This window comes from Zingiber officinale, chromosome 7A (assembly GCF_018446385.1).
Source record: "Zingiber officinale cultivar Zhangliang chromosome 7A, Zo_v1.1, whole genome shotgun sequence".
In the NCBI taxonomy this organism is placed as follows: Eukaryota; Viridiplantae; Streptophyta; class Magnoliopsida; order Zingiberales; family Zingiberaceae; genus Zingiber; species Zingiber officinale.
This window is the reverse complement of record NC_055998.1, coordinates 32,085,233-32,229,411: the sequence shown is the minus strand read 5'-3', so window position 1 is coordinate 32,229,411 and position 144,179 is coordinate 32,085,233.

The window sequence follows — 144,179 nt, the reverse complement described above, 5'->3', positions numbered from 1 at the left end:
CTACCTGGTTGAAGCATTTGATATAACTTCTCATGGGTTCTGCAAACCCTTGCTTGAGAGCGAAGAGACAATGGTCTATCTTCTGATATTTCCTGCTACTGGTGAAATGACGCAGGAAAGCGTTCTTGAAGTCTTGAAAATAGATGATGGATCTGTTCAGCAATCCATCAAACCACTTTTTTGCCAAGCCAGACAGAGTGTTTAAGAACACTCTGCACTTAATGGCGTCGCTATATTGGTGCAACAACATAATGTTCTAAAATTTTTGGAGATGATCCTCTGGGTCCTTGCTGCCATCGTACTCTCCAATAGCTGGGGGCTTGTACCCGTTCGGTAGTTTCTCCTCAAGTACCCTTAGAGAAAAGGGTATTTGCTCCTCAGGCATCTCCCTCGACTCCTCCTGGAGGACTATAGCTTTCCCCTTTTTCAGATCTCTAAGCGGGGAACTCTCGGTCGTGGAGGCCTAGTGCTGCTCTTTCTTGTTATAATAGTCTGGGCCCTTGTTATAATAGTTCGAGTAAGGATCGCGATAGAAATCATGGGGGAAAGTCTTGGGTTGTTTCCTCTTAGACCCCTTGTCGGAAATGTGGGTTTGGTCCTTTGAAACTACAGGCATCTTAAGTGGTTGTGAAGTAGTGGTGTGTTTTTCGGAAGTTGCTCTCCTCTTGGCCTTCTTGAACAGTTCGTACTCACCCGCTGTCATCGTGACGTTAATCTTTTTGGAATCCTCCATCGTCATGCTCCGGAATAGGTGAAGGAAGTCCCACAGACGGCGCCAAATTAATCTTATCCAGAATCTAAGTTAGATGAAGGTTGGCTGCGATGGTGTCGGTGTTGACGGAGAGGCGACTTTGACACACCTAGCGTAAGTGTACCGGGAAGGCAGACCCACATGTGGAGCTTAAAGACAGTGGTGACGAGACCGACGATACTTAGGCTCTACATACACTCAGACAAGGACACAGAATGTTAGAGACCAGAAACTAAGAAAAAAGTCCCAAGAACAGGCCCTCCAACACTCAAGTCAGGTACTTTTCCCCAAAATAACAGTGTACAAAGGAAAAAAGAAAGACGAGTGAGAATGTGCGCGTACCTGCTCAAGGGAGAAGACCTCCCTTTTTATATGACAATGCATATCTCTGGAGTCTAACTGATATCAGAGAATGTCGGCTGTCAGGACCTGTCGAATGATGGAGGACACATGGTACCCTCTCATTTGTTGAAAGAAGGTTTCACTCACAGATGATAGCATATTATTGGAATATTCCCTGACGTATGACAATTATTCCCTGACAGGAGGTTACGATTCCTTGACATTGTTACCGCCTAGTGCTTTCTTTCCCATCCGGGTTTAGCTATGGATAGCTCGAGCCAACTGCTCGGGTGTGACACCTGGCTCGAGTCTTGATGAGGAAAACAAGTTTGGGCGAGGGTTCCATCTTTCACGCTTGGATTACTGAAGGGCCGACCGGGAGTTTTCTTACTGAAATTACCAGGTCTGGCTATGTGGATCGAGCTGAGGAAACCCGACCAGTCTAGGCAGGTTAGGGATTACTTCAGGCTATATCTTATGTCTCAAATCCGGGACCCTTATCTGTCTGTACCTGATCGGGAATTATGCGGTTGATGAAGTTAGGTGATCTAACTCCTTTCCCCTTCTCGCTACGGACTGCCACTCCCCTTTGACTTTTGACTGTCCTTGACTGCCACGTTCATTTGACTTCTGATTGACTTTGACTACCACATCCCCTTGACTTCTAATTGTCTAACCTTATCAAACCCCTTTTTATGTATCGTATCAATATCCAACAACAACTTCTATTGCTTTCCCAACTACCCTAAACCTTTGCCTAAACCATATTCGCATATTACTTTAGACCGGATGCATTAGGAATTTTTCCATACCCCTTATCATAAACCTGTGTATGCAGTCAACCTTAACATTCAGGACAACATATTATACAAGTTCATCATAGGTAGTGTTCTGCCACTATCGACTAGAGACCTGTCGTTGTTCTGATCCTTCCACTTATTTCTCATATATGCATTTAGGCATAGGTTGGATATTAACATAGGGTAGCAAGTTTTTAGAGCAATCATTTACTACTCTAGATTTATCTGTAAGGAACTAGGGCGCTCAACACGCGAAAGCGCAACAGAAAACATCTAGTTCCTTTCCAATAGATCCATGCGAAAGGAAACCATATACTAAGTACTAATTATTTTACATAAGAAAATTATGTTGGTGCAACCTTAGGTCAAGGTTGACCTGGTTGACCAGACTCGAGTTGACTTGACTCGAGTTGTGTTTTGATGTTTGACGAATTATGTTTGACAATGTTTGACGTGAACCGAAAAGTTGTATCTTGATGTTTTACAAGGATACAAGCTTGGGAGATTGTGGGTGGACCCCGTGGTCAAGGTTGACCTGGTTGACCCGAGGTGAGTTGACCTGACTCGAAAAAGTCCAAGCAGGGAGCTTGACACGGGAAAAGTCCAAGCAGGGAGCTTGGCATGGGAAAAGTCCAAGCAGGGAGTTTGGCATGGTGAAAAGTCCAAGCAGGGAGTTTGGCATGGTGAAAAGTCCAAACAGGGAGCTTGGCACGGGAAAAGTCCAAGTATGGAGACTTGGCACGGAGAAGTCCAAGTATGGAAGCTTGGCACATGAGAAGTCGGAGAGGGCTCGGTAGCTCGTTCTCCGAACTGTGGTCAGAGAGGGCTCAGGAGCTCGTTCTCTGGACCGGATGGAAGTCGGAGAGGGCTCGGTAGCTCGTTCTCTGGACCGGATGTGGAAAGTCCTGGTGAGTGAAGCCAGGCAGACGGATAAGTCCTGGTGAGTGAAGCCAGGCAATGGGAAAGTCCTGGTGAGTGAAGCTAGGTGAAAGTCCTGGTGAGTGAAGCCAGGCAGTGGGAAAGTCCTGGTGAGTGAAGTCAGGCAGTGGGAAAGTCCTGGTGAGTGAAGCCAGGCAGTTGTGAAAACCCTAGTGAGTAAAGCTAGGTGAAAGTCCTGGTGAGTGAAGCCAGGCAGTGGGAAAGTCCTGGTGAGTGAAGCCAGGCAGTGGGAAGGTCCTGGTGAGTGAAGGCAGGTAGTTGGAAAGTCCTGGTGAGTGAAGCTGGGCAGATTGGAAATCCTAGTGAGTGAATCTAGGTTAAAATCCTAGCGAGTGAAGCTAGGTGAAAGTCCTGGTGAGTGAAGTCGGGCAAGGGAAAATCCAGATGGATCAAGGGTGATCGGACATCTGGTGTTGAGAAGGTCAAGTAGGTCAAGGGAGTGACCAGATACTTGACACGAAGAGAAAAGTCCAAGTGGGTCAAAGGGATTGACCGGACATTTGGTGGGTAGTCTTAGCAGGTCAAGGGAGTGACCGGATGCTAAGCATGATGTACCAAGAGGTCAAGGTTGACCGGATATTGGTTTGGACTTGGTTTGGGCAAAAACCAAGACCTGGATCGATCTGGTGACCGATCCACTGATACTGTGGTTTCCTGATCGATCTGGAGACCGATCAGACAGCGATCAGTGTGCCTCTGTGAGCTTACTGATCGGTCTGGGGACCGATCAGCAAGAAGCCTAATCGGTCCCCGGGACCGATCAGGGTACGCACAGAGAGTTGGGCAACTCTCTGTGAAAGCATTCTGATCGGTCTGGGGACCGATCAGCATAGAGCCTGATTGGTCTCCATGACCGATCAAAAGAACCCTGGACCGATCAGGGTGGAGCCTGATCGGTCCAGGACTAGCCGTTGTGACTCAACGGCTAGGTTATTTCGGGCTTCTGTGTTCTGGCCTTTTTGCTTGCAGGTTCGCAGGTTGGCTCAGGATATCAGAGGTTATAAAAGGAGATCGAGGGCTACTACTTCTTCCTTCTTCTTCCTCCTCTGAACAGAGCTGTTGTTCTTCTGAAAGCTGTGCTCTTGAGCTTTGCTGAGCTCCGAAGTTTCGTGTGAGCTTCTTCGACTGAGTTGCTTGTTGGCATTTGTCCGTGAAGTTGGTGCTTCATCCGGGACTTCAGTCGACGAGAAGGTAAGCGAGTATTTGTACATTCATTGTGTATTTTGTTCTTGCTCTTTGTATTTCCATATTGCTGTTGCAAGCTATTGTGGCGAGGTTTCTCCACCCACAAGGAGTATTTATTAGCCGGTTCTCCGGGGACTCATCCATCGACGGATTGATAGGGCTCATCCACCTTACGGACACGCCGAGGAGTAGGAGTATCACCTCCGAACCTCGTTACATCCATCGAGTTTGAGGTTTGTCTTCTTCCTTTTCGTTTCTACGGTTTCATTTCCGCTGCGCTAACCCTAATCGTAGGAAGAAACGCGAAAATTTGGGGCGGCTATTCATACCCCCCCTCTCTAGCCGAGTACGACGATCCTAACAAGTGGTATCAGAACGAGGTCGCTCTTTGTTGGATCAACACCCGGGGGAGCACGAGCTAGAGAATGGAGTTATTTGGAGAAGACGTCACAATTCCACCTTTCTACGATCGCGACGACTTCGTGTTTTGGAAGGTAAGAATGAAGTACTTTCTTATGACTAACCTTGAAAATTGGAGTTGTGTTCAATTAGGTTTCAAGCCTCCGATGGACAAGAAAGGAGAAACCCTAGAGAAGAAGGAGTGGACCAAGGAACAAGTCCACCAATCCCTAGTCAACGATGAGGTATTGAAAATTTTTGAATTTTCTTTACCTAATGATGTTTTGTATAGGATAGGTGGATATAACGATGCCAAGGAGTTGTGGAACAACTTGGCAAAGTTCCATGAGGAGAACTCCACTTCAAGTCATGAAGAGGAGTCAAGTGAGCCAAGTAGCTCACTTCATGGAGGAATGGATTTAGAAGTTGAGGGTCACTCAACATCTAAAGAAGAAGAGGAGGAGAGTTCTTCTTCAAGTTCGGAGCAAGAAGAAGAAGCTTCTACCTCCGGAAGGGATGAAGGAGAGGGCGTTCATCCATCCTCAACTCTAGGTAACTCAAGCCATTTAGTTTCTAGCAAATTACACATAATGTGCTTTGAGTGTAGGGAATTTGGACATTACAAGAGTAAATGTCCAAAGAGGGTTAGAAAGACTCCACCGGCGCCAAAGGTCAAGGAAGACAGAGTCCCAACACGCAAGGGCAAGGAGCACGTGGTGTGCTTCCAATGCAAGCGAAGGGGACACTATAGGAGTTAATGTCCGAGGGGGAGGCAACCTCACAAGGACAAAAGACCGAGCACGTCAATAGGGGGAGCGAAGGCAAACCCTAAGGTAACATTTAAGTCTCACTCTTGCAATAAGACACATGCTAGTAGTTTTGTTGCAATTGTTAATAATGATAAGCATGTTAACTTTAGGAACCAATATATGTGCTTAGGTGCTAAACATGTTAGCCTAGGTAAGGACAACACTAGAAATGTCAATCCTAGGATTAACTCATCTAAGGTTAGGGAGAACCTAGGTAGAAATCCCAAATCAACTAGACACATGCCTAGAATACCTCAAAGAAAAAGGATAAATTAAAGCTTGAAGTATTAAAGAAAGAAAATCTAGTCTTGAGGTCAAGACTTGACTCTCTAGAAAAGGCTCTTAAGGATTTGACTCTAGGGTCTAGGGGTCAAAAGCCCAAGTCCAAGGACAAGAAAGGTTTGGGTCACAAACCTAAGTCCTAAGTGGTCAAGCCCACTTATCACAATGTTCCATTAGATTATGGAACAAAATCTAGGGCAAGGAAGACCATCACCAAGGTCACAAGGGGAGTCACCCCTAGAGTTGATCTTGATGAGTCCCAAATGACCAAGGCTTCAAAGCCTAGGAGGGTCATTAGAAGGGTTGCTAGGGAAGTCATCCCTAGTGAATACTTAGTGAACCCAATGAGCTCCAATAGGTATTGGGTTCCTAGGAGCGTGATTCCATCACACTAGATGGTTTAGGGTGTGCCAACCTTACTTGAATAGGTAGTTAACCTAATCATGACAAAAGGTGGCACCTTAGGAATTTTCAAGGTCTAATCAAGCCTTGAAAATGAAAGTGAAAATTATTCCTAAGGTGATTAGGATGTGCCAATCACATTTAAGGAGTTTTCTAGAGTCAATCTAATTGGCACATAGTTGATCTAAAAATCTTTGGTATATGATTTTAGGTCTATTACACTTAGGAATATAAAACCTATGGCAAAATGATCTAAACTATTAAAAATGGCAACTAAGGCTAGAATTAGGTATCTTCTATACCTTTACATGTTATTTGCCATATATTGTTTGTCATATGCCATGTCATGACATCATATTTAATTTATTATTATTTGAAATGTCATGATAATGCTTAGGTTAGTTAAATGTCATGCTTTATTTAAGTTTCATACTTTATGCCATGACATCATGACATTGGCACATGTTTTTACTTATGATATCATTATATGTCATGTCATCATCTTTAGCATTTATAATCAATTAATTTGATTTAAGGATAAACAACACAATTTGATATGGAGATCAAATTGTTGTTTAGAAAATGCATGAGAACTTAGATTAAGATGACCTAAACCATATCTCACATCAAAATTGACTTAGATGTGTTTGATACACCTTAGATGTGTGTGAGATATTAGGATTATGAGTTAGGATCAAGATGCATAGTTCTTGTACCTAGATGAGCCTAATTCGAAATGGAGGATCATAGGGAAAGCTTGTGTACAAGTCATGTACATTTTGCCCTAAGATTGTGATCCTAAATTAAATGGTTGAAAATCATTTCAAAATTGATTTGAAAAACCTTGACGAAGCTTTTCTAGTGATAGCATTCATCATTGAGCAAGTTGATACAAAGTTGAGATAAACTTGAACTATTTCAAAGTTTTTAAAATTTGTATCAAGATTTGAAAATAGAAGTTATTTTCATATAAAACTATTTTTCCATGATAGTATATGTTATGAGGAATGTATCCTCAAAATTTTACAATTTTTGAAATTTTCTGTGATTTTCTAGAGGTTTCTGAATTTTGGGAGAAGAAAAATTCAGAAATCAGAAATCAGAGGTCGTGGACCGATCAGGAGGTTCCCTGATCGGTCCAGGTCTGTGTGGATCGGTCACTGGACCGATCCAGAGGGAGCCTGATCGGTCTGGTGACCGATTAGGGCGTGCCAAATTGCTGAAATTCAACTGGTTGTCTGAAATTTCAGCTCGGGAGTTGGTATTTTGAAGGTTTGAAACTCTCCAAGACATTGTTGGTGCAATGGTCAAGGGGGAGTTGACCTTTAGGGGGAATTTTACCTATTAGTCAAGGGGAGTTGACTTTTAGGGGGAGTTTTTTCTCCTAAAGACTTGAGTGATATGGGATTATCACTAAGTTAATTGTTGACCTTAGTATCAAGCGGGAAATTAAGGGTTTCAATGAAAGGTATGGGACCTTCATTAGAAAGAAACTCTTGACCTTGATTCACTCTTTTTGATGTGTGTCAAAAAGGGGGAGAGTGTAGGTTTGGGGAGAATGTTCAAGGAAGAACATTAGAAAACCTAAGTTTGATTATGAGTTTTGTCAAACATCAAAAAGGGGGAGATTGTTGGTGCAACCTTAGGTCAAGGTTGACCTGGTTGACCAGACTCGAGTTGACTTGACTCGAGTTGTGTTTTGATGTTTGACGAGTTATGTTTGACAATGTTTGACGTGAACAGAAAAGTTGTATCTTGATGTTTTACAAGGATACAAGCTTGGGAGATTTGGGTGCAACCCATGGTCAAGGTTGACCTGGTTGACCCGAGGTGAGTTGACCTGTCTCGGAAAAGTCCAAGCAGGGAGCTTGGCACGGGAAAAGTCCAAGCAGGGAGCTTGGCATGAGAAAAGTCCAAGCAGGGAGTTTGGCATGGTGAAAAGTCCAAGCAGGGAGTTTGGCATGGTGAAAAGTCCAAGCAGGGAGTTTGGTACGGGAAAAGTCCAAGTATGGAGACTTGGCACGGAGAAGTCCAGGTATGGAAGCTTGGCACATGGGAAGTCGGAGAGGGCTCGGTAGTTCGTTCTCCGGACTGTGGTCAGAGAGGGCTCGGGAGCTCGTTCTCTTGACCGGATGGAAGTCGGAGAGGGCTCGGTAGCTCGTTCCCCGAACTGTGGTCAGAGAGGGCTCAGTAGCTCGTTCTCTGGACCGGATGTGGAAAGTCCTGGTGAGTGAAGCCAGGCAGACAGATAAGTCCTGGTGAGTGAAGCCAGGCAGCGGGAAAGTCCTGGTGAGTGAAGCTAGGCAGTGGGAAAGTCCCGGTGAGTGAAGCCAGGCAATTGTGAAAACCCTAGTGAGTGAAGCTAGGTGAAAGTCCTGGTGAGTGAAGCCAGGCAGTGGGAAAGTCCTAGTGAGTGAAGCCAGGCAGTTGTGAAAACCCTAGTGAGTGAAGCTAGGTGAAAGTCCTGGTGAGTGAAGCCAGGCAGTGGGAAAGTCCTGGTGAGTGAAGCCAGGCAGTTGGAAAGTCCTGGTGAGTGAAGCCGGGCAGATTGGAAATCCTGGTGAGTGAAGCCAGGTGAAAATCCTAGTGAGTGAAGCTAGGTGAAAGTCCTGGTGAGTGAAGCCGGGCAAGGGAAAATCCAGATGGATCAAGGGTGATCGGACATCTGGTGTTGAGAAGGTCAAGTAGGTCAAGGGAGTGACCGGATACTTGACACGAAGAGAAAAGTCCAAGTGGGTCAAAGGGATTGACCGGACACTTGGTGGGGAGTCTTAGCAGGTCAAGGGAGTGATCGGATGCTAAGCATGATGTACCAAGAGGTCAAGGTTGACCGGATATTGGTTTGGACTTGGTTTGGGCAAAAACCAAGACCTGGATCGGTCTGGTGACCGATCCACTGATACTGTGGTTTCCTGATCGGTCTGGAGACCGATCAGAAAGCGATCAGTGCCTCTGTGAGCTTACTGATCGGTCTGGGGACCGATCAGCAGGAAGCCTGATCGGTCCCCGGGACCGATCAGGCTACGCAGGCAACTCTCTGTGAAAGCATTCTGATCGGTCTGGGGACCGATCAGCATAGAGCCTGATCGGTCTCCATGACCGATCAGAAGAACCTTGGACCGATCAGGGCGGAGCCTGATCGGTCCAGGACTAGCCGTTGTGACTCAACGGCTAGGTTATTTCGGGCTTCTGTGTTCTGGCCTTTTTGCTTGCAGGTTCGCAGGTTGGCTCAGGATATCAGAGGTTATAAAAGGAGATCGAGGGCTACTACTTCTTCCTTCTTCTTCCTCCTCTGAACAGAGCTGCTGTTCTTTTGAAAGCTGTGCTCTTGAGCTTTGCTGAGCTCCGAAGCTTTGTGTGAGCTTCTTCGACTGAGTTGCTTGTTGGCATTTGGCTGTGAAGTTGGTGCTTCATCCGGGACTTCAGTCGACGAGAAGGCAAGAGAGTATTTGTACATTCATTGTGTATTTTGTTCTTGCTCTTCTTTGTATTTCCATATTGCTGTTGCAAGCTATTGTGGCGAGGTTTCTCCACCCACAAGGAGTATTTATTAGCCGGTTCTCCGGGGACTCATCCACCGACGGATTGATAGAGCTCATCCACCTTACGGACACGCCGAGGAGTAGAAGTATCACCTCCGAACCTCGTTACATCCATCGAGTTTGAGGTTTGTCTTCTTCCTTTTCATTTCTACGGTTTCATTTCCACTGCCCTAACCCTAATCGTAGGAAGAAACGCGAAAATTTGGGGTGGCTATTCACACCCCCCCTCTCTAGCCAAGTACGACGATCCTAACAAATTATACCTTTGTTGCGTGCCCTTCGCAATCTCGACATCAACGTTTCTTTAAATGTGGATCTTAGCACGATCAAGTGGACGCACCTCTATGGTATCCACACGAACAAGTCACGTTTGTCTCACAAACTCACAAAGTGGAGAATGAAACAACCAAAGGTTGTGCTAGCAACCCTTTTCGAGGTTTCGGCCAAGTGGAAGAGAGGAGGAGGAAGAAGAGCAAGAGCACCAAAAACTCATCATGAAAATGAATCCAAAAACCCCCTTTTTATATATTCATGAAGTTGCCTCATGCCTTAATGTCAATTGTCTTGATTGACACTAATATTTGTCTTCATCCAATGAATCCAATGCATGTGCAATTCAAATGGTTCACTCTTCATCCAATGAATTCAATGCATCCAATGCATGCAATGCATGAGCAATTCAAATTGTTCACTCTTCATCCAATGCATGAGTAACTCAAGTTGTATACTCCTATTTCTTCATGAATTCAAATTTCATGAAATCATATAATGAGTCCAACTCATTATTCATTAATTAATTCATGAAATCATATAATGAGTCAAACTCATTAATCATTAATCGAATTGATTCAATGAGTCTAATTTGAATTGGACTCAATCCAATAGTTGGATTTAATTGAGTCTTACTCAATGAGTCCAATTTGAATTAGACTTAATCCAATGATTCATCATATGAATCCATCTCCATTGACTTGTTCTTTGTGTGTGACCCAATAGGTTCTCGTAACGTTGGCAATGTATCCAAATTAACATTTAAATACATAAGCAATGAGTGACATCTAGCAAGGTATCATTACTACCCAAGTGACGAGAATGTCGAGATCCAACTTAACCTTTCCATGACTATTATCTTGTATGACTCAATTCTTCTATCCTCGATATCTAGATTGATCAATGAGGCATAGACCATGTCATCCTTTTATCAATCTTTATGTTTCTTGATCTCTAAGTAGATACACTCAATTAAATAAGCTCAATATCGCATATTGACTCATTTAAGTATGGTCATGCATTCTTGTGTCCTACTAATCAAGGGGCCCATAGATATCACTTCCGTCATAAGGAAGGGATAGATCTCATCTACATCACTAACATCCCTCATCATAACTTATTGCATACTCAGTGATCAACTTTATGGTCCACCCTGTTACGGGTGACGTTTGACGATACCAAAGTATACAACTCCTTATGTAGGGAACCGTAGTGACTTCAGGTCTAAGGACTATTCATACCAATAGTCACATGAGAATGCTTATGACACTCATACGACGATCCATAAAACATTCTCATGGAGGGTCATTCAGTACATATTCTCTAATATATACCCATGTGGCAACCTGATATCTCATATCCATGACTTGTGAGATCAAGTCATCCGTTGACCTACATGCTAGTCTCAACGCATTAATATTGTCCTTGTATATTAATACTCGACTAGGAATAGTTAAGAGTAGTGTTCTATGTATATCTACAATATCTCACTATCAATTCAACCAATTGATATGTTGTAGATTAGAATCTCCTACTCTAGGACATTATTATACTTATTCATTCGGCACTGAATTAAAGTAAATATAATAACCAACTTTGTCTTTATTAATAATGAAATATGATACAAAAGGAGCCCTTTACAATCATCTCATAATTGGTATTAGGTCTAATACTAACATTATCACCTTTGGATAGGTACATACGACATACTGCCATATCATCATTAAGTTTATAGCATCCCTAGGAATAAACACCATAGTAGGTAGAGTCAACAAACTATTAGACCACTTTGACAAATAGAACTTAGGCAACTATCCCTAGCCGGTAAAGAACAAAGGGGTGATGGGGCCTTCTGTTGGAAATTTAATGTAAATGATAAATTAAATTCTAATCGTTGGATTAAGATTGACAAATCTTGTTCATCCGACTAAAAAAGTTTAAGTGCCCTTTGGATGACTCAATCTCATTCATTGATTTCTAAAGGGTGGTATCTAATAAAGAGATAGTGTGTCTCTTAGGAAAGGATGCAATCTACATCATCCAATTCTAAATGAATGGATGAGATCTAATTGAACCAAGAGGTTCTTATACCCCTTCATTTAGTATAAATAAGATTCCTCACATCCTCATTTCACTCACTCAATTCCTTCCAAGAAAAGCAAACATTGCATTTCATACATGCATTGGAGAGTTCGAGAAGATTCTTCAGTTCGAAGGTCTTGTGATTTGCAGTGTTGTTATTGCAAGAAAAAGTTATTGTATCTTGGGAGACGATTGTCATATTTCATGAGCACCAGGTGCAAGGCAAATTTGTCTTAAAGAGATAAGGTATAACTCAAGCCTCGACTTCGCCAAAGCAGTATTATACCATCATTATGCTCGCGCTCAAATTATACCACAACTAGATCCCAACAATTTTAAGACAAATTTATTCGTACAATCTTCATGGATTCATCACCGATGGCTCCTGTTCCACCGGCACATGGCAAAAAATTAGAGAAGTTTATAGGTATCTATTTCAAGAGATGGCAGTAAAAGATATTATTTTACCTTACCACGTTGAATCTTGTGTGGTTCATACATGAAGATGCACCCTCAATATCTCAAGGCTAGACTAATAAAGATAAGAGGGTGGCATTTGATGCTTGAGGACATAGTGATTTCTTATGTCAAAACTATATCCTCAATGGCTTAGACAACACGTTATACAAAGTGTATATTCCAATGATAGCTGCAAAGGAGTTATGGGAATCTCTCGAAAGGAAGTAAAAAACAGAAGATGTCGGACTGAAGAAATTCATCATTAGAAAATTCTTAAACTTCAAGATGATTGATTCCAAAACTGTGACAACTCAAGTCCAAGAGTTGTATTTGATCTTACATAATCTACATGCCGAGGGCATGACAGTGAATGAGTCCTTTCAAGCTACCATGATAATCGAGAAACTTCTACTTTCGTGGGGGGAATTCAAAAATTATCTAAAGCACAAGCGAAAGAAGATGGGATTTGAGGATCTGATTATAAGACTGCGAATTGAAGAAGACAATCTCAAACAATCAGAATTAATAAAAATGCCTATATTAGCAAAGGGAAATCTGCTGGAACCAAACACTAGCAAGAAAAGAAAGTATCCATGCAAAGGATAGAGCCAAGGGAGGGCCAAGAAGTTCCAAGGATCATGCCACAACTGTAGCAAACCAAATCATAAGGCTAAAGACTGTTAACGTCCAAAGAAAGTCACTCAAGTGCACATGACTGAAGATAAGTCAGTGCCAATAGATATGTTAGAATTAGACCTGACTGCCATTGTATTTGAAGCCAACTTGGTGGACAATCCAAGGTAGTGGTGGGTCAATACAGGTGCCACATGACACATTTATTCTGACAAGGTCCAGTTTTCAACTTATACCCCTATTAATGAGAGAAAACTAATCATGAGCAATTCTAAAACTTCCAACATTGTTTGTCTTGACAAAGTGTTACTAAAAATTACATCAAGCGAAGAAGTGACACTAATTTATGTGCTTCATATTCCTGACATTCAAGAGAATTTAGTGTCAAGGTCGGCTCTTGTCAAAGCTAGATTCAGGCTAGTGTTTGAGTCAAATAAATATGTATTGACAAAATGTTCGATTCATAGGTAGAGGGTTCATGGAGAATGGCTTATTCAAAATGAACGTAATGGTTGTACACCGTGAATTCAATGGCAATCAAATTATAAATTCTGCTTATTTGGTCGAGTGTTCTAATTTATAGCATACTAGACTTGGATATGTAAATTATAACACTTTACAATGACTTATGAATTTAAATTTATTGCCAACATTTAATATTGATCCAACACATAAATGTGAAATATGTATTGAAACTAAAATGATAAACTTGACTTTCCATTCAGTGGAAAGAAGCACGACCCCTCTAGAATTAATTCACAGTGACATATATGACTTAAAATTTGTGCAAACTAGAAGAGACAAATAGTACTTTGTTACTTTCATTGATGATTGTACTAGATACTATTATGTGTATCTATTGAAAGGCAAAGATAAAGCCTTAGAAGTATTCAAAAATTATAAGAATGAATTTGAGGATCATATTGGTCAACAAATTAAAAGAATTTGAAAAGATCGAGGAAGAGAATATGATGGTCCATTTGATGAATTTTGTATAGAATCTAGCATTATTCATCAAATGACAGCTCCTTACTCTTCTCAATCAAATGGGATTGTCGACCGTAAGAATCGAACTCTTAAAGAAATGATGAATGCTATGTTGATAAGTTCGGGCTTACCCCAGAATTTGTGGGGGAGAAGCTATTTTATCGGCAACTCATATTCTCAATAAAATCCCTCACAAAAGGAATGATAAAAAATCCTTATGAGTTATAGAAGGGTCATAAGCCTTCTTATAAATATCTGAAAGTATGGGGGCATTTGGCTAAGGTGGAAGTGCCTAATCCAAAAAAAACTAAAATAGGATCAAAGACAATCGATTGTATTTTTATTGGATATGCCAATAATAGTAGTGCATATTAATTTTTGATGTGTAAATCAGTAGTCCTTGATGCATATGTTGGAACAATAATTGAATCAAGGAATGGTATATTTTTTTGAAGATATCTTTCCTTGCAAAGATAGGAAAGAGGAAAATTCAAATAAAAGAACTTATGAAACTGCGAGTAAGATAATATTGGAAATAATGAAGAACCAAGACGTCATAAGAGGGCCATGTTGGATTTTTCGGGCCGCAAAAACGGCTTTTTGCGTTGCGGAAACCCCAAAATTCGCATGCCACGGATCCGTGCGAAGATTAAAATTTCATAAAACTTTGAGTATGAGTTTTCTAACCTAGATCTAAACTAGATCTACAAAGGAGAAGAGCTTTACCCTTGATGCGAAGCCCTTCGCTTAATCCCGCTCGTCCAAAGTTCGCCGGATCTCGAGAGTGTCAAAGTAGACACTCCTCTATGTGTATCCACACAAGCAAGAGATGGAGAGACCAACCAAAAGGTGTGCTAGCACCTTTTTAGGGTTCGGCCAAGGGAGGAGAGGGAGAGAAGAGAAGAGCTTGAGGAAGAAGATGACTTGAATGAAAAATCAATTCAAGCTTGTAACTCCACAAAAGTGGTCGACCACCTTCAAGTGAGTGGTTATATACTCCATGGAATTTCAAGAGTCAAAAACTCTTGATATCCCTCATGAGGTGGCACTCCATGAAGTGGTCTTGATGATGTGGCACATCATCATAAGCCCACTTAATGCCAACTCACCAATGAGGTGGCAAATGGTCAAGTCAAACTTGACCCTTCATCTTCCTCTCGAGTCAAGTCAAACTTGACCACTTCTCTCCCTTGGTTGATCTAATCTAACCATTGGTTCAAGTCAATTTTAATTTAATGAATCTCTATTCATTGAATTAAATTAATTAAATGAGTCTAAGTCCAAATTAGACTCACTTAACACATGAACCAAATTGAGTCCAACTCAATTAGCTCAATTTGGATTACTCTTAATCCAATTTGGTTCATCACATGAACCTAATCCTTTAGGTTCATCAAATGAATCTAATATCCATCTAATTGTCTTTTGTGTGTGACCCTATAGGTTCTTGTAACGTTGGCAATGCTCCTAAACCCATTTAGAAGCATAAGTAATGAGCGGTATATAGCAACACATCATTACTACCCAAGTTACAAGAATGTTGAGATCTAACATCACCTTGTGACTACTAATTGTGACTCCTCACAATATATGACAATGTCCTTCTATCATAGATATCTAGATTGATCAATGTGAGGCATAGACCGTGTCATCCTCTAATCAATCTAAATCTTGAACTCCAAGTAGACTCACTCAATCAAATGAGATCAATATCTCATATTGGCTCATTTGGGCATGGCCATACACTTAGTGGTCTCACTCTATCAAGAATATCGATGTCACCCCCGTCCTATAGGAGGGATAGATCCCATCTACATCACTCACATCGCTCTGCATTATTCGTTATATACCTAGTAATCGCCTTTATAGTACACCCAGTTACGGGTGACGTTTGACGAAGCCAAAGTACATAACTCCTTATGTAGGGATCCATGGTGACTTCAAGTCCAAGGACTAATAGCCACATGAGAAAGTATATGACACTCATATAACGATCCATGATACTTTCTCATGGCGGGTTATTCAGTATACATTCTCCAATGCATACCCATGTGTCAACTTGATATCTCTATATCCATGACTTGTGAGATCAAGTTATCGAGTTGACCTACATGCTAGTCTCGTCACATTAACATTGTCCCTAAATTTTAATACTCGACCAGGAATGATTAAGAGTAGTGTTTCCTATATCATCTCACTATCGATTCAACCAATCGATTGATATAGATAAGAACCTTCTACTCAAGGCCACTATTATACATAGTTATTTGGCACCAATACAAGTAAGTATAATAACAAAAAAAACAAATGCTTTTATTTATATACAAGAATATGATACAATGAGTCCATACAACAATCATCAAATGATTGGCTCTAGGGCTCTAACGAACAATCTCCCACTAGTACTAGTGTCAATCAGTGTAGGCTCTAAGGCCTAATGACCTAGTGTGACCATCATGCTCTCTCTGTGCCCAAGCCTTGGTCAAGGTATCTGGGATGTTAGCCTCTATGGGAACTCTGCAAATCTTCACATCTCCTCTCTCGATAATCTCTTGAATGAGATGGAAACGTCGTAGTATGTGTTTGGTCCGTTGGTGTAAGCGAGGTTCCTTAGCCTTTGCTATTGCTCTATTGTTGTCACAATAGAGCTCTATGGGATCAGCTATGCTAGGAACCACCCCAAGCTCGGTAATGAACTTGCGGATCCAAACTACCTCCTTTGCTGCTTCTGATGCAGCAATTTACTCGGCCTCTATCGTAGAATCAGCTACTGTGTCCTGCTTCGAACTCTTCCATCTCACAGCACCACCATTTATGCAAAACACAAACCTTGACTGCGATCGATAATAATCCTAGTCGGTCTAGAAGCTGCCATCACTGTAACCCTTTACAGCTAGCTCATCATTGCCTCCATATATCAAGAAATATTCTTTCGTCCTTCTTAAGTACTTAAGAATATTCTTGACCGCCATCCAGTGGCATTCACCTGGATCTGACTGGTATCTACTCGTCATGCTCAAAGCATACGAGACATCAGGACGAGTACATAGCATAGAGTACATGATATATCATATGGCTGAGGCATATGGGATCTGATCCATGCGGTCTCTCTCCTCTCTAGAAGAGGGACCTTAAGTCTTCGAAAGACTCACACCATGTGACATTGATAGAAATCCCTTCTTGGAGTTCTGCATGGAAAACCATAGGAGTACCTTGTAAATGTATGTACTCTGACTTAGGCCAAGCAATCTCTTAGATCTATCTCTATAGATCTATATGCCTAGAATGTGAGATGCTTCACCTAAGCACTTCATTGAGAAACAAGTCCCTAGCCAAGTCTTGACAGACTGCAGCAAAGGGATGTCTTTCCTAATGACTAGTATGTCATCCACATACAATATAAGGAAGACAACTATGTTTCCTACAACCTTCTTGTAGACACAAGGTTCATCTTCATTCTTGATGAAACCAAACTATTTGATTGCATCATCGAATCAAAGATTCCAGCTCTGAGAAGCTTGCTTTAGTCCATAAATGGACCTATGTAGCTTGCATACTCTGCTAGTATGCTGTGGATCTACAAAACCCTCAGGTTGTGTCATGTACACATCCTCGAGCAGGTTTCCATTCAGAAATGCGGTTTTGACATCCATCTGCCATATCTCATAGTCATGGTATGCTGCAATAGTAAGCATGATACAAATGTACTTAAACATCGCTACTGGAGAAAAGGTTTTATCATAGTCCATACCATGAATTTGCTTGAAACCTTTAGCTACCAAGCGACCCTTATAAATAAGTCCATCCATGTCAGTCTTTCTCTTAAATACCCACTTACACCCAATGGGTTTGGCCCCTTCAGGTGGATCAACCAAATTCCATACTTGGTTAGTGTACATGGATTCTATCTCGGATCTCATGGCCTCTAGCCATTTCTCGGAATCTGGTCTCATCAAAGCTTCCTGATAGGAGGTAGGCTCATCCTCAATGAGCACAATGTCATCATGGTCAGACAAGAGAAATGAATATCTCTCAAGCTGACGACGCACCCTATCAGACCTGTGAAGAGGTAGGTCTACTTGAACTGGTTGTTGTTCCTCAACTCCTTGTGGAACAACATCATCCACAATATTTTGTGGTTTCAGTTCAACTTCCATCGAGGCTTCAGTGCTATGGTCCACATCTTGAACTTCTTCAAGATCGAACGTACTCCCACTAGTCTTTCTAGAAACAAAGTCCCTTTCTAGAAATACCCCAGTCTTAGTCACAACTACCTTGTGTTGACTGGGAATGTAGAAGTAATATCCCTTCGTTTCCTTGGGATATCCAATGAAATAGCACTTGTCGGATTTGAGTCCCAGTTTGTCCGAGACTTGACGTCGAACGTAAGCCTCACAACCCCAAATCCTCATAAAAGACACCTGGGCATCTCTCCCAGTCCATATCCTATATGGTGTCTTTATTACAGCCTTAGATGGAACTCGATTGAGAATGAAGGCTGCTGTGTCTAGAGCATAGCCCCAAAGATTCATAGGAAGATCTGTGTGACTCATCATAGACCGTACCATATCTAATAAGGTATGATTCCTCCTTTTAGATACATCATTCCACTGTGGTGTTCCAGGAGGAGTGAGTTGAGATATAATCCCACACTCAGCTAGATAGTCACGAAACTCATGGCTAAGGTATTCACCACCTCGATCTGATTGAAGTATCTTAATACTCTTGCCAAGCTGGTTTTGTACTTCATTCTTGAATTCTTTGAACTTTTCAAAGTATTCTGACTTATGTGTCATCAAATACACATAGCCATATCTGCTGAAGTCATCAGTAAATGTAATGAAGTACCTATAACCACCTCTAGCAGTGGCATTGAAAGGGTCACATACATCACTATGTATAAGACCTAACAAGTCAGTCGCTCTCTCACTATGTCCACTAAAGAGAGTCTTGGTTATCTTGCCTAGAAGGCATGACTCGCATATCTCATATGATTCCAAATCAAATGAGTCCAGCAAACCATCTTTATGGAGCTGGGATAAGCGTTTGTCATTTATATGACCTAAGCGACAGTGCCAGAGATAGGTTTGGTTCACGTCTGTCATTTATATGACCTAAGCGACAGTGCCAGAGATAGGTTTGGTTCATGTCATTTGACTTGAACCTCTTGGTACTTATGTTATAGATAGGGTTTTCAAGGTCTAGAATATAGAGTTCGTTCATCAGAGGTGCACTACAGTAGAACATATCATTTAAATAGACTGAACAACATTTGTTCTTTATTATAAATGAAAAACCTTTCTTGTCCAAACAAGAAACTGAAATTATGTTCTTAGTTAAAGCAGGCACATAATAACATTCATCTAATTCTAATACAAGCCCAGAAGGCAGAGATAGATGATAAGTTCCTACAGCAACAGCAGCAACCCGTGCTCCATTGCATATGCATAGGTCCACCTCGCCCTTCATCAATGCCCTGCTATTTCTCAGCGCCTGCACATTAGTACAAATGTGAGAAGCACATCTAGTATCTAATACCCATGATGAAGAAATAGATAGATTGACTTCTAAAACATAGATACCTGAAGTGGAAGTCTCACTTCTCTTCTTCTTAAGATCTTCCAGGTACACTTTACAGTTCCTCTTCCAATGCCCGGTCTGACCGCAGTGGAAGCAGGTAGCATCCTTGGAGACCCCTCCTTTGGGTTTCAGTGCCTTGGGTTTGCCCTTGGCTTGGGACTTTCCCTTACCTTTAGGCTTGCCCTTTCCTTTGCCCTTTTGCACCATCAAAATGGAGTTGGGCTTAACTTTCTTAAGGTTGAGCTCAGTAGTTCTTAACATGCTAAGCAACTCGGGCAGTGGCTTGTCAATTTCATTCGTGTTATAATTTAGAACGAATTGACTATAGCTATCTAGCAAGGATTGCAAGATCAGATCAGTGGCCAACTCTTGGCCAAGTGGGAATCCCAACCTCTGTAGATTTTCTATGTACCCAATTATTTTGAGTACATATGGGCCTACGGGAGTCCCATCTTGCATCTTGCACTGAAACAGTGCCTTAGAGATCTCGAATCTCTCATGCCTCTCTTGTCCTTGATATAGTTGACGAAGATGTTCAACCATATCATAAGCGCCCATCAACTCGTGTTGCTTCTGAAGCTCAAAGTTCATGGTCGCGAGCATAAGACATGACACATCTAATGCATCATCTTGATGCTTCTTGTAAGCATCACGGTCAGCTCGCTTGGCAGTGGCAGGAGGTGCCTCCGGAATGAGCTGCTCCAGAACGTATAGTTTACATTCTTGTGTGAGAACAATTCTCAGGTTCTTGTACCAGTCCAGGAAATTTACTCCGTTAAGCTTGTCCTTCTTAAGGACAGAACGCAAGGAGAAAGAGTTTGTATTTGACGTCATGGTTATCTACAACAGAAAAATGCAGAAAAATAAATATCATATTCTATTAATCATCTAATTAGGCCTTTAATTAAATGATGCTCCCACTAAAGTCTATAATTCTTGTGGGACAAGATCCACATCATACTACGCCTTGAGTTAGTTTTGGCTAAATCGCCCAAGACTTAGTATGATCGGTAGATAACTAATTACCAATTACATCTCTATGCAACTCTTGTTTATAGGATCAAGATCCGCATTTATATTAAAACTCGAGTTAGCTTTGGCTAATACACCCAAGAGTTAATATAAACGTGATTTTGGCCTATCTACCAACCATTGGAAAATGCCTATAGTTAAACTTGATCCAATTGAGTTAACTAGTTACTCAATCTAATTGACTTGTACTCACCCATGCGTTGATAGGCGGGACCAAAATTGTCCCTCCGTACCCTACCAAGATAATATGTGTTGCTCTGCTTTGGCAGATTCAACAACAACATGTGATCGAGGTAGTGATAGGTATCACGGCATGGTAGGCATTACGAGTTGACGCGATTGAGATCTAATCTAATAGACGAGGTGTATCATATACGCGATTTAGATCTAATCTAATCGTTAGGGCGCATCATGTACGCGATTTAGATCTAATCTAATCGTTAAGGCGCTAATTAATTACTATTCTAGCATGCATCACATATACACACACAAGCAATTAATTAAATATTTTGTGATTAGTCATGGCCCTACAACGATCTTCTCAAGCCAATGAGAAGATCGGATGGTCAACCTAAGGTCAACAGCTTCTCAAGCTCCTTCCTTTGACCACCTTGTGTTGCTCGCGCCCTCCTCGTAACTCCGTCTCGAGTGGACCTTCCACCACTCCAATTTGTACATTACAAAGGTGAAACTCAAGTTACATTCGAGTCTAAATTATTTACAACAGGAATATAAAAATAGGAAAGGCACGACGCACAGGTCGGGTATCATATACAACACGCACATCACAGAAAATGGCACGCAGGCCATAATATGAATTACAACACAAAATTTCCAATATAATTGGGTATTTTGGGTCATGACCATCACAAAATAATACATAATTCTAAATTATGTAATTTCTATAAATTTCTATAATTTTTATTACAATTTTTATGAGTAAAATTCTCGACGGTCCCGTTTAGCGATTTTCGAGCGCAATCGCGGAATGATGCCCCTTGCGGGGTCAGGGGCAGCACCCCTACCCGCAATATAACCATCGTGAGTGTTCCTAAGCAATCCTACAATGTCTTAGCCCACAGTCCCAAAACGATTTGGGGCGAAACCTTGCCGTTTCGGAAATATTTTCTCGGTAGTGGAAGCCTACAAGTGTCTAAACACTTGTGCTTCGCTTCTACGAGAAAATTACCCATAAAAACTATAAAAATCACATACTTATAGAAATTCACAGATCTGTAATTTTCATAAAAATACAAATTAAAACTAATACTCACTTCGCACGTGGCTCTGATACCACTGTTGGGTTTTTTGGACCGTAAAAATCGCTTTTTGCGTTGCGGAAACCCCGAAATTCCCATGCCACGGATCCTTGCGAAGATTAAAATTTAGTAAAACTTCAAGTATGAGTTTTCTAACCTAGATCTAAACTAGATCTACAAAGGAGAAGAGCTTTACCCTTGATGCAAAGCCCTTCGCTTAATCCCGCTCGTCCAAAGTTCCCCAGATCTCGAGAGTGTCAAAGTAGACACTCCTCTATGTGTATCCACACAAGAAAGAGATGGAGAGACCAACCAAAAGGTGTGCTAGCACCTTTTTAGGGTTCAGCCAAGGAAGGAGAGGGAGAGAAAAGAAGAGCTTGAGGAAGAAGATGACTTGAATGAAAAATCAATTCAAGCTTGTAACTCCACAAAAGTGGCCGGCCACCTTCAAGTGAGTGGTTATATACTCCATGGAATTTCAAGAGTCAAAAACTCTTGATATCCCTCATGAGGTGGCACACCATGAAGTGGTCTTGATGATGTGGCACATCATCATAAGCCCACTTAATGCCAACTCACCAATGAGGTGGCAAATGGTCAAGTCAAACTTGACCCTTCATCTTCCTCTAGAGTCAAGTCAAACTTGACCACTTCTCTCCCTTGGTTGATCTAAACTAACCATTGGTTCAAGTCAATTTTAATTTAATGAATCTCTATTCATTGAATTAAATTAATTAAATGAGTCTAAGTCCAAATTAGACTCACTTAACACATGAACCAAATTGAGTCCAACTCAATTAGCTCAATTTCGATTACTCTTAATCCAATTTGGTTCATCACATGAACCGAATCCTTTAGGTTCATCAAATGAACCTAATCTCCATCTAATTTCCGATTGTGTATAACCCTATAGGTTCTTGTAACATTGGCAATGCTCCTAAACCCATTTAGAAGCATAAGTAATGAGCGGTATCTAGCAACACATCATTACTACCCAAGTTATAAGAATGTTGAGATCCAACATCACCTTGTGACTAATAATTGTGACTCCTCACAATATATGACAATGTCCTTCTATCCTAGACATCTAGATTGATCAATGTGAGGCATAGACCGTGTCATCCTCTAATCAATCTAAATCTTGAACTCCAAGTAGACTCACTCAATCAAATGAGCTCAATATCTCATATTGACTCATTTGGGCATGGTCATGCACTTAGTGGTCTCACTCTATCAAGAATATCGATGTCACCCCCGTCCTATAGGAGGGATAGATCCCATCTACATCACTCACATCGCTCTGCATTATTCGTTATATACCTAGTAATCGCCTTTATAGTACACCCAGTTACGGGTGATGTTTGACGAAGCCAAAGTACGTAACTCCTTATGTAGGGATCTATGGTGACTTCAGATCCAAGGACTAATAGCCACATGAGAAAGTATATGACACTCATATAACAATCCATGATACTTTCTCATGGCGGGTCATTCAGTATACATTCTCCAATGAATACCCATGTGTCAACTTGATATCTCTATATCCATGACTTGTGAGATCAAGTCATCGAGTTAACCTACATGCTAGTCTCGTCGCATTAACATTGTCCCTTAATGTTAATACTCAACTAGGAATGATTAAGAGTCGTGTTTCCTATATCATCTCACTATCGATTCAACCAATCGATTGATATAGGTAAGAACCTTCTACTCAAGGACGCTATTATACTTAGTTATTTGGCACCAATACAAGTAAGTATAATAACTAAAAAACAAATGCCTTTATTTATATACAAGAATATGATACAATGAGTCCATACAACAATCATCAAATGATTGGCTCTAGGGCTCTAACTAACAGTCCAGAATAGTAAATTTATTTAGTCCTGATTTCATGACTTTTATGTTGGAAAATGAACCAAGGATAATAAGCGAAGCCTTATCAAGTCTCGAAACTCCCTTTTGGAAAGAAGCCATCGATAGTGATATAAATTTCATCATGCAAAACCATACTAGAGAATTGGTGGATATTCCATCTAGAATCAAGCAATTATGATTAAATGGATCCTAAAGAAGAAATATAAGGCTGATGGAACTATTAAAAAATACAAGGCAAGACTAGTGGAAAAGGGATTCAAACAAAAGGAAGACCTTAACTTCTTTGATACATATTTACCAGTAACAAGGATCACATCCATTCAAGTACTCATTATAATTGCTACAATACATAATCTTTCGATACATAAAATGGATGTGAAAATAGTCTTTCTAAATGGTGAATTAGAAGAAGAAAATAAGGTGTGTAGACTCGTGAAGTCACTATATGAGCTAAAATAAGTACCAAAATAGTGGCATGAGAAATTTGACAAAACTATGATGTCAAATGGATTTAAAATAAATGAGTACGATAAATACATATATATCAAAGGCGCACCTGACTCGTTTGTCATTATCTATCTATATGTAGACGATATGCTCATCATGGGTAGTAATCATGATATAATCTTGACTACTAAGAAGATGTTGACCAAAGCCTTTGACATAAAAGATATGGGTATAGCAGACGTTATACTCAGGATTAAGATCAATAAGACATTAAATGAAATTATCCTTTAATAGTCTCATTATATTGATACCGTACTAAAGAAATTTAATGTATATGATCTTTCTCCTGTAAAAACACCGATAAACTTAAACTTGCACTTAGCTAAGAACCATAGTGATCATATATCCCAATTAGAATATTCTATTGGAGATCGGTGGCCTTCTAGAAGGGGGGTTGGATAGCTAGGTCACCCCCAATTCTCTTTCTTCTCTACACGATTTGTTTGCACAAGCAGAAATACAAAAACTAAAACAATGAAAGCAATAAGTAAGAACACAAATGCTAACACGATTCCTTTACGTGGTTCGAAGATTACTTGCTCCAACTCCACGGCGTGTCCTTGAGGTGGATGAACCCTTGATCTTTCGGTGGATCAGTCCTCGGCAGTCTCCGGCTAGAGCTTTCTCTTTCTCGGTGGAGCAAACCTCTCACAAAAGATCTCTTCCTCTTTACAAGATGAAGTTTAGGCTTGGGAGGAAGAGAGTAGGCTTTGGAAGCTTTGAGCAATGACTAAGGAGTTCTTTAACAAGTATCAGTAGTCTCCTTCATGCCCCAAAGCTTCCTATAAATAAGAGGAGAGAGTTGATCATCATATCAACTCATCTCGGCACCAGTCAACTAGAACTTCCATCAGTCGACTGGTGCTACCGTTGGAGGTAGCCAGCGGCTACTTCGCAGTGCCAACAGTTTGCCAACTGCTACTTATCAGTCTACTGATAAAAGTACCAGTCGACTGGTCGCTGCTGGCTGAGGGAACAAAATGCTTCTGTTCGCTCCTAGTTGACTGCATAGTCAACTGGACCAGTCGACTATTACTTTTACCAGTCGACTGGTCCCGGTTACACACTCACACTCATCCTCTCCGAAGTCACCCTTGAAGCCCTCTTCCTCGGCCTTCATCGCTCAGATGCACCCGAGCCCGCGGCTCCTTTCCGTGTCATCCTTCACGTTGCCATGAAGTCCGCTTCCTTTGGCTTCACTCCGTTACTCCTCATTCACGGTCCCTCGGATGCACCATCTTTTACGGATCTCATGGACCCAAGCCATAGGATGAGCTTGCTAAGCTTAGCCACACCAAGCTCCTTATGTGTGTTTCACCAAGTCTTGCATGACTCAAACACATATCAAAACCAATATGAAACTTAACTTAAACTCTTTGACACACACATCAAAATAATGATCGAACCCCGATCAATCCTAGGTCGATTGCACCAACATATTCGAGGATAATTGGCAATTTGATATATATGACTAACTGCACACGTCCAAATATTGCCTATGTTGTCAACAAATTAAGTAAATTTACAAGTAATCCAAATGATGACCATTAGAAGGAATTAATAAGGGTTCTTAAATATTTAACATATACCTTAGAGTATGGGTTACATTATACAAGATATTCAGCAGTACTAGAAAGCTATTGTGATGTAAATTAGATATCTGATATAAAAGACTCTAAATCCACCAGTGGATATGTATTTACCCTTGGTGGTGGAGCAGTGTCATAGAAATCTATGAAACAAGCATACATAGCTCAATCAACTATTGAATCAGAGTTTATAGCCTTAGATAAAGCTGTAGAAGAAGCTGAATGACTTAATAACTTCTTAGAAAATATCTCATGTTGGGAAAACCAATGCTTGCTATGATGATACATTGTGATAATCAATTGGCAATTGTTGTCACGCCCCAGAGGAGTCCCTGTCCAAAGAAATTTCGGCAGCACCTCCCCTGTACCGGTGACAATCTGAAGCATTTCTACTGACATACTATACATCAGTCACAGGCGGCTGGAATATACACACAACCACGCAGTTATACATATATCATCAGCCCACACGGCTGGAACAAAACCAACACAACGGATAAACATAAAATACAAGCTCATACAAAACCAAATAAAACACTGCTAGCCGGCTAGGCTTACACTAGACAACCAAAACAACACTCCGAACACAAAACCGGAACACACAAAGCCAAATACACACATCTTATATACCAAGATAAAATAACAAAAAGGCGGAGATATGTCTTCTGATGTGACGTGGGGACCAGCAGACAGGATGCTCCAAGTGACACCATAAATAACCTGGTACCTGAAAAAGATAGTGTCAACGGGGGTGAGTTCAACAACTCAGCGAATATCAATGGACATGAGTAGTAAGATATATCTAACAGCAATAAACATGGAATACAACTTCCGAATAATATATAGGAAATATACAAAACTGAAAAGTAACAAAGGAAGTGGTACTCACCAGGAACTCCTATCTTGAACTAAAGGGTCATCAAACCGATATGCAGTATGTCTCCTGTATGCATGTCAAACAAATGCATCCACCAAAATGCAGCATATAAGTGCAGCAAACACAAACAAATAAATGCAATCAATGCATGTGATGACCGTGCACTCTAACATCACTGCTCCTGAACAGTGACCGAGTGGACGGAATGCTATCGGAGTACTCCTGTCCTCTGACCCCAAATAATAAATGGGGGAGCTCACTGCTCTCATCTCCCGGTACACGATGACGGGGAGGAAATCTCTGCCGGCTACCACGCTAAGTCACCTGACCAACGGAGCCAAACAGAGTCCACCATCTGCCGGCTACCACGCTGCTACACTAAATGCCAGCGGAGCCTAACAGAGCGGAACTGACTGCCGGCTACCACGCTGAGTCACCTGACCAACGGAGGCAAACAGCAGAACCGCCACACACCTGCCTGATAAACCACTAATCCATGAGTGGTGGTGTGTGCAGTACATGTAACTGGCGATGGCTCAACCATAGTGGAGCCGACAAACGCACAGCATGCAATCATGATGCATGACACTAAGCATAGCAAAACTGATCAACATAACCATATCCATATATAAAAAATGAGTACTGTAAAATCGATGGCCACAGACCAAGATCTAGAGTACACAGGTCAGATAGAATATCAAAAACCTATGTCCTGAACATAATAAGTATGGAATATCCTGATCAGCATAGATAAATCCATATATACATAATATGGGTACCACAGTATCAGTAGGTCAAATCCACGGATCTAGGGTATACAGGTCCTCTATGGTATAACAACCCAAATCCTAAACCTACCCCCTTTCATAGCATACGTACCAACAATATGCACAAATCAAAGCCACAAGGTCTAGGTACACGAATCATATATGATATACCAGTAGAAATACACAATTCAGGCATGGCATAAAAACCTAAGTATCAGATAATTTGGATACACATGCCAGAAACAAAAATCCAGAGTATAATCCTAACCTCAGTAAAGCATGGTATGTCACTCTAGAAACTAAGATACTCATGGCAACAAATCACGAGATATAAGTACGGGTACATCACAGGCAACAAACCTAACATGCTATGGATATCAAATAGTGACCTACCAAAGGCAAACATGTTCATTGCTTGTAGTTATAAAATACTATGCATATCCAAATGACAATATCATAAAAGATAAGTCAAGAGGTACCCGCCTCCAATGTAGATCGAATCAAACCAATCCAATGTCGAGACGCCCGTCCCGAATCACAGTCCTGCAGATAACGTGATATACAATTTAGCTAAATTTTATAAACAACAACTAGCTAAATCCAACCCAACTTAATTAGGAAAAATCCTAATCAATCCATCATTAATTAATCCTAATTAATGATTAACTTGAATTAATCTTCTTAATCAATAATCCTCAATCAACACAATCATTTCCTTTCGCTGATCAACTTACGATTAGCAATATGATCATCTCTAATAAATCCAAGGACTAAATCTAATCCAACATTAATCAACTGTAGTTAATTCATCTCAATAAAAATTTACTAAGCTTAATCCATAAACCATCACAACTACAATAGATTAAGCATTCCATAATCACAATAGGTTAGGTTAAACATGAATCCATCATAACTCACCCAAATCTCATATGCTCTCATGTTGATTCACCACTGAAAAATATGTTCGCTGCCAAGGATTGTGGTCGGAACAAGATAGAGTTGTTTATTTCTAATTCAAATGCCCTATACAACAATCATCATAACCACATCCAAGCATTAAACCCAATTCAGCACCCTAATATAGGATCAAGCTTAAACTTAACTATAACAAGTATACCTCATTAACCGCAACTGATTCGTGGAGCCAAAGCTCGACCTAGTTGCGATGGCTAGACACAAGAGGAAGCTGCAACAAAGTGTCAGAGGAGAATCAACAATTAGGGCTTGGTGGTGACTGTTGCCATCGGGAGGGGCGTCGGCTGAGGCTAGGGCAGAGGGAGACGGCGGTGGTGGCGTCGTCTAGGGCAAAGTGGCGGCAGCCGACGCTAGGGCAGAGACGTCGTGGACCAAATCCAGGGGAAAACTGAAGAGATAGTGGCCGGCACTGCTCCGACCGACCTCAGATGGTGATGACACCTGGTGCGGCTCGGGAAGGAGGAGGAGAGGTCGGCGCTAGGGCTGATGTCGACAGATCAGGGGTCAGGGTCGGCGTCGCATCGGCCAGAAGAGAGGAAGATCTAGGGCTTTTCCTTGGCTTGTCGTCGGCTGGCGAGGATGGATTGGCCGAGAGGAGGAACCGGCGATGCTCTCGTGGTGGTTAGGGAAGAAAATCGGGAGAAGAAAACTCGGCGTCGGCGCATGGATTCGGCGGGGAAAGAAGGAAATAAGAAAAAAAAAAAGAAAAATGTATTTATAAGTAAACATTTCCTCACTTAAATGGGTAGCCCGAACAGGCTTTCCCCGGGGCCCTATTTTATCCCCGTCAACTCGTCCATACGAGCTCCGAAAAATTCCCGAACAATTTTTAAAAATTCCAGAAAAATCCCGTATCATTATTCGCTAATTTTCAGTATTTTACATTCTCCCCCACTAATAAAAATTTGGTCCCCAAATTTCATTATCTACCATCAGCAATTACTAACAACAGGCAAAGAGTATAAATGTTGAACGGTAAATTAAATCACATACCTCAAGTGAAAAGATGGGGGTATCGAGCTCGGATAGTATCCTCGAGCTTCCAAGTAGCCTCCTCATCCGAATGATGCTGCCATCCGACTTTAACCAGCCGGATAGTCTTGTTCCGCAACTGACGCTCTTTCCGGTCCAGAATCCGTACCGGAATCTCCTCATAGGTGATGTCAGGCTATACGGAACTAAGATATCGGTCAACACAAATGTCTAGTCGGATATATACCTCCTCAACATAGACACATGAAATACGTCGTAAACACCTGCCAAAGCTTGTGGTAGTACCGAACGATAAGCTACCGCTCCAACCCTCTCCAAGATCTGGAAAGGTCCAAAGTATCGTGGAGCTAGCTTACCTTTGAGGCCAAATCTCTTCACCCCTTTCGTGGGTGAAACTCGCAGAAATACATGATCGCCTGCAGAGAACTCTAAAAGTCTCCTTCTCCGGTCTGCATAACTCTTCTGGCGGTCCTGCGCCTCTGACATCTTCCGTCTGATAGTACGGACCAACTCTGTATCACGCTGAGCTCTACAAGGTCCCAAAAACTGGGCCTCCCCAACCTCATCCCAGAGGGTGGGTGTTCGACAAGGCCTACCATACAACGCTTCAAACGGTGCCATCTGGAAAGCCGAATAAAAGCTGTTATTATAGGCGAACTCTATCAATGGCAGATGGTCCTCCCAACTGCCTTCAAAATCCAATACACAAGACCTCAGCACGCCCTCTAGAGTCTGAATGGTCCGCTCTAACTGTCCATCTGTCTGTGGATGGAAAGTTGTACTAAAGCAGAGCTGCGTGCCCAAGGCCTGCTGCAGACTCTGTCACAAACGAGACGTGAACCGGGGCCTCTATCCGAAATAATAGTCAATGGAACATCACGTGATCTGATGATCCTCCGACAAAATAGATCTACCAATCGATCCCGGAAATCCGTCTTCCGGATCGCTAACGAGTGCGCGGATTTGGGTTAAATAAATCAACAATTACCCAAATCGCGTCATAGCCTCGTCGTGTCCTAGGCAGACTCACCACAAAGTCCATGGTAATATGTTCTCATTTCCACTCAGGAATAGAAATTCGCTAAAATAATCCGGCAGGTATCTGGTACTCATACTTCACCTGCTAACAGACCAGACATCTCGTTACAAATTCCACGATGTCTTTCTTCATACCTTTCCACCAATAAGAACGTCTCAAATCTCGGTACATATGATTACCGCTTGGGTGGATCGCAAAACGAGAGTGATGAGTCTCCTGAAGTAGCTCCTGTAAGACCGGATGAGACTGAGGCACGCATAATCTGCCTCGATAGTATATAATACCCTCCTTGTCTCGGGTGAACTCGGTCTGTTGCCCGGAAGCTATCTGGCTGCAAATAAACTGCAAATACTAATCAGCAACCTAGGGCTCTCGTATCCTCGTCGTGATCAACGACTGAGCAACCATGGTAACAAGAATACCTTTCTCTGTCCATTCTTTCTCCTCAAGGTCTAACCCAGAGAAACCTTGAATCAAGTCTGTGACCACAACTCGGTGGCAAGCTAGAGTCCCTCCGGACTTCCTGCCAAGTGCAACGGCAACAACATCAGCTCTCCTCGGGTGATAGCTAATGGTACAACCATAATCCTTCAGGAACTCTATCCATCTCCTCTGTCGGAGATTAAGTTCCTGTAGAGTGAACAGATATTTGAGACTCTTATAGTCAATGAGAATCTCAAATGTAACGCTATATAAATAATGTCGCCAAATCTTCATGGCAAACATAATGACGACTAGCTCCAGATCATGTACAGGGTAGTTCTTCTCATGCTCCTTCAACCGACGAGAAGCATAGGAGACTACTCTATCGTGCTGCATCAGAACAACGCTCAAACCCTGAATAGATGCGTCGGTGTAGAGAACATATCCGTCCTCTTCAGAAGGTAAAATCCAAAATTGGAATCGACACTAATCTCCGCTTCAGCTCTGGGAAGCTGATCTCACAATTCTCAGTCCAAGTGAACTTCACGCCTTTCCTGGTCAGGCGTGTAAGTATCATAGAAATCCGTGAGAAACCCTCAACGTATCTCCGGAAATATCGAGCCAAACAAAGGAAGTTGCGAGCCTATTCTATAGACTCCGTCTACTCCCAACAGTAACAACCTCGACCTCCTGTGGAACCACGGTATAATCCTACTGATCACCATGTGTCCCAAAAATCTCATAGAAGACAATCCCAAAACGCACTACTGAACTTCGCATATAGATGTTCCCATCGAAACATCTCTAGAACTATGCAAAATGGTGTGTGTGACTCACCGTGGATCCGAAACAGATCACAACATCGTCAACAAGGACAATGGAAACCAATCCAAACATCCTAGTGATAACCAAATCATCGAGTCCATGATAACATCTAGGGCACCGCAAGCCCTAATGGTAAAACCAAAACACATAATGTCCGCATCACAGCCATTCCTAACCATAAGATCTCCGATAATAAGTCGGAAATCTGATCTCCAATGATATAAATCACCTAAGAATAGATCCTCCAGTGTGAGAGTAACACTCCATCACACGAAATACCACATATGTGGGAGCAACGCTCTACCACAAGAAATCCTCCATATGTGGGAGCAACGCTCTACCACAAATAATCTGAAATATGTATCTGTAATAAATATGGGAGCAATGCTCTGCTACCAGCAATCCGCAATATGTGGGAGCAACGCTCCACTACAAAACAATCCCTAAATTTGTGGAAATCTAGAATATGTGGAAGCTACGCTCTACCATAAACGATCCATAACATGTGGGAGCTACGCTCTACCACAACAATACATAAGTGCCTAAAGCACCTAACTATCTAGCTAGAGACTGCACGAGATCTCTCTACCACAGATCACTGTGGGTAACCTAGGGTATAATCACCCAGTAAGCAAATCAAATCCATAGTCAACTCTATCATCCTCCTAGTGTGTCGGTCATCCACTAATGGGAGAATTAATTGACAGAGTAAAACAACCAATATCATAATGTAGACATTTAATACCATACATCTGACACACGTGCACGCACAACATATGTATGATCGCCATAATCCTCCAATTAGTACACACCAAAAATACTCACAACACAGGTAAATAAACCAGTGTGATACCTCCAATATTACAAACCGAACCCGTGTGCATACATCATCATAGGTATAATCATCAATACACCTCAAACAACACTCACATGACATATATACACCTATGCCAAGAGTATAATCAACATCAACTTCCCATAAAGCATACTAAACCCAGGTGCACTCACATATCAAACATAAGCAACAATATACCTCAGATACCACACCAAACACATCTGCACATATCACAATTCAGATTAAATCGATAAGATATCTCCAATAAAACACTCAGACCACTCGGGTATAATCTACTTGAAACCCACAACAATCATATCTGGAAAAGTATGCACCCACTACATGCAATTAGACCGTCCATCAAAACGCTCCTACATCCCGGTAATAATCATATGTACACACTACATAGATATGCAGAATCAGCATATTTAATCCAATCAACCTGATATTCCTTAGTCTACCTTCTAGGTTATCAAACTAGGTACATACAGTAAAAAATTAAAGTACCCCAAGGAATAGAATACAACGATCCTCTATAGACTGACTAAGCCGACAATGGTATATGGCTAATTCAGTCCTTTCCACATCAGTACAAAACATGTACTCAAATGTGCTTTAGATACATAACTAAGTATAGATAACATAAAGGTTCGAACCTCTAGAAATAGAGTATGGCAATCCTCTACTGATCAACCAACAACACTAAATCATTCATCTTTCAACTGATCAAGATTACATTAATCCTCTTCAAGCAACTATGGTAAATCAAACTTCTAATGATCAATCTAACAAGAGTAGATCAATTATCTACTAATAAAATTAATTAAGATAAAATGATATACTACTGGCTAAGTCAAAATGAATATGTAGACACTATCCACTACACAGCTAATAATAATAGATGCTGGTATGTGCCTCGATCTTCTAATCAACTCATCATAACAGAAGTAAATGTAAAATCACCAAAGCCTATAATCGTTAATCTCTATTAAGGTCAATCAAGATCAGTGGCTAACTCATCACATGTAATATACGCTACAACAACCTGACAGGTACTAATAAAGTATGCTAATACAGGTGATAAACTGTAATAGTCAACAGGGTATATACTAACAGAAAGGTAGGATAACAGTATATACCAACATACCTCCTATATCTTGGAGATGTCCTGCCGCTGCCAGGTCCCAAAATCCGAAAAATCACATAAAGAAGACTAAAACACGAAATCCAAAACACAGGATATAAAACTTGTAAGCCGATCTCTGATACCAAATAAATTGGTATCAGATAAATCTTGAAAATCCAGAACACATAGCAAGTATCGTATACCTGCTCTGATACCACTAAATTGTCACGCCCCAGAGGAGTCCCTGTCCAAAGAAATTTCGGCAGCACCTCCCCTGTACCGGTGACAATCTGAAGCATTTCTACTGACATACTATACATCAGCCACAGGCGGCTGGAATATACACACAACCACGCAGTTATACATATATCATCAGCCCACACGGCTGGAACAAAACCAACACAACGGATAAACATAAAATACAAGCTCATACAAAACCAAATAAAACACTGCTAGCCGGCTAGGCTTACACCAGACAACCAAAACAACACTCCGAACACAAAATCGGAACACACAAAGCCAAATACACACATCTCATATACCAAGATAAAATAACAAAAAGGCGGAGATATGTCTTCTGATGTGACGTGGGGACCAGCAGACAGGATACTCCAAGCGACACCATAAATAACCTGGTACCTGAAAAAGATAGTGTCAACGGGGGTGAGTTCAACAACTCAGCGAATATCAATGGACATGAGTAGTAAGATATATCTAACAGCAATAAACATGGAATACAACTTCCGAATAATATATAGGAAATATACAAAACTGAAAAGTAACCAAGGAAGTGGTACTCACCAGGAACTCCTATCCTGAACTAAAGGGTCATCAAACCGATATGCAGTATGTCTCCTGTATGCATGTCAAACAAATGCATCCACCAAAATGCAGCATATAAGTGCAGCAAACACAAACAAATAAATTCAATCAATGCATGTGATGACCGTGCACTCTAACATCACTGCTCCTGAACAATGACCGAGTGGACGGAATGCTATCGGAGTACTCCTGTCCTCTGACCCCAAATCATAAATGGGGGAGCTCACTGCTCTCATCTCCCGGTACACGATGACGGGGAGGAAATCTCTGCCGGCTACCACGCTGAGTCACCTGACCAACGGAGCCAAACAGAGTCCACCATCTGCCGACTACCACGCTGCTACACTAAATGCCAGCAGAGCCTAACAGAGCGGAACTGACTGCCGGCTACCATGCTGAGTCACCTGACCAACGGAGCCAAACAACAGAACCGCCACACACCTGCCTGATAAACCACTAATCCATGAGTGGTGGTGTGTGCAGTACATGTAACTGGCGATGGCTCAACCATGGTGGAGCCGACAATCGCACAGCATGCAATCATGATGCATGACACTAAGCATAGCAAAACTGATCAACATAACCATATCCATATATACAAAATGAGTACTGTAAAATCAATGGTCACATACCAAGATCTAGAGTACACAGGTCAGATAGAATATCAAAAACCTATGTCCTGAATATAATAAGTATGGAATATCCTGATCAGCATAGAAAAATCCATATATACATAATATGGGTACCACAGTATCAGTAGGTCAAATCCACGGATCTAGGGTATACAGGTCCTCTATGGTATAACAACCCAGATCCTAAACCTACCCCCCTTTCATAGCATACGTACCAACAATATGCACAGATCAAAGCCACAAGGTCTAGGTACACGAATCATATATGATATACCAATAGAAATACACAATTCAGGCATGGCATAAAAACCTAAGTATCAGATAATTTGGATACACATGCCAGAAACAAAAATCCAGAGCATAATCCTAACCTCAGTAAAGCATGGTATGCCACTCTAGAAACTAAGATACTCATGGCAATAAGATACTCATGGCAACAAATCACGAGATATAAGTACGGATACATCACAGGCAACAAACCTAACATGCTATGGATATCAAACAGTGACCTACCAAAGGCAAACATGTTCATTGCTTGTAGTTATAAAATACTATGCATATCCAAATGACAATATCATAAAAGATAAGTCAAGAGGTACCCGCCTCCAATGTAAATCGAATCAAACCAATCCAATGTCGAGACGCCCGTCCCGAATCACAGTCCTACAGATAACGTGATATACAATTTAGCTAAATTTTATAAACAACAACTAGCTAAATCCAACCCAACTTAATTAGGAAAAATCCTAATCGATCCATCATTAATTAATCCTAATTAATGATTAACTTGAATTAATCTTCTTAATCAATAATCCTCAATCAACACAATCATTTCCTTTCGCTGATCAACTTACGATTAGCAATATGATCATCTCTAATAAATCCAAGGACTAAATCTAATCCAACATAAATCAACTGTAGTTAATTTATCTCAATAAAAATTTACTAATCTTAATCCATAAACCATCACAACTACAATAGATTAAGCATTCCATAATCACATTAGGTTAGGTTAAACATGAATCCATCATAACTCACCCAAATCTCATATGCTCTCATGTTGATTCACCACTGAAAAATGTGTTCGCTGCCAAGGATTGTGGTCGGAACAAGATAGAGTTGTTTATTTCTAATTCAAATGCCCTATACAACAATCATCATAACCACATCCAAGCATTAAACCCAATTCAGCACCCTAATATAGGATCAAGCTTAAACTGAACTATAACAAGTATACCTCATTAACCGCAACTGATTCGTGGAGCCAAAGCTCGACCTGGTTGCGATGGCTAGACACAAGAGGAAGCTGCAACAAAGTGTCAGAGGAGAATCAACAATTAGGGCTTGGTGGTGATTGTTGGCGTCGGGAGGGGCGTCGGCTGAGGCTAGGGCAGAGGGAGACGGCGGTGGTGGCGTCGTCTAGGGCAAAGTGGCGGCAGCCGACGCTAGGGCAGAGACGTCGTGGACCAAATCCAGGGCAAAACTGAAGAGATAGTGGCCGGCACTGCTCCGACCGACCTCAGATGGTGATGACGCCTGGTGCGGCTCGGGAAGGAGGAGGAGAGGTCGGCGCTAGGGCTGATGTCGACAGATCAGGGGTCAGGGTCGGTGTCGCATCGGCCAGAAGAGAGGAAGATCTAGGGTTTTTCATTGGCTTGTCGTCGGCCGGCGAGGATGGATTGGCCGAGAGGAGGAACCGGCGATGCTCTCGTGGTGGTTAGGGCAGAAAATCGGGAGAAGAAAACTCGGCGTCGGCGCATGGATTCGGCGGGGGAAGAAGGAAATAAGAAAAAAAAAAGAAAAGAAAAATGTATTTATAAATAAACATTTCCTCACTTAAATGGGTAGCCCAAACAGGCTTTCCCCGGGGCCCTATTTTATCCCCGTCAACTCGTCCATACGAGCTCCGAAAAATTCCCGAAAAATTTTCAAAAATTCCGGAAAAATCCCTTATCATTATTCGCTAATTTTCAGTATTTTACAATTGCAATGGCACAAAATAGCTTGTATAATGGTAAGTCACGACATATTATCGATGACACAAGGCAGTTGATCTCTAACGGAGTTATATCTGTCGATTATGTCAAATCGAAAGATAACTTGGTGAATCTATTTACAAAATGTTTGAATATATAGAGATCAAATATACTACACATCAAGAGCAATGAGATTAAAAATCTACAAACAAGAACATTCATAGTGGTAACCCAACCTTGTTGATTGGAGATCCCAAGATCTTGGTTCAATTGGACAACGAAATCATAAAAGTTTACATGAGCACTCAGACTAGTTCCCCTCTCATTCCTAAGATGGAATAGTGTTACCTATGATATGTAGTGAGAATAAGTTATAAACTTTTAATGACTCCTATACTTGAAAAATGGTTAAGTACTTTGAAAAACTTTCAAGTATATATTTTACAATTTTAAAAAGAAATTACTTTGAAAAAATTTCAAGAATAAATATTTTTCAAAATTTTCTGAAATTTTTTCATGTAAAAAGTTTTACAATTTTATTTGAAAATTAAGTATTTTGAAAATTTTCAAGTATAAATATTATATAAAATCTTATGGAACTTATTTAACGACTTTGAAAATATTTTTTAAAATGATTTTAAGTCCATTTATGTTTTTTTTTGAAAATATTGAAAAATTTAAAGCTTATAAATACCTTCTAAGTTTTGAAAAACAAATGTTCTACAAGACAATTTCTTTTTCAAGGAGTCTTTCAAATTCTTAGAAAATTTTAACCCTTTAAATTTTTTAATATTTTACCAAGTATGTTTTCAATATGTTTTCTCAAGCATATTTACATACACTACCTTTGAATATGATCTTGAAATAATGATTGATAAACTTCTCTACAAATTTTTCCAAAAAATTCTAACTCTTCCCATTTTTTACGTGGAAAAAGTGTACGTTTAAAACTTGAAAAGATCTTTAAAACAACTGTTTTTAGAAATTACTAAGTGCTGAAATTTCAAAAACTCCGAGGGGATTTAAAATTTAGGAGTTTTAGATTTAAGAGGAGCTTTTGAAAAAAAAAAATTGAAACAGCAATTTTTATGGATAAATTTTATTAATTTTAAATCAGGTTGTTAGACATAAAAAAAATAGAGATGGTTGGTACACGAAGCACCAAAATCAAAATTGCATTTTGATGTTGACAAAAGTTTAAAGTTAAACTATTGTATGGGCTAATAAGTTGTTTTAAGAGTATAGGACTTAACAGCAAATAAAGCGAATCAAATATTAGGCAATGAAAACTTAATGGATCAAAGGAACTGTACTTCAAGCAAGAAGTCTAGATGGATTAGTAGGACATGACATATGGCAGGATATACTCATGGGTCAACAAAGACCAAACAAAAAGATAAGGAAAATCCTGATGGATCTAGGGATCTGACATCAAGAAGAGGAAGCCCAAACAAGTCAGTTGGACCTGATGTTTGGCACAGGGTGAATTAAAGTAAGTTCCTACATTAGAGAGGTCATTCTAAAAAGTAAGTCAAGTACGGATGAGTCCTCGTGATGGGGGCAACCTTGGGCAATGATCTGACTAAGGGTTACACCTCGAACTCGATGTCAAGATCGGACAATTCATTAACTGTCACAAGTTATTTTCATATAATACATATTTCTATTCTAACTTAGTGTTGCAGGATTCAGGTGACTAAACCAGTGTTGTCGATCAATCAAACAGTGAAGTTCAGAAGATCGAACAATGAGATTCATTCGACCGAAAGCCAAGGTGGCACAACCTTTGTGATTTGGTAGTTGAAGGTTCTGAAGTGTCGACGTTGTAGCTGATGTGGATGAGATAAGTCATAAGAGGCTGATGTGGCATTCTGTTGGATAACTCTTGGCATGCTGACGTGGTAGTTTATGTGGTCAAGGATAAGGGTTGTGAAGCTGACGTGGCCAATTAGATCGACATCAAGACACTGATGTGGAAGAAAGATAGTGGTCAAATATAAGATTGAGCAACCGATCAAGAGGATTGATTGATCGATAGATTGAATCTAGATCCTATTATTGAAGGGATCGAGCAACTAATCAAGGGATCAATCAACCATTAAAGCCTCCTGCTCATGTCTTGCACAAAAGATCTAAAAAAGCTCGGTAGAAGTAGGCTCAACTAGAGGCTTCGAATGATCTCACTCTCTTGCTCTTGTCTTGCGCAAAAGATATGCCGCTACGCCACTATGCTCCTCCGGCAATGAACTCTACTCTAATCTCTCTTTATCTATATATTTTTATTAAATGTTTCTTCGTGCTTTAATTTCTAAGGGGTGGTAAACATGTTACAGCACCCTATCTTGTGTAAGAGGTGAATCTTTTGTTCTAAACAATTGTTTGAAAATAGATTGATAGTGAATTGCCCACTTGAAAGAGATAAAAAATCGTAGGCCTTGAACAAGCAGCCAGAGGTTGTAAACTTAGTAAAAACAAAAGTGTTTTCTGATTGTATTTTTAGCTATGCTTTTACTCTATTGTTTTCTAAAAGAAAAAAAGTTTTAAACAAAATATTTTATGCATGTTATTCACTCTCCTCTAATGCTTTTTCGATCCTACAAAACCTAGTACACCCAAGGAATTTCAATAGGCATTAGGTTCTTAAGAGTGTGATCCCTTCACACTAAATGGATGCAAGGTGCATGTCAACTTTGATTGTAAAGCTAGTTAAGCCAACCATGGTGAAATTAATATTTTAGGACATTTTAAAGGTATAATGATATCTTTAAAATGAAATTTTAAATTCCACTACAAAAAATGCAGAAAATAGAGACGAAATTTATCTCTCACTATTTCGTCACTAAATAGATTTTGCGACAGGATAGCGACGAAAAGTGTTCCGTCGTACAGATACCATTCATTGATATTGTAGCGATAGATATTTATATTTCCATCACTATATATAGTGATGGATGTCTAAATTCCCGTCGCTACTGGTCAAACGGAGCAATAGCTCTGTTAAACGTATTAACGATGGAAAATTTAAATATCTATCACTATTCATGATGAAATATTTAATTTTTTGTCGCTATTAGAGATGGATATTGAAAGTTTTTGTCGATATTAGAGACAAAAACTTTAAATATCTGTCTCTAATAACAACGAAAATTTTAATTTTTTGTTGCTAATAGTGATGGATATTTAAAATCTCCATCACTAATTGCTTATTTTATGTATCGAAATGTATCATAAAGGCATCATACCCATGGTAGCAATAGCAGACATTTGACTTTCCATCACTATTGGCGATGGATATTTGAAAAATCCATCACTACACATTGTAAAATTCTCTTTTTATTTTTCTGTTTTCCTTGTTTACATATAAATATAAATCACTCCAACTATCAAAAGTGATGGTTTTCATAATAATCTCATAATACTTAACAACAAAACTCATAATAAACTCACTACACATCAACAATTACAATATAACAAACTCACAACACATCACAAATGGCACAAAAATTAGCTGAATTAAAATGAATTAGATATATATATAATAGTAAATCCAAACACAGGTCTGAATCTAATACAAAATATAGTTTGTCCAATACAAAATAATCCAATACAATACATCATAATTAAAATAAGGAACAAAATCATCTATCCGTTCTGCATGAAATTTTATTGAGATTAGTTGTGAATCAAAAATGTGATATTAAACTATGAAAGATATAACTACTTATCTTAAACTAATACGCAATTTAACTAACGGATATTCTTTAAAAATGTATACATGCGTCCCTATGATAAAAATATGCAAAATCTGAAAATGATTATGGAAATGTATATGACAATCAGATATACATATAATTATTAACAAAAATAATATTATTTTTGATTGAATTAAAAGTTAAGATAAATGATACATACCTCAAAATAATCTACTTTATAGAAGAATCATCGAGATCCTAGGTGTCCAGGGATTCCAAACAATGCGGGCCAACCATCTATGAATCCGGAGAGAACGTCGCTGCAAATGATTACATATGACGAACTATCACCTCAATCTGAGTCTGTCGCTGTCGTATGTCTCGTATCTTTGTGTCCCTCTTGGTTATCGTCTGCCCTAATGACGATAGTCCAATCAACAAGTCCTCATTTTCCACCCGCAATTCTCGTACCTCACTAGATGAGGAGGAGGAAGTAGGACGACCCCTAATCCCTGGAGTCCTCATCTGCTCAAACATAACTTTGGCTTGAGAGCCAAGCTCATAGAGGGATGTCTTCTTCTTTCCACTAATGACATAATAATAAATGTCATTAACTGCATCAATGGAAAAAGGTTTTAACCCCTCTCCCTCTGTGCTAGTCTGAGACGTCTCAGCAACTATAGTGGTCATTACTTCCTATGTCAAAATAATAATTTTAGTAACCTCCACATAAAATGTACAAATATATTCATGAAATTTAATATTCTTACGTTAATTGCTAAGGAATGTTGATCGACAAATGACTCATCTTTCTTCTTATGAGTTTTATTAAATATCTCCCAATAGTAGGAGGTCTCTGTAATTTAGCAGCCTATATATAGAAAATGCAAATACATTAAAACTAATAACAAAACATATGTAAGAAATATTTATATAACTTAATTTTAAATATACCAAGTCAAAGGCATGCTCCACCATCGAATAGGATCGAACAGTATGCTTTTTGGATCTAGTGCTCGGTCCAGTAGGCTCTAAATTGCAATTGCTGCATGCAATCGCTGAATTGTCCTACCAATACTTGGTAGCCCAAATAGCTCTCCAAGACAGCCAAACTTCATCAAATTTGTTTTGAACATTTCCTCCTGACCCTCTTCCCAAACATATCTCTTCTACAATAATATATTTCGACAATTAATATCATGATAACTACAAATATGTTTTTATTTTAAATACTTACCAAAAACTCTCTGTAATAAAAATTCTTCATATCTTGGTCTATGAGCCGTCATATAGTACCAGCAAGAAACAATCATTCTTTAAACTTTTTTGATATATATGCTATTACCTAGTGACCATCTGGGATAAAATTGCATGGAAAAATATTATATTAGATATGTTTGATTATTAAAAAGAAGCTAAAGTACTGAAATAATTACTAAATACATAATTACTTACCAGTCACCAACAACTCACAAAATAATCTAGTCACCACACGGTCTTTGTGTTGGTTGCTTGACTATATATGCAAAATCACAGCATAAAATATACACATTTGATATAATATTGTCAACTAGGGAGATGGAAAAATAAAAAGATATTTTATAAAATATACCATGACATTGTAATAATTTTTAATTACCTGATGTCATTCTGAATCAACTAAATTAACATCTTGTAAGTTATCATCACTAGACTCCATTGGTATATCAACTTCCTCACTACTAGACATCTCTCCATCATCTATTTTCTCATAAGTAACATTACCATCTACAAGTAATTGTGATGTAAATTATATTTCTGAACTAACTAAGTATATCTCGACTTCTTCATTTTGATATGCATCATGGTTTTGGCCAGTTATGGTGTTTGGCATTTCTATAGTTGACTGAGGCTTTATCTGACACACTGTTAACCATTCACTAGGTCTTCCTCTCTTTATTGGGTACTCAAGATAGAATACCTGACCAGCTTGTACCGTAAAGATGAAAGTCTCAAACTTGTTGAATCTTTTTTTTGTGTTAACCTCAACTAAATTATAGAAACGATGTATTCTGGTACTTGTTCTTAGAGTTGGATAATACCATGGGCATTTGAACAATACACATCTTTTTAAAGGTAAAGCTGGATACTCAATCTCGATGATTTTCTCAAGTCTACCATAATAATCAAATTGAATATCATTATTGTTTATGGATCCTTTTACGCAAACACTAAAATTATACGTACGCCTTTGTGAATTGCGTTGGGCCACATGAAATCTGAAGTCATTAACATAATAACCTGAGTAGATTGTTTTATTATGGAGAGGTCCTGATGCAAGATTTTTTAGTCTTTCATCTTGCACATTTGATATTCTATGATCATTCGCCTATAACAATAATAATTATATACATTAGATGCATATATAATATAGTTGCATTATAAAATAAATAATTTAATTGCTAACTTACATAAATTTAAAACTAATATGCAAATTTATCCTCATATTGATCTCTACCTCACTTGCACTTATTGATGAATTTTATAGATGTAGTTGTTGTTTGTACAAGCTGTCAAAGAAGGTAATTTCAGGATATACTAGATAGCATGTCAAATACTCTTCAATACTGTATTATATTTATACCTGAATTACTACCTTATGTATGGTTTGACCTCTTTATAGTTCAAGAGTATGTATGTCCTCGTAGTATGATATTCTTATTCATTTAACCATCTAGTAACAGTTGCACCCATTGTCTTACCATGAAACTTGAAAATAAAAAAACATCTCTAAGTCTATTGATTGAGTATCATCAGAATTTCATGAACACTTACGATGTCTCATTTTCACATGATCAACAAAATAATAAGAGTAGAAGGAAGTTGCTTCTTCAACCAAATATGTATAATATATTGATCCTTCAACTCTTACTTTGTTATGAACATTATTCTTTAATTGTAACGACCCGCCTTCTATTAACTAAGCTGTAATGTCGATCGTCACATTATGTTGTGCTAACTAATCCATGACCATCATTAAATCTAGTGCGGAAGCTATACCAATTAAAATTTCTGCTAAACTATTATCATTTCTTGGTTCTACATGTGCTAAGGGGTGTAATCTAAGATATTCATGTCATTATTACCTCCCCTTATGGTCAAGGAACTTAACTAAGGGTTTCTAGCTAATATCAGGCCTCCCAATCGATCCACGGATCGATTGGAATGGTCGAATCGATCCGTAGATCGATTCAGAGGGCTACTGTATCCGGGACGTGGGTTGGATCGATCTAGTGATCGATCCAGCACGCTACTGTGCTTCGGGCAATATTCTGGATCGATTGGCTGATCGATCCAGACTGGTCAATCGATCCAGCGATCGATCCCAGAGCTCTCTGTTCACGATAGAAATTGCTGGATCGATTAGCAGATCGATCCAGAAGCCTACTGTTCGCGGAACAAATTGTCCAATCGATCAGCTGATCGATTGGGAACCCCCAATCGATCCACCGATCGATTGGGGTTTCTGATTTTGCAGCTAAACTCTGATTTCAGCACTGTTTTGTGCCTCAATCACATTACAAATTCTAACATGTCTAGAAAACATTCTAATGACAATTAGCTAGCATTCTAAACAGGTTTACTAACAATCTAAGCAGAGTTTCTATTACTCCGTGCATGCAAACACGAAAATAAGCAAAAGTAGCGTAATAAGAAATGCTAAGTTTATAAATGTTCAAAACAAGGTTCCCTGCGATTCCCTAAGATCTTTATTCCAAGTTCCATCCACACACATCTTCATCGCATTGCCCTCCAGCCTCCGCTAGTCAATCTTTCCTTTACCTTTATCTGCAGTATAAGGAAAAAGTATCTGTAAGCTTTCGCTTAGTAAGAAACCATCTACCTCACAAAAACATGCATTCGATGCAATATTCTTTTAAAACATGCTATTTAAAACATGTACTGATTGAACTAAAACAAGGCACGCTATCATACAATACATAGCAATCAAAAGCTAGTCATTGCATACTATCATCTAAAGCATGTGTAACATGAACTGAACATAGAGCTATCATACATAATCATAAGAGTGAGCTGAGCTGAAGCATGAACTGAGCTAAACTAAACTAAGCTAGTGCTAAATTTAAACTGTATACACAACTGATTTGTGTGAGTTTAAAAACTATACATATAATAGAAGAAAATATATAATCATGCTGCTAATGGGCCCGACAACTGTACATGCTATGCGCGCATCCCTAACTAGACCCGGGTTTGCAAGTCCCGAATTTAGTAGGGCTACTAGGTTATCTGAACCTAGGGACGACTGTGGGAGCCCAACCCAATGGATATCTAATCCAGTACAGTGCCACTGAAAAGTAAAATATTGAACATAAGCTAATAAATTTTTATCTAGCTTTTACTAGGTTGTCTAAACCTAGAACTAGGTTATCTAAACCTAGAGGCGACTGTGGGAGCCCACCCATTGGACATCTAGTCCTGTAAAAGATGAAGCAAGACTAAATAAGCTATAAAATGCTTCTATTGCATTTATCTAAGCTACTAAAATGCTTAAGTTGCATTTTTTTGTGCTAAATAATTTAATCGAACACTTAGTATGCGCTAACTCGCATCCTTTGTGTCGATAGTCTACATATTACTAAACTAATACATGGAATTCACACGAAAGCTACTTATACTGCAGGTGAGGGGTTTCTTACCTCCTGTTCAGATTTTCTTATGATTCTAATCGCTAGATTTCCGGAGGAGACGATCCTTTCGACGATCTTCTCGCGTCTATGCGTTCCTCTCGCGGAGGGGAGCGTCCTCGTGTTGAAGTCGTCGCCGGAAAGTACCCTTGGGCGGAACCCTAGCCTTCCTTGTGGTTGGCGCCGAGAGAGGAAGAAAAGGGAGAGGGGTCAGCAGGATTAGGTTGAGGAAAGGAGAAGTCTCGTTAAAAAAATTATTTCCTCACTAATTAATTCCCTATTTATATCAAGTGGTAATCTCGGCCCAACTTGAATATAAATTTAATTGTTTCCCTTTCTTTTTAGCACGGTCCTACTGGGTTCACTTGGTTACTAAGGTTCACCATAAGTCATAGGACACATAGGTCTCGGGTTCAATTCCCGCTGAAGCTATTTTCGTTTTCTATTTATTTTTGCTACTTCCGCTACTCTAAAAATTCCATAAAAATATTCTAAAATTTCAGAAAAATCATAGAATATTTCTAAAATAGTTTTGAGAATTTTCGGGCGTTACAATCCCCCATACCTTATAAAAAGTTCATCCTCGAACTTAGAATAACTCTGGGTACTTCTGTCTTATACTAGCTCCTGTCTCCCAAGTTGCCTCTTCTGCTGTGTGACTATGCCAAATGACTTTGACTAATGGTACTTCCTTATTTCGCAATTTCTTAACTGCTCGGTCTATTATCTGAATAGGCCGACTGTCATAGCTGAGGTCTTCGTGGATCTGTATCGACTGGGGCTCAATCACCTAGGTGGCATCTGGGATATGCTTCTTCAGCATAGAGACATGAAATACATTATGAACAGTTGACATTTCCTGAGGTAGCTCTAGCTCATATGCTACCTTGCCAACTCTTCTGCTGATAAGGTATGGTCCCACATATCTGGGACTTAGCTTGCCCTTCTTCCCAAAACGCATTACTCCCTTCATGGGAGCTACTCTGAGGAACACTAAATCCCCAACTGAAAACTCTAAAGGTCTGCACCGTGTATCAGCATAGCTTTTCTGGCGGCTCTGAGCTATCTCTATCCTCTGGCGGATCTGCTGTATAGCTGCTGTGGTATCTGCCACTAGATCTGTCTGAAGTTCTAGTTCTTTCTGTTCACCACTCTCATACCAGCAGATTGGAGATCTACACCTCCGCTCATAGAGAGCCTCATAAGGTGCCATGCCGATGGTGGCCTGATAGCTGTTGTTGTATGCAAATTCTGCTAAGCTCAGATATTTGCACCAACTTCCTTTGAAATCTAGGGCACATGCTCGGAGCATATCTTCGAGTACCTGATTTACCCACTCTGCATCCATCCGTGCGAGGATGGAAAGGCATCTTGAACTTTAGCCGTGCCCAAAGTGGTATACACACTCCCAGAAGTGTGATGTGAACCTACTATCCCTGTCTGAAATAATGGTTCGTGGGACTCCATGTAGTCTAACGATCTCCTTGAGATACAACTGAGCCAGCTGCTCCATGGAGTAGGATATCCTAATAGCTAAGAAGTGGGCTGATTTAGTCAATCTGTCGACTATTACCCAGATGGTGTCAAAACCATTCGTGGTTCTGGGTAATCCCACTATGAAATCCATAGAAATGTCTTCCCACTTCCATTCTGAGATCTGAATAGGCTGCAAAACTCCTCCTGGTCTCTGATATTCTGCCTTAACCCTCTGACAGGTTAGGCAGGTGCTGACATATCGAGCGATGTCCCTCTTCATCCCAGGCCACCAAAAATGTTTCTTCAAGTCCTGGTACATCTTGGTGGAGCCGGGATGCATCGCATAAGGAGTCTTGTGAGCCTCATCTAAGATTTTCCTGCGTAGTTCCTCCTGATCTGGAACGCATAATCTGTCGCCAAAGTACAACACCCCGCTAGCGGACACTCTGAATTCTCCACTTTCTGATTCTGCTAATCCTTGCTTGATTTTCTGAATTTCAGGATCCTGCTCCTGAGCTGTCTGGATGTCACCAAGCAAGGTATACTCTAATGTCATAGTAGAGAGTCGTCCGACTATGAGTTCGAGACTGAAATATGTGATCTCCTTCTGTAGGGGTGGTGACATGGCTGCTAGAGATAATAGGGCAGCACTGGACTTTCTGCTAAGGGCGTCTGCTACCTTATTAGCTTTCCCTGGGTGGTAGAGGATGTCTATATCGTAGTCTTTGACCAGCTCTAGCTATCTGCGCTGTCGCATATTCAGAGCCTTCTGAGTGAAGAAGCACTTCAGACTCTGATGATCTGTATACACTTTGCACTGAGCTCCATACAAGTAATGTCTCTAAATTTTGAGAGCGAACACCACTGCTGTAAGCTCAAGGTCATGAGTGGGGTAATTCCTCTCATAATCCTTGAGTTGTCTGGAGGCGTAGGCGATCACCTTGCCATTTTGCATCAGCACTGCTCCTAGTCCCAATTTAGAGGCATCACTATATATATCAAAGCTGTCTGTGTTTTCTGGTAGAGTCAGAATAGGTGCGCTGGTCAATCTCCTTTTCAGCTCGCTGAAACTGTTCTCGCAGTCCTCTGTCCACTGAAACTTTCTATTCTTTCTGGTAAGAGCTGTCAGTGGGGAGGCTATCCTGGAGAAGTCCTCTACGAATTTCCGGTAATAACCTGCTAATCACAGAAAGCTTCTGATCTCGTTGGCGTTCTTGGGTCTTTTCCAGTTACTCACAGCTTCTATCTTACTGGGGTCTACCATGATACCATCCTTTGAGATGATGTGACCCAGGAAGGACACCTGATCTAACCAAAATTCACATTTTGTGAACTTGGCATACAGCTGGTTCTGCTGAAGGGGTCTGCAATACTATTTTCAGGTGCTCTGCGTGTTCTTCCTGAGTTCCTGAATAGATAAGAATGTCATCGATGAATACGATAACGAACTTATCTAAGTATTCTCTGAATACCCTGTTCATAAGGTCCATGAAAGTAGCTGGAGCGTTTGTCACGCCAAAGGGCATGACTACGAACTCGTAATGTCCGTATCTGGTCCTGAATGCTGTCTTGGGTATATCCCCTTCTTTAACTTTCACCTGATGATAACCTGATCTGAGGTCTATTTTAGAGAAGACTGCTGCTCCCTTTAGCTGATCAAACAAGTCATCTATTCTGGGAAGAGGATACCTGTTCTTGATAGTGATTTGGTTCAGCGCTTGGTAATCTATACACAGGCGCATGCTCCCGTCCTTCTTCTTCACGAACAATACAGGCGCTCCCCATGGTGAGTGACTAGGGTATATGAAGCCTTTGTCAAGCAACTCCTGTAGTTGCTCATGAAGTTTCTTTAGTTCTGCTGGAGCCATGCGGTATGGTGCTTTGGAAATATGATTGGTACCGAGAATGAGCTCTATTTCGAATTCAATCTCCCTGTCTGGTGCTAAGCCTAGTAACTCTTCAGGGAAGACTGCTGGGTAGTCACATACGACTCGGACCTCTGCTAGCTGTTGGTCCTTGTCCTGTCTGGTATTGACTACGTGCGCTAAAAAATCCCATACATCCTGAATCCATTAATCTCTGTGCCTTCATAGCTGAGAGAAATTTCTTGGGCTTTCTCTTTGGTTCTCCTATGTACTCAAACTGCACTTCTGCTTCAGGTTGGAATATGACTTTCTGTTTACGGCATTCTATGGAAGCACCGTATCTGATCAAGAAGTCCATCCCAAAGATAACATCGTAGTCAATCATATTTAGCACTATCAGATCACAAAAGAGTTCTCGGTCTGCTATAATGACTGGCACTGCTCTGAGCCAGTGCGTGGATGCCATAATTTCTCCTGAAGGTAATGTTGTCAGAAACTGACTACTGAGTACCTCTGGAGGTATTGCTAACTTCTCAGCAAATGCCCTGGATATATATGAATGGGTTGCCCCAGTATCGAATAAGACAGTTGTACTTTGCTGTAAAATACTAATCTGACCTGTAACAACTGTCGAGGCATTTGCTACGTCCTCTCTGGTCAGCGAGTAGATTCGTGCATTTGTCGTGGCTGGAGGGGCTTCTAGTCAGCCCTGGCTGATGTGTGGACCATCTAAAACGGCCTGCATTTGATGTAGCTGTGCTGGCTGGCCTCCATACTGTATCGGCTGTGGTTGAGGAAGACTTGTCTTGTTCGGGCATTGCTTAGCCATATGCCCTTCTTACCCACATTCAAAGCATCCTCGTGTGCCCTTGCGACAAACTCCTGGGTGAAATTTCCCACAAGTAGCACATTTGGGATAACTAGGCTGTTTGCTGGCTGGTCCTCCCTTTGGGTAACTCCCTGGTTTGCGCTTGTTGCTGGAGTTCCCTTTCCAGGTAGAGCTGTGGCCCTGTTGTTTCTGAGTACCTGAGCCTCCTTGACCTTTAGATTCTGAGAGGACTTACTTCTGCTGCTTGATATTATTCTGGTAGTGCTCGGTGGTCAGAGCACTGCTGACTAGTTCTTCGGTGGTTTACGGCCTATGAATGCCGCCAGCCACGTTCATCGCTATTTCCGGCCTCAGCATCTTGAGCATCAACCGGACTCTTTCTTTCTCTGTGCTGACTAGTTCGGGGCATAGACGAGCCACTCTATTGAATTTCTTCACGGCTTCCTCAACTGATAGGTTGCCCTGACGAAACTCAGTGAACTCGTCGTAGTGGCGGTTTGTAACCCGCATGTGAAAGAATTCCTCATAGAACTCCTTCTCGAAGTCAGCCCATGCCATCTGGTTTACTGGGCGCTTCGCTCTAATTCTCTCCCACCACATGCGTGCATCTCCTGTAAGACAAAAGGAGGCGCACTTCACTTTTTCATGCTCTAGCCAGTCCAGAAGCTCCATCGTACTCTCCAGTGTTTTGAACCAGGCTTGAGCATCCCATGTTTCACTGGTGCCTGAGAAGTTCTCGGGCTTGACTCTCTGCCACTGGATCAGATAGGCTTCTCTCTTTGCCTCTGTTGCTGGGGCTACTGGTGCTGTAGGCTGGACTGGGGGAACCTCTAAAACTACTGGCGTTGCTAGGTTTGGTTCCGGGGTGACTGTGGGAGTATTCTGCTGATTAGCCTTTAAAGTGGCTATCTCCTGTTGCTGTTTAGTTAGCTGCTACTGTAACTGAGCCACTAATGATGTAAGGTCTGGGGGAGGCACTGAACTACCTGCCTCGTGCTGGGGCTCAGTAGCTGGGGCCCTTCTAGCTAGGCGTCCTCAGGCCATTTCTAAAGACATAGAGGATATACATAACTAAGGCAATCATGTTTATATAACTACTATCACTATCATGTTAGGTACTATCATCAATCAACATGCTACAGTATCTATAAACATGAAAGAAAGAACATAATAAAGTGAGAGACGTTTCTTACTTGGAAGCTGCAGGTTCAATGCTGATGTGTGTGTAGGAAGTATGGGAACTGCTCTGATACCACTCTGTAACGACCCGCCTTCTACTAACTAAGCTATAAGGTCGATCGTCACATTATGCTGTGCTAACTAATCCATGACCATCATTAAATCTAGTGCGGAAGCTGTACCAATTAAAATTTCCGCTAAACTATTATCATTTCTTGGTTCTACATGTGCTAAGGGGTGTAATCTAAGCTATTCATGTCATTATTACCTCCCCTTATGGTCAAGGAACTTAACTAAGGGTTTCTAGCTAATATCAGGCCTTCCAATCAATCCACGGATCGATTGGAATGGTCGAATCGATCCGGAGATCGATTCAGAGGGCTACTGTATCCGGGACGTGGGCTGGATCGATTCAGTGATCGATCCAGCACGCTACTGTGCTTCGGGCAATATTCTGGATCGATTGGCTGATCGATCCAGACTGGTCAATCGATCCAGCGATCGATCCCAGAGCTCTCTGTTCGCGATAGAAATTGCTGGATCGATTAGCAGATCGACCCAGAAGCCTACTGTTCGTGGAACAAATTGCCCAATCGATCAGCTGATCGATTGGGAACCCCCAATCGATCCACCGATCGATTGGGGTTTCTGATTTTGCAGCTAAACTCTGATTTCAGCACTGTTTTGTGCCTCAATGACATTACAAATTCTAACATGTCTAGAAAACATTCTAATGACAATTAGCTAGCATTCTAAACAGGTTTACTAACAATCTAAGTAGAGTTTCTATTACTCCGTGCATGCAAACACGAAAATAAGCAAAAGTAGCGTAATAAGAAATTCTAAGTTCATAAATGTTCAAAACAAGGTTCCCTGCGATTCCCTAAGATCTTTATTCCAAGTTCCATCCACACACATCTTCATCGCATTGCCCTCCAGCCTCCGCTAGTCAATCTTTCCTTTACCTTTATCTGCAGTATAAGGAAAAAGTATCTGTAAGCTTTCGCTTAGTAAGAAACCATCTACCTCACAAAAACATGCATTCGATGCAATATTCTTTTAAAACATGCTATTTAAAACATGTACTGATTGAACTAAAACATGGCATGCTATCATACAATACATAGCAATCAAAAGCTAGTCATTGCATACTATCATCTAAAGCATGTGTAACATGAACTGAACATAGAGCTATCATACATAATCATAAGAGTGAGCTGAGCTCAAGCATGAACTGAGCTAAACTAAACTAAGCTAGTGCTGAATTTAAGCCGTATACACAACTGATTTGTGTGAGTTTAAAAACTATACATATAATAGATGAAAATATATAATCATGCTGCTAATAGGCCCGACAACTGTACATGCTATGCGCGCATCCCTAACTAGACCCGGGTTTGCAAGTCCCGAATTTAGTAGGGCTACTAGGTTATCTAAACCTAGGGATGACTGTGGGAGTCCAACTCAATAGATATCTAATCTAGTACAGTGCCACTGAAAAGTAAAATACTGAACATAAGCTAATAAATTCTTGTCTTGCTTTTACTAGGTTGTCTAAACCTAGAACTAGGTTATCTAAACCTAGAGGTGATTGTGGGAGCCCACCCATTGGACATCTAGTCCTGTAAAAGCTGAAGCAAGACTAAATAAGCTATAAAATGCTTCTATTGCATTTATCTAAGCTACTAAAATGCCTAAGTTGCATTTTTCTGTGCTAAATAATTTAATCGAACACTTAGTATGCGCTAACTCGCATCCTTTATGTCGATAGTCTACATATTATTAAACTAATACATGGAATTCACACGAAAGCTACTTATACTGCAGGTGAGGGGTTTCTTACCTCCTGTTCGGATTTTCTTACGATTCTAATCGCTAGATTTCTGAAGGAGACGATCCTTTCGACGATCTTCTCGCGTCTATGCGTTCCTCTCGCGGAGGGGAGCGTCCTCGTGTTGAAGGCGTCGCCGGAAAGTGCCCTTGGGTGGAACCCTAGCCTTCCTTGTGGTTGGCGCCGAGAGAGGAAGAAAAGGGAGAGGGGTCGGCGGGATTAGGTTGAGGAAAGGAGAAGTCTCGTTAAAAAAATTATTTCCTCACTAATTAATTCCCTATTTATATCAAGTGGTAATCTCGGCCCAACTTGAATATAAATTTAATTGTTTCCCTTTCCTTTCAGCATGGCCTTGTTGGGTTCACTTGGTTACTAAGGTTCACCATAAGTCATAGGACCCATAGGTCTCGGGTTCAATTCCCGCTAAAGCTATTTTCATTTTCTATTTATTTTTGCTACTTCCGCTACTCTAAAAATTCCATAAAAATATTCTAAAATTCCAGAAAAATCGTAGAATATTTCTAAAATAGTTTTGAGAATTTTCGGGCGTTACATTAATTTTCTCAAAAATCTTTCAAATGGGCACATCCATCTGTATTGCACGAGACCACCTAGTTGTGCCTCATAAGGTAAATGAACAAGTAGATGTTCCATAGAATAAAAAAAAATAGGTGGGAATATTTGTTCGAGCTCATAGAGTATCATTGGAATGTCTGTTTGAAGCCGAAGCATATCTCTAAAAAAGAGACTCAACTCTGTAAGTGTTTGCCAAATATTGTTAGGAAGTAGATCATGGAATGCTATTGGAATTAGTCTTTGCATAAATATGGGACAATCATGACTCTTCATTCTAAATATTTTTAACCTGTTCGTATCAACATAGTGAGACATATTCAAGGCATATCCATCAGGAAATTTGATTGCTTTCAACCAAGTACATAATGCTTGCTTACCTTCTTTGTCTATTGTATAACATGCTTTTGAATGTTACTAGTTGTTTCATTCTAATGTAACTCAGATCTGTTTACTAATTATCTTAGTTCATCATGTGATTTTGTTGTATCTTTAGTTTTCCCATGAACATTCATCACAGTATTGAAGATGTTATCGAATAATTTTTTCTCAACATGCATCACATCTAAATTATGTCGAGTGAGTAAATACTTCAAATATGGTAGCTCCCAAAATATGCTTCTTTTCCTCCAATCACACTTTTTTCACTCTTATAATGTATTTATTTATATCATTAGAACCATCCTGATATACTAGAAGAAATCCATAACTGTCAATTTCATCAAGAACTTCTCACCTAATTTTGATACTGGAGGAAGTTTCCTAACCATTTCATTCCTTTTAAAAATTTTCTTATTTCTTCTGAATGGGTGATCAACTGGTAAAAATTTTTAATAATTATCAAACTAGGATATTTTTCCACTGTAAGGCAATAAAATTTCGTCAGACTCACTCATGCAATGTGGATACGCTAACTTGCCAATCGTGCTCCATCCTGACAATATTGAGTATGCTTAAAAATCACTATGTTAGGATCTAAGGTGCTAAACACGCAAAAAGCACGGCAAGAAAACTAACTAGATCCTTCCAGAAGATTCATGTGAAGGAGATAAACCACATACAGTACTAAGTTAATTAGAAGGAGTTAAACTTTTGTTGCGTGTCTTTAGCAATCCCAACAACAACTTTTCTTTGGATGCAAATCTCAATGTGATTAGGTGTTCGCTCCTCTATAGTATCCACACAAACAAGCTTCTCGTCCGTCTTACGAACTCAAGAAGTGGAGAAGAAAACCCAACCAAGGTTGTGCTAGCAACCACAAGGATGGTTTGGCCAAGAAGAGTTTCGGCCAAGAAGAAAAGAGAAGATGAGGAAGAAGCTCAAGGGGCACTCCAATTTTCATCTAATGAAAATTCCACACACAATTCCTATTTATATCCATCTAATGAATACTAAAGATCACTTGCCTTTTGATCTTCCTCTCTTAAATTCATGATTAAGCTAAGTTAATCAACACCTTTCTTCTTAAGTGAATGGTCAATATTGAAATTGGCCATTCCTCTTCCTTATGCAATTCAAATTCAATGAGTCACCATCTCATTAACTTCAAATTGACTCAATGAGTCTAGTTTGAATTGGACTCACTCTAACAATTTGATCCAATTGAGTCTAACTCAATAAGTCTAATTCGGATTAGGCTTAATCCAATGATCCATCATATGAACTCATCTCTAAATTAACTTGTTCTTTGTATGTGACCAAATAGGCACTCATAACGTTAGTAATGTATCTATAACTATTTTATATATATAAGCAATGAGTGACATCTAGCAAGGCATCATTACTATCCAAGTGACGAGAATGTCGATATCTGACTTAACATTTCCATGTCTATTATCTTGTATGACTCAATCCTTCTATCCTTAATATCTAGATTGATTAATGAGACATAAACTATCATCCTCTTATCAATCTTTGTGCTTTTTAATCTCTAAGTAGACACACTCAAACAAATAAGCTCAATATCTCATATTGACTCATTTGAGCATGGCAATGCATTCTTATGTCCTACTAATTAATGGGTCCATAGATATCACTTCCATCATATGGAAGGGATAGATCCCATCTACATCACTCACATCCCTCCGCATAACTTATTGCATACCCAATGATCAACTTTATAGTCCACCTTATTACAGGAGACGTTTATCGATACCAAAGTGCACAACTCCTTATGTATAGAACCGTAGTGACTTCAGGTCTAAGAATTATTCATACTAATAGTCACATGAGAATGTTTACGACACTCATATAACAATTCATGAAACACCCTCATGGTAGGTCATTCAGTACATATTCTCTAATATATACTCATGTGTCAACCTAATATATTATATTCATGACTTATGAGATTAAGTCATTCGTTGACCTACATGCTAATCTCAACGCATTAATATTGTCCTTGTATATTAATGCATGACTAGGAATAGTTAAGAGTATATATATATATATATATATATATATATATATATATATATATATATATATATATATATATATATATATATATATATATATATATATATATATATATATATATATATAATACAAGCTCCCACTATCAATTCAACTAATTAATATACTATAGACTAGAACCTACTACCCTAGGATATTATTATACTTATTCATTCTGCACTGAACTAAATAAATATACTAACCAACTATGCCTTCTATTAATTAATAAAATATGATACAAAATTCTCCTATCAATTATCTCATAATTGGTACTAGGGCTAATACTAACACACTAATTATCCATAACAAAGCAGCATATATTGTAAAGTTTGATTTACTTTCAATGTCATAAGTCTCAAACCCTACATTTCATAATGGTTCAGTTCAGCAATCAAAGGTTGTAAAAAAATATCTATTTTCCCTTTTGGATTCTGAGGACCTGGAATAAGCACAATAAGAAATATAAATTCATCTTTCATGCACATCCATGGAGGTAAGTTATATGGTGTTAATATAACTGGCTAAGATGAATATTATTGTCCATAACTTCCAAATGGTTGAAATCCATCTATAGAAAGTCCAAGTCTCACATTACGTGGTTTCATTGAAAAGGAGGAAAAAATTGTATCAAGATGTTTCCATGTTGGTGAGTCACAAAGATGACACATTATATCTTCTTCATGTACATGGTTTTGATGCCACCTCATGTGGCTTGTTATTGTGACAGATGCATACAAGCGTTGGATCCTAGTAGTTAATGGGAAGTAATACATAACTTTCAAGGGAATATTTTTCTTCTTCTTCCCAGACATGCGACTACTCTGCTTATAATGAGGGTGATTACATATTCTGCATTCCATTAATTCTCTATCTTAATTTCAAAAGATCATGCAATTATTGATACAATAATTAATCTTCTCTACTGGCAAACCCAAATCTTTAATCAATTTCTTTGTATTGTAGAAGTTGTCAATCATGCAGTTATCAGTGGGAAGTAACTCTGACATCAATTGACATATTTCATAATAACATCATATAGAGAAATGATGTTCTACCTTCATGTTCGGTAATATTATAGTTGCTGATAGTTGAGAATGGTCAGAATGAATGTCTTCCCATAATTTTCCCACTAGCCTTCCACATATCATACATTTTCTGAACTTCGGGTGTAGGTGTTTCTTTTATATTTGATTGATCATATGCATTCATTGCGTCTTAAACCATTGATTACATTGCATTCACATGCATTGATGATTCCTTTGGAGCAATCGGGCAGGATGATGAAGCAACAGAAGGTCCAATTTCTTTAAATACATACGACTCTCCATGACAATACTAGTTGTAATAATTTAGAACAAACTCATACCTACATATATGAGTTTTCAATATACCCTCATCACAAAAAGTCATATTTTTACATCTGCGCTAATTACATGGACACTTTAACTCGACGCCATTCAAATATTCTGGATGAGACTTAGGGAAGTTTACAAACTGTTCAACCCCAATAAAAAATTATTGACTGATAAATTCATTGTCTAACTTATTGTATACCGAAGTCTTGTTCATATACATTGTATCCTAATGGAAATAGCATTTCCAACATGGTTAATCATGTCAACTAGGCATAATTATATTTTCGAACATGGTTAATCATGCAAGTAATATCAATATGATTAGTCATGTAGGTAATATGTAACGCCTGAAAATTCTCAAACTTGCATTAGAATTATTCTATGATTTTTCTGGAATTTTTAGATATTTTTCCAGAATTTTCCGAGTAGCGGAAGTAGCAAAAGTAATTAGATAAGCAAAATGGTTTAAGCGGGAATCGAACCCGGGACCTCTCGGGCCCGCTAAACCTTTAGTTAGCCTTAGTAACCGGTGAACCCAGCAGGGCCGTGCTGAAAGAAAGAGGAACCAATTATATTTATATTAGAGTTGGGTTCAATAATCCACTTAATATAAATTAAGAACTTAAGTTGGGTTTGGTTTAATTTGGTACGGCAGCCCTCTCCTCACAAAACCTCACGCCACTTTCTTTCTCCAAACCCTCACGCCGAACACCTCTCTCCTCTTCCTCCTTCTCTCGGCGCCACACCAAGAAGACCTAGGGTTCTCTCCCTAGGGCCCCAAGGTCACTTTCCGGCGACGATTTCAGCACACGGACGTTCCCCTCCGCGAGTAGAACACGTGGACGCGAGCAAATCGTCGAGAAGTCGTCTCCACCGGAATTTCTAGCGGTTAGATTTGTAAGAAATCTAGCACACAAGGTAAGAAACCCCTCACCTGCAGTATAATAGCTTCCGTTTGAGTTTTTATGCTTTAGTTAGGATGTATGCGGATTTTTATCGATATCTAGGGTGTATTTAACTCTCTTCGCAGATTAGGGATTTAGTTGAGCACCTCTAGATGGGCCGGGCACGTCCTCCCTCTTCAAATAGGAGGTTAGATGTTGTCGGGTGCCTAGAGGTGGTCTCCCTAATAGGGAGAAGAGTTAGAGCATCCTAGGGGCACGATTAAATGTCTAGCTCAGTAATAGACAGTTTAAATAACTTATTAAATGCACTAGAAGCATTTAAAACAGCAAATTAGTTTATTTCAACTTGTGTAGGACTACAGTCCAATGGGTGGGCTCCCACAGTCGCCTCTAGGTTCAGACAACCTAGTTCTAGGTTCAGATAACCTAGACTCAGCAAAATAAGTATATAACATTCAGTATTTTACTTTCAGCAGTGGCACTATCCTGGATTAGATACCCACTGGGCTAGACTCCCATAGTCATCCCTAGGTTTAGCTAACCTAGTAAACCCTACTAGATTCGGAACTTGCAATCTCGGGTTTGGATAGGGATGCGCGCATAGCAAGTACAGTTGCCAGGGCCCATCAGCAGCATGTTTAGTATTTTCACTTATTATATGTATAGCTTTTCAAATTCACAATCAGTTATGTGAGTTCAGCTTAGTTTCAGTACCAACTCAGTTAGTTTAGTACAGATCATGATCATTTTAGTTCAGTTCCATGATTTGTTTTCAGTTTCAGTTTTCATGCACAGATCTATTTTTGCAAGTATGATAGCTTATGTTCAGTTCTTGATTGCTATGCTTGTATGATCACATGCCATGCCATGTTTAGCCTAGTCAGTATATTTCAATAGCATGCTTTAAAAATCATATCTGCATCGTATGCATGTTTTTGTGAGGTAGATGGTTTCTTACTAAGCTTTTTAGCTTACAGATACTTTTTCCTTATACTGCAGATAAAGGTAAAGGGAAAATGGATTAGCAGTGGAAGTTGAAGGTCAATGCAAAGATGGTGTGTGTGGCAGGAACTGGAACAAAAGATCCTCAGGGGTTTTAGTAAGCTTAAATAGTTGGATTCTTAGTATTTCTTCTTTCATGCATTTTCAGACCTTAGAATGTATAAACCATGGGAGATTTATTTAGTTTGTTAGTAATTATGTTAGAATGCTGGTTAATAGTTGTTAGAATACATTCTAATTGATTTGAGAATGTGTTGTGTGAGGTTTTGGCACGCCAGAGTGCTGAAATCAGAGTTTCAGTGCGAAATAAGAAACTCCGATCGATCCATGGATCGATCGGGGGTCCTCGATCGATCCATGGATCGATTGGGGGCTGATTCCACGAACAGAAGGCTTCTGGATCGATCAGCCGATTAATCCAGACACATTCTGTTGCGAACAGAAGGCCTCTGGATCAATCGGTCGATCGATCCAAGCTATTCCTCGCGAACAGAAAGGTTTTTGATCGATCATTGGATCGATTGACTTATGTTGGATTGATCAGCCGATCCATCCACATTTAGTCCCGTGCACAGAAGCACGCTGGATCGAGCACTGGATCGATCGGTGAGCCTGGATCGATCAGCCGATCGGTCCAGATTATCACCCGAGCACAGTAGCGGTCTGGATCGATCCATGGATCGATCCAATAGAGAGCAATCAATCCAGTTCAGTCTGGATCGATTGGGAAGTTCAGTTTCAACCAGGAAACTTAGCAAATCAGCTTCTAGTCCACAGGAAATGTAGGATACACCTGGTATCCTTTAGATTATACCCTTCAGCACATGTAGAACCAAGAATAGTTATCAGATAACAACTAAAATTTAAATTAGATCAATTTTCCGCACAGTTTGCACAGCATAACTGTAGCGATCAGCCTTACAGCTCAGCTAGTAGAAGGCGGGTCGTTACAGAGTGGTATCAGAGCGAGGTTCCATACTTACTACACACACATCAGCATTGAACCTGCAGCTTCCAAGTAAGAATACCTCTACTCTTTTTATTGTTCTTGCTTTCTAGTTACAGTTCATGTTTATATGTCTACTGCTTGTTAGTATGTGATAGTTTTAAACATGATATCAGTAGTTATATAACTGTAATTACCTTAGTTATGTTATATTCTCTATGTCTTTAGAAATGGCACGAGGACGCCCAGCTAGAATGACACTAGCTACTGAGCCCCAGCAAGAGGCAGGCAGTTCAGTGCCTCCTCCAGACCTTACAGCATTAGTGGCTTAGTTACAGCCAACAAGAAATAGCCACCTTAAAGGCTAACCAGTAGAATACCCCCACAGTCACCTCGGAACCAAATTTGACGACCCCGGTAGTCTTAGAGGTTCCACCAACTCAGCCTACAGCACCAGCACCCCGCAGCTGAGCCAAGAAAGGAAGCCTATATGATCCAGTGGCTCAAGCCGAGAACTTCTCAAGCACTAGTGAACCATGGGATGCACAGGCTTGGGAGAGCACGATGGAGCTCGACCGGCCGTAACACGAGAAGGTGAAGTATGCCTCCATCTGCCTGACAGGAGACGCACGCATGTGGTGGGAAAGAATCAGAACGAAGCGCCCAGTGAACCAGATGTTATGGGCTGACTTCGAGAAGGAATTCTTCGAGGAATTCTTTCACATACGGGTTACAAATCACCACTATGACGAGTTCACTGAGTCTCGTCAGGGCAACCTTTCAGTTGAGGAAGTCGTGAAGAAATTCAACAGGTTAGCTCGTCTATGCCCAGAGCTAGTCAGCACAGAGAAGGAACGAATCCGGTTGATGCTCAAGATGCTGAGGCCAGAAATAGCAGTGAACGTGGCTGGTGGCATACATAGGCCACAAACCACAGAGGAGTTAGTGAGCAGTGCCTTGACCACAGAGCATTACCAGAACAGGATGAAGCAGCAGAAGCAAGTCTCCTCAGAGTCCAAAGGCGGAAACTCTCACTCAAAAGCAAGAAGCGGCTCTAAGCGAAAGGAGCTCCAACAAGAAGCTTAAATCGAAGTGACCCAAAGGAGGACCATCTAACAAGTGACCCAGTTATCCAAAGTGTGCTACTTGGGAAATTCCACCAGGGGTTTGTCGCAAGGGCACACGAGGATGCTTTGAATGTGGACAAGAAGGGCACATGGCCAAGCAGGTGCTCGAACAAGACCGGTCTTCCTCACCACAGCAGATTCAGCATGCAGGTCTATATGCAGGCCGCTTTAGAAGGTCCACTTATCAGCCAGAGCGATTAGAAGCCCCATGTTAGGATCTACTCACTCACCAGAGGACGTAGCCAATGCCTCGACAGTTGTCACGGTCGATTAGCATTTTACATAGTGCTCTTGTTCTATTTGATCTGGGGCAACCATTCATATATAGTCGGACGTTCTCCGAAAATTAGAAATACCCTCGGAGGTACTCGGTGGTCAGTTTTGGCATTACCTTCAGGAGAGATCATAGCATCCACGCATGGCTGAGCAGTGCCATTATAGCAGACAGAGAGCTCTTTTGTGATCCGATAGTGCTAGAGATGACCGACTATGACGTGATTTTGGAATGGACTTTCCGATCGGATACGGTGCTACCATAGAGTGCCGTAAATAAAATTCCAACCTGAAGCGGCAGTGCAATTTGAATACAATGGGGAACCAAAGAGAAAGGCCAAGAAGTTTCTCTCGTGATGAAAGCACGAGCTCTCGGATTCGGGATGTACAGATTCCAACCACACGTAGTCAACGCCACCAGACAAGAACCAACGGCCAGAGGTTCGAGTCGTATGTGACTACCTAGCGTCTTCCCCGAAAGTTACCAGGCTTAGCACCGACAGGGAGATTGACTTTGAGATAGAGCTCATTCCGGTACGAATCCTATCTCCAAAGCGCCTTATCGCATGGCTCAGTGAGCTGAAGGAACTTGGTGAGCAACTCTGAGGCTCGACAAGGGTTTCATACGCCCGAGTCACTCACTATGGGGCGCCTGTATTGTTCGTGAAGAAGAAGGATGGAAGCATGCGTCTATACTACAGATCACCGAACCAAGTCACGATCAAGAACAGTATCCCCTTAGATGACCTGCTCGACCAGATAAAGGGAGCAGCGGTGTTCTCTAAGATAGATCTCGGATCAGGTTATCATCGGTGAAGGTTAAAGAAGGATATACCCTAAGACAGCATTCAGAACCAGATACGGACACTACGAGTTCGTAGTCATGCCCTTTGGCGTGACCAATGCTCCAGCTACATTCATGGATCTCATGAACAGAGTATTCAGGGAGTATTTAGATAAGTTTGTTATTGTGTTTATCGATGACATCCTTATCTACTCAGGAACTCAGGAAGAACACTCAGAGCACCTGAAACTAGTATTGCAGACCCTTCAGCAGAACCAGCTATACGCCAAGTTCACGAAATGTGAATTTTGGCTAGATCAGGTGTCCTTCCTGGGTCACATCATCTCAAAGGATGGTATTATGGTAGATCCCAGCAAGATAGAAGCAGTAAGTAACTGGAAGAGACCTAAGAACGCCAGCGAAATCAGAAGCTTTCTGGGATTAGCAGGATATTACAGAAAGTTTGTAGAGGACTTCTCCAGGATAGCCTCCCCACTGACAGCTCTTACCAGAAAGAACGGACAGGGGACTGTGAGAACAGCTTCAGTGAGCTAAAAAGAAGATTGACCAGTGCTCCCATTTTGGCTCTACCAGACGACACCAGCAACTTTGACATCTATAGTGATGCCTCTAAGTTGGGACTAGGAGCAGTACTGATGCAAAACGGCAAGGTGATCGCCTATGCCTCCAGACAACTCAAGGATTATGAGAAGAATTACCCTACTCATGACCTTGAGCTTGCAGCAGTAGTGTTCGCTCTCAAAATTTGGAGACATTACTTATATGGAGTTCAGTGCAGAGTGTATACAGATCATCAGAGTCTGAAGTACTTCTTCACTCAGAAGGATCTGAACATGCGACAGCGCAGATGGCTTGAGCTGGTCAAAGACTACGATATAGACATCCTATACCATCCAGGGAAAGCCAATAAGGTAGCCGACGCACTTAGCAGAAAATCCAGTGCTACCTTATTATCTCGTACAGCCATGTCACCGCCTCTACAGAAGGAGATCGTAGATTTCGGTCTTGAACTCATTGTTGGACAGCTCTCTACTATGACCTTAGAGTCTACCTTGCTTGGTGATATTCAGTCAGCTCAGGAGCAGGACCCTGAAATTCAGAAAATCAAGCAAGGGCTAGCAGAATCAGAAAGTAGAGAATTCAGAGTGTCCGATAGCGGGGTGTTGTATTTTGGTGACAGACTCTGTGTTCCAGATCAGGAGGAGCTACGGAGACAGATTTTAGATGAGGCTCACAGGACTCCCTATGCGATGCATCCAGGTTCCACCAAAATGTATCAAGACCTGAAGAAACGCTTTTGGTGGCCCGGGATGAAGCGAGACATCGCCAGATATGTTAGCATCTGCCTCACCTGTCAGAGGGTCAAGGCAGAACATCAGCGACCAGGAGGAGTTCTGCAGCCTATACAGATTCCAGAATGGAAGTGGGAGGATATCTCTATGGACTTCATAGTGGGACTACCCAGAACCACGAATGGTTTGGATGCCATCTGGGTAATAGTCGACAGGTTGACTAAATCAACCCACTTTTTAGCTATCAAGATATCCTACTCCATGGAGAAGCTAGCTCAGTTGTATCTCCAGGAGATCGTCAGACTGCATGGAGTCCCACGTACCATTATTTCAGACAGAGACAGCAGATTTACATCACACTTCTGGGAGTGTGTACAGTCAGCATTGGGCACGAAGTTAAAGTTCAGCACAGCATTCCATCCGCAGACAGATGGTCAGACAGAGCGAGTAAATCAGGTACTCGAAGATATGCTCCGAGCGTGTGCCCTAGACTTCAAGGGAAGTTGGTGCAAATATCTGAGCTTAGCAGAATTTGCATACAACAACAACTATCAGGCCACTATCGGCATGGCACCTTATGAGGCTCTCTATGGGCGGAGGTGTAGATCCCCAATCTGCTGGTATGAGAGTGGTGAACAGAAAGAACTAGAGCTTCAGACAGATCTAGTAGCAGATACCACAGCAGATCCGCCAGAGGATAGAGACAGCTCAGAGCCGCCAGAAGAGCTATGCTGATACACGGCGTAGACCCTTAGAATTTTCAGTTGGGGATTCAGTGTTCCTCAGAGTAGCTCCCATGAAGGGAGTAATGCGTTTTGGGAAGAAGGGCAAGCTAAGTCCCAGATACGTGGGACCATACCTTATCACTAGAAGAGTGGGCAAGGTAGCATATGAGCTAGAGCTACCTCAGGAAATGTCAGCTGTCCACAATGTATTTCACGTCTCTATGCTGAAGAAGCATATCCCAGATGCCACCCAGGTGATTGAGCCCCAGTCGGTACAAGTCCGCGAAGATCTCAGCTATGACAGTCGGCTTATTCAGATAATAGACCGAGCAGTTAAGACATTGCGGAACAAGGAAGTACCGTTAGTAAAAGTCATTTGGCAAAGTCACACAACAGCGGAGTCAACTTGGGAGACAGAAGCCAGCATGAGACAGAAGTACCCAGAATTGTTCTGAGTTCGAGGATGAACTTTTTATAAGGTATGGGGGATTGTAACGCCCGAAAATTCTCAAACTTGCATTAGAATTATTCTATGATTTTTCTGAAATTTTTAGATATTTTTCCGGAATTTTCCGAGTAGTGGAAGTAGCAAAAGTAATTAGATAAGCAAAATGGTTTAAGCGGGAATCGAACCCGGGACCTCTCGGGCCCGCTAAACCTTTAGTTAGCCTTAGTAACCGGTGAACCCAGCAGGGCCGTGCTGAAAGAAAGAGGAACCAATTATATTTATATTAGAGTTGGGTTCAATAATCCACTTAATATAAATTAAGAACTTAAGTAGGGTTTGGTTTAATTTGGTTCGGCAGCCCTCTCCTCACAAAACCTCACGCCACTTTCTTTCTCCAAACCCTCACGCCGAACACCTCTCTCCTCTTCCTCCTTCTCTCGGCGCCACACCAAGAAGACCTAGGGTTCTCTCCCTAGGGCCCCAAGGTCACTTTCCGACGACGATTTCAGCACACGGACGTTCCCCTCCGCGAGTAGAACACGTGGACGCGAGCGAATCGTCGAGAAGACGTCTCCACCGAAATTTCTAGCGGTTAGATTTGTAAGAAATCTAGCACACAAGGTAAGAAACCCCTCACCTGCAGTATAATAGCTTCCGTTTGAGTTTTTATGCTTTAGTTAGGATGTATGCGGATTTTTATCGATATCTAGGGTGTATTTAACTCTATTCGCAGATTAGGGATTTAGTTGAGCGCCTCTAGATGGGCCGGGCACGTCCTCCCTCTTCAGATAGGAGGTTAGATGTTGTCGGGTGCCTAGAGGTGGTCTCCCTAATAGGGAGAAGAGTTAGAGCATCCTAGGGGCTCGATTAAATGTCTAGCTCAGTAATAGATAGTTTAAATAACTTATTAAATGCACTAGAAGCATTTAAAACAGAAAATTAGTTTATTTCAACTTGTGTAGGACTACAGTCCAATGGGTGGGCTCCCACAGTCGCCTCTAGGTTCAGACAACCTAGTTCTAGGTTCAGATAACCTAGACTCAGCAAAATAAGTATATAGCATTCAGTATTTTACTTTCAGCAGTGGCACTGTACTGGATTAGATATCCACTGGGCTGGACTCCCATAGTCGTCCCTAGGTTTAGCTAACCTAGTAAACCCTACTAGATTCGGAACTTGCAATCCCGGGTTTGGATAGGGATGCGCGCATAGCAAGTACAGTTGCCAGGGCCCATCAGCAGCATGTTTAGTATTTTCACTTATTATATGTATAGCTTTTCAAATTCATAATCATTTATGTGAGTTCAGCTTAGTTTCAGTACCAACTCAGTTAGTTTAGTACAGATCATGATCAGTTTAGTTCAGTTCCATGATTTGTTTTCAGTTTCAGTTTTCATGCACAGCTCTATTTTTGCAAGTATGATAGCTTATGTTCAGTTCTTGATTGTTATGCTTGTATGATCACATGCCATGCCATGTTTAGCCTAGTCAGTATATTTCAATAGCATGCTTTAAAAATCATATCTGCATCGTATGCATGTTTTTGTGAGATAGATGGTTTCTTACTAAGATTTTTAGCTTACAGATACTTTTTCCTTATACTGCAGATAAAGGTAAAGGGAAAATGGATTAGCAGTGGAAGTTGAAGGTCAATGCAAAGATGGTGTGTGTGGCAGGAACTGGAACAAAAGATCCTCAGGGGTTTTAGCAAGCTTAAATAGTTGGATTCTTAGTATTTCTTCTTTCATGCATTTTCAGACCTTAGAATGTTTAAACCATGAGAGATTTATTTAGATTGTTAGTAATTATGTTAGAATGCTGGTTAATAGTTGTTAGAATACATTCTAATTGATTTGAGAATGTGTTGTGTGAGGTTTTGGCACGCCAGAGTGCTGAAATCAGAGTTTCAGTGCGAAATCAGAAACTCTGATCGATCCATGGATCGATCGGGGGTCCTCGATCGATCCATGGATCGATTGGGGGCTGATTCCGCGAACTGAAGGCTTCTGGATCGATCAGCCGATTGATCCAGACATAGTCTGTTGCGAACAGAAGGCCTCTGGATTGATCGGTCGATCGATCCAAGCTATTCCTCGCGAACAAAAAGGTTTTTGATCGATCATTGGATCGATTGACTTATGTTGGATTGATCAACTGATCGATCCACATATAGTCCTGTGCACAGAAGCACGCTGGATCGTGCACTGGATCGATCGGTGAGCCTGGATCGATCAGTCGATCGGTCCAGATTATCACCCGAGCACAGTAGCGGTCTGGATCGATCCATGGATCGATCCAACAGAGAGCAATCGATCCAGTTCAGTCTGGATCGATTGGAAAGTTCAGTTTCAACCAGGAAACTTAGTAGATCAGCTTCTAGTCCACAGGAAATGTAGGATACACCTGGTATCCTTTAGATTATACCCTTCAGCACATGTAGAACCAAGAATAGTTATCAGATAGCAACTAAAATTTAAATTAGATCAGTTTTCCGTACAGTTAGCACAGCATAACTGTAGCGATCGGCCTTACAGCTCAGCTAGTAGAAGGCGGGTCGTTACATAATATCAATCTGATAATTATCTAAATATGTAACATACTATCTAAATAAGTAGTATGCACATACACATAAAATATACTAGTGGAGTATTTACATGATTATGCAAGAGAAAAATAATTAGCAAGAATCTAAAAATTAGGCTTCATTTATATCGAGTTGATGAGCTAGTGTTCTCACTGGATCAAGTTATAACAAATGGTATAAAACTAGACCTACTTCTAAACATGATGACCTGATCTAATATAAAATAACTTATCTATCTTTGTGGAGAGGCCATTTAGCCTCACATTGCCTGGCAGAGGCTATCGGTCACTGCCGTAGCCTACCAGAGGCTGCCAACCATGATCGTGGCCTGCCAAAGGCTACCGGTCGTGACCTACTAAAGGCTACCGGCCACGGCTTGCTAGAGGTTGTCGACCACGGCTTGCTAGAGGCTATCGGTCGCGGCTTGCCAGAGGTTGCCGGTCGAGACCTGCTAGAGGTTGCCAGCCACATCTGTGGCCTGCCAGAGGGTGTCGGCGACATCTACGGCCTGCTAGAGGCTATCAGTCACAACTTCGGTCACGGCCTACCAGAGGTAGCCTGCTGCGGCCTCGGCCTACCAGAGGTAGCCAACCACGGCCTGCCAGAACAAGGGGGAGGAGAAGAATGTACCTTAAGCCAGAGGAGGAGGAGCCGAAGGAGGATGAAATCGCCAAAGCAGTAGGAAATCGCCAGAGAAATCGAAGGAGGAGAAACACAAGTGCATAGGGAAGATCGATCGCGGGTGAGCCCTAATATCCCAAATATAGTGACATATTTTTAACTCGTCGCTATTAGCGATGAATAATTAAATATTCATTGCTAATAGCGATGTATATTTAATTATCCTTCGCTATTAGTGATGGATATTTAATTATCCATCGCTAATAGCGATGGATATTTAATTATCTGGGGCACTTTGGTTTGAAGTCGAAAGAGTAGGTTGGCATACATATAACATATAACGACGAATAATTTAATTATCCATTGCTAATTGCGATAGATTATTTAATAATCCATCATGAATAGTGATAGATTATTTAATTATCTATCACTATTTACGATGGAAAATTAAATAATCTGTCGCTATTAGTGATGGATAATTAAATTATCCGATGCTAATAGTGATAGTCATATATCCGTCGCTATCCCGACAGGAAAAATGGAGTTTATCGCCAACCCATTATTAGTAGCGATGGATATTTTAAGTTCGTTACTAATAGCGGCGGTAATTAATAAGTCTACCGCTATATAGAGATAGAAATTAAACGTTCGTCACTAAATTCGTCGCTAATAACATATTTTTTTATAACGTTCATATTTGGATATTTTATAATGTGGCAATAAGAATTGAGTAGTTATAAAGTTGATTGAAATTGGCACACTAGGATAGAATATAAAGTGTGTCATGTTTAGAGTTTTAGCACACTCAAGGGAGTTTATCTGGTTGTGCCAAAGTTTATATTTGACATAATATTAGATGATGGCACCTAGTTTGGAGATATGTATTTTTACAATCATGCTAATTATACTTATCATGTTTGTGTGCTATGATATATGTCGTGATATCCTGTCATTGTATACTAACTGGATCTTGCAATGATATTGATTTCTTTAATTTGATACATGGATTTGATAATGTCATATCTGAAGGGATCTTTTGTGAAAAACAATAACATATGCAACAGAAAAATGATCCCTCTAGATATCCAAGCGAATACTGTATGCACGTTATTCTACTCTATCAAGATAGAATAGTTAGCTTTATTGCGTGAACGATATAATCCCGACAGAAACTTTGATTCGTCGAATCTCAACGTGATCAGAGTGGCCACACTTCTTCTATATCCACATGAGCATATCCTTCGTTCATCTCACAAACTTAGCTTTCAAAGAAGAACCACCTTCATTGTGCTAGCCACTTTAGTGATTCGGCCAAGAGAAGAAGAAGAGAAAGAAGAAGATCAAGAGTCTCATGATATTTCACTCAAAACAACCTTTTTATATTCATCTAATGAATACCAAGGGTTTTTCCTTTTGGTCTTCTTCCGTTAATGATAAATTAATCTCCATTAATCTTCATTAATCTTCTTAATGGATTAGATTTATTATATTGGATTAACCATTACCCAATAAGTTATTGACCCAATAATCCAATGAGTCTAGCCCATTAATCTAATGAGTCTAATCTGTATTCATTTAAGTCTAACTCAATGAGTCAAATTCGGATTAGACATAGACCTATAATCTTAGGGTCCATTATATTTTAGTTAAACTAAAATATAATCATCTCCAAACCAACATATTATGTAGGATCATAAATATGCTAGAGGGGGGTGAATAGCATTTTTTTAAAATTATAAACTACAATGAGTTCCACAGTGGAATAAAGAAAACAAAAAAACAACGCTAACACAAATGGTTTTACTTGGTTCAGAGCTTGCAACTCCTACTCCAAGGCACGAGATCGTCGATCACTTTCATTGGCCAATCACTATCAGTTCTAATAATTAGTTAGAAATATTGGGTACAAGAACTGAAACTAATTGTTACTGACAAATAAAAAGGAAATTGGAATCTCTTGTTCTTCGAATTTTGGAGCAACCCTTCGGTGTCATCGGAGCCTTTTCGGAGCAGCACGCAAGAATGAAACTTGTATTAGCTGATGTTATGAAGTTGATGGTCAAAGGCCCTTATATAGGCCCATTCCAGGAGCCTAGATCGTTCTTGATGTAGCGATCTCTCATCAAACTTCATCCGTGAAGTTTATCGCCTTTCGGGCACCCGACCCCCTCCGAGCGCTTGGACCGTTGACGTGGGCTCTGCCAGTCGACGCGTTCCAACTCAGCCTTGGGATAATTTTTATGGTCCGGACACCTAGACCAACTCCGGATGCTTGAATAGCCCAGGTGCCTATGGCCCGCCCGGGTGAGGTTGGTTAGGGCGCTCAAACCAGCTCCTGGATCCCTTCTGGGAGTCCGGACTCCCTCTTTTTACCCTTTAAATTCCTGCAAAATGGATCTAGTCCAGGCAAATAACTATATATTTATCCTACAAATAGAGTTAATACAACATTAATAAGATATGAGTAGTAATTAAATCTTGTCTCCTCGAAACCAGGATCTAGTCAAGGTCTCAACTTAGATTTCCTAAATGGATCTAAGTTGGATCGATGTCTATAGTTTCCTCAACTGGGAACGCGTCCTCACTGGATCTCTCCTCTAGTTGCTTACCTCTTACTTGCCAATTACAATTACTTGACTTGCCTTTGATCCACCAGGTCTTCCCACCAATTGTTAGGCCTGTAGACCCAACTAGACTTCGACCGATTATCAAGTCCTGCGGACCTAACTAGACTTCCCGCTAAATATTGGGTATCGCAAACCTATCTAGACTTAGCACTAGCTATCGGATCCCGTGGACATAGCTAGATTTTAGCTTGGTGTCAGGTCCTTTAGACTCGTCAACTCTTGCACACTTGGTAAAGTGATTAACCCAAAAAACACTCTAACTTTAATCCACTTGTCATTCATGTAACACCCCACCCTCCTCGCTACTAGTCTGCGAGCGCGGAGCGTTACTGGACTACTACCTTTACTAAACTATCCTTGTTCACATATTGATAGTAATTCCTAAAACTCTCAGAGAACTCAAAACTTACAATTAACTAGCAGCGGAAGACTAAATGACTCATCTAATACATTCTACTCAACTCTTTGTTAATAAATTCTTATGCTAAATCCCAAGGCTTCTATAGTCCTGGCATCACACATCCTTCGAACACCTCCTTGTCGCCTTCCTTTCTATATCTTTTCTTTTCCTGTATCTGCAGTAAGAGGAAGTGTAGTCTATAAGCAAAATTTGCTTAGTAAGCGCTATCTAACTCACAAAATCTCGATATGCATGAGGATATATTGAAATCTAAAACTGAATGCTCAAAAGGAAATCTACTCATGCTCATCTACTAGTGAAAGAAACATACTGAAAGGCTAAACATGTAGAGTAAATCTATACAATCATGCTAGCATAAAGAACTAAGCTTACTGAATTCTAAACGCCTTCTCAATCTTATTTCACTTGTTTAAAGACTTATTCTTTAAATACTTTATACTTATGTAAAACTAGCTTTACTTGTTCAAAAACTTATACTTATAATACTTCAAAATAATAATCAACTTCTTCCTGGGACCGGCAACTGTACTTACTATGCGCGCATTCCTAACTAGACCCGAGATAGCTGGTCCCAAATCTAGTAGGATTTGCTAGGTTATCTAAACCTAGGGACCGACTATGGGAGCCCAGCCCAAGGACTACTGAGAGTCCTGCATACTAGGTTATCTGAACCTAGGGACCGACTATGGGAGCCCAGCCCAAGGACTACTGAGAGTCCTGCATACTAGGTTATCTAAACCTAGGGACCGACTATGGGAGCCCAGCCCAAGGACTACTGAAAGTCCAGTACAGTGCCACTGATAAAAGTAAAATACTTGTTATCTTTTAATACTTCTAATATATAATGCCTTGGCATTTTAATAAGCACCTTGTGTGCCAAAATCCCTAAAGTCTTGACTTTGGGATTTACTTAAGGCCTTGGCCTTTTTCTTTCTTTTCTTAATCTTTCTTATACTTTCTTTATAAAAGAATGCTTCTTACAAAACTGAAATGTTTAAACAAATTCTAACCACTTTCCTCCTTTGCGATCCAACGGAAGAATCAACAAACAGGAATTAAAATCCCTAGCGGCAAGCTTCAAGAATCAACACAGCAGCAAGCTTCGGAAATCATGAATACAAAAAGATCCGAAAATTGAAACCACAAGAAAATTCATGCAAAGCTTCAAAAACAAGAAAGGAACAAGGAATAAAACCTCGGAGCTATCCTACTGCAGGTGAGTAGCAACTTACCTTGATTCTTGGACTCACAACCGAACAAAAAGGGCATCTAGGACCTTGGCCGCTCGCCGGAGATGATACCCTAACTCCCTTTCATTTTCTGCCCGAGCTCCGCCGTCGTACACAGAAGAGAAGGAGAGAATGGTTTAAGTCACGGGAAAACATAGCATCAACTTATCCCCTTTTATAATCTAATATTCTGTTAATTATCTTAGATAAATTTGCTACTTTTTCTAAACAAACAAATCCAACATCAACTTATCCCTTTTATAATCCAATGTTCTGTTAATTATCTTAAATATATTTGCTACTTTTTCTAAACAAACAAATCCAACATCAACTTATTCCTTTTATAATATTCTGTTAACTATCTTAAATAAATTCGCTACCTTTTCTAAACAAACAAATCCAAGATCAACTTATCCCTTTTATAATCCAATATTCTGTTAACTATCTTAAATAAATTCGCTACCTTTTCTAAACAGAAAAATCTGCTTGCCCACCTGGTCAGTCGTGTTTTGACCGAGTCAAAGGTCGCGGGTTCTATTCTCGGCTTGGACATTTTTTTGTCGAAACTTCCTTCGTTTAATAAAAATATCAAACGACCTCCAAAAATTACATAAAAATACTCTAAAAATTTCTAAAAATCCCTAGAATATTTCTATAGCATTTTTAAATATTTTAAAATTACTTTTAGGACTCTAATTGAGGAAATTTGGGGCATTATAATTCATCAAAATCTAAGTTAGATCATTAGTGTAAACTGCACCAACATGTTTTTTTGTATGTGACCCAATAAGTTCTTGTAATTTGACAATGTCTCTAAAATAACATTTTAGATACATTAGCATTATCATGGAAGATCAATTTAGTACATATTCTCTAATATATACTCATGTACCAACTTGATATCTTATATCCATGACTTATGAGATTAAGTCATCAATTGACCTACATGCTAGTCTCAATGCATTAATATTATCCTTATAGGTTAGTACTTGATTAGGAATAGTTAAGAGTAGTGTTCTATATATATCTATAGCTTTCCACTATCAATTCAACCAATTGATATGTTGTAGACTAGAACCTATTACCCTAAGACATTATTATACTTATTTATCTGGCATATATCTGAAGTAAATATAATAACCATTATATTTTATTAATAAAATATGGTATAAAAGTTTCCTTATCAATCATCTCATAATTGGCTATAAGGGCTAATACTAACAATATCATGACATACATACATCATTCGAGTATGTATGATTTCTTTTGAAAGTTGTGCATTTGTTGTATGTCATACTCATTATCATACATTGATTAATTCCTTGCAATTAAGCACAAATGACATTGTTTGACATCTTTGGTAGGATGGTCAAATAAGAAATGTATAGATAGAAATACATGATCCCTTAATTTAGAAAAAAAAATAATTTTACATCTCACAAGAATTATAGATTAACTTTTGTGCATATTAAGACACATTCAATACAAGTAAGATATTAGGATGATGGGTTGAGTTAAAGATATTAATTTCGTGCATCTAGATGAGCTAAGCATCATCAAATCATATGTATTTCGTTTGACCAATAATGAGGAAAGATAATGTATAAGTCATATGTATTTAGTATATAAATCATGGTTGGAAATTAGTTTTGAAAAATATTTTAAAATTATTTTAAAAAACCATGGTGATGTTTATGTGTTAATAGGTATCATTATTGATTAGATTGATATAAAGTTAGAGTAAAAAATATTAAAATTTTTAATAGTTTCCAAATTTATGTTATTTTTTAAAAATAAGAAATATTTTTTTAGAACACTATTTTTCTATGATAGTATTTGACATAAGTAATATTTGTATCATTTTTTTAATAATATTTTTAAAAACATAAAATTTCTTATGTACTTTTAAATTTTGGATTGAAAATTATTAATGCACAGTTGGCTCTTGCAGTAAGAGCAATTGATTGTTGATGGTACCAATTATTGGTGCAATCGACCTCTAGTCAAGATTAACTAAGTTCAGTGTCACTCAAGTTTGAGTTTCAATGTTTGATCAATATATTATGTGATTGTGTGAGATATCAAATAGGTCAAAATTTATCAGATACTAGATAGTCGAGAAGTCTAAGTAGATCACGGTTGACCAGAGACTTAACAGTTGAAAGTCCTATAGGGAGTTGGCAAGGTATAAGTCCAAGTGGGTCATGAAGGATCAGACACTTGGTAATAAAAGAGATCCTAATGGGTCAGGGATGATCGGATCTTAAGCATAAGATGAGAAGTTCAAACAGGTTAAGGAAGATCGGATGCTTGCAATGGCGAAGTCCCAACATATTAAGGTTGACTAGATGTTGAGCAATGGAAGATTTCGAGAGATTAAGGTTGACTAGATGTTGAGCAAAGGAACTCCTAGTAGGTTGAGGTTAATTGAATATTAAACAAGGTGAGAATTCAGCTTTGATTAGGTTGAAAATAAGTATTAGTTGATTTAGAGGGTATATCAGGAGACAGATGGATTTTAAATCTGAAAATATGGTTTGAGAGGGTTTTCAACACTATGAATAGTGCATCAATTGACTATGAACATTGTCAATTAACTGTGAATAATAACTTTCTATGGTACCCATGCTATAGTAAATTTAGTACAGTAATTACTAGAGTAATAGTCGATTGGTGAGTTTGATCAGACGATTATTGATGTTACTATAGAAGATAGAGAGTTAAAAAAAACAATTATTTAATTTGACTAATAGTAATTAGTCAAATATGGTAATGGACACTCGACTTATGGTAATAGGTAGTCATCTAATGTTCCTATTCGAGTGAACAGAAACTTCAAGACTCGACTATAGGATTAGACTAATTAGGCAACGATGGATCTTAATGGACAGTCAACAGAAGCTGAAGTGGATGGAGCCATTAAGCTAACAGATCAGAGCAACGTTCAAATCTACAATGGAGCACTCAACTTAGGTAAAAATCAACCCAACAATAATCCTATAAAAGAGGGTATTAAGGAAGATCAAAGAGTTGGTTCTTGAGGGATTGAAGACGAAGTGTTGCTGTATTTCTTACCATCAATAGGCAATTCAAAGCAATAAGAAAGCATTCAAAGCGAAGTTTTCATTTGAAAAGTTGTTTTACTTTGATTTTATTTGTATCTTTATATTTGGTTGTATTGCTTGTATATGTTGCAAGAAAAAAATTATAAGTGGTTTCTCCACCTCCAAAAGATATTCGAAAAATAGAAGGTTTAAAAATGGTTATCGTTAGGATTAGCCCTTGGGCATAACCTTAGGAGGCGGGTGAACCAAGTAAAATTGATTGTGTTTGTATCTTGTTATCAAGTTTGCTTTAAGTTTCCACTAGATAATCAAATCAATGTAAAAGGAGTCATTCACCCTCCTCTCTCACACTAATCTTAACATCAATTTACTGATAAACACTATTAATTGAATATTAGTGATAATTTTTGATTGAATCAAGTTTTTTATAATTATTAAAACTTATTCTTAAATATTTTAACTATATCTCTAACCCTCTAATATGCTTGATAAACATTTAAAGAGAATTTTCTTAGTGAAAATGAGAAGAAAATGTTAAAGGAAGAATGATGAGATTTGAGGGGAAGGTTGAGATTGAAGGTTGAATTTTTAACCTTATAACATAGACTTTAGAATTTTGTAAACAATTAAGGACTCCAAAATGTTGTTGATATAATACTTGAAGCGAAGCTTGCTTTGAGGGGAAGTTCTGAATGTCTAGGTGTGGCCGGTGAGGGGGGTGAATAGCCCTAAAAGTAGGTTAAAAAATATCTTGTTATTTGAACTAAGCAAGAACATAGTATTAATCAAGCACACAAATAATTAATATAAAAATAATAACTAAAAGTAAGAAGGCTAAGAAATTTACTTGATTACAACTTAGGTGATTGTTAATCTAAGACAATTAAAAGCTCACTAAAGATCTCCTTCATTGAAGACGGAGAAGCCTCTTACACACTTTGAAAGCTCACAAATAGCTAAGAAGACTAGTATAATTATCGTTATTGAATTTCTAGCTCCAGGGGACTTTTTATAGCCTCCAAGAAAAAGTTATTGTTGAGCTGAGGTGCCTCCAAAGACATCCAAGGTGACTCTAGTGCGGATAATATTTTATTCATGAAGAAACGGTCACTCAACATTTAGTATTCATTGGAGGCGCCTCTAACCTCCTATGAGGGTGCCTCCAAGGGAGGCTCTAGGGCACCTCCATCAAAGCATGAGGGTGCCTCCATCAAGGAATGAGGGTGCCACCATCAAAGCATGAGGGTGCCTCCATCTAGAGAATGAGGGTGCCTCTAAGCTTCTTCAGGTCATCAAGTTAACCTCTAATCGATTAACTCTTCTTTGCGCTTCTTTGGGTGATGCTCTGGTCATCCGAAATTGAGCTTGTTGGATCGATTACTCACGTGAGAGGGGGGGTGAATCACATGGTTTTCAAAAATTCACTTTTCGTTATTTTAAAATCAAAGTGTGAACACAGCGGAAAAAAAAACATGAAAAGCAGACACGAGAGGAACACAAGTGGTTTACTTAGTTTGGAGCCTTCGGTGACTCCTACTGTAAGACCTAGGTCCCGCAGATCTATCGATGGGTAATTCACTATAAACCTCTTCTGGTACCTTTAGAAGAGGGAATCGAAGTACAAGGAAAGCTATAACAAGTGCAACTCCCTGCACTTGTCCTTTTATAGTATTTAATTACATAAAAAATTTACCGACACTTTGGAGATCGAAGTGGGAGCGCTCATGTCAATTTCGGCCTATCAGCCATGATTGAAAGTCCTCTGAGTAGTCATCGGGCGTAGCAGCCTTGTAGTAGAGTTGTAACAGAAGCATGGAACAGTCAGAAGTTCAATCGGATGCACGGTAGCTCGTATAGGTGTTGTTGTTTGAAGCTTGGTCGAGTCTACCTTATATAGGCTATGGAAGGCCCCTCCAATGAGGCAAGTTTGATCCTGAATATCCCGACACTTATCCGCTGCGATGCCAAAATTTTATCCTGTGGAAGGCACATTCCATAGCCATGGAAGGCGCCTTCTATAAATAGTGCGAAGGCGCCTTCACTGTTTGAAGGTTCCATCGGGCATTGTTCATCTGAAAGCAATTTTCTTCTTTTTACCCTGGAAAACAATGTTAGTCCAAAAATACCTTGCAAAATAAGTATTAGGATAATTTAATAATAATACAGAGTAGTAATTAGTTCCTGTCCTTCCAGGACCAGGAACTAGTCAAGGTCTCAACTTAGGGATCCTAAATGGACCTAAACTCGACCGACACCTACTGTCCCTTCAACCGAGATGCATCCTCACTTGGTTACTCTTCTCCAGTGACTTACCTTAACTTACCAGTTTTCCAGACATCCCGTCAGCCCATCTACTTGTTTGGACTTCGTACCAGCTATCTGGTCGACTCGTCGACCTAGCCGGACTTCATACCAGCTATCTGGTTGGCTCGTCGACCTAGCTGGATTTTGTACCAGCTATCTGATATGCCCGTCAACCTAGCTAGATTTCATACCAGCTATCCGATCAGCCCATTAACCTAGCTGATTTTCGTAACAGCTATCCGGTCGGCCCGTCGACCTAGCTGGATTTCGTACCAGCTATCCGGTCGGCCCATTGACCTAGCTGGATTTCTTGCACACTCAATCAAGTGGTTAGATCACAATAAGGCCTAACTTAATTTACTTTTCATTTATCAAAATCTGAGTTACACCGTTAGTGTAAAATCGCACCAACAATCTCCCCCTTTTTGATGCAATGACAACATGGGTTAAGTTAGGGAAAAAAATACAAGCATAAATAGACACATGAATATGGTTTAAGTTATTATGATTTTGATTTGTTTAAACTTAACCCCTTAACCCTCCTCCCTTGGCATTCATCAAAAAATATGAATAGACAGAAAAAAGTTTGCTACAAAAAGTAAGAAAATATTTTTTTTTCAATATGTCTCGGGACTACTTTGAGGGAGAAAAAAATATATAACCATAAAAAATTTTAAAAATATTTGACAATATATATGTTCAAAGATAGTTTTGAAATCACTTAGCGTTTTTAACAAAAAAAAATGATAAAGAAAACAACTTATTTAAAAATTGCAAAAATAAATTTTAAAAGAACCTTTTCAAAAACTTTTTCAAAGTGTTTTAAGACATCTTGTAAAGCAAAAAAAAAAAAATTAAAGATATTTTGCAGAATAAATTTTTAAAACACTGGATATTAGTATTTCACAAGAGAAATAAGGTTGAAAATACTTTTAAAATCTACTAACTTTAGAAACTTTAAAGTTTTCCAAAAAAAATATTTAAAAATTCTGAGTTCTCCCAAAAAATACTTTAAAAATTTAAGGTTAATGTTTTCTAAGACAAAAGTTAAAATACTAAATGTTGCAACATTACAAATTACTTTTATAGTTTGGAAGAATTGAGACAGTTTTTAAAATAATTTTTCAAGACATGTAATAATTTTTAAAATGGATTTTTTTAATGGAATGTTTTAAACATTTTGTTGACTTATTTTTCCTCCCCCTGAACCTGAGATTACTTTAAAATAATCTAATCAGATATAAATTATCCTTAACTATCTAACCATTAGTTACTAACTAACTATCAGAAGATAGCAGTGTTCACTTGGTTAGTCAGGTTAGGTCTTTGTATCCAGTTAGTGTTTGACTAACCTAGATTACTTAACCTGATTGTTGTAGATTTGGTATTTAATGCACAGACTTATGTTGATGCACTAATATAAGCATCTTAAGTCCAGAAAAGCTGCCTATGCATCTCACTCCTTTCTAAGTTTGAAATGCATAAACAAGGTAACCCTAATGTGTTGTTGAGATGCTCAAGTCCTAAATCTATAGGAGCATGCTTTCTATGGGTTTTATCTAGACTAAGGCTAAATTAATTTTAAAAATTCTAAAAATAAGGGAATTTTAAGAAAAATAAGTAAAGAATTTTGCCCTAGCATTTGGAAATCTTGAAAATAATATTAAAAATATTGGTCCTAGTCTACTAAACGCATTCCTAACTGACGTCATAAGTTGCTAAATTCACTTTCGGGGAGGGATTTAGTGAATATGTCAGCTAAGTTTGATTTGGACTCAATGTAATTGAGTTCAATGTCACCTTTAGTGACATGATCCCTGATAAAGTGATGTCTAATTTCAATGTGTTTGGTTCTTGAATGATGCACAGGATTTTTTTTGTTAAATTAATTGAGTTAACATTGTCAATTAGTACTTTTGTTTTTGTAAAGTTTTAATTAAAATCTTTCAAAGTGTGTATCATCCATAACAATTATGAAACGTATTCTCTTATTCCTATATATTCTGCCTTAGTAGTAGATAAAGAAACACAATGTTGTTTCTACTAAATCAGCTGACAAGTGATAGGTCAACCAACTGACATCCACCACTTGTACTTTTATGGTCAAGTTTATAGCCAACATAGTTTGAGTAAGAGTAACCTATAAGTTGAAAATTGGTTGTTCTAGGATACCAAATTCCTACATTTGAAGTTCCTTTTAGATATCTGAAAATTCTTTTTACGTTAATTAAGTGAGATTCTTTAGCAAAGGTTTGGTATCTAGCACACATACTAACTACAAATAAAATATCAGGTCAACTTACAGTCAAGTATAGAAGGCTACCTATGGCACTTCTATAGTATTTTAGATCAACTAGTTTTCCATTTAGGTCATTATCTAGGATTGTGTTAGTTGCTATTGGAGTTTTTATTTCTTTGGTGTTTTCCATTCCAAATTTTTTGAGTAATTCCTTAATATATTTTTGTTGGTAGACATAATTTCCTTCATTACTTTGTTTAATTTGTAGACCTAAAAAGTAAGTTAGTGTACCTACTAAGCTCATTTCAAATTCTAGTTCCATTAAGGTTATGAATTCTTATAAGAATTCTGAATTAGCTAAACCAAAGATTATGTCATCTACATATACTTTGGCTATAAATATATCTTGTTTGATTGACTTTACAAATAAGGTTGGGTCAATTTGTTCTTGACTGAACCCTTTGGAGATTAGGTAGGAGGTCAACCATTCATACCAGGCTCTAGGTGTTGGATCGAGAAGCACTAGAGGGGGGGTGAATAGCGCTCGTGGCTATTTCGTTATGATTTAAAATATGTCAAGTAAAAATGCAGTGGAAAAAACAAAACAAACACAGAAGAACACAGATCGTTACTTGGTTCAAAGCCTGTGTCGACTCCTACTCCAAGCCCCATGCTCGTTGAGCGTTTACGTTGGGCAATACCTATAATCGCAAGAATTATTACAATCTAAGTACAGAGAAAAATAGTAATTAAATTAATACTGAAAACAAAGAAATCATAAACGAAGCTCCGGGTTGTCAGAAGGTTGTTGCAGCACTTTGGGATCGTCTCGTTAGCATCTTGTCACAGAAGGGTTGCTCAGAATTTGTTATCCTTGACTGCTGCTCAAGACATCCTTATAAAGGGTGTTCAAGGAGCCTTCATTAAGCTCCAAGGCGCCTCCAACCCAAGATTTTATCCCGACTCAACCATTGTCGATCAGGGTTTGACCGCTACTCGTTATCCACGTGAAGGCACCTTCAACGCCACTCCAAGGCGCCTCCAAGCCGCGGTCCAAGGCACCTTCAGTCCCCATGAAGGTGCCTCTAGCTCCTCTGCACAGCTGGCTTCGGCTTGCAACCGAGGTGCCTCCAAGCTCCATGGAGGCGCCTCGGACACTGTTCATCCGAGGTCAAGTGTGCTTTTTTTTTGTCCCTGCACAATGTGTTAGTCCACAAAAGACACATATACCCTGCAAGACAAGGTTAGCACACACAAATATGATAAGGAAAGTGTTTGATAGTCTCTGAACTATCTGAGTCTGACTTCGGATTTCCAACCGGAAATTCTAAGTTGACCCGATGCCTACTGTTCCCTCTGTGGGAGCGCGTCCTCACCTACTCATCTCAGGAGAGTTATCTATTGCCAGTGCGATCCTTCGGATCGACTGGACTTTTGCTCAGTGCTCGATGCTTCCGGACTTTCTGCTAGACACCCGCTCCCCGACCCGTCCAGTCTTCCACCTGGTTTGCGACACTAGGACTTTCCACCTAGGGTTACCACCCCCTAGGACTTTTTCCTGAAGCCCTCAACCCACCAAGACTTTCCGTGTAGGGTTACCACCCCCTATGACCTAGGGTTACCACCCCTAGGGTTTTTCACGTGCCTAACCTCAGTTAGGACTTTTACCTAAGTACACTTAGGACTTTCCTGCAAGCTTATTCAAACTGTTAGATCACAATATAATCTTAACTTTGAATCCTTTGTCATTATCAAAACACTGGTTCAATCGTCGGATGCTTCCCGCACCAATAATCTCTCCCGTTTTGATTATGGCAACTTAAATTCAAAGTTAAGTAAAACAGGCATAAGTAAATGGATGTATCAATGAATATAAGCAAGCTTTTTAAGTAAAAAGTGTAAGCAAGCTAAATAAGCTAAATGTATAAGGCTCCCCCTTAATAAGAGCTCTCTTTTTCTTATCCTTAATTTGAATTTGTCCTACTCTCCCCCTTTGCCATATATCAAAAAAACTTTTGTAGGGAAAAGACAAGATGAAAAACCAATAAGTTACGTTTTCAACAAAGAGGTTACACTTTTAAAACAACATTGGCTAAGTAAAAACTTGTTTTTGAAGTAAACAAATTAATGCAGAAGAAAACTAAGTTTAGTAATTTAGCTAAAAAGATTTTTCTTTGAACCGAATGATAGCTAAGTTGAAATTGCTTTAGTTTTGGGAAACGCCTTTTACTTAGCCAAAATTTTTGCAAATTTAGGTTTGATTTTAAAAAGTATAAAAATAAATGATTTTCGAAAGGCAAGCTTCGAACGGCAAATTTAGGTTACAATGAAAAATGACTTAGCTAGTTTCGAACGGCTTTCTTGAAAAATATTTCGTTAAATTTTTAAAGCCTTTTAAAAGACACTGATTTTGAAAAGCTTTTCGAATAATTTCTAATAGCTTAAAAAAAATTAGGTAACCTTGAGACTTTTTGTAAAATGCTTGAACAGAACATTTAGAAAATAGTTAGCTAAGTTGTAAGGAATTTTTTTTTTGAAAAAATATTCAAAAAAATCTTTTGATTTGACATAGTTAATTTTGAAGAAAAATATTTTGACAAATAAAGAATTTTAAATTAAAGGCAAAAGAGGAGAAATTATTTAAGAACCTAATGTCCAAGCATCAGTTAAGTTAAATGGATTAACCAATTTCCTTTAGTGAGGTATCAGAGCCCTAAAGTGAAAGCATGAGTCAACTTGAAATTTTAATATCCTTAATCAATTGTCTAACCTTTAGCTATTGGTTGAATACCTAGAGGGCAACAGTTATCACTTGGTTAGTCAAATTAAGTTCAAAATCCAATTAGATTTGAGTAAGTCAGGATCACTTAACTTGAGTACTGTATTTTTGGTTTTTAACGCCCAGACACACTATGATGTACAGAAATAAGCATTCTGGAGTCCAGGATGTTCCCTATGCATCTCACTCTGTTCTAAGTTTCTTTCAATCACAAACAAGTTATGCCTAGTGTGTTTGTGAGATGCTCTGGCTAAAATCTAGGGAAGCATGATATCTAAGGGGAAGATCCTAGGCTAAGTCCAAATTTTGAAAAACTAATAAGATTGGGATTTTGAAAACATTATTTTTCCTAGAATTTTAAAATATAATTTTAAGATTAATCAATTTTGAACACCAACAAAAAAAATTAAAATTAGATGTAAGAAATTGGTTTGAAAATCAAGATCTATTCTACCCAACACATTCCTATTTGTCTTCTAAGTGCACTGAACTCGAGTTCAGGTAAGGGTTTTGTGAAAATGTCAGCTAGGTTTGATTTGGACTCAACATGGTTAAGTACAATTTCACCTCTAGCGACATGATCCCTTACAAAATGGTGTTTTACCTCTATGTGTTTAGTCCTAGAGTGGTGAATTAGATTTTTGGTCAGATTAATTGAACTTATATTATCAATTAAAATTTTTATATTTTTATATTCTAGTTGATAGTCTTTTAGTGTATGCATCATCCATAAAAGTTGAGAAGCACATTCTCCTAGGGCTATGTATTCAGCTTCAGTAGTGGATAAAGCAACACAGTATTGCTTTCTGCTTGACCAACTTACTAAACACTGACCTAGAATTTGACAGCTACCACTTGTGTTTTTTCTATCTAGTTTGCACCCGACATAATCTGAATCAAAATAGCCAAAAAGGTCAAAGGTGCAAGTTCTAGGGTACCAGAGTTCTACATTTAGGGTGCCCTTAATGTACCTAAGTATTCTTTTAGCATATGTTAGATGTGATTCTTTTGCACAGGATTGGTATCTTACGTGCATACCTACTGCAAATAGTATATCGGGTCAACTTGCAATTAGGTAGAGTAAGCTACCTATTACACTTCTATAGTGTTTTTGATCTACTGGTTTTCCTTCTGGGTCAGAATCAATGTTGCTATTAGTTGCCATTGGTGTATTTATAATTTTTAAATTTTCCATGCCAAATTTTTTAATTAGTTCCTTAGCATATTTAGTTTGATAAATATAGATTCCATCTTTGGTTTGTTTAATTTGTAAGCCTAAGAAAAATTTGAGTTCCCCTACTAAACTCATTTCAAATTCATTTTCCATTAATTTAACAAATTCTTTTAAAAGTTTAGTGTTGGTTGATCCAAAAATTATATCATCAACATAGATTTGGGCTATGAAAATTTCTTTCTCTAAGGTTTTGACAAATAAGGTCTGATCTATTTGACCTTGGTTAAAGCCCTTGAATATTAGGTAATTAGATAACCGTTCATACCATGCCCTAGGCACTTGTTTTAAGCCATATAAGGCCTTTTTAGTCTGAATACATGGTTTGGTTTGTCTAAGTCCTCAAATCCTGGGGGTTGTCTTACATATACCTCTTCCTTAATGAACCCATTTAAGAAGGCTGACTTGACATCTATTTGGTATAACCTAAATCCTTTATGTGTTGCATAGGCCAACAGCATCCTAATGGATTCAAGTCTAGCTACTAGTGCATAGGTTTCGTCATAGTCTAAACCTTCAACTTGGCTAAACCCTTTGGCTACTAGTCTGGCCTTATTTCTTACTATATCACCTTGATCATCCAATTTGTTCCTAAATACCCATTTGGTATCAATTATGGACTTATCTAAGGGTTTAGGTACAAGTTCCCAGACTTGGTTTCTATCAAATTGGGCTAACTCTTCCTGCATAGCAATGATCTAGTCTAGGTCAGGTAGAGCTTCTTCTATAGTCTTAGGTTTAATTTTAGAAATAAATACAATCTGACTCAGGTTTCTAAAAGAAGCTCTAGTTCTAACTCCTAAGTTTGGGTCACTCATAATTTGGTCAGGTGGGTGAGAAGTACTTATTCTGGTTGGTCTTATACTTGAGTCAGTAGTTGGTTCCTCTGGTCTAGTGTTAGGTTGAATTTCTTCATCTTCTATAATTCTTGGGTTAATGTCAACATTTTCATTTATATTAGGTAGGTTATTTTCTTCATCAAAGATTACATTAGTTGTTTCTTCAACTTTTAAGGTATTTTGGTTATAGACTCTATAAGCCCTACTGGTTGTGGAGTACCCTAAGAATATTCCTTGGATTGATTTGGGTGTAAATTTTCCTAAGTAATCTTTGGTGTTTAAAATGTAAACTTTACATCCAAATACTTTTAGATAGTTTAAGTTAGGAATTTTATTATAGTATATTTCATACAGGGTTTTATTGTGTAATTTGTTAATTAGAATTCTATTTTGAATGTAGTTTGCTGTATTTATTACTTTGGCCCAGAATTGATGTTAATTCATACTCGTTTAACATGGTTCTAGCTGTCTCTTGTAGGGTTCTATTTTTCTCTTCCACTAGACCGTTTTGTTGGGGGGAGGAGGGGTTCTAGGACATGAAAATTCATGTTTATATCCATTAATTTTATAAAATTGGGTAAACCTATGATTTTCAAATTCACCCCCATGATCACTCCTTATTCTTTTAATTTTGGTATCTTTTTCATTTTCTATTAACTTGCAAAAATTATTAAAGGCTTCAAAGGTTTCATCTTTTGTTTTTAGAAATTTTACCCAAGTGTACCTAGAGTAATCATCAATTACTACTAAGCAATACTGATTCTTGCTTAGTGGCTTGGCTCCATGTGAGTCAAATAGGTCTAAATGTAGCAGCTCAAGTAAGAAGTCAGTTCTATCTAGGTTGGTTGACTTGTGAGTTGATTTGGTTTGCTTATCTTGTTGGCAAGCCTGGCAAATTATATTTTCTAGGTTCTTTAATTTGGGTAGACCTCTAACTAAGCCATTTTCACTCATATTTGAAATGAGTTTGACATGGGTGTGACCCAGTCTTTTGTACCACAGGTTGGTTTCCTCTTGTTGTATCAAAAGACACGTTATTGAGGATATGGGCAGGTCAATTGTGTAGATGTTATTTTTCCTAAGTCCCTAAAGTATGGCTTCGGGGTTATCAATATTTTTAACTAAACACCCAGAATTATTAAAAATAACTAAGTAGCCGCTATCACACAATTGACTTATACTCAATAAATTAAAGTTAAAATTTTCAACTAATAAAACATTTCAAATAATGAAATCGGAATTAAGTTCGATATTACATTTTCCGATTACCTAAAGTTTAACGTTGTTGTCGAATGCAACTGATCCTAGGTTCTTGTATTTGAGCTTTGTGAACTTCAACCTATCTCCAGTCATATGTCTGGAGCATCCACTATCCAACATTCATTGATCCAATTCCTACACATAAGGTATTTGAATTGGATTCTTTTTAATGGATCAAAAGATAGTTTGATTGAAATGAGCTACTTAATTTTCCATCTCACCCAATCTAGGTTTTAGCGATCAGTTATTCCTATAGGTGATTGTGAGATGGATGAATTAAAATATTAAGTTAATTAAATTTTGAAAAATATTAAGTTAATTAAATTTGATTAAGTTAATTAAATTTTGAAAAATATTAAGCTAATTAAATTTGATTAAGTTAATTAAATTTTGAAAAATGTTTAAGTTAATTAAATTTTGAAAAATGTATAAGTTAATTAAATTTGAAAAATATTAATTAAATTTTGAAAAATATTAAGTTAATTAAATTTAAAAAATATTAAGTTAATTAAATTTTAAAAAATATTAAGTTAATTAAATTTTATTAAGTTAATTAAATTTTAGAAAATGTTAAAGTTAATTAAATTTTGAAAAATGTTTAAGTTAATTAAATTTGAAAAATATTAATTAAATTTTGAAAAATATTAAGTTAATTAAATTTTGATTTAATTTTAATTTAATTTAATTTAATTTAATTTAATTTATATTTTTATCTAATTTTAATTATTATTTAATTTTAATTTAATTTTTATTTTTATTTAAATTTAATTAAATTTAATTTTTATTAAAATTTAATTAATTTAAATTTTTATTTATTTATTATTTAATTTTAATTTAATTTAATTTTTATTTTAATTAAGTTTTGTCCTTAGTCATCTCACCCGATCTAGATTTTTAAATTAGGGGATCTATAATTTTGTGAGATGAATTAGTTTTATTATAGGGTTTGGTTTAACTTTGTGTTAGATTCAGGTTTAGCTTTGGCCTAAACAAATAGGCATTTTGGATAAACTTCTAGGCTATGGTGAGTCACCTGGACATCATTAGAGTAATCATGTCATCGAGGTTTTCCAAATAGTCCTATCCACTGAACTTAGTACAAAACCTTAGTCTAACTAGTTAGGATCCATAAATGGTAGCTTCGGTTAGTTCCACTTAATCAAATGCACCAGGTCGAAGCCATATCTTCCTAGACATGCATAAACTAAGCTTTCCTAACGTACTATCATCCAATACTTCACCAGTACTGTCGATCAAGTTAAACTTAGCCCTTTTTATTCTAGCCCTAATTACCCTGCCGGGTAGGTTACATTTGGTTACCCTGTCGGAAAGATTCCTTTTTGGAGGTGCCAACTATTCTGGAGCCTCCATTATTGATTTTCCTTTTAACTTGTTTTTAAAGTTTTAATTTTGAATTATATTCCTTTAAATTTATTTGTTAAGATAATTTTTAATTATTTATTTATTAATTAAAATAACTTTTTTTTTGCTCCCCCTGGATCATAGCATCGATATGGTTTATCAAGGTAATGTACTTGATCCTTGGGGACCCAATACTTACCAAGTCCAACTTGATTGACCAAGTTGGACTTGGGTACCCATGCTTGGACTAGTTTACTATTTGGTCTATTAACTAAGGATAGATAGGATCGGTATTTCTTCTTGGTTTTGAAACCTAGTCCAGTTCTATTGTAAACGGCTCTTTGTATCCCAAGAATTAGGTCAAGTTTCTTGGACCCTAAAGAAAATCATTCTGAGGTCTTCTCCAAATCCTTGACCTGAGTTTTCAGACTAGAATTTTCTTCCTCAAGCTTTTGGACTTGAGTTGAATTTCCAGTCTGAACTTGGTCAGGCAAGGTTTTGGAGTTAGTCACTTCTTTAATGATCGTTACTCCTTTAGAAGTGATTTGACCCGAATGTTTGATTTTGCTAATTTACGTAATAAATAATTAACTAAATTATTTAATCGCGGAATACTTACAGTGGGGTTAGGCCCTTCGGAAACGGATACGGATCCGTGGCTTCTTTCTGATTCAACTTCTAATTCGCTCTCACTCTCGGACACATTGATTTGTTCCCGGGCCATCAATATGAGGAGGCTCATCTAGTTGAACTCATCGTCAGTATCTTCTTCTGAAAATTCCTCAAAAGTTGCTTTCAGCACCTTCTTCTTTTTCTGCTTCTTTGCTTCCTTTTGATTTGGGAAGTTGGCCTTGATTTGCCCCTTCTGATTACACCCGTAACAAATTACCTCGAACTTGACTTTTGAGCTTGGTTGACTCTCCTTGGATTGTACTGCCTTCTCTAGTTCTCTCTTGTTGAAGCCCTTCTTTTTGTTATACAGTTTCTTCACAAGGTTCACAAGTTCTGTTGTTAGTTCGTTGTCTTTATCATCTGAGTCGGGTTCTTCTTCCGACTCTGGTTCGGTTCTTCACCGTGTTCTTGGTTCACGTGTTCTTCTTGTACCTGCTGTCACGACCCAACTCCTACTGGCTAGGCTACGAGGCCGGACCGTCACATTATGCTGTGCTAAGCTATATTATAAGGTGCGAAAATGTGAACTAATTTAAAATTTACTAAACCCATGCCAATTACTACTAAATCTGAACTGATGCTTAAAGATACCTTTTTAAATGTTGTACTATTTACTCCAAAGAGAAGGTCTAACCTTCACATGTGTTTAAGGACTGAACTTAAGTGTTTCCAGCTGAAACAGGCATTTCAATCGATCGGCTGATCGATTGGGATGTTCGGATCGATTCACTGATCGATCCAGCATGCTACTGTATACGAAAACTTTGATTGGATCGATCGGTTGATCGATCCAGACTTGTTGATCGATCCATTGATCGATTCAGCTCGCTACTATGCACGGGGTAAATTCTGGATCGATCGGCTAATCGATCCAGGCTTGCTAATCGATCCAGGGATCGATTCCAAGGCTCTCTGTTCGCGAGGCTAATTCTCCGATCGATCCAGTGATCGATTCCAGAGCTTACTGTTCGCGAAATCAAGCTCCCCAATCGATCAGCTGATCGATTGGGCGCCTCCAATCGATCGGCTGATCGATTGGGGTTTCTAATTTTGCAGCTGAGTTCTGATTTCAGCACTGTTTCGTGCCCAAATCACATATACAAGTTCTAAAATGGTTGGGAAACATTCTAACATCAAATATCTAGTATTCTAAGCTTGGCCTAGTGCATAATTCACTAGATAATGGCATTTAAACATACTTAAGTGCGGAACAAATAAAATGCTAAAGAGTTATAATGCTTAAAACAAAACTTGCTAGATCCCTAAGATTTTTATTCCAAGTTCCACCCACACACATCTTCATCGCATTGTCCTCCAGCCTCCGCTAGTCCATCTTTCCTTTACCTTTATCTGCAGTATAAGGAAAAAAGTATCTGTAAGCCTGGGAGCTTAGTAAGAAACCATCTACCTCACAAAACATGCATACGATGCAATTTATGTTTTAAAACATGCTATTTGAAATACATGCTGAACATGGCTAACTATGGATTCTTAAACATGGCATAAACACATACGGTACATGCCAATCATAGCTAAGCCTTAAAACCATCATGTGGATCTATAAGAACTAAATTGAAATAAAACTGAACTGAAATAAAAGTTGAGCTACACCACTACTAACTAATGCTAAGCTACTCTGTATTCACATAAACTATTTTGTGAAGCTTTGAAAGACTATATATCATAAATAGATGAAAATACTAAACATGCTGCTGATGGGCCCGGCAACTGTACTTGCTGTGCGCGCATCCCTAACTAAATCCGGGTTTGTAAATTCCGAATCTAGTAGGGTTACTAGGTTCTCTAAACCTAGGGACGACTATGGGAGCCCAACCCAATGGACATCTAGTCCAGTACAGTGTCACTGCTAAAAGTAAAAATACTATTTTATAACTGAATTATCTTATCTTGCTATTTCTAGATTATCTGAACCTAGAGCTAGGTTATCTGAACCTAGAGGCGACTGTGGGAGCCTACCCATTGGACCGTAGTCCCATATAAGCTGTAGCAAGACTAATATGCTATTCTAAATGCTTCTACTGCATTTACTGATCTATTAAAATGCCTACTGCCGCATTTTACTGAGCTAAACATTTTATCAAGCACTTGGTGTGCACTAGAACACACCCTACGTACTGAAAATCTGCATACTACTAAACTAATGTATAAAACACACGAATAGCTACTTATACTACAGGTGAGGGGTTTCTTACCTCCTGCGCTAGATTCCTTACAATCCAATCGTTAGGTTTTCCGGAAAGACGATCTTCTCGACGATCCTCCTACGTCTTTGTGTTCTTCTCACCGAGGAGAGCGTCCTCGTACCGGAGTTATCGCCGGAAAGTGCTCCTATAGCCCTTGGGATGGAACCCTAGCCCCCTTTGGCTTGGTGCACCAAGAGAAGAAGAGAAAGGAGAGGGGCGGCGTGTAAGGGTTTGAGGGAGAGGAGAGTTACGTTAAAAAAATAACTCCTCACTTAATTTTTCCCTATTTATATTAAGTGGTTAATTCACCCAACTTAAATATAAATATAATTGATTTCCTCTTCTTTCAGCATGGCCCTGCTGGGTTCACTTGGTTACTAGAGTTCACCATAAGTCGTAGGACCCAATAGGTCTCGGGTTCAATTCCCGCGTAGGCTATTTTTTGATTCTATTTATTTTTGTTATCTCCGCTACTCTAAAAATTCTATAAAAATATCCTAAAATTCCAGAAAAATACTAGTATATTTCTAATAATTATTTTGAGAATTTTCGGGCGTTACAATCCCCTATACCTTATAAAAAGTTCGTCCTCGAACTTAGATTAACTCTGGGTACTTATGTCTGATACTGGCTTCTGTCTCCCAAGTTGCCTCTTCTGTTGTGTGATTTTGCCAAATAACTTTTACTAATGGTACTTCCTTGTTCCGTAATTTCTTAATTGCCCGGTCTATTATCTGAATAGGCCGACTAGCTAAGGCCTTCGCGGACTTGTACCGACTGGGGCTCAATCACCTGGGTGGCATCTGGGATATGCTTCTTCAGCATAGAGACATGAAATACATTGTGGATAGCTGACATCTCCTGGGGTAGCTCTAGCTCATAGGCTACCTTGCCAACTCTTCTGGTGATAAGGTATGGTCCCACATATCTGGGACTTAGTTTGCCCTTCTTCCCAAAACGCACTACTCCCTTCATGGGAGCCACTCTGAGGAATACTGTATCCCCAACTGAAAATTCTAAGGGTCTGCGCCGTGTATCAGCATAGCTTTTCTGGCGGCTCTGAGCTGTCTCTATCCTCTGACGGATCTGCTGTATAACTGCTGTGGTATCTGCTACTAGATCTGTCTGAAGTTCTAACTCCTTCTGTTCACCACTCTCATACCAGCAGATTGGAGATCTACACCTCCGTCCATAGAGAGCCTCGTAAGGTGTCATACCGATAGTGGCCTGATAACTGTTGTTGTATGCAAATTCTGCTAAACTCAGATATTTACACCAACTTCCTTTGAAGTCTAGGGCACACGCTCGGAGCATATCTTCGAGTATCTGATTCACCCGCTCCGTCTGACCATCTGTCTGAGGATGGAAGGCTGTGCTAAACTTTAACTTGGTGCCCAATGCTGACTGTACACACTCCCAAAAGTGTGATGTGAATCTGCTGTCTCTGTCTGAAATGATGGTCCGTGGGACTCCATGTAATCTAACAATTTCCTTGAGATACAACTGAGCTAGCTGTTCCATGGAGTAGGATATCCTGATAGCTAAGAAATGGGTTGATTTAGTCAGTCTGTCAACTATTACCCAGATGGCATCATAACCATTCGTGGTTCTGGGTAGTCCCACTATGAAGTCCATGGAAATATCTTCTCACTTCCATTCTAGAATCTGAATAGGCTGCAAAACTCCTCCTGGTCTCTGATGTTCTGCCTTGACCCTCTAACAGGTCAGGCAGGTGCTAACATATCTAGCGATGTCTCTCTTCATCCCAGGCCACCAAAAATGTTTTCTTAAGTCTTGATACATTTTGGTAGAACCAGGATGCATCGCATAAGGAGTCCTATGTGCCTCGTCTAGGATCTTTCTTTGTAGTTCCTCCTGATCTGGAACACAAAGTCTGTCACCAAAGTACAACACCCCAATATTGGACATTCTGAACTCTCCACTTTCTGATTCTGCTAACCCTTGCTTGATTTTCTGAATTTCAGGGTCCTGCTCCTGAGCTGTCTGGATGTCACCAAACAAGGTGGATTCTAACGTCATAGTAGAGAGCTGTCCCACTATAAGTTCGAGACTGAAATCTGTGATCTCTTTTTGTAGGGGCGGTGACATGGCTGCTAGGGATAATAAGGTGGCACTGGACTTCCTTCTAAGTGCATCTGCCACCTTATTGACTTTTCCTGGATGGTAGAGGATGTCTATATCATAGTCCTTGACCAGCTCTAGCTATCCTGTGCTGTCGCATATTCAGATCTTTCTGAGTGAAGAAGTACTTCAGACTCTGATGATCTGTATACACTCTACACTGTGCTCCATACAAGTAATGTCTCCAAATTTTGAGAGAGAACACGACTGCTGCAAGCTCAAGATCATGAGTAGAATAGTTCCTCTCATAGTCCTTGAGTTGTCTGGAGGCGTAGGCGATCACCTTACCATCTTGCATCAGTACTGCTCCTAGTCCCAATTTAGAGGCGTCACTATAAATATCAAAGCTGTCTGTGTTTTCTGGTAGAGTCAAAATGGGTGCACTGGTCAATCTCCTCTTTAGCTCACTGAAGCTGTTCTCACAGTCCTCTGTCCACTGAAATTTTCTGTTCTTCCTGGTGAGAGCTGTCAGTGGGGAGGCTATCTTGGAGAAGTTCTCTACAAACTTTCTGTAATAACCTGCTAATCCCATAAAGCTTCTGATTTCACTGGCGTTCTTGGGTCTTTTCCAGTTACTCACAGCTTCTATTTTACTGGGGTCTACCATGATACCATCCATTGAGATGATATGACCCAGGAAGGACACCTGATCTAACCAAAATTCACATTTCGTGAACTTGGCGTACAGCTGATTCTGCTGAAGGGTCTGCAATACTATTTTCAGGTGCTCTACGTGTTCTTCCTGAGTTCCTGAATAGATAAGAATGTCATTGATAAACACAAAAACAAATCTATCTAGGTAGTCCCTGAATACTCTATTCATGAGGTCCATGAAAGTAGCTGGGGCATTTGTCACACCAAAGGGCATGACTACAAACTCGTAATGCCCGTATCTAGTCTTGAATGCTGTCTTGGGTATATCCCCTTCTTTAACTTTCGCCTGATGATAACCTGATCTGAGGTCTATCTTAGAGAACACTACTGCTCCCTTTAGCTGATCGAACAGGTCTTCTATTCTGGGAAGAGGATACCTGTTCTTGATTGTGACTTGGTTCAGTGCCCGGTAGTCTATGCACAGGCGCATGCTCCCGTCTTTCTTCTTCATGAACAATACAGGCGCTCCCCATGGTGAGTGACTAGGACGTATGAAGCCCTTGTCAAGCAACTCCTGTAGTTGCTCATGAAGTTCCCTCAGTTCTGCTGGAGCCATGCGGTAAGGCGCTTTGGAGATAGGATTCATACCGGGAATAAGTTCTATCTCGAATTCAATCTCGCTGTCTGGTGCTAGGCCTGGTAACTCTTCAGGGAAGACTGCTCGGTAGTCACATACAACTCGGACCCCTTCTAGCTGTGGGTCCTTGTTCTTACTGGTATTGACTACATGTGCTAGGAATCCCGTACATCTTGAATCCATTAATTTCTGTGCTTTTAGAGTTGAGAGAAACTTCTTGGTCCTTCTCTTTGGTTCTCCGATGTACTCGAACTGTACTTCTGCTTCAAGTTGGAATACGACTTTCTGTTTACGACACTCTATAGAGGCACCGTATCTGATCAGGAAGTCCATTCCAAAGATGACATCATAATCAGTCATATCTAGCACTATCAGATCACAAAATAGTTCTCTGTCTGCTATATTGACTGGCAATGCTCTGAGCCAGTGCGTGGATGCCATAATTTATCCTGAAGGTAGCGTCGTCAAAAATTGGCTACTGAGTACCTCTGGAGGTATTGCCAACTTTCCGGTGAATGCCCTGGATATATATGAATGGGTTGCCCTAGTATCGAATAAGATAGTTGTACTTTGCTATAAAATACTAATCTGACCTAAAACAACTGTCGAGGCATTCGCTACGTCCTCTCTAGTGAGTGAGTAGATCCTCACATTGGTCATAGCTGGAGGGGCTTCTAGTCTGCCCTGGCTGATGTGTGGACCATTTAAAGCAGCTTGCATCTGATGCAACTGTGTTGGCTTGACTTCGTACTAGATCGGCTGTGGTGGAGGAAAGCTGGTCTTGTTTGGGCATTGTTTAGCCATATGTCATTCCTGGCCACATTCAAAGCATCCTCGTGTGCCCTTGCGACAAACTCTTGGGTGAAATTTACCACAAGTAGAACACTTGGGATAGCTGGGCTGCTTATTAGCTGGTCCTCCTTTTGGGAAATTCCCTGGTTTACACTTGTTGCTGGAGTTCCCTTTCCAGTTAGAGCCATGGGAGCTGTGGCCTTGGTGTTTCTGAGTACCTGAGCCTCCCTGACCTTTGGACTCTGAGAGGACTTGCTTCTGCTGTTTGATATTGTTCTGGTAGTGCTCGGTGGTCAAAGCACTGCTTACTAGTTCTTCAGTGGTTTGCGGCCTATGGACGCCGCTGGTCACGTTCATTGCTATTTCCGGTCTTAGCATCTTGAGCATCAACCGGACTCGTTCTTTTTCAGTGCTGACTAACTCAGGGCATAGACAAGCCAATCTGTTGAATTTCTTCACGGCTTCCTCTATTGAAAGGTTGCCCTGGCGAAATTCCGTGAACTCATCGTAGTGGCGGTTTGTAACCCGCATGTGGAAGAACTCTTCAAAGAATTCTCTCTCGAAGTCAGCCCATGTCATCTGGTTCACTGGGCGCTTCGCTTTAATTCTCTCCCACCACATACGTGCGTCCCCTGACAGGCAGAAAGAGGCGCATTTCACTTTCTCATGCTCTGGCCAGTCCAGAAGCTCCATCGTACTTTCCAGTGTTTTGAACCAGGCTTGAGCATCCCATGGTTCATTGGTGCCTGAGAAATTCTCTGGCTTAATTTTCTGCCACTGGATCAGATAAGCTTCCCTCCTTGCCCCTGCTGCTGGGTCTACTGGTGCTGTAGGTTGGACTGGTGGAACCGCTATTACTGTTGGGGTTGCCAAGTTAGGTTCCGGAGTGACAGTGGGAGTGTTCTGCTGACTAGCCCTTAAGGTGGCTATCTCCTGCTGTTGTTCAGCTACCTGCTTCTGTAACTGAGTCATTACTGCGGTAAGGCCTGGGGGAGGCACTGAACTGTCTTCCTCGTGCTGGGGCTCAGTAGCTGGTGTCTTTCTAGTTGGACGTCCTCGTACCATTTTCTAAACAGATAGAGGACATACATGACTAAGGCAATCATGTTTATATAACTACTACTACTATCATGTTAGGTACTATCATCAATTAACATGCTACAGTATCTATAAACATGAAAGGAAGAACATAATAAAGTGGAAGACGTTTCTTACTTGGAAGCTGCAGGTTCAATGCTGATGTGTGTGAGGGAAATATGGAACTTGCTCTGATACCACTCTGTAACGACCCGCCTCCTACTGGCTAGGCTGCGAGGTCGGACCGTCACATTATGCTGTGCTAAGCTATATTATAAGGTGCGGAAACGTGAACTAATTTAAAATTTACTAAACCCATGCCAATTACTACTAAATCTGAACTGATGCTTAAAGATACCTTTTTAAATGTTGTACCTTTTACTCCAAAGAGAAGGTCTAACCTTCACATGTGTTTAAGGACTGAACTTAAGTGTTTCTAGCTGAAACAGGCATTTCAATCGATCAGCTGATCGATTGGGATATTCGGATCGATTCACTGATCGATCCAGCATGCTACTGTATACGAAAACTTTGATTGGATCGATCCAGACTTGTTGATAGATCCATTGATCGATTCAGCTCGCTACTGTGCACGGGGTAAATTCTGGATCGATCGGCTGATCGATCCAGGCTTGCTAATCGATCCAGGGATCGATTCCTAGGCTCTCTATTCGCGAGGCTAATTCCCTGATCGATCCAGTGATCGATTCCAGAGCTTACTGTTCGTGAAATCAAGCTCCCCAATCGATCGGCTGATCGATTGGGGGCCTCCAATCGATCGGCTGATCGATTGGAGTTTCTGATTTTGCAGCTGAGTTCTGATTTCAGCACTGTTTCATGCCCAAATCACATATACAAGTTCTAAAATGGTTGGGAAACATTCTAACATCAAATATCTAGTATTCTAAGCTTGGCCTAGTGCATAATTCACTAGATAATGGCATTTAAACATACTTAAGTGCGGAACAAATAAAATGCTAAAGAGTTCTAATGCTTAAAACAAAACTTGCTAGATCCCTAAGATCTTTATTCCAAGTTCCACCCACACACATCTTCATCGCATTGTCCTCCAGCCTCCGCTAGTCCATCTTTCCTTTACCTTTATCTGCAGTATAAGGAAAAAAGTATCTGTAAGCCTGGGAGCTTAGTAAGAAACCATCTACCTCACAAAACATGCATACGATGCAATTTATGTTTTAAAACATGCTATTTGAAATACATGCTGAACATGGCTAACTATGGATTCTTAAACATGGCATAAACACATACGGTACATGCCAATCATAGCTAAGCCTTAAAACCATCATGTGGATCTATAAGAACTAAATTGAAATAAAACTGAACTGAAATAAAAGTTGAGCTACACCACTACTAACTAATGCTAAGCTACTCTGTATTCACATAAACTATTTTGTGAAGCTTTGAAAGACTATATATCATAAATAGATGAAAATACTAAACATGCTGTTGATGGGCCCGGCAACTGTACTTGTTGTGCGCGCATCCCTAACTAAATCCGGGTTTGTAAATTCCGAATCTAGTAGGGTTACTAGGTTCTCTAAACCTAGGGACGACTATGGGAGCCCAACCCAATGGACATATAGTCCAGTACAGTGTCACTGCTAAAAGTAAAAATACTATTTTATAACTGAATTATCTTATCTTGCTATTTCTAGATTATCTGAACCTAGAGCTAGGTTATTTGAACCTAGAGGCGACTGTGGGAGCCCACCCATTGGACCGTAGTCCCATATAAGCTGTAGCAAGACTAATATGCTATTCTAAATGCTTCTACTGCATTTACTGATCTATTAAAATGCCTACTGCCGCATTTTACTGAGCTAAACATTTTATCAAGCACTTGGTGTGCACTAGAACACACCCTACGTACTGAAAATCTGCATACTACTAAACTAATGTATAAAACACACGAATAGCTACTTATACTACAGGTGAGGGGTTTCTTACCTCCTGCGCTAGATTTCCTTACAATCCAATCGTTAGGTTTTCCGGAAAGACGATCTTCTCGACGATCCTCCTACGTCTTTGTGTTCTTCTCACCGAGGGGAGCGTCTTCGTACCGGAGTTGTCACCGGAAAGTGCTCCTATAGCCCTTGGGACGGAACCCTAGCCCCCTTTGGCTTGGTGCGCCAAGAGAAGAAGAGAAAGGAGAGGGGTGGCATGTAAGGGTTTGAGGGAGAGGAGAGTTACGTTAAAAAAATAACTCCTTACTTAATTTTTCCCTATTTATATTAAGTGGTTAATTCGCCCAACTTAAATATAAATATAATTGATTCCCTCTTCTTTCAGCATGGCCCTGCTGGGTTCACTTGGTTACTAGAGTTCACCATAAGTCGTAGGACCCAATAGGTCTCGGGTTCAATTCCCGCGTAGGTTATTTTACGATTCTATTTATTTTTGCTATCTCCGCTACTCTAAAAATTATGTAAAAATATCCTAAAATTGCAGAAAAATACTAGGATATTTCTAATAATTATTTTGAGAATTTTCGGGCGTTACACCTGCAATCAAAGCAATGCCCTTCTCGGTTGGTTTTGCATTAGTCTGCTCATGTAGTTCGAATTCAGAAAACAACTCATCTAGTCTAATGGAAGATAAGTTCTTGGAGACTTTGTAAATATCTACCATTGATGCCCACAATGTATCCCTCGGAAATGCATTGAGAGTGTACCTTATTATGTCTCTGTTCTCGACCTTTTGCCCGATCGTGTGGAGGGAGTTAAGAATGTCTTGAATCCGTGCGTGGAGTTGACTTGCTATCTCTCCTTCTTGTATTTTTAGATTATATAATTTATTGAATAACAGATCTCTTTTGCTTACCTTGGTGTCAGAGGTGCCCTCGTGAAGTTCGATCAGCTTCTCCCATAGCTCTTTTGCGCTGAAGAACGGTCTAACTCTGTTGAGCTCCTCCTTGGTCAGGCCACACTGGAGGGTGTAGGTGGCTCTGACATTGGCTTCCACCTTCTTGATTAGAGTTGGTTCTCAGTTTTCGTAGGGTGTAGGCTTACTGTCTTCATCAATTGGCAGTTGTAATCTAGTCTTGACGATCATCCACGTCTCAAATTGGATTTTTAGGAAAGTTTCCATCCATCCTTTCTAGTACCCAAAATCTTCTCCGGTGAAGAGCGGGGGACGAACGATACTATATCCCTCTTGCTGGGCCATTTAATTAATATGCAAATACAAAAAAAAAACAAGATGTCCCAAAACAAGTCTTGGATCAGTAGTGCGGGAAAAAGTTAAAATAACGAGTTCGAGTGGTGTTGCACCAATTTCAAGCAAAAACCGATTCGTAAAAGTAATTAGAATGTAGCTATTAAGCTAATTCTAATTGACTCTGTAAAACTAAAAATAACCACAAAAAATGCTTGATTGGTGGTTGCACCAAATCGAAGCGACCCCGCTCTGATACCAATTGTTGGATCGAGAAGCACTAGAGGGGGGTGAATAGCGCTCATGGCTATTTCGTTACGATTTAAAACGTGTCGAGAAAAAATGCAGCGAAAAAAACAAAACAAACACAGAAGAACACAGATCGTTTACTTGGTTCGGAGCCTGTGTCGACTCCTACTCCAAAGCCCACGCTCATTGAGCGTTTACGTTGGGCAACACCTATAATCGCAAGAATTATTACAATCTAAGTACAGAGAAAAATAGTAATTCCGACAACAGAGAAATGATAAATGAAGCTCCGGGTTGTCGGAAGGTTGTTGCAACACTTTGGGATGTCTCGTTAGTAGCTTATCACAGAAGGGTTGCTCAGAAATCGTTATCCTTGACTGCTGCTCGAGACATCCTTATAAAGGGTGTTCAAGGCGCCTTCATTAAGCTCCAAGGCACCTCTAACCCAAGATTTTATCCCGACTCAACCGCTGTCGATCAGGCTTTGACCGTTGCTCGTTATCCACCTGAAGGCACCTTCAACGCCACTCCAAGGCGCCTCCAAGCCGCGGTCCAAGGCGCCTTCAATCTCCATGAAGGCGCCTCCAGCTCCTCTGCACAGCTGGCTTCGGCTTGCACCCGAGGCGCCTCCAAGCTCCATGGAGGCGCCTCAGATACTATTCATTAGAGGTCAAGTGTGCTTTTTTTTTGTCCCTGCACAATGTGTTAGTCCACAAAAGACACATATACCCTGCAAGATAAGGTTAGCACACATAAATATGATAAGGAAGGTGTTTGACAGTCTCTGGACTGTCCGGGTCTGACTTCGGATTTCCAACCGGAAACCCTAGGTCGACCCGACGCCTACTGTTCCCTCTACGGGGAACGCATCCTCACCTACTCCTCTCAAGAGAGTTACCTGTTGCCAGTGCGATCCTCTAGATAGACTAGACTTTTGCTCAGTGCTCGATGATTCCGGACTTTCTGTTGGACGCCCGCTCCCCGACCCGTCCAGTCTTCCACCTGGTTTGCGACACCAGGACTTTCCACCTAGGGTTACCACGCCCTAGGACTTTTGCCTGAAGCCCTCGACCCACCAAGACTTTCCACATAGGGTTACCACCCACTATGACCTAGGGTTACCACCCCTAGGGTTTTCCATGTGCCTAACCTCAGTTAGGACTTTTGCCTAAGTACACTTAGGACTTTCCTGCAAGCTCATTCAAACTGTTAAATCACAACATAACCTTAACTTTGAATCCTTTGTCATTATCAAAACACGGATTCGATCGTCGAATTCTTCCCGCACCAACACTAGGTGCTTGTTTAAGGCCATATAAGGTCTTTTTAAGCTTAAAAACATAGTTAGGATGATCTAGACTCTCAAATCTAGGTGGTTGACCTACATACACTTCTTCCTTTATTAGCCCATTTAAAAAGGCAGATTTAGCATCCATTTGATAACATTTAAATCTTTTTGGGTTACATAGCTGAGTAGCATTCTAATAGATTCAAGTCTAGCTACTGGGGCATAGGTTTCATCATAGTCAAGTCCCTCGACTTGACTAAACCCTTTACCACTAGTCTAGCCTTATTTCTAATAATTTTTCCATTTTCACTTAGTTTGTTTCTGAATACCCATTTTGTTTCTATTACCTTTTTATTGTTAGGTGGTGGTACTAAGTCCCAAACTTTGTTTCTTTCAAATTGGGCTAGTTCTTCCTACATGGCTATGATCCAATCTGGGTCAAGTAAGGATTCTTCTATCATTTTAGGTTCAATTTTTGAGATCAAGGATATTTGACTTAAATTTCTAAAGGATGACCTGGTCTGAACTCTTAGGTCTAGGTTACCAATTATTTGGTCAATTGGATGACTTGGGTTTACTCTTATGGTTCTAGTAGGTTCATTCAATTGAAGTTGATCTTCTTCTTCGTGACTTAGGTTTTCACTAGCTCCCCCTTGACTAGTGATACCTCGAACAAATTTGATTGTTTGATACTGGGTTTGTTCTAGGTTTTGGTTGGACTCTTCAAATTTTGCATTTGAGGTTTCTTCAATTCTTAGTGTAACTTTTTTATATACTCTGTAACCTCTACTGTTTAGTGAGTAACCTAAAAGATTCCATTTTATATTTTTGAGGTAAATTTTCCTAAGCATTCTCTTGTGTTGAGTATATAGATTGGGCATCCAAATACTTTAAAGTATGTAATATTGGGTTGTTTATTATAGTAGAGTTCAAATGATATTTTATTATGAGTTTTTTTTATAGTGGTCCTATTTTGTACATAGCAGGTTGTGCTAACACCTTTTGCCCAAAAGTATTTTGGCAAGTTATATTCATTTAGCATTGTCCTAGAGGCTTCAAGTAGAGTTCTATTCTTTCTTTATACAATTCCATTTTGTTGGGGTGTCTTAGGGCATGAATATTCGTGATGATAACCATTTTCAAGGCAGAATTGATTAAAGTTGTGATTTCTAAATTTGCCTCCGTTGTCACTTCTGATTCTTTTAATTTTTTTGCCTTTTTTATTTTCAATTTGTTTGTAAAAATTACTAAAGAATTCAAATGTTTCATCCTTATTTTTTAAGAATTTTATCCAAATAAATCTAGAGTAATCATCTATTATTACTAGGCAATATAGACTTCCATTTATTGATTTGATCCCATGGGAATCAAATAGGTCTAAGTGCAATAGTTCTAGGGTTGAATTTGTTTGAAGTTGATCAGTTGATTTGTGAGTAGACTTTGTTTGTTTTCCTTGTTGACAGACATTACAAATTGTTGAGTCTAAGTTAGGTAATTTTGGTAAGCCTCTAACTAATCCATTTAATTTACTTAGATTTTTAAAGTTTTTGTGTGATATTCTTCTATGTCATAACCAAGTTTCTTCCTTTTGTGTCAAATGACACTTAAGTGAGAAAGTCGTTAGGTTAATTGCATAGATATTATCTTTTTAAAACCTTGTTAGACTTATAGAAGGGTTATCTAAGTGCTTAATTAGGCATTCAGAGGATAAGAACCTAACCTTATATCTAGAATCATACAATTGACTAATGCTAAGAAGGTTGTATTTGAGATTTTCAACAAGCAATACTTTCTTAACAATAAAATCAGTTTTAAGTTCAATATTACCTACCCCAATTACTTTGAGTTTGTCGTTGTTTTCGAAGGCAACTTTCTAAGCTTTTGTATGTTAATTGAGTGAACTTGGTGTGATCCCCCGTCATGTGTTTGGAACAACCACTGTCCAATATCCACTTAGTTTCCTACAATAAGTAGGAGTTAATATCAATTTAGATTTGAGCTTACTTTTAAAGTTTAAGTATTTTTTATTTTTATTTTATTTATTTATTTTTATTTTATTTTAATGTTTAATTTAGGTTTAATTTTAATTTTTTTAAATTTAATTTAATTTTAAATTTTAATTTTAATTTAATTTTAATTTTAAATTCTAAGTTTAATTTAAATTTAAATTATCATTTTGATTTTTGATTTTAAATTCTTTAGTGATCTCACCCGATCTATATTTTCAATCAAGGAATCCTATGATTTTATGAGATGAGTTAAAGTTTAATTTCAGGGTTTGGTTTAACTTTGTGTTAGATTCAGGTTTAGCTTTGGGCTCAACAAATAGGTATTTTTTAAATAAACTTCTGGGCTATAGTGAGGCACTTGGACATCATTAGAGTAACCACGCTTTCAAGATTTTCCAAATAGTACTATTGATGTACGATGTCTGTCACACTCGTAAATCAAATTAACAATGTATTTTCCACTGAACCTCTTAACTACACAATAATGTTGTAGTAATGAGCCCAGGATCGAATCTCGAGGAACCAACGGTAGGATGTAATCTAGGATTGTATTTTATTCCTATTTTTGGGGTTTTTACATATAAATGGGGGTTTAAACTTTGAATTTAAATCTAACAAATGAAAACATAGCAATTAAGAAATTAATCTAATGCAATAGTGAAACCTAACTAGGTACCAATGATCAAACCATAACGCATTGTCACCCTACGTCATAATTAAACCATTAACACACTTAAACTAAATATGAAATAACGAGACACAATTAAATCTGATCTGCAACATCAATTCAAACCCTAACTTAAAACTACCCAACTAAACAATTAATCAAGCACAAATTAAACACAATTAAGCTTCAACAAGGAAAGAAATGCTAGATTACTTGCTAAAACAACTTAACAAACATCAAGAAATCTATGATAAGCTACAAAACAGTAACAAAATGAACTAAAAAGGGTAAACCAATCCATTATCACAATCAATCTACCAAGCTACACACTCTTGCCGTCACACAAGAATGTCGAAATCGAGAACACCCAACTCCGGTCCTCAATGGAGCATCTCAGTTGCTTCTCAGTTCAAGGTATGCTCAACAACGTCGGCGAACCACCTCCGGCGAGCTAGAACAACCCTAAACCCACTCAAGTGCCAAAAATCTGGATTTCTTCTACACGGAGCTCTCTGAATCTGGGATGAAGATGCGGGTGATGGTTTGCTATCGGATGGAGCTTAGGAATGTCGGCGGACCTCCGAACGTTGCTGATGGGAATCGGAGCTCAGATTTGGAAGAACACCTCTAAATCTGGCGAAAACAAAGGCTTGCCAAGAGAAGAATTCCGTTGGAGGGAATGCCCACCGACAGTTCCAGATGATCGAAATTAGCTACCTTGAAACTCTACAACGAAGATGTCGCCGGAAGAGTTGGTCGGAGAAGGAACGGGGTCGGAAACCACCGGTGGTGCTCACGCGATGCAAGACTGCGCGGAGGAGTCGACGAAGCCATGAAGGTACTGTAGCTTCTCTTTTGAATCTGATCCAGATCTGAACGGACGGCAGAAATCGATTTGGAGCTTGATCAACGGTGGAAAGTCACCTAAAATCCAATCTGAAGGTACTGATCTTGATCTAGGGTCTGGATCTACTCTCCCTTAGGTTGGGTCGACCAGATCTTCACTGGATGGTTCAGATCTGTCCAATCTTTGATGAACGACCCATAATGCTCCGAAGCTTGATCTTCTCGTTTCAACTCCGATTCGAGCACAAATTTGGTCCAAATAGATCCAAATCCAAGATCCTTTGATGCCTACAAAATAAGAATCAAATATTAGCATCAAATAATATGAAAATAAAATAATTTGTAATTAAGTCCAAAATCAATACAATGCATAAAATGTAATGTAACCATGATTTAAACATATAAAATCAACATCAAACCATGCATATATGAATCAAAATAATACAGTAAAATCATGGTTATCAATTCCCCCACACTTAGTCTTGAACGTCCCGTGCAAGCAAAGAAAACCAAAAATCATTTCCACAAAAAATTCCCTAGCAATACCTAGAAAATCGTAAAAGGAATTTAACTAAGACCATCTAAAGATCACTAACAATCATGAATATAATCCAAACATTAATCAGTAGGTATGGTAGTTTCAATCCAATTGAAAAAAATTAAGTAAGTTGCAAGCTCACAAGGTTTTTACCTATTCTAACTCTCACACTCAAGCATGCATATAAGTGGAGCTCACTCAATGCAACTCATAACATTTCACTACCATAAGCTTGCTTATTTTCTAATTCTCCACCACTATAAAACATAGCATACATGAGTCAAAAGGATTTCATCAACAAGAATTGAAATGAAAGCAAGAAGAGCAATTGAAATGAATGTAGTAGCAAAAGAAAAGCCATTAATAAAGAAAATGAGAGAATGAGAGTATTGGAGGAATATACTTGATGAGTTGACCATTTTGATGTGAAAAGAGATAAATACCATTTGTCATTACCACTTCAAAGTATCAAGCTAACCTCTCCTTCAATTTGATGATTATCCACAAATCTTAATACTCTATCTCCACATTTGATACTCTTGTCTTGCCACTATTTTTTTTCTTTCACTGTTTTTTTTCTTTCACTGTTTTTCCACTTTAATTCCATCACTTGGAAACCCAAATAATCTCAAATCAATTAATGAATAAGGAATCCCTCCCCCACACTTAAAATGTTGGCCGTCTCGACAATGAAACACCAAAGATTTAGATATATTTAAAGCAGTTTTCAATTTCAGCATTTCAGGAATCTGGACAAAACAAATAAAATCAACAGCTTCTATGTTTTAGTTCAGGTAACAGATCTAAAGACATTGCAGACTCTTCACAATTCACCAAATCAGTAACTCACAATAAGGTTCCAATCCAATTTAAGCTGCACAAGGATCTAAAGTTTCCATCATCAGTTTCAACAAGTCTGAATTCTGGAATTCAGCTATAGTCAGTTAACATTTGGTGTTTCCTAAACCTCTTGAGAGTTGCATCAACTGCACATAGGTTAAAAACTTATTTCTGATCTGCAATTTATTTGAAAAGTTGATTTTTGGAAGAATCCTACAAATCAGTTTGACACATAATAGACCTAATTGATGTTGTTGCCGATTACTGATAAAGAACAGGTCCAAAGAATTTTGATTCGGCATTGGTGTTCCTTATCTGATATCAGATAGCTTGAGGGATATGTTCATGCTATATAGATAGAGAACCAAACAAGTTTAGTGCAATGTCAGTAGCAACATTCTGGAAATAAGTTTCTCCATTTCATTGGCTTCCTAGCTTGTAGATTGTATCCTTGCTGTCAAATGCAGGAATTCCAAATTGCAACAGCAACTTAAAACTAAATCTTACAGCAACTCTGATCACTAACACTACAGTGACGCTATGCAGTTTCAAAATCTGCAAAGTAGTTTCATCTCATATCCTGGAGAATTCTTAAGCTATGAAACAACTACAATGCTAATCAAGAATAGGATCAACAATTGGCACAAAAAATATCTCAGCAGCCTCACCATCTTAGAATGATTCCAGCACTAAAATAAATTTATCAATTCCAGAAATCACCTTCAAGCATTCTGACCATCTGGAAATGAATAACTAAGAGTTCCAACAATATCTCAACTCAATGCTGAATTCTGGTTTTCCGGATTTTAGTCCCAAAATTGGACAATTTCAAAATATAATTACCATTGAATTTGCATGCATCCATTCATTGTAGTAATCATCTTCCATGTCACTTTCCTAGCTAGAACTTAACAGCCAACATCCAATTCCTCCTCAATCTTTTGCAGCTATCAGCTGAAATTTTCAAAGAATCATTTGGCACAACCTTTCTCAGCTTCTTGGATTAGTTCAGAATTCAATTCAGGATTCTGATATCAGAATTCAGGATGGCTGATCAGGAGTTGAGTTAATTTAAGTTTAAATCTGTAAACACTTGTACATATATAAACACCATTTGATAGTGAGTAAGCCTGAACTTTACTTAGTCTTTTCATTGATATTGAAACTTCATAAGGAGCTTGGCACACAGCTGATACATCACAACTTCATATTTCACCAAGTTTCAACCATTTCAGCACTCTATTTTTTTTGCCCTATTGTTATTTTCTTGAAATTCAAGGGCTTCCAAAAATTTGAAGCACTCCCCCTCCCATGACAATGTATCTTAGCAAAAATTTGGCACACAACAAAAATTCCAGAATCCAGAATCTGAATGAGGTGCAGAATTCTGAAAACCATCTGTCAATGAGAAGACAAGAAGTTAACTTTAGTTTTGTCATGTCCAAAAAGCTGCACAAAGAATTAAACACACCACAGACTACAATTGGCACACAATACTTCCAGTTGATATACATTTTTCCTCATTTCATTAATTTATTTCTGCACCTTTCAATTCCTGCAATTTCTGCATTCAAGGTTACTAGCTGGATTCATGAAGAGTTAAGCTTGATAACAAAATTAATTCTGGTTAGCTAAGATAGCACACTCATTTTGTGTGTTTTCAGACCCATACAGAATCTATGCCCAGCAGCGACAGAAATGATCATTGCTGGATACTTCAGTTCAGGAGTTTAGTTTCAAAATTAAAGCAATTTTGAGTTTTAGAGATCAAAATCTTTTCTTCTCTTGCTTTTTCAACTAACACTCAATACCACTCGTCCAGAGATGTGCAACTCTATTGCATTGGTAGAAAACTAAATTGATCTTCATTGAACACTTACAATAGTCTTGTTCAGAAAATTCAGCATCAATCAACACAGCTCCAAAATTCTCAGAAGCTCACACACTTTAAGAATTTTCCTTTTAAAAATTCAGCTTCCAATTCTAGAGTATCAAAATTGATAATCCAGGAAATTCCATCAAGGTTATTCAACTTCAGGTTTTCCAAATCAACCAACAATAAGTTCAACTATGAAAATTTCTTGAATTTGATTTGTATTACAAATGGTTCAACAATCAGATTTGGTGTGGAAATGAAACTTAACAATTCTGTACCAATCCAGTAGCATTTTCAGGAATCACATTCACTAAATTCTGCACTCCTTCAATTGTATTTCCTAGGTTATAGATAGAACTTTTCCCTTGATTAGCTGGAAAGTTACACTTAACTTTGTATGGTTAAAAACATACCCAGAACTTGGTATCACAGCAACAACAATTTTAGCAATCAATCATGTCTGTGGTTGTTCTCACTGCTGCAACTCACTGCATACTACATTTCTGCATATCAAAATTCAATATCAAGTTCTTGCAATTGTTTCCTTCTTTCTTTCCAAGCCTTTGATACAATTTGGAATGATTTCATGGACTGAAAAGACATCAATATGACATTACAGAACTGAACTTGCTTCAACTTATTACTGTCCAAAATAACAACTACAGAATTGTTATAGAACTTGAATTGTCCAGATCTAACCTTGTTTAGCAATCCAAATTCCAGAATTCACAATATGTCTCCTAGAGTTTTGAATGTATCAACATACTATCAAGTCTCAAAATCCAAAGCAATTTGAGCTTACTCTTGACATGATAAAACTCAAATGATGGATACATTTAGCATACAATCTAAAGAGTACTCCATTCATAAAAGCATTTTCAGAATTTCTTTTTTTTCCAGAACAGTAGAAACCCCATCATTGGCTTGATTTTGAATCCCGACCATTAACAAATATATCCAAACCTTCAAAAATACTACTCAACTCGCCCACACTTAATCCTTTGTCATCTTGCAAAGTCTAACTCATCAAGTATTCAACCAAACTCTCAAAAGAAAGACAAGCAAAGGTGATCAAGAATTAGAATGCTAGATGAGAATGTTTCAAGAAAATTGTGGAGAAAGAAATGGACATAATAAGGGAACAAGAATAAGAACTATCCTTCATTTCCATGCATACATATGCTATTGTGATTTTGAAAAGAAGCAAAGCAAGTTCTAGAGTTTCAATTGTTGTAAGTGCATGCCACACAAGAGAAAATAATAGTGTATAGGCTTAAAGTGGTCCTCACTAGGTAATTTTTGTAACACCCACCCTTCTTTACTAACCTCTAAGGATGGATGCTACTTAACTATAACTTTACTTAAGTAATGTTGCTTATGCTAATAAAAGCAAAGCTTTTTTAAAAAAAATTTCGGACTGCCATGCAAAACTAATCCACTGTTCTTACTGTAAACGCCCTTCATATCATGCAATTTAAACATTTCTATATGTGATTACATGCTGAGGAACGGAAAGAACTCCTCATATAAAAACTAAACTCAAACAATAAACTAGCATACCTAGAAATTGTCATAGACAGAGTTATAGAGAAACTAATCCTCAGTATGCTACATTCTTCTTCCAGGTACACAAATCACCTTCTTAGCATACAATTTAAGACACCATAAAAAACAATTCTGATAGGAGTATTTCCAACAACACAGCATAAACAAGCCTAACATGCACTTTACTCATTTCAAAGCTTGAAAGCAATTGCAGCACATTTATGAACAAATGCAGGTTACGGATGTATCATGCAATTCCATTTGGTACAGCAACTGAGCATGCAAATCTTTCTGAATTTAATCAGCAGTGTATCCCAACCCAAATAATGCTACGACATTGATAAAAAGATACGTACATGGTAGTTCAAATGAAAGAAATTTCAGAAATAACTAAACTCCAATAGTGCAAGGAATAACAATACTGCACCTAATTTTTAACATGCAACCAAAACAATCAAGTCCGGCAAAACTTTCAACAACAAGACTATCGTACCTAGCAATGGTAATAAAAACAATGCGAAATAAACAAAGTCCAGTGACCCAAGAGAATAATTCTTCTAGTTATCTTATCAATTAAATGAAAAAAAAACTGATTAAATCCTGTTACAAGGTCCCAAGCTTCCATTGTCCGACATCACACACATTCATCACACATCCTTCTTGTCGCCTTCCTTCATATCACTTTAGCTTTTCCTTTATCTTTACCTATATCTGTAGTAGGAGGAAAGTAGTATCTATAAGCTAAAAGCTTAGTAAGTACTATCTACTCACAAAAACTCGATAAGAAATGCATGTGCATAAAAGAAAGCAGGAAATGCATATTCCACATGAAAGTAGCAATTAACACTAAATCATGCATCTCGAAAAGGAACAATAGATTTAACTTGCCAAAATTTGCAACTTAGATGAGAGAAACTGTTCCATTTGTTCCCCAACTTATACTCTTATACTTTAAAATAATAATCAACTTCTCTTGGGTCCGGCATTGTACCACTTTGCGCGCATTCTTAATAAGAATCGAGGTAGCTAATCCCGAAACTACTAAGATACTTCTAGGCCTTGTGCCTAGGGGCATCTTGGAGCCCATCCCTTGGACCTTGTGTCCGGTACATGCCCTTTAAAAGTAAAATACTTTTTTATCTTTAAATACTTCTTATTATAAAATGCCTTGGCATTTATTTAAGCACTTAGTGTGCTTTGATTCTAAATTCTGGAATTCAGGATCAATTTGTGACCTTGGTCTTGCTTTGCTTGTACTTCTCACATATATACATTATGCAAGAGATTCTAAAACCATATGCCACTGATATATATATCTGTATACATTCAAAACAAAACTCAACAGTAATTAAGAGACTACGTGGTCATAGGAATAAATTTGATCAAACCCACGGCAGCAATAGATTCCAAATAGCAAGCTTGTAAAACTAATTTGTTTTTGAATCTTGACAAACCTTTAATCATGCCGTGACTTGAAGGAAACATAACTTCTTAGACATGCTTGAAATGTAAGGTAAATACATCTAAATAAGCAATCTGTAACAATCAAGGGAAACCATCAAAATTCTGTCCGTGCTCAAAAAAAAAACAACAAAAGGGCTTAAACCAAAGCCCAAACCGAATTGCTAGAGCAAAGGTTGAAATCTAGACAATATGCTAAGATGAAGGCTGCACTTGTTCATTACACAACAACAAAAAATGCAAACGAAACCCTGAAAGCTACTCCTACCGCAGGTGAGAAGCACTTACATTGGGTTCTTGGACTTACAACCGGAGAAAGAGATCTAGGGTTTGGATGAGGTGAAGGTCTCGGCGATCCCTTCCTATCCGCGTGTTCTCCTTGACGAGGAGACCACGAATCCGTGAACAACTCCCGGAAAGAAGTCCTCGCCGGCCGCCGGAGACGAGCCCTAGCGCTGTCACCCCTTTTCGCCCGAGAGAGAAGAATCGCGCCGTCGGGAGAGAAAAAAAGAGGAAAGGTTTAGGTTTTTGGTCACGGGAAAAACACTTAACCCATTATAACCTAGTTTTAATTCGATTCCAACTATGCTTTAATTTATTTCTCCCCATACTTAGTTAACAAAGCCATATAGCTCAGCTAGTTGAGCCGTTTTTGCTTGGGTCCGAGGAGCTGGGTTCGAAACCTAGCTTCTACAACTCCTTTTTTTTTTTTTAACTTTCTCCTCTCGGTAAAAATACTAAACGGACTCCAAAAATTACATAAAAATACTCTAAAAATTCATAAAAATTTCTAGAATATTTTAAAAGTATTTCCAAATATTTTTATGGACTTTTAGAACTTTAAATAGGGAAAATTGGGTCGTTACAATTCCCCATACCTTATAAAAAGTTCGTCCTCGAACTTAGAATAGCTCTGGATACTTCTGTCTCATACTGTCCTCCCGCTCCCAAGTGACTTCTGTTGGAACCCCAAGGTTGGTTTTGGTGTGATCAACAAGTTAAGTTAGGATCTGTTGTTTTCTAACCTTGTGTCTAAGTGTGCAGGAGCTTAGGAGCACAGGTACTCGAGCGGAAGACGCAGCTAGCGAGAAGGACGGCACGCGGTGCGTCCGAGGGACGAGGCGCTGCGGAAGAGTACACCGGCGGACGAGAAGGAAGTGCGCGCGATGGTTCCGAGGTACGAAAGCCTGAGCGGAAGATTGCTCGGGGAGCAAGAGACGCAGCTAGCGCGAAGGTCGGCACAGGGTGCGATCGAGGGACGAAGTCTGCGGATGAGTACGCTGGTGGACGAGAAGGGACACGCGGCAATTTCGAGGGATGAGAAGCCGGAGGGAAGCACGCTCGAGAAGACCGGAAGATGGGTTCGGATGAGCCCTATTCCGGATGTCAGAGATCACCCAATCAAGCGGATCCGGAGCAGAAGACCCGGACCGAGACGGGGACTTAACGGAGAAGTGGTCCCGGACAAAAAGTCAACTGCAGTTGACTTTTTGCTCCGGGGCGCTCGGAATGCTTCCGGGCGCCCGGACTCTGATTTTGACCAAGATCGCGATTTACGTGATCTGAACGTTGGGGGATAAAACTTTATCCCCCCCAGGGCGCCCGGAACCCTTCCAGGCGCCCCGACCAAGGCTATAAATATAGCCTTGGTCCAGAAGCTCTTCATCAGTTCAGAAATTGTAAACAACACTTGTGTGCTTCCACTGTTTAGATTAGCTTCTGTCTTTCTGTGCTTACACTGCTGTAAACAAGGCTTCTCCGCCTGAAGGAGCTCTTAGTGCGATCTTCATCCTTGGATTAACAACCTCCCCGGTTGTAACCAAGTCAAATTCGGTGCCTCGTTTTTATGCTTTATTTTCTGTTTAATCTATTTTTTATGTGTTAGCTTAATCGGACGAGAAAGGGTTGTGTTTGATTTTTCAGGGCTATTTAACCCCCCTTCTACCCGACCGCAAATGTCCTACAAGTGGTATCAGAGCCGAGGCGCTTCAGGAGGACTAACCGCCGAACGAAGCAACAAGATGGCCGGATCCAACATCCACGCACCAAAATTCGAAGGGGACTTCGCTAGCTGGAAAAATCGAATGGAGGTATTTCTTGAAATAGATTATGATTTATTACTAACAATGGAATTTGGCTATGAAGCACCAGAGGGCAAAGCAAGAAATCAATGGTCAAAGAAGGAGCAGGTTGACCATGTGGCAAACAAGAAAGCAGAATTCCATCTGCTAAGTGTACTTCCAACACAAGAAGTCAATCGAGTCGGTACCTACAACTCGGCAAAGGAGCTTTGGGAGAAATTCCTGGAGTTACACGAAGGAACATCCGAAGCCAAACTTGCAAGACGGGATTTACTTCGTAACCAGCTTACAAACCTCCGATTTGAAGAAGGTGAAACAATTGCACATCTACACTCGAGGATTCAGGAACTCATCACTAGACTTACGAATCTCGGAGAAGAGGTAAGTAACCGAGATTCGCTAAGGTATGCCCTAAATTCCTTTCCTAGAAACTCAAAATGGGCATCACTAGTAGATGCCTTTTACATTTCAAAAGATCTAGAAAAAATCTCATTAGACGAATTCTTTTCAACTTTTGAAGTGCATGAGTCAAGATGTGCAGGTCCGAAGGAGCCCAAGAATAATGTCGCTCTTAAAGCTTCGAGAGACGAACCTAAGTCAGAATCTTCTCTCGATGACGAAGAAATGGTAATGATGGTAAGACGATTTAAAAATATTTGTAAATCTAGGAAATCTAACCATCCGCAGGGAAGAAAGAAAAGAACCATCCGCTGCTACCATTGCGATGAAGAAGGGCACGTCAAGGACAATTGCCCTAAACTGAAGAACAAAGGGAAGGACAAGGGTAAGAAGCCTATCCAAAAGCGCAAGGCCCTAAAAGCGACGTGGGACGATACGTCGTCGGAATCGGAAGTCGAGGAGTTCTCCGGGCTCGCGTTAATGGCGAGTCATCAAGACGACGACTGCGAGTCAAGCTCTTCCGAAATGAGCATCGAAAGCATCGATGAAGGGGGAGCCACGTCCGAAGAGAGCAGCAGTTCAGGGGGAGAAACCGGCAACGAGATCGACAAGGTAATTGAGGTACGATCTCTTCCTCCTGATAAAATGTTTAAATTCATTAAAATTTTAACAAAAGATTGCTGCAAATTAGAAAATGAAAATAAATATTTAAAAGCAATATTAGCTACATCTTGTCCGTTAGAAATGCTAGATAAATCAAATTTAGAAAATGAAAAATTAAAATTAGAAATTCAAAATTTAAAAATTCAAGTAGAAAACTTGAAAAACTCTGCTTGCTCATCTAAAACCAATTTTAGAAGGTTCAATAATTTGAATTGGTATTATAGATATCACCAGGGACAAATTAAAAATATCTCTAGAAAATATGTCCCTAAGAAATTTTTAGTTAATCCAGTAGGTTGGAACCTTTATTGGGTTCCTAAATCTTGCTTAGTGTAAATTTTAAAATCAAAGTTAGCGCTTTAAGTGAGAAAATTAAACAAAAATTTCTTTATGGGCTTTGACTAGAAAGTGGTTGTTGCTCCAATAACCAAGAAGGCCTAGTGCCTCGCCACTGCCTGGAAGCCAAATATCGAAATAAATGTTTAATTAATAAAGCATTAATACTAGAATTATTTAATGCTTTAAAAAGTTATTCAAACATGTTTCAAAATTTTGACATAAATTTTTTTTAAATAATTAATTTTTTTAAAAATTCTATTTTCAAAAATAATTTTTACTTAGAGTGTTTAGAAAAATTTTCAAAAATTATTTTTTCCTAAGTTAAAATTTTACTTAGAGTTTTTTCTGCTTTTATTGATTCAAAAATATTTTTCAAAATATTTAATTAAGTTTTATTGATTGCAAAATTCTTTTTCTAACTTAGAATCTTTTGACTTAGAAATTTTTTTTTAAGGTAGCTTTTCAAAATTTTCTAAGTCTTTAACCCTTAGATTTTTTTTGGAACCCCATTTTTTTTGTGATCAAAGGGGGAGAAGGATAAGTATAAGTCTAGGGGGAGGTAGCCTAAAACTATTTTTTTTCTATCTTTGTGCACTAAATTGTAAATTTAGTTAGTTTATTTTTTGTCTAGTTAACCCTAGCTTAACTTGGGTTGATCACACCAAAAAGGGGGAGATTGTTGGAACCCCAAGGTTGGTTTTGGTGTGATCAACAAGTTAAGTTAGGTTCTGTTGTTTTCTAACCTTGTGTCTAAGTGTGCAGGAGCTTAGGAGCACAGGTACTCGAGCGGAAGACGCAGCTAGCGAGAAGGACGGCACGCGGTGCGTCCGAGGGACGAGGCGGAAGAGTACACCGGCGGGCGAGAAGGAAGTGCGCGCGATGGTTCCGAGGTACGAAAGCCGGAGCGGAAGATTGCTCGGGGAGCAAGAGACGCAGCTAGCGCGAAGGTCGGCATGGGGTGCGATCGAGGGACGAAGTCTGCGGATGAGTACGCTGGTGGACGAGAAGGGACACGCGGCAATTCCGAGGGACGAGAAGCCGGAGGGAAGCACGCTCGAGAAGACCGGAAGATGGGTTCGGGTGAGCCCTATTCCGGATGTCAGAGATCACCCAATCAAGCGGATTCGGAGCAGAAGACCCGGACTGAGATGGGGACTTAACGGAGAAGTGGTCCCGGACAAAAAGTCAATCGTAGTTGACTTTTTGCTCCGGGGCGCCCGGAATGCTTCCTGGCGCCCGGACCCTGATTTTGACCAAGATCGCGATTTACGTGATCTGAACGTTGGGGGATAAAACTTTATCCCCCCAGGGCGCCCGGAACCCTTCCAGGAACCCCGACCAAGGCTATAAATATAGCCTTGGTCCAGAAGCTCTTCATCAGTTCAGAAATTGTAAACAACACTTGTGTGCTTCCACTGTTTAGATTAGCTTCTGTCTTTTTGTGCTTACACTGCTGTAAACGAGGCTTCTCCGCCTGAAGGAGCTCTTAGTGCGATCTTCATCCTTGGATTAACAACCTCCCCGGTTGTAACCAAGTCAAATTCGGTACCTCGTTTTTATGCTTTATTTTCTGTTTAATCTATTTTTTATGTGTTAGCTTAATCGGACGAGAAAGGGTTGTGTTTGATTTTTCAGGGCTATTCAACCCCCCCTTCTACCCGGCTGCATCGGTCCTACAACTTCCTCGTGCTTCTGGTTATGCCAGATAACCTTCACTAGTGGCACTTCTTTATTTCTTAGTCTCTTGACTGCTCTGTCCACTATCTGTGTAGGTCTGCTCTCATAACTAAGATCCTCTTGGATCTGCACTGACTGAGGCTGAATCACTTGGCTAGGGTCGTGGAGACACTTCTTTAGCAGAGAGACATGAAATACATTATGTATTGCTGACATGTCTTGTGGTAAATCCATCTTGTAAGCTACTTTCCCAATCCTTTCTGTGATCAGGTAAGGTCCTATATAACGAGGACTTAATTTGCCCTTCTTGCCAAATCTCATCACTCCCTTCATTGGAGCGACCTTGAGAAAGACTAAATCCCCTACTTGGAATTCAAGTGGCCTATGGCGTGTGTCAGCATAACTCTTTTGTCTACTCTGGGCAGTCTCAATTCTCTATCTGATCTTCTGAATAGCCTGAGTAGTCTCATCTATCAGCTCTGTCTGAATGCCCAGTTCTACTTTCATTCCTTTTCTCTCACCTGCTTCTTGCCAGCAAATGGGTGATCTGCATTTCCTGCCATACAACGCCTCATAAGGAGCCATCTTGATGGTGGCCTGATAGCTGTTGTTGTAGGCAAATTCAGCTAAGCACAGGTACTTGCACCAACTTCCCTTGAAATCTAGTGCACAAGCTCTGAGCATATCTTCTAGAATCTGATTTACTCGCTCTGTCTATCCATCAGTCTGAGGATGGAAGGCTGTGCTGAACTTGAGTTTGGTGCCTAGTGCAGTCTGAACACACTCCCAGAAGTGAGAGGTGAAGCACCCATCTCTATCAGAGACAATAGATTTAGGAACTCCGTGAAGTCTGATCACCTCTTTAACATACAGCTGTGCCAACTGCTCTATAGAGTGAGACACCTTGATGGCTAGAAAATGAGCAGACTTGGTCAATCTGTCCACTATCACCCATATTGCATCATATCCATTCATAGTTCTTGGGAGACCTGTTATAAAGTCCATGGATATGTCTTCCCACTTCCACTCTGGTATTGAAAGAGGTTGTAGCATCCCTCCTGGTCTCTGGTGTTCTGCTTTGACTCTCTGGCATGTCAGGCAGGTACTGACATATTTAGCTACATCTCTTTTGAGTCCAGACCACCAGAACCTCTGTTTCAGATCTTGATACATCTTGGTGGAACCAGGATGCATAGAGTACGGTGTACTGTGAGCTTCTTTTAAAATTTTCTTTCTCAGCTCTTCATCATTGGGAACACAAAGGCGACTCCCCTGATAAAGAATTCCACTGTCTGATACTCGAAATTCAGAATTTTCTTCTTCTCGTATCCCTTGCTTGATCTTTTGGATATCTGGATCTTCACTTTTCTTCTTCTGTATATCCTCAAGCAGGGTTGACTCTAGAGTCAATGCAGAGAGTTGCCCATAAATAATTTCAAGTCTGAAATCTGACAACTCCTTCTGTAGTGGCAGGGCTAATAATGACAAGGACATCAGGGATGCACTGGATTTTCTGCTTAGTGCATCAGCCACTTTATTAGCTTTACCTGGGTGGTAGAGGATTTCACAGTCATAATCTTTGACCAACTCTAGCCACCTGCGCTGTCTCATGTTTAAGTCCTTCTGAGTGAAGAAGTACTTAAGACTCTGATGGTCTGTGAAGATTCTGCACTGGACTCCATACAAGTAGTGTCGCCAGAGTTTCAGTGCAAAGACCACAGCTGCCAGCTCTAGATCATGAGTGGGATAGTTCTTCTCGTAGTCTTTGAGTTGTCTGGAAGCATAAGCTATAACTTTTCCTTCCTGCATGAGTACAGCTCCTAAGCCCATCTTGGAAGCATCACTGTAGATGTCAAAACTCTTGTCACTCTCTGGAACAGTCAGAATGGGAGCACTGGTCAGTCTCTTCTTGAGTTCTTGAAAACTCTGCTCACATTTATCTGACCATTCAAACTTCTTGTTCTTCCTAGTGAGGGCTGTAAGTGGAGAGGCTATTCTGGAAAAGTCTTCCACAAATTTCCTGTAGTACCCAGCTAAACCAAGGAAGCTCCTGATCTCCCTGGCATTCTTGGGTCTCTTCTAGTTGCTGACCGCTTCTACTTTGGCTGGATCCACTTGAATGCCTTCTTTAGAAACGATATGCCCTAGAAACGCCACCTGCTTCAACCAGAACTTGCACTTTGAGAATTTAGCATAGAGTTGCTTTTGCTGAAGGGTCTGCAGGACTATTCTCAAGTGCGTGTCATGCTCCTCCGAAGTTCTGGAATAGACTAGAATGTCGTCGATGAACACAATGACAAACTTGTCAAGGTATTCTCTGAACACTCTATTCATCAAGTCCATGAAGACTGCAGGTGCATTAGTCACACCAAAAGGCATGACTACGAATTCGTAGTGTCCGTATCTGGTCCTGAAAGATGTTCTGGGTATATCACTCTCCTTCACTTTCAACTGATGGTACCCAGAGCGCAGATCTATCTTGGAGAACACTGTTGCCCCTTTCAATTGATCAAATAAATCATCGATCCTGGGCAGTGGATACTTGTTCTTGATGGTCACTTGATTCAGAGCTCTATAATCTATGCACATCCGCATAGATCCATCCTTCTTCTTGACAAACAACATAGGAGCTCCCCATGGTGAGTGACTAGGGCGAATGAAGCCTTTGTCAAGCAGCGCCTGAAGTTGTTCTTGCAACTCTTTCAACTCCGATGGAGACATGCGGTATGGAGCTTTTGAAATTGGACCGGTACCAGGAACCAGTTCAATCTCAAACTCCACTTCCCTATGGGGAGGTAGTCCAGGTAGCTCTTCTGGGAATACCTCTGGATACTCACAGACTACCCGAACTTCCTCTTGCTTGGGTCTTTCCTCTTCTTCTGTACTCACAATGGATGCAAGAAAACCAGCGCATCCTTTAGCTAACATCTGGTGAGCTGTGAGGGAAGAGAGGAATTTCTGGGTCTTCCTCTTTGGCACTCCTGTAAATTCAAAGGATGATTCACCTTCTAGACTAAAGATTACTTTCCTTCTGCGGCAGTCCACTAAATCACTGTACTTGCTGAGGAAATCCATGCCAAAAATGATATCGAAATCCTGCATAGCGAGGATTACCAGGTTAACACATAGCTCTCGGTCTGAAATTCTGACTGGTACAGACCGAAGCCACTGACTGGATTCCATGACTTCCCCAGAAGGTAGGGTTGTCAGGAACCTGGAATTCATGCTTTCTGTAGGTACCTGTAATTCTTTGGCAAAAGGTATGGATACAAAAGAATGGGTCGCCCCAGTATCAAATAGTGCAGTAGCTATATGCTGAAAAATAACTACTTGACCTGTTACGACCGTGGAGGCACTAGCAGCTTCCTCTTTAGTAAGGGAGAATACTCTGGCATTGGCTAGAACTGGTGGAGCTTCCAAAGGAAGCTCTTCCTTGACTGAGCTGAGGTCCTTCCAGAGTTACAGGCATGTAATGTAACTGAGGCTTGCCTCCATATTGTATTGGTTGTGGCTGAGGTGCTTTGAACTTGTTAGGACACTGTTTAGCCATGTGTCCTTCCTAACCACAAGAATAACATCCAGTCTTACCCAAAAGACAGGCTCCTGGATGTGTTCTCCCACATTTGGAGCAGGGAGGAAAATTAGTCTGCTTGTTTTCTGGTCCTCCCTTCTGGTTACTCCCTGAATCCCACTGCTTTCTTTTAGTACCCTTGCCTTTCCAGTTTTGATTATTTAACTGGGGTTTATGACTTCCCCCAGTCTTGGTTTCCATCTTGATTGGCTTGTGCTGCTCTCGTTGTGCCTTTATGCTATTCAGGTAATGCTCAGCTACTAAGGCTCTACTAACCAACTCTTCTCCAGTCAGGGGCTGATGAGCTCCACTACTCACATTAAGTGATATCACAGGCTTCAGCATTCTGAGCATTAGTCTGACTCGCTCCTTCTCTGTACTTACTAGTTCTGGGCAGAGACGAGCTAGCCTGTTGAATCTTTTAACTGCTTCCTCCACTGTCAGATCACCCTGTCTGAACTCCATAAACTTCTCGTAGTGCTTATTGGTGATCCTTTGGCGGAAGAACTCATCGTAGAACTCTGTCTCAAAATCAATCCATCTCATCTGATTGACTGCCCTCTTGCTCTTGACTCTCTCCCACCACATGCGTGTGTCTCCAGTCAGGCAGAAGGAGGAACACTTGACCTTCTCGACTTCTGACCAGTCAAGAAGCTCCATGGTGCTCTCCAATGTATTGAACCAAGCCTGGGCATCCCAGGGCTCAGTCGTGCCTGAGAAGCTCTCTGGTTTCAGTTTCAGCCACTGTATGAGGTAGGCTTCTTGTCTCTCGGATGCTGTGACGACTCCCTGGGCAGCTGGTGGAACCTCAGTTACCACTGGAGTCTCCACAGTTACTGTTTGAGGTGTGGGAGGAACTGGTTGTTGATTTGCCATCAGATTGGCAATTACTTGCTGCTGCTCCGCTACTTGTTTCTGAAGTTGAGCAACAACTTCAGAAAGATTGGGCTCAGTTGAGCCTGGCCCCTCATTCTCCTGAACTTGGTCCTCAGTACGAGCGGTACGGGGACGTCCTCTTCTTGACATCTAGTTAAACAAATAAGAAGATTTGATATTTTCTCTATCCTTTCTAATCATACACATATGTATATGAACAAAGAAAACTGCAAAAAAAATTTTATCTTACTTTAGCACTTATAAGCAATCACTCCATACTGCAATTAATAATAAAGGAAAGCAATAAAGAAAGAACTTAAATACTTTCTTACTTGAAGACGGCAAGGATGATGCTGATGTGTGTGTGATGCTGGAGAATGAGAACTGCTCTGATACCAACTGTAACACCCACCCTTCTTTACTAACCTCTAAGGATGGATGCTACTTAACTATAACTTTACTTAAGTAATGTTGCTTATGCTAATAAAAGCAAAGCTTTTTAAAAAAAAAATTCGAACTGCCATGCAAAACTAATCCACTGTTCTTACTGTAAACGCCCTTCATATCATGCAATTTAAACATTTCTATATGTGATTACATGCTGAGGAACGGAAAGAACTCCTCATATAAAAACTAAACTCAAACAATAAACTAGCATACCTAGAAATTGTCATAGATAGAGTTATAGAGAAACTAATCCTCAGTATGCTACATTCTTCTTCCAGGTACACAAATCACCTTCTTAGCATACAATTTAAGACACCATAAAAAACAATTCTGATAGGAGTATTTCCAACAACACGGCATAAACAAGCCTAACATGCACTTTACTCATTTCAAAGCTTGAAAGCAATTGCAGCACATTTATGAACAAATGCAGGTTACGGATGTATCATGCAATTCCATTTGGTACATCAACTGAGCATGAAAATCTTTCTGAATTTAATCAGTAGTGTATCCCAACCCAAATAATGCTACGACATTGATAAAAAGATACATACATGGCAGTTCAAATGAAAGAAATTTCAGAAATAACTAAACTCCAATAGTGCAAGGAATAACAATACTGCACCTAATTTTTAACATGCAACCAAAACAATCAAGTCCGGCCAAACTTTCAACAACAGGACTATCGTACCTAGCAATGGTAATAAAAACAATGCGAAATAAACAAAGTCCAGTGACCCAAGAGAATAATCCTTCTAGTTATCTTATCAATTAAATGAAAAAAAAAACTGATTAAATCCTGTTACAAGGTCCCAAGCTTCCATTGTCCAACATCACACACATTCATCACACATCCTTCTTGTCGCCTTCCTTCATATTACTTTAGCTTTTCCTTTATCTTTACCTATATCTGCAGTAGGAGGAAAGTAGTATCTATAAGCTAAAAGCTTAGTAAGTGCTATCTACTCACAAAAACTCGATAAGAAATGCATCTGCATAAAAGAAAGCAGGAAATGCATATTCCACATGAACGTAGCAATTAACACTAAATCATGCATCTCGAAAAGGAACAATAGATTTAACTTGCCAAAATTTGCAACTTAGATGAGAGAAACTGTTCCATTTGTTCCCCAACTTATACTCTTATACTTTAAAATAATAATCAACTTCTCTTGGGCCCGGCATTATACCACTTTGCACACATTCTTAATAAGAATCGAGGTAGCTAATCCCGAAACTACTAAGATACTTCTAGGCCTTGTGCCTAGGGGCATCTTGGAGTCCATCCATTGAACCTTGTGTCCGGTACATGCCCTTTAAAAGTAAAATACTTTTTTTTATCTTTAAATACTTCTTATTATAAAATGCCTTGGCATTTATTTAAGCACTTAGTGTGCTTTGATTCTAAATTCTGGAATTCAGGATCAATTTGTGACCTTGGTCTTGCTTTGCTTGTACTTCTCACATATATACATTATGCAAGAGATTCTAAAACCATATGCCACTGATATATATATCTGTATACATTCAAAACAAAACTCAACAGTAATTAAGAGACTACGTGGTCATAGGAATAAATTTGATCAAACCCACAGCAGCAATAGATTCCAAATAGCAAGCTTGTAAAACTAATTTATTTTTGAATCTTGATAAACCTTTAATCATGCCGTGACTTGAAGGAAACATAACTTCTTAGACATGCTTGAAATGTAAGGTAAATACATCTAATTAAGCATGCTGTAACAATCAAGGGAAACCATCAAAATTCTATCCGTGCTAAAAAAAAACAACAAAAGGGCTTAAACCAAAGCCCAAACCGAATTGCTAGAGCAAAGGTTGAAATCTAGACAATATGCTAAGATGAAGGCTGCTCTTGTTCATTACACAACAACAAAAAAATGCAAACGAAATCCCGAAAGCTACTCCTACCGCAGGTGAGAAGCACTTACATTGGGTTCTTGGACTTACAACCGGAGAAAGAGATCTAGGGTTCGGATGAGGTGAAGGTCTCGGTGATCCCTTCCTATCCGCGTGTTCTCCTTGACGAGGAGACCACGAATCCGTGAACAACTCCCGGAAAGAAGTCCTCGCCGGCCGCCGGAGACGAGCCCTAGCGCCGTGGCCCGTTTTCACCCGAGAGAGAAGAATCACACCGTCGGGAGAGAAAAAAAGAGGAAAGGTTTAGGTGTTTGGTCACGGGAAAAACACTTAACCCATTATAACCTAGTTTTAATTCGATTCCAACTATGCTTTAATTTATTTCTCCCCATACTTAGTTAACAAAGCCTATATAGCTCAGTTGGTTGAGCCGTTTTTGCTTGGGTCCGAGGAGCTGGGTTCGAAACCTAGCTTCTACAACTCCTTTTTTTTTTTTTAACTTTCTCCTCTCGGTAAAAATACTAAACGGAGTCCAAAAATTGCATAAAAATACTCTAAAAATTCATAAAAATTTCTAGAATATTTTAAAAGTATTTTCAAATATTTTTATGGACTTTTAGAACTTGAAATGGGTCGTTACAATTTTCATATAATCTAACTTAATTAATCAAATTGGAATCCACTATCTCATTAACTAATATCATGTAAGATAAGCATCCAATCATATCACATGACCTAAAATTGATGAACAAATTTAAGAAGCTTTTACCATCTTAAAAATATTACTTAGAAAATTCTCATGGAGAATTTTATTCAAATGACATGCTATGTAAACTAAACTAAATGTAAAGCATGAAAAGAAAATGCAAAATGTAAAAACAAAGTGCAAACGCAAAGTATAAAACTAAAGAAATGTATAAAGAATTTATTAACAAGACATGAATTAAAATGCAAAAGAAAGCTAAATTAGAACTGACTCCCCTTTCATTCCTGGTGGTTGAAGAAGGTTTAGAAGTAGAATCCGCCCCAGAAGTGGAGTAATCGTGGTTCCACTCAAATTCTTTTTATTCATCATTTTTCTCTTTAAAGCTTTTTCTGGAGGTCGAAGGTGGTTCAGTTTAAGTACCCACTCCGGAAGCTTATGTTCTCCTACAACCTCGATCAAAGAAAACACCTCCCACAATCATGTGCGATAAAAAGAAAATAGGAGAATATTAGTGTGGGTAGAAAATATATCAAGAGATGAATCACATCTAATAAAGTCAATGCATGGTACCTCTATGAAATTCTCTAATGTATCACAAACAATACTTACCTTATCGTGTTGAAAGGTACCTGGAGTGGAGACTGTTACCTCTTTCTCATCAAGTAAATGCTCAGACTCTAGTTCTGGTGCATGTACATCTTCATGTAGTGATTCTTGGGTGCTTGGCTCCATAGCACAAGTCCCTACACTTACATCATCAATTCTTGGTGATTCTTGAGGTAAGGCTTCCAGTAAGCATTCCCCTACACTTAAATTATCTTCTACATCAATATTTGTATTTCCTGCATCTTCAACAACATCTAAAGCAACATTATTAGTAAAATCAAAAATTTGAACAACTACATCATCATCATAAATAAAACTAGAAAATTCTTGTGAATAAATGGAAGTAGGGTCAGGCCCGACAAGAACTCCACAATCCATCTCCTCACTGGCGTTTTGTGCTTGTAACTGATTGATGGATAATGCAATCTGATCTAACTAACTCTGAATATTCTGTATCCTTGCAAATTGTTGCTCTTGATGCTCACTCATTTGTTGCATAATTTTATTGAATTTTCAAACTGACTCTGCAAATTATTCTTGTGCATCCTCATACCTATTCCGCTTCTCCATAGGTAGGTAGCACTGAGCCTCAAACTAATAAAAATGAGTCTGAGGCTGATTGTAATAATTCTCCCCCTCCTATCTCCAAAATACGGATAATATGGATCCATGGTCAAAAGAATTTCCTGCTCTTACACTGACAATTAGCAAATAAAATCAGAAGACATCAGGAGCAAATAAAATCAAACACATGAATATATAATCATGAAAGCAATTAAAACAACAAAATTTTAAAGTTTTCCAAAATAAAAACAATCCTAAAATTACCAACACTGCATATCATTCTGTATCCCTGGCAACGGCACCAAATTTTGATGTACGATGTCTGTCACAATCGTAAATCAAATTGATAATGTATTTTCCACTGAACCCCTTAACTACACAATAATGTTGTAGTAACGAGCCCAGGATCGAACCTCGAGGAACCAACGGTAGGATGTAATCTAGGATTGTATTTTATTCCTATTTTTGGGGTTTTACATATAAATGGGGGGTTTAAACATTGAATTTAAAACTAACAAATGAAAACACAACAATTAAGAAATTAATCTAATGCAATAGTGAAACCTAACTAGGTGCCAATGATCAAACCATAATGCATTGTCACCCTACGTCATAATTAAACCATAACACACTTAAACTAAATATGAAATAACGATACGCAATTAAATCTGATCTACAGCATCAATTCAAACCCTAACTTAAAACTACCCAACTAAACAATTAATCAAGCACAAATTAAACACAATTAAGCTTCAACAAGGAAAGAAATGCTAGATTACTTGCTAAAATAACTTAACAAACATCAAGAAATCTATGATAAGCTACAAAACAGTAACAAAATGAACTAAAAAGGGTAAATCAATCCATTCTCACAATCAATCTACCAAGCTACACACTCTTGCCGTCACACAAGAATGCCGAAGTCGAGAACACCCAACTCCGGTGCTTAATGGAGCATCTCAGCTGCTTCTCAATTCAAGGTATGCTCAACAACGCCGGCGGACCACCTCTGGCGAGCTAGAACAACCCTAAACCCACTCAAGGCCGAAAATCTGGATTTCTTCTACCCGGAGCTCTCTAAATCTAAGATGAAGATGCGGGTGATGGTTTGCTGTCGGATGGAGCTCAGGAACGTCGGTGGACCACCTCCGAACATTGCTGATGGGAATCGGAGCTCAGATGTGGAAGAACACCTCCAAATCTGGCGAAAACAGAGGCTTGCCGAGATAAGAATTCTGCCAAAGGGAATGCCTGCCGACGGCTCCAGATGATCAGAATCAGCTGCCTTGAAACTCTACAATGAAGATGGCCGGAGAAGGAACGGGGTCGGAAACCACCGATGGCGCTCGCGTGACGCAAGACTACGCGGAGGAGTCGACAAAGCCACAAGGGTACTGTAGCTTCCCTTTTGAATATGATCCAGATATGAACGAACGGCTGAAATCGATTTGGAGCTTGATCAACGGTGGAAAGTCACCTAAAATCTGATCCGGAGGTATTGATCTTGATCTAGGGTCTGGATCTACTCTCCCTTAGGTTAGATCGAGCAGATCTTCACTGGATGGTTCAGATATGTCCAATCTTTGATGAACGACCCATAATGCTCCGTAGCTTGATCTTCTCGTTTCAACTCCGATTCGAGCACAAATTTGGTCCAAATCCAAGATCCTTTGATGCCTACAAAATAAGAATCAAATATTAGCATCCAAATATTACCCTTGTAGTTATGAGTAGCTTTGTAGCAGAGTTGCTCTACTCGTGATTTTACTAGCCTAGGATATGGTGTCAGGTATGGACATTTATTATGATAATATGGTAGTATCTGCTATTACTTTTCGTATGAGATTGTATACCTTTGTATCTCTAGTTCTTAATTATGTTCATGCACTATCTTTCCTTTACCCACTGAGTCACAGCACTCACCACCCCACAAAATGGTTTTTCTTTCGCCAGGTAGCAAGTAGATGAATCAAGGATGCTTGGGAGAGTCCTGGCTGTCGGTCACATCCAAAGACTGCATCGGGTTTCATTTATTCTTTACTTGTATTTTGTATTTGGTGTTATATCAATTCGATTATCTTTTGGACTTTATTATGTGGAGTTGAATTTTGTGTTGCTTTAGTTCGTATGGGCTTCCTTTATCATTTTTCCGCTGTGTTGGTTTTTAGTACAGCCGAGTGGGTTGTTTAATATATATATAACTGCATGGTTGTGTTTATTTTGTTCCAGCCGAGTGGCTGAGTATATAACTACGTGGTTGTGTCTAAATCTAGGCGTGTTGGCTGATGATTATTTTTCTTATTTTTAGTGTTGATGTATATGGTTATATAGTTATGTGTGTATGCTTCAGATTGTCACTAATACAGGGGAGATGATACCGAATTTTCATCTAGCAAGGACTCCTCTGGGGCGTGACACCTACTATCATCCAAAACTTAACCAGTACTTTTGTCAAGATAAACTTTTGTCCCTATTTTAGCTAGTCCTAATTACCCTACCGGGTAAGTTATTATTTTGGAGGTGCCAACTAATTTGGAGTCTCCCCTTGAATTATTGAACATTTTGAGTTTAATTTTTGGGTTGATGCCGATTACTTTTATAACTATAGTATACTTGATTATAATTTTTGTTTATATTGTATTTGTTTAAGTTAGGTTTGAATAACTTAAGGTTTTTCTTTTGTTTTGTATTTATTTTTGAAGATTTAACTTTAGAGTTTAATGGAGATGATTTATATAATAAATTTTATCTTTAGGTATGTAATATTGATTGAGTCCTACTTGCGTGGTTAGACACACTTTTGAAACCCAAGATTTACTTTGATTTTTATTTTGGTTAACTAAAGACATAAAGGATTTGTTAGTTAAGCTGGTCTTATATCCGAGTTCGGCCTTGTTGTACACAACTATTTGTGATACAAGTATCATGTCAAGATACTTGAATCTAATTATGAATTTTTCAAGTGATTCTTTAGTTTAACTGTTTCATTTTTCAATCTGAAATTGTCCTCCTCAAGTTTTGTAACTTGAGTTAGGATTTCAGTTTGAATTGGTTTAGTTGTTGAGTTCAATTTTAATTGTTCATTAAGTCTATCATTTTCTTTTTTCAGTTTGTTTATTTAATTTTCATAAGTGGTTAATTTCCTATTTAAGCATGCAATGATTTTAAAGAACTTTTTATTTAATCTAAATATACCTCATCAGATCCTTCAAAAATGAGTGTGGACTCATGGCTTGATTCGAGTTCAGACCCGTCTTCTGGTTCACTTTCTGATTCAAGTCCGTGCGCCATTAGTGCGAGGTAGATGGAGTGTTTCGATTCTCTTCTGTATGATTCATCTCCGGATGATTCATCACACGTCGCTTTGAGGGCCTTCTTCTTTTTCAGATTCGAGCAGTCAATCTTGTAGTGCCCCTTCTTGTTGCATCTGAAACAGGTCACATTCTTATTGTTAGAGTTGGAGGTGGAGTTGATCTTCTACAAGTCCTTGTTGGTGAGGTTCTTCTTTCTCCTGGTGAACATTTTTCTTATCAAGTTCACCAAGTGTTCTTCAATATCTGAGTCTGGGTCAGACTAGTCTTCAGGTTCCGGCTTGGATTTGGACTTGTCTTTTGATGATCCTGCAATAAGAGCAAAACCTTTCTCGGATTTGGCATTAGTCTATTCGTGCAGTTCTAGTTCACATAATAATTCATTTAGTTTTAACTTTGGCAAGTTCCTTGAAATCTTATAGGCATCCATAATGGATGCCCACAGTGCATTTCGAGGAAATGTGTTTAAGGCATACCTTATTAGGTCTCGGTTCTCTACTTGGTGGTCGATTGTGTGGAGTCCGTTGAGGATGTCCTTTATCCTCACGTGCAGCTGACTAGCAGTCTCACCCTCCTGCATTTTGAAATTAAATAATTTATTTAAAAATAAATCTCCTTTTGTTACCTTAGTGTTGTTGGTTCCCTCATGCAGTTTATGAGCTTATCCCAAAGTTCCTTTGCATTTTCGTGTAGGCCAACGTGGTTCAGCTCTTCTTTTGTTAGCCTGCATTGAATTGTGTTGAGTGCTTTGAAATCGATTTGCACCTTTTTCTTCATTTCTGGATTCCAATATTCCGGGTCCATTAGAATTCTGGCATTGTCAACGGGAGCTTTGTAGCCTCTATTGATATTGAACCACTGGTCGAAGTCGGTCTTCAAGTACACCTCCATCCACTTCTTCCACTAAGGAAAGTCGTCACCGTTGAATAGGGGAGGGCGAACAGTGTTGTACCCTTCAAGTTGTGCCATTTCACAACTGTAGAAAGAAAAACTAAAATGAGATACCAAGACTTGGTCTTGGATTAGTAGTGTTTGAGATAAAAGATATAGAAAAGTTTGAGAGGTGTTGCACCAATCTCAAATTAAAATCGAATGAAAATAATTATCTGAATAGGTCAATTCAGATAGAACAAAAAAAATAATCCCCCCGGCTTGATTGGTGGTTGTCCCAAATCAGAGCAAAATCTGCTCTGATACCACTTGTTGGATGGATTATGCACATGAGAGGGGGTGAATCATGTGGTTTTCAAAAATTCTCTTCTCGTCGTTTTAAAATCAGAGTGTGAAATAGTGGAAAAAAACACAAAAAGCAGGCACGAGAGGAACACAAGCGGTTTACTTAGTTCGGAGCCTTCGGCGACTCCTACTCCAAGACCCAGGTCCCACGGACCTATCGATGGATAATTCACTATAAACCTCTTCCAGTACCTCTGGAAGAGGGAATCAAAGTACAAGGAAAGTTAGATCAAGTGCAACGTCCTACACTTGTCCTTTTGCAGTATTTAATTATATAAAAAAATTACCGACACTTTGGAGATCAAAGTGGGAGCGCTCGTGTCGATGTCGATCTACCGGTCGTGATCGGAAGTCCTTGAAGTAGTCGTCAGATGCAGTAGCCTTGTAGCAGAGTCGTAGTAGAAGCCTGGAGCAACCGGAAGTTCAATCGGATGCATGGTAGCTCGTATAGGTGTTGTTGTTTGAAGCTTGGTCGAGTCTGTCTTATATAGGTTGTGGAAGGCACCTTCCATAGCCATGAAAGGCACCTCCAATGAGGTAAGTTTGATCCCAAACATCTCTGCACTTATCCGCTGTGACACCAAAATTTTATCCTGTGGAAGGCGTCTTCTATGAACAGTACGAAGGCGCTTCACTGTTTGAAGACACCTTCGGACACTATTCATCTTATGGCAATTTTCTTCTTTTTGCCCTACAAAATAATGTTAGTCCAAAAATACCCTACAAAACAAGTATTAGGATAATTTAATAAAAATAAAGAGTAGTAATTAGTTATTGTCCGTCCAGGAACAGGAACTAGTCAAGGTCTTAGCTTAGGGATCCCAAATGGACCTAAACTGGACCAGCACCTACTGTCCCTTCAACCGTGATGCGTTCTCACTTAGTCACTCTCCTCCAGTGACTTACCTTAACTTACCAATTTTCCAGACATTCGGTCAGCCCGTTGACCTGTCTTGACTTCATGCCTGCTATCCGGTCGATCCGTCAACATAGTTTGACTTCGTACCAGCTATTTGGTCGACCTGTCAACCTAGCTAGATTTTGTACCAGCTATCCGGTCAGCCCGTCAACGTAGCTGGATTTCATACCAGTTATCCGGTCGGCCTGTCGACCTAGATGGATTTCGTACCAGTTATCCAGTCGGCTCGTTGACCTAGTTGGATTTCCTGCACACTCAATCAAGTGGTTAGATCACAACAAGGCCTAATTTAACTTACTTATCATTCATCAAAATCAGAGTTAGACCGTCAGTGTAAAACTGCGCCAATAGAGCTCACCCAAACCTAACTCTAGTCTTCTCCTCGAGCAAACTTCCTCCTCGATTTCTCATCCACAGGTGTACTCTTCCACAGCACCTTGTTCCTCGGATGCACCGAGCCTGTCAACTCGCTTCCCGTGTCATCCTTCTCGCTAGTTGTATTTTTCGCTAGACTTCTTATACTCCTAAATTCCTGCATACTCAAACGCAAGACATCAAAACCGCAAGACCTAATTTAACTCAATTGATCACATCAAAATCAACTCGAGGTACTTTTAATCTTTCCCTTTTTGATGTGCATCAAACCAAGTTAAGTTAGGGTAAACAAATAATAAATAATTTATGTTTTAAATTTAGCAATAATCATTAGAAATAATTTTTCAATAAGTACATGCAAAACATATCAAAATTTTGTAAAATTTTCCTCCCTTTTAAGTTAACCCATATTTTTTCCCCCTTTGATCACATTAAAAACATGTTAGGGAAAATAAAAACTAGTTAAAAAATAGTAAAACTATTTCAAGGGGTTTAAGATAGAATTTTCAGTTATATGTCATTTTATCAAAATTTATTTCCAAAAGTAATAATATTTTATCAATTAAACCATAGTTTTGGTAAAAATAATTTAAAAATTACTTTTGAGTTTTGACAAAATGTTAAAAAAAAAAATATTGTCAAACAGAAAAATTAGGATCAGGAACAAAATTTTCATGCATATACTATTTATATTTTCACTTGAAATAATATTTTTTGAGCAAAAATAATTATTTTTAAATTTAAATAATTCAAAATAGATTTAGATTTCTAAAAGTAATCTTTTTCAACATTCAAAATGTAATTTTACTTTGCCTAAAAATCAAGTGTTTCAAAATTTTTCTCCGGAAATATTTTTAACTTTAAAATTACCTTTTTTAATAAAAGATTAATAAAAAATTAGATAATTACCAAAAAAATCTCAAAATTTTATTCTAATATAAAACCTAATTCATCATCACAAAAAAAATTAAATAATTTTAATTCTAAAAGTCTGATTTTCATTAGAAAATTCATAAAAAATGATATAACTTTCAAAAACTTTTATATTAGTTGATAATGATTACATTTTTCTTAGAACAAAAATTTTGCACAAAACATGAAAAAGAGGCATGCAAAATAATTAATTTTGTAAGTTATTTTAAAAATTAATATAAATTAAATTTAAAGCATGCATAAAATTTAATTTTAATCATATATTTAGGAACCCAAAAAAAATCCTACCTATTGGATTTATCAAGTAATTTCTTGAAATATATTTTTTAATAATTTTTATAATTTGGCCCCTAAGATTTTGTAAATACCAATTCAACCCTCCATAATTTTAAAATTTAAAAAATTATAAAAAAAATAATTTAGGCATAAATAGTCCTTTTTCAATTTTTCTAGTTGATCTTTTAAATTTTCATCCTTAAGTTTTTTAAAATTTTCCTGTAGACATGCATAGTCTTGCTTTGACTTTTCATATTTTGTCCTCTTTTTACATAGACTTCTAGATAGCTTTTTTGTGAACTCATACAATTTTTCGAGAGGTAAGGAACGTACCTCACTTACTGTGTTGTTCTCATAGTCTGGTGATTCCCTTTCATCACTATTTTATTTCGACTTATCTATCCCTTTATCGATGCTCATTTTGGACAATGTCTTCAGGTAGATATTCAGCTATGAGCAATGTTCCAGCAATCTCCTCGGTCTTGAACTCTTATAAAGATGAATTGATATCCATTGAAGAGTCTAATTCTTCTTCTTTATGTTCTTCATGGAGTTCCATAAGCTTATCCTCGAGAGCTTTGCCGGATCTATATGAATCAATTCTGTTGAGTTCTTCAACAAGTAGTATGCTTACAAGGTGAAACCAGACCTTACCATTTGCCATAAGCTCATTGCACTACTTTTTGGTCCAATGGTTTCTTCAAGTTCTTCTCCATTCTTGTTCTTTGATGCATCAAAATCATATTGCATTATTAATAAAATATTAAAATATGTTTTAAAGAATACCTCAATATGGCATTTCCAAAACATGAAATCCCCTTCGAACACTGGTGGGTAGATTCTGAATTCGGCCATATCTTGTTTACTTTAGGCAACAGTTAGTCCTTTTAAAGCATCCTGACTTTATTACCAATTAAAGGTCTAAGTGTGGCCAACTAGAGGGGGTGAATAACCCTGAAAATAGGTTAAAAAATCTCTTGCTATTTGAAATAAGCATGGACACAATATTAATTAAGCACACAAATAATTAACATAAAAAATAATAACTAAAAGTAAGAAGACTAAGGAATTTACTTGGTTACAACCTAGGTGATTGTTAATTCAAGGTAGTTGAAAGCTCACTAAAGTCCTCCTTCATTGAAGGCGGAGAAGCCTCTTACACACTTTGAAAGCTCATAAATAGTTAGGAAGATTAGTACAATTATTGTTATTGAATTACTAGCTTCAGGGGGCTTTTTATAGCCTCCTTGAAAAAGTTACTGTTGAACTGAGGTGCCTCCAAAGATATCCAAGGTACTACTAGTGAGAATAATATTTTATTCATGAAGCAACAGTTACTCAACGGCTACTATTCATTGGAGGCGCCTCTAACCTCCTATGAGGGTGCCTCCAAGGGAGGCTTTAGGGCATCTCCATCAAAGCATGATGGTGCCTCCATCAAGGAATGAGGGTGCCACCATCAAAGCATGAGGGTGCCTCCATCTAGAGAATGAGGGTACCTCTAAATTTCTTCAGGTCAATAAGCTAACATCTAATCGGTTAACTCTTCTTTGCGCTTCTTAGGGTGATGTTCCGGTCATCCGGAATTGAGCTCACCCAAACCCAAATCTGGTCTTCTCCTCGAGCAGACTTTCTCCCTGGTTTCTAGTCCCACAAATATCACGCACATCATTCTCATCCACCGGTATACTCTTTCGCAATACCTCATCCCGTTGACTCGCTTCCCGTATCATCCTTCTCACTAACTGTATCTTTCGCTCAACTTCTTGTATTCCTAAATTTCTGTACACTCAGACATAAGGCATCAAAACTGTAGGACCTAACTTAACTCAATTGACTACATCAAAACCAACCCGGGGTACTTATAGGTGTAGGATCAAAAAGATGCTAGAGGGGGTGAATAGCGTTCTTTTCTTTTTTGGAAGTCATGAGAATACACAGTGAAAAATAAAACAATCGCTAACTCAAGTTTCTTTTATTTGGTTCGGAGCTTTTGACGACTCCTATTCTAAAGCCCGTACTCACTGAGTGCTTTACGTGGGCAATCACTATAATCATAAAATTATTACAAAATCAAGTACAATGTCGTAATTAAATTATACCAATAATAGAAGAATGAAAACTTGATCGTTGGTTGTTGGAGCAGCTTTTTGATATCCCTGAGACCTTTTTGAAGTAACGTGCGAGTATAAAAGTCATAGCTAGTTGTGTTCTAAAGTTGCTAGTTGAAGTTGCTTATATAGGCTATTCTGGGCGCCTAGAGCACTTCTCCAGGTGCCTAGACTGCTGATGTGGCCGCACCTCGTCAAAACTTGATCCTCGAAGTTTTATCCACCAATGGGTGCTTGGATCACCTTTGAAAGCTTGGAACTTGATGTATAATGGCTAATCTGGATGTGCCAACTCAGCAAGTCATCTCCAGGTTCGACCCATTCCTAGTGTCTAGAGAAACTCTGAGTGCCCAGACCTCCAAGCACCTAGAAGCAATTCGGACACCTAGAACCTGAGTTTTCCAGCTTTTTCCCTGCATTAAAATGTTAGTAAAAATATCCTACAACACAAAGTTAGCATAGGATAAATAAATAAATTAATTATTAATTAGATCCTATCTTTCTAAGATCAGGATCTAGCCATGGTCTCAGCTTAGACTTTCAAAAAAGCTCTAAGCTGGACCAGCACCTACAACCCCAACTGGGACTTGTCCTCACTGGATCTCTCTCCTCTAGTAACTTACCTCACTTACCATTTGCAGTCACTTGACTTGTCTCTTGACCCACCAGGTCTTCCTGCCAATTGTCAGGTCTATAAACCTAACTGGACTTTGGCCAACTATCAAATCTCGTAGACTAGCTAAACTTCCTGCTTGATATTAGTCACTCATTGACCTATCTGGACTTTATGCCAGTTATCAAGTCCTCAAACCTAACTGGGCTTCAGCTTGATGTCAAGTCAACTAGACCCATCAATTCCTACATGCTTAGTAATAAGGTTAGATCTCATAACATCTAACTTTAAAATATTTATCATTCATTAAAGTCTAAGTTTGATCATTGGTGCTAACCGCACCAACAATAGGTTCATCTTAAAGGTTTTTGAAATAACTTAGGTATGAAAGAGAGGGAATGAAAGATTTCAAGTATTAGTGAATTAAGTTAAGATGAGGTAGAGTTTTTGAGAAAATGGAAGGTAGAAAACCTCCATTACAATGTTGGCAAATAAAATTTAAGGAGACTTTTTTATGTATATCAAATGGGGAGAATGAAGAGTTTAACTTAGGCGACCTACATTTAGTCTTTGTTTTGGAATAAAAGTAGAGCATTAAGTTAATGAGTTATCATAACTTAAATATATTATCAAATATAAAAAGAGAGATTATTGGTACAATTGATCTCTGATCAAGGTTGACCAGATTGACCTAACTCAGTTAACCAAACTTGAATTTAATTTTATTTTTATAATCCAAGTATCTAGTTTTTTGAACCGACTAAGTCTTGGAAGTGATCAATTTGGCCTCACAGAAGCTCCCACTAGTCACCTCACCAGCTACTTGGATAAATTTGAAAACACACATGGCTCTACTGGAAAAAAAAATATCCTACAGTGGAATGTAATTGGGAATTGAACCATGGGTGCTTGGTTAATATGCCAAATGCCTTACCTCTATAGCATTGCACAGGGGGTAGTTTAGTTTTGATATTTTATCAATATATTTATTGATGAGAGTGAGATGTTCAAGTGAAGGGAGAGATTATTAGCGAGGAAGATTATCAATACAATTGACCTTGGGTCAAATTAACTAAGATCAACTTGGATGTGGATATATAGTTGAGTGAAGGATCTAATTGGTCAATGTTAATTGAATACTTAATAATGGAGAAGTCTAAGTGAGTCATAGTTAATCAAACACTTAGAAGTTAGAAGTCTAATAGATAGTTGACAAAGGCAAACTCTAAGTGGATCATGAATGACTGGACACTTGGTATGAGAAGTGAAGTACAAGTGGGCTAAGGAGGATCAAACACTTAGTAATGAGGGAAGTCCAAACAAGTCAAGAAAGACCAAATTTTGATAGTGGTGAAGTTTTGACATATTAAGGTTGATCGGATGCTAGGCAATGGTGGAGTCTTGATAAGTTAATATTAACCGGATACTAGGTAATAAGAAGTTTCAATAGGTCAAGGTTGATTAAATGTTGAGTGAAAAAAGTCTTGATATGTTGAGATTAATCAGATAGAATATAAGGCAAAAATTTAGCCTCGGTAGGGTTGAAATAGAGGTATTAGTCTATTGCTATGGAGTAACAAATCCTAAACCTCAAATTTAGAATTTGAGAGGGTTTAAGAGAGTTTATTGCAATATCAATCGATTGATGGATTTGACTAATCGACTTATAGGTACATTGGTAAGTTGATATGTTTGAGAAATCAACTGATGGAACTGTAGCAGCAAATAGATTATTTGAATAACTATCTTGCAAGTGTAATAGTTGAATTCAGTAGAGAAATTGACTTATGGTGATGAGCAATTGACTGTTGGGAGATTGTTGGTGCAATCATTCCCTAGGTCAAGGTTGACCAGTTTTACTAAGCTCAAGTGAAGTCGAGTTTGAGTTTTGATGTTTGTTTAAGTTAGGCTAACACATATTATCCCAATTGCAACTTCATCCTATGCTCGAAGCATGAATGCAGATTTCTAACTTAAACCCAACATTTTCTCCTCCTTTGACACACATCAAATACTCTTCCCCTTAAGAGTCAATTTTGTCAAAGGAACATAATGAAAGTCTTATCGCTTTCATTGTATCATATGATTACCCTTGAGTATATATCGCATGCTCAACCTTGAGCTTATATCATATGCTCACCCTAGAGCATTCATACATCTACAATGAAGATTTCTAATCTTCCATTGTTTCCAATGCTCATCCTCGAGCATTCATAACAATGAAGGTTCTCAGCCTTCCATTATTTCCTTGTCAACAAAAATAAAGTTAAACCATATTTTTTAAAAGAGAGCTCCCCCTCAAAACATGCATCAAACTTCTATCATTTCACCAATAATGACTTGAAATTCCTAAACATTTAGGAAACCTAAAATTTAAAGTTTTCAAATTTAAAATTCAACTTTAAAATTAAATCTTCTCCTAAACTCCAAGTTAGTCTTGTTTAACCATTCATTTCTTGTTATCATCAAGAAACATGCCCTTGGATACTTATAAATGCATTTTAGAGGGTTAGGGATGGTTAACATAACTAAACGAGGCTTAATGGACTGAAATCATACCATTTTAGCCAAAATCAATATTTTTAATCAATTGAAGTTAGGTTTTAATCTATTGAAGCCATCTTAATTGATCATCTGATCGATTCAGGTGATGCTTAATTGATCATTTGATCGATTCCGTAAGCTTTTGTGCTTACAGAAATGGCTTTTAATCGATTCACGCCTAGGTGAATCGATTGCTTGATCGATTAACATTTCTGAATTTTTCTGATTTCAAATTCAAACATAATTTCAAAAATTCCAAAATAATTCTATGATTTTCTATAAATCATGAAATTTTACGTAGGAATTATTTATGTCATATACTATCAATAAAAAATAGTTTTCTATAAAAATAATCTCTATTTTTAAATATTGACACAAAATTAGAAATCATTGAAAAACTTCAATGTTTCACTCTATTTTGTGTCTAAACAATCAATGATGACTCCTATCAAAAGATAGACTTCACTAAGGTTTTCCAAAGTGATTTTAAAATGATTTTCAAAATATAATTTCCAATCATGCTCCTTGGGCTAAATGCACATGACTTGTACATGTACACTAGCTTTCCTAGTAATTGGAGTTCACATAATCTATTGTTTAGATGAAATTAAAACTCTAAAAAGATGCACTAAATCAATACCTTAAGTTTGTTCATCCTCCTACATCTCACTTATATCTAATGTGTCTCAAAAACATATACAAGTCAAATCTATGGTTCTTGTGAGGTGTACAATAGGTTTTTCCTAAAAACTAAGGGATCATGCATATCTCTTAGGCATTTAAATTTTGATCATCCAACCTAGGATGTCAATTGATGTTATTATCCTTAATTACAAGAAATTTTAAAATAATGCATGAAAATGATTATGACATACATCAAATGCATATTTTTCAAAAGAAAAACTATCATGAATAATGATGTATGTATGGCATGCTATATAATATTATTTTTCATAAACATATATGAATGTTAAATATGATATCATGGCATATGATGGACACACAATCATGGAACATTTTATTTTTCCAAAGAGTAAACATTAATCCTTCATTTTCAAGGTGTAATGTTACCTTAAAAATACTCTAAAGTGTCAACTTCATGAAGGTTGGGTTTCCAATTAGAGTTGACACTTTCTAAACTCATCTAGGGTGTACAGAAAATACTCTTAGGAATCCAAAATCTATTTGTGCTCCCCTGGTTTTCTAGGTATTCACTAGGGATAACTTCTCTTGATATCTTCTTGATGAGCTTCCTAGGTTTCTTAGAAGTCTTGGTCATACTAGTCTCCTCTGTTGGTTGCTACTCGGAAAACCTAGAGGTTCCACTGTACAAAAATTTTATACAAAGGTCTGAACCTTTTCCTAGCTACCATGTGTTCTTTTAAATTAAATTTTGGATTGCCTGCGGAACTTAACACGTTTGATCCAAAACTTAATCTATTCGTTCTTTTAGGTTTTGACTTGGGTCTCCTGCGAAACTTAACACGTTCGAACCAAATCACCTTAAGTTATTAATTCCATTAAATATTAATTTCCATAATTGGTTCCCAGTACTGACGTGGCGAGGCACATGGCCTTCTTGGATATGGGAGCAACCACCACCGACTAGACAACACCTTTTATGGAAAGCTAATATTTAATTTCCTAAAATAACTTTAGGTTAACCGAAAAGAACAATCAAATCACAAGAAAAAAAAAACAAAAGAACACAACATCGAAAAACATATTCGAAATACTAGAATCGCATGTCTCTTGTATTTGGTATTATTTCCAAAAATAACTAGTATGATGCAGAAAGAAAAATTACTAGTTATACCTTTTAGAAAGACCTCTTGATCTTCTACCGTATTCTTCTTCTAACCTCGGACGTTATGTGGGCAACAATCTTCCGAGATGAGAAACCACCAAAGCACCTTCTTTTCCTTTCTTCAAATTTCGGCCAAGCACAAAGCTTCCAAAAGATGAAGATCTTTTCCACCAACCAAGCTCCAAGGGATGTAAGCTTTCTCTCCTTCTTCCTCAAGCTAGATCCGGCCACCAATTAAAACTCCATGAGCATGAAGAGGTTCGGCCACAAAGAGAAGAAGAAGAGAAGAAGAAAGGGCCGGCCACACCACCAAGGAAAAGAGGGAGAAAAATAGAATAGAGTCCTTCCCCTTGAAGCCTCCTCTACCCCCTCTTTTATAATCCTTGGTCTTGGCAAATAAGGAAAATTTAATAAAAACTTCCTTAATTCTTTGCCATGAAAAGGAAAATTTTATTTAATTAAAAATAATTTTTCTTCTCCAATTTATTTGGCCGGCCACACCATAAAATTTCCAAGCAAATAAAATTTTAAATACAAATTAAAACTTCCTTATTTGCTTCCGGAAATTTATAAAATTTCTCCAATAATTTTTATCCCTTCATGATTGGTTTATAAAAAGGAAATTTAATAAATTAAAATCTTTCTTTTAAACATGTGGATAAAAAGAAAGTTATCTCTAAAAATTAAAATCTCTTTTAATCTACAAATAAAGAAAGATATCAAATATTTTCTTAATCTTTTGTAGAAACTTATAAAAGAGAATATTTAATATTAAACTCTCTTTTAAATCATGAACATGGTTAAAAAAGGAAAGTTTTCTTAAAATTTAAAATCCACCTTTAATCAACAAATAAGGAAAGATTTCAAATTTTAAACTCTTTTTTAAACATGTAGATGATTTACAAATAAGGAAAATTTTTACCAAAAAATTAAAACCATCCTTCTAAACTACAAATAAGGAAAGAGATTAATCTCTTCTCTTAATCTTTTGTAGAAAGTTATAAAAGGAAATTTTTAATTTTTAAACTCTCTTTTAAAATCATGATATCCACATAAGAAATAATTTTAATAAAAATCCTTTTTAATATTCTAGTGGCCGGCCACCTAAGTTTGGGACCCAAGCTTTGGCCGGCCACCTACATAACTCATCCACTTGATCTTGGCCGGCCCCATTGGATGGGTAAGAAGGTGGGTATGCGGTGGGTATAAATCTCTATATACTAGAGGCTACGATAGGGACCGAGAGAAGGAATTGGTTTTGGTCTCCCGATGAAATTAAGCATCCCGTGTTCGCCCCGAACACACAACTTAATTTCATCAATAATAATTCATTCCACTAAAGAACTATTATTGAACTACCGCACCAATCCCAAATTACATTTTGGGCTCCTTCTTATTATGAGTGTGTTAGTCTCCCTGTGTTTAAGATAACAAATGTCCACTAATTAAGTAAGTTACTGACAACTCACTTAATTAATATCTAGCTCCAAGAGTAGTACCACTCAACTTTATCGTCATGTCGGACTAAATCCACCTGCAGGATTTAACATGACAATCCTTATGAGCTCCTCTTGGGGACATTCTCAACCTAGATCACTAGGACACAGTTTCCTTCTATAATCAACAACACACACTATAAGTGATATCATTTCCCAACTTATCGGGCTTATTGATTTATCGAACTAAATCTCACCCATTGACAAATTAAAGAAATAAATATCAAATATATGTGCTTGTTATTATATTAGGATTAAGAGCACACACTTCCATAATAACTGAGGTCTTTGTTCCTTTATAAAGTCAATATAAAAGTAACGACCTCAAATGGTCCTACTCAATACACTCTAAGTGTACTAGTGTAATTATATAGTTAAGATAAACTAATACCTAATTACACTATGACCTTCCAATTGTTTGTTCCTTTCCATTTTGGTCGTGAGCTACTGTTTATAATTTATAAGGAACTGATAACATGATCTTCTGTGTGTGGCACCACACACCATGTTATCTGTAACGACCTAATTTTTCCTATTTCGAGTTCTAAAAGTCCTTATAAAAATCTAAAAATGCTTTAAAAAAATTCTAGAGATTTTTAGAAATTTTTAGAATATTTATATGTAATTTTTGGAGCTCGTTTAGTATGTTTACAAACAGAAAGAAGATTTGACCAAAAATGTTGAAGTTGAGACTCGAACTCAAGACCTCCGGCCGAACCCAACCTAACCGGACACAGCCAACCAACTGGGCTGCGAGTGTTTCGTTAACCCTATATGTAACGAAACACATTTAAGCAGTAGTTAGGGGATAGGAAATAAATTGGAAATAAAAGGGGGCTCGGCAGGATTCGAGCCCGTGATTCCAAGTATGAGCCAAGCAGCAGCCAACCAACTGTGCTGTAATTGTTTCGTTAATCATATATGGGGCGGAATTAATTTAAGTAATAGTTGGAACTGAAATAACCTAGGTTATTAAAGGGAATTATTTTCCTTTCCCGAAACCTAATTTCTTTCTCACCTCTTCTCCTCACGCGGCGTCGCGCTTCTCCTCTCGGGCGAAAACAGAGACGAAGCTAGGGCTTCGTCTCCGGCGGCCGGCGAGCACCCTTCTCCGTGAGTTCTTCATACCTTTGTGATCCTCTCGTCGAGGAGAGCAAGAAGATACCAAGAGATCGTCGAGGAAGCATATATCCGAAGCCCTAGAAGCCTCCTTCTTCTCGGTTGTAAGTCCAAGAACAGCGAGGTGAGTTGCTTCTCACCTGCAGTAGGAGTTGTTTCGAGCTTTGATTCGTTTTCATGGCTTTCGGATTCTTGTTTTCTTTTGGATTTCGAAGCAAGTTTGAGGGGTTTTGTTTTTGATGCTTACTGCCATGAACCCTAAAGAAAGAAGATAGGGATTTTAAGCATGAAGAACAGTTATAAAATTTAGGTTTTCAGTAGCAATTTTCCTTCAATTAGTTTGGGATTCTGGATCAAGAGGTTGATGGATTCTATGGGATTTGGTGATGTTCGGATCCTTCCCACTGCTCTCGAAAGTTTTGGACAGATTGCTAGGGGATTTAGTCTTGATAGATAATGCTTAAGCTTCCTATTGTTCTGAAATCTCTGGAACAGATTAACATACTGGAATTGTTTTTATGAACGAGTTAGTACTTGCTAAACCTTGTGACAGAGTTGTGAATGCTATAAATTTGTGCACAGATTTATGTATGTTAGAATTATTGTGAACAAGCTTCACCTAGTTTCTCTTAAATTCCAGTAGGTTATAGCTTAAATTGTGTTACAAGAGGGGCACGAACAGAGGAGCTTACTGTGGGTTTTAATTGTTCATTTATATCTTCCTCAACCTGCCGTAATTCTGCATAAAGGAAATTAGATATGAGAAGAGTTAGATTTTCATTTGTTAGTTCCTTTGAAGCTAGTTTAAGTTCCGTGAAGCATGATATTCTGTTAATTTCGTACAACAACGATTCCTTATTTTCTAGATTCTATTGCATGCTTAGTAGTTGAATTGGTTTTACTTTCAAAGCATGCTTAAGTTGTTCTAGTTTCCTATTTGCAATTGGAATAACATGAGCAGTTCTATTTTTATAGCATGCAGATTTTTATAAGTAAAGTATGCAAATTTTGATAGGCTTAATATGCAGATTTTTGTTAAGCTTTGCATGCAGATTTATGTTAAGCTTTGTATACAGATTTTCAGTACGTAGGGTGTGTTCTAGTGCACACCAAGTGCTTGATAAAATGCTTAGCTCAATATAATGCTACAGTAGGCATTTTAATAGCTCAGTAAATGCAGTAGAAGCATTTAAAATAACTTATTTAGTCTTGCTTCAGCTTATATGGGACTACGGTCCAATGGGTGGGCTCCCACAGTCGCCTCTAGGTTCAGATAACCTAGTTCTAGGTTCAGATAACCTAGTTAAAGCAAGGTAAGAAAATTAGCTATGAAATCAGTATTTTATTTTCAGCAGTGGCACTGTACTGGATTAGATATCCATTGGGTTGGGCTCCCACAGTCGTCCCTAGGTTTAGATAACCTAGTAAACCCTACTAGACTCGGAACTTGCAATCCCGGGTTTAGTTAGGGATGCGCGCACAGCAAGTACAGTTGCCGGGCCCATCAGCAGCATGATTACTATTTTGATCTATTATGTAAATAGTTTTCAAAACTTCACAAATTAGTTATGTGAATACAAGTTAGACTCAGTTTAGCATTAATTAGTTTAGCTTAGGTATCAATTCAGTTTCTTATTGATACACATGATAGTTCTATGATTAGCTTTACATGTTAGCTTTTCAGTTAGTTTCTTCGCTATTTATGAGCATGATTAGTTGTACATGTTTAGTATTTCAGTTAGTATGATTCCTTTACTGCTATTTATGAGCATGATTAGCTATACATGTTTAGTATTTCAGTTAGCATGATCCCTTTGTTATTTATGAGCATGAGTAGCTATACATGTTGGCTTTTCTGTTAGTCGATTTCTTTGCTATTTATGAGCATGAGTGGCTTTACCTGTTAGCATCCAGTTTTAGCATGTTTTTATTCATATACATGCATATCGAGTTTTTGTGAGTAGATAGCACTCACTAAGCTTTATGCTTATAGACTGCATTTCCTCCTACTGCAGATAAAGGAAAAGCTAAAGTGTGAAAGGAAGGCGACAAGGAGATGCTGTGATGGTGTGTGATGCCAGGACTATGGAGAGACCTTGGGACTTAGTTTAAAAAAAAATTATTAAGATTGCTTCCGTCGAATTGTTAAAAGAATTTAGAACTTGTGTATGCTATTTTCATTGGAGTGTTTTTATCATGCATTGATAGAGTTATCTCTTTCAGTATTTTGATTCTTTTCATATACATAAACTGCGTGGTTGTCTAATATATGTTCCAGCCGCCTGTGGCTGATGTATATAGTGTTTGTATATCAGTTTAAGGTCACCGGTACAGGGGAGATTCTGCCGAAATTTTTCGGTAGGGTTTCCATGTGGTTTTTAATCACACCAGTTAATTAAAGTTAGTAGTTAAGTAACGGTCGCCCTTAGAGAGTAGTAGTAGTAGTAAGAAGGGTGGTCTTTACATTATCTACAATATAAATTAATTGAGCAACTATATTTATCATAAATGTAGACATTTGACCAATGTGATTCTTATTTCTAGATAAATGTTTATACCAAAAGCTAGGCTTTTAGTATACACTCTAACAACCTCCCACTTATACTAAAAGACTAAGCTGCCATATCTGCTGCCATACATCTGATTCCCAACCCTTCAACATGCCCATCAAAAGCTCTTGCCTTAAGGACCTTAGTGAAAGGATCTATAGGTCATCATCTGATGCAATCTAGGTGGCAACAACTTCTCCTCGTTTATACGATTTCTCGTATTGGGTAGTACTTGCGCTCTATTATGTTTACTTGCCTTATAGACTTATGGTTTCTTCGAGTTTGCTACTGCACCAACATTATTACAATAAATTGTAATAACCTTTGGACAAACTAGAAATCATATCTAAGTCTATCTTGAGGTTATTGAGTCATTCAGCTTTTATGGCTACCTCAGAGGCTTGCCATATACTAAGCTTCTATGGTGGAGTCCAGAAAAACACCTATGCTTATCACTTTTCCATAGTTATGACTTTACCTCCTAAAGTAAACACAAAACCCCGAAGTTGACTTATTATTGTCCCTATCCGATTGGAAGTCAAAATCCATGTAACCCACAGGGACCAAATTAACTGCCTTGTAAGCTAGCATATAATCTCTAGCGCCTCTAAAGTACTTTAATATATGCTTTACTGCAGTCCAATGTCCTTTTCTAGGGTTACTTTGATATCTGCTAACTATGCCCTTGGCAAGACAGATTTCTGTGCATAGCATACATTAGGTTGTCTAACTGCCGAAGCATAAAGAACTGCCTACATGTCCTCAATCTCCTTTGATGTTATCGGAGACATCTCTTTAGATAAAGACACTCCATGCTTAAAAGGTAAAAAACCTTTCGAGGAGTTTTGCATGCTTAAAACGAGCAAGGATTTTCCGATGTATCAAGCTTGGGATAAGTAAAATATATTTTTTCTTTCGATCCCTTATTATTTTGATCTCAAAAATATATACATTCTCCCAAGTCCTTTATATCGAATTATTTGGACAACCATAACCTTACTTCTGACAACATTTTGATATTGTTTCCAACTACCAAAAATGTTATCTACGTATAGTACAAGAAATACCACCACGTTTCCATCACACCTTTTGTATACACAAGACTTATCCGTTTACTCAATAAATCCATAGGTCTGGATTACTTTGATAAACCGGATGTTCCAAGACCTTGAAGCTTTGCCTCAGTCCATAGACTGATTGAGCTTGCACACAAGATGCTCTTAGCCCTTTACAATGAACCCTTCTGGTTGCTTTATATGGATGCTTTCATCAAGACTTCCATTAAGGAATGCTGTCTTGACATCCACTTGCCAAATAGATAAAAGAATCCGGATAGACTTAAGCATGGCTACCAGTGAAAAAGTTTCCTTTTTCATCAAGCCTTGCTTTGAAAGTTACTACCTTCCTTTCTATCCCTTTTTTCCTATTA